The sequence below is a fragment of the Magallana gigas genome, chromosome 9, assembly GCF_963853765.1.
Source record: "Magallana gigas chromosome 9, xbMagGiga1.1, whole genome shotgun sequence".
NCBI classification, from domain to species: domain Eukaryota; kingdom Metazoa; phylum Mollusca; class Bivalvia; order Ostreida; family Ostreidae; genus Magallana; species Magallana gigas.
In genome coordinates this window covers 34,796,368-34,918,763 of record NC_088861.1, presented here as the reverse complement: position 1 = coordinate 34,918,763, position 122,396 = coordinate 34,796,368, and the positions used below count along the sequence as shown (strand labels likewise).

Sequence of the window (122,396 nt, the reverse complement as noted above, 5' to 3'; positions counted from 1 at the left end):
ATTTTGCGCCCTTAAACACATTATTTGCGTTTCTCTCAAGAAACAGCTTTAAAGATTGTTGCTCAGTTCCAGTTACAGAGTACAGCTGTTACATTTTGTTGGGTGTCATACAAGAGATCATACTAAACAGTGGCACTAATTGAGTTAAAATAATTGGTCATTAAGACACGACCAAGCATTTTCACAGCGACCTAATCTTTGAAAAGTTTCGCAGATCGGCTAGGGTAATTTAAGATGAGAAAAAATGCTCACATTGATTGATTCATAATTGTATCCTTCTTTACGCCCTATATGCAACTCAGCATTTGAGTCAGCGTATCGGCCTTATTTTCATCTTCAGCAGATCACATTGACCTATTTTTGGCTCATTAAGAGTTAACAAAACATTTGCCCATCATGCTCTGGATGCAGATCAAGATCAACATACTCTACCAAATCACCATTCAGGGGTTCAAGACAGATTAGACGTGGTTTTTCTGTTGCGGTCATAACTCCACGCCAACCATCTTGTATCAGTCTAATTAAAATCATTAAAAATATTTTTCGAATAGGGTAGAATTTAAAGTAGACTCTTCATTTGTTAACACATTTAAACTATAAGCCGCTTGCAACATATAAGATTAAAAGTGTTATACAAAAATCATTACATTTTTGGGGGCACCTGGTCTTTAAGGTCACTTAGTTTTAAAATTTTGATTGAAACCGAGTTGGCTAAACTATGTCTGTCGGAGTCTGAAATAAAAAAAAAAAAACAAGGAAAGATTGCAATCTGCATCGTATTTGAATTGCATAGGAGCAGAACAATATCCAGTTTACTAATAATTCCAAAGTTTTTTAAGGATATCATATGATATGGATTGCGGGATTCAATCTCCCTTTTTGGCAAATCATCATGTTGCATCCCATAGACCCTGGGGGAGTATGCTATGTATCCTTAACTTTCCTGATAAAATAAACAAACGTTGTTTGGCCGTAAGGGAATGTGTTTGGATAAACTGCACAAAGAAGTCTCATATTTTAGTCCATTATTCATTTTTGTTTTAAATCACCTTCTGAATAACTTCACAATAACCTATTTAACAGACTTACAGCTGATTCATATTATACAGTGATTTTTGTATCGTTATAATGTGTCCCCTTCAGGTATCATATTAATATGTTTATCTATGTTGTCGAGTTTGTATTATCGGTGTCTCGCCCTCAGCAGGATGATAAACACCAAAAGTTCATTGTTTTCTAGATTAGCGGTTGTTACATCAACAATTACCCGACCTTATAAATTGCAATGTTTTCTTTGTTTCAAGGGGTATATTAATACCCCATGTATGAATTAAGACGTAGTTAATCCCTGTTTAACATGCGAATAACACATATCTAACACTTTTCAAAACTAGATAAAAGTTAGAAAGTTTTCATTTCACTTTTTTAACAAAGATACATTTATATGTTTTACAGTGAAGCTGTATGAAATATTTTCGCAATCCATTTGGTATATATACAGTGAGGTGCAATATCTTACTGTTTTTATTCGGCGACCAAATTGTAATGGAGGTCTGAGTGATGGCGTACACAACTCCGCAGATGTGTTCTGTGTTGGTTAAGGATGCTGCTAATCCACCATCGTTCACGGTGAGAGGTACCACGCCTGAAAAAAACTTACATCATCAGTCATCATTTCCAAGAAATCCTTTCAAGTGGTTATTAGAACAAAATGAAAACCATGAAATCATCTAATAGTTTACAGGACAAAAGGCATCAACTTCATTGTGAACGACAGGTGCATGACATCGTGACGCTACTTTGAGTTTCGCCATTTACTGTGGAATTATTAAATTTCGTGGGAGCCAAATTTCGTGGATTGCTTAAATTTTACATATTCGTGTGGACATAATTTTGTGTAATTTTTAATACATGTACCTACAAAAGGAAATATGACTCTATACCCTTAGTTTATTAATTCATGGAGGATGTTAATTCATGGATGAGAGATACCCACGAATTCCACGAAAATTTAGCCACCACGAAATCTAATAATTCCTCATGATTAAGTTGCGTCATTTTCAATGGTACATTCACTGTATTACCAACCCTTAGTAAAAAAAAAAATAGAATTAAGTGTATGTGTTTGATGTTTCTTTAACATTGAATATCATAAAAATAAGGATGTTATTTTTGAAATACTATAACATTGTATATCGACTTAAACACTGTTAGTTGTCAACACTAAGCTCGATCATGGGATGATATTGTACAGTTCAGTCATGATTTGCGACGATGACTCATTCGTAAGAATTTGGAATCTTTACACAAAAGCTCTTCTCAGATTATGTACTGCCAATTAGTTTCAAGCTCTGCGCCTATGTATTGTTCGTTAGCAAAAAAAAAAAGAATTTAAATGACAATTTAGAAGGAATATCAAATTTACTCCGAGAGACTAGTCGATTAACTGGGGACTTTCGTTGAGAATATTCGATCCATCATGATAAATTTGAAACTCTTTGTCTCTAAACAATATTGTTACTGTCACATACATCGTGTATCCATATTAAACAAATATAAAAACTTATACAAATTGAGTAACCCGCGTTATGAAATCTGTATGCACACACTTCTGCAGTTATGAGACTAAATCTTCTTAAAAATAATGATCCAATGCTTAACTATTATATCAGTTGCATGAATAATACATTTACAAATATCCCATTGCGTATACAAACAAAGGGTTGTATGATTCTGATATTCAGGTTTTATGTAATCTTTCAAACTGTTTTCATTCGGAGACGAAAATGTAACGGAAGTTTGCAAGAATAATGCCTACACAGATATAACAGAAACGGGCAAAAACATTTGTTTTGGGACATAATCAAATTCCCTGCCAAAGTGTATTGTGTGAGGCTTTGAAATAAATACGTACTTTTCAAGTTAAGCTTTAACATATGCTTGAAACGGTCTGCGCATCTTTAAAAGATTTAAGCTTATCCATGTTAATATAACGACAACACATTCCCAGTGTCATTTATAGATTTCCTTTAAAAACTGTCATCATTTGAAATACATCATCTAGGTACCTATTTGTGGATTAATTTTTACAATGACATTGACTTTCAAATGGAACGTGTTGGCACAAGGAAATACGGCCATAAAACATTATTTACAACTCATTACAGCGACGTTTTTTAATGAGACGTGGTGTACATTACAATGACTTCTTTTGTATTTTTAAGATTTGTAATTAGTTTTCTCCACACAGTTAAAATGCTTTAGCAGATTCATGCTTCCATGACTTGATTCCCTTGAGACATAGGGAAAACTGACAAAACAAGAAGGATCAATATAATGGAAGAATATGTTTTAAAGCTCACAGCGCGAGTTGTAACTAATGATACTATTAATATATACAACCTATAGAACATATCTTCAAGACAAGCTCGATTTTTACTCATTTTTTCGATGCATTTACATTAGCACCATCCAATCCGCTCACCTAGTGCTAGTATTTATGCACAAGTGGAAAGTATTGAAAGCATCACCGATGACTGTACCTGAAATGTGATGGTAGAATTATGGTTGATTTCATTTGTATCCATATGCTATGTTTGACCAGTTGCTCGTATGGTTATACATCAGAGGTTTTTTTTTAATTTAATCAAATACGTACAAAGTATGTACATACATGTACATACTTATACATAATACATATACATGTATTAATAAATGCCTGAACTCAGAGGAAAAAAACAGTTTGAGGACTGACAAGACAACACGGTATATATGCTGGTCTTCGACCTTTTTGGGTGCGAGAGGGGGCAGAGTAAATGTAACTATTTACACGTTGCAGTCCAGGCGTAATAATATACTAGTAGTATGGACAAAATACATGAACTAACAAGGAGAAAAAAATTGAGGATAGAGAGGATAACAAAATGTGCTGGTCTACGATTTCAAGGTTTTTAGAGGGGGCATAATTATTGTAACTATGTTACCTGTTGCTTCTGTCACGTAACCACCACCCACATTCACCTGTGCGGTGACGAAATCGGGATAAGTATAGGTCCCCAGACAGTGAGGAACAGTTTGGTGTGGTGCACCTTAACATTGGAAGAAAAATGTTCATTTTCAGCCTCATATACACATGTAAAATCTAATTCACTTAGAACTTTTCTTATTCTAATGGTAAATATGTTTCTAAAGACATGAGTAGTATGTTTTAGCAAATGAAAAGCAATTTGAAAATAAAAATTACAGTGATAATTACAATATTAATTTTTCAAAAGAATAGAATAGCTTACATTAAACCTCAACGAGTTGGCACTAATAATAATCAACATGTCAGACGTACTGTTGGATATGGTGATCTTGGTCTCGTGATTTGGAGTCGGCCAGTCTGATGATCGCCAGGCTCTGATCCGGACACTTCCGGTCACGAAGGTGCCTTGGAATGGACCAGAGTAGGATCCGGGACCTACAGAAAACATTTAGATTCTAATACTATTTTCTCTCTTGTGTAAAAACATCAGATCTCATAAAACCATTCGAGAATTTGTTGTTTGTAACTATTTATTTATGTACTTAAAACTGCTTTAAGTTAGTTTAACTTCAATTTGGATAAATTGGTTATTGCTGATTACGAATTAGAATAATTATTTAGATTTTTTTAAATAAACTTTTGAACAGTTTGTATATATTTTTCCGCTAAATTTGATATTCAATGATTGATCACTGCATAAAAGATAAATATGTTTGGACAATACCGCCTCATATTTACCAGTTGTTACGATGCGGCCAATTCCAGCACTGTCGCTCTTTTCGATAGGAATAAAAACTTTAACATGAACATCATTATATAGATAAGCTACGCCTCCGTACTCAGCCAAGATGTCGTCATCACTTTGACCTGACCCGATTCCGGGGAATATGTACTCCTGTCCTGTTTCAACCACCTTGACCTGGACGTCCACCTTCCCCGGTATCTCACCGAGGGGGTGGGGGATATACACCGGGCTTGTTCCATTGACCGTTAATGTATGCCAGGGACTGATGAACGGTGGGTTTATCCCATTGTCTAGAATAGTGAGCATAATTTCATAATTAGGGTTAAAAAGATAAGTGAATAACAATAAAAACCATATTTTAGTTGCGCACGATGATCATTGCGAGAGACTTGTTGGTGTAATTCGCCAAGTATCAGTATTTTTGAAATATATACCAGTATGTCGGTCACAAAATATTTTTTTGAATTTTAAATTGCTAGGTAAAGTTGGGGTTTTCAGCATCATGTAGAGCGAATGCTAATTGCTTGAATACAATTGGATATAATAATTACATTTGCAATGCCAAAAACAGCTTGTTCCTGAACTACGTTTGAGGTCATAAGCATTTACACGTAAGTATATATAGGCCTAACGTTTACAGATACAATCTGATGAAATAAGCCCATTGGCAAACAATTAAGGAACAAACCCAAATTGCTTTTATTTGTATGCAATTATATCATATATAATGTTGCTCTTTTTATCTTTTATATAAAAAGAAACTTAATCTACACATGATACACTTACTGTATACAGTAAAACTCGGTTATAGCGAAGTGCAAGGGACCAATAGAATTACTTCGTTATATCCGTAATTCGTAATATATACGTATAACAAATTCGTAATAATATCTATTGCGAATTCACTATATACATGTTTTCTTTCACCAGACTATAATTTTAGCTAATTGAGGCTTAAAATAAAAATTCATTCCTTTGACACGTTTAATAACTGGATTGTGAAATAAAAAAATTATATGAAAAAAAATTCATTCAACTTTTTGGTTAAATGATGGTGATTTTTTTTAAACTCTAAAGAAATTCGATATGAAGGAGTTATATTTCGTTAAAAATCGCCTCTTACATTCGCCAAGACTCGCTTGTGTACTAAAGAAATAGCTTGGAACATTGGAATTCTCACTGTCTTAAATTTGCCCGCTGACAACGAGGGCGAAAGGAGTGAAATTAAAACAGAGGCGAATATTTCTCTGTATACAGGATATATGAATCTTATGTGGCAATTATAAATTATTACTATTTTTGAATTTTAATCATTGATTATTATGTTCAATCATACAAAGCATGTCTATGTAACATCCTTTTAGGGAAAGTTCCTTCAATTTACGAGGTTTATACATGGATAAAGGTTGTCCCCTCCCCCTTCCATTTCCATGCTTGCATACGCAGCACTGTTAAGGTCTACTTTGTGGTCGCGCCGACAAATTCTAGCTTTAACGTCATTCAAAACGAGTCGTCAAAAATGCTAAGAAATTAAGTAATTTTCGATTGTTTTGGGTACGAACACATTAATACCTATCCATTATGCTTCCCTTGATTCAGCATGTAATAATTGTTTAAAGTGCATTTGTATTTTTTTTCTAGAGTGTTTAATGTACAGGATCGATGTGTTTGAAATTAGGAAGCCTATTTAAATCTGCTTTTTACAAGGGCATACTCCTAACAGCTTATTACGATCATTTGTATATGAATTGGGAGAATTTCAATTGATTGAAAAGTACTGCTGCTTCGATGAAATCTATAAAATGAATTAATAAATACGTAAAATATTAAGTGAAGGTTATATAAATATATTCCAATCGGAGCTCAATTTTTAATATTTTTTCTAATAAAAGATGAGCTCTATAGAAAGCAGAAAAACTTTTCAGAATCTACCAGGAAAGTAGAATTTAATCATTCAAAATTCTAATTCAAATAAGGGTATGCCCTTGCGATAATGAAATTTGTTTATGACTTCCATTCGGAAGAATTATCAAAATTATCAACGTATATCACGTAACTGCCAATTCAGAGGACCACATAAGTTCCACACAAAGTAGCATTTACTTTACTTTTTATTTAATATCACATTATGATAAAATGAATTTACATAAATATTTTGTGATAATAGATGTGTCATGTTGTAAATTTTGAATTTACCACCCAGGTGTCATGTAAATTTTGTATTTACTGCCACCCGGTAAATTCCAAATTTACAATATGACAGATGCATTGTTATATGAACGTTTAAATCCGTTGATATTTTCATAGTAAGCTTTAACAGTGCTGCGAATTATCTGGGTAAAAATGTCACTACACGTATAAGCATTCATTTAACAATCCGGCTGTATTTGCAAACAACATGGTAACGATTGGATTATAGACATCACTAGAATTCACATTATTTACCTTAACTTAATTTGGTATGAGCCATAAAATCACTAATTATCAGTGAATTTTTCTTTATAATGTGCAAGACTCTAAAATAGGGAAGACAATATTCTTTTCAACGATACCTACATGGAACTATATTACCAAAAAAGGGTTGTATTTGTCATGTTGTAAAATTTGAATTAACTGTCTGGGTAAATTCAAAATTTAAAAAATGACAGATTTATAACATTTTTATTTGTTAGAAAATTTTCAAAATTGTCTTTTGTTTTATAGTATCAGTGTATTATTAAGATAATATGCATAATTTATGAGAGAGAAAAAATAATCACGAAATCTAAAATTTAATATAACAACAAATGTACATTTGAAATGACCCCCAACAATTCTTTATTGGATCTTTTCATAAACGAGAGACGACTTTTTAAATCATTAAAACAGTACGTAACGATGAATGATATTCATGATTAATAAAAAGGACAAACATCTTACTATGAGATGGAAGATAAATCCAAAATATGAAAAACACAAAGTATAGCTTTTTCTGATTTCTTCTGACGTTTGTGAGACTGCAGTCCATTATGCGATCTCTTGCTATAACTGAAATTGAGTCTTACATTATTAACATTTAACTCTAGGGTCGATCGATTGATCATAACAATAGACGTTCTATTTTATATTTTACATCGTCGAGTATTAGGAGAAACTAAGTCTGTATATAATTTCGATAGTCAATACAATAAGTGTTTACATAGTCAATGAAATTTAATACTCAATTCTATAAACAATTTTTTTTTTAAATGCTTTATTTGTAAATATTTACTTTATCGTTCCTTTGTTAATCAGTATTATAACTCGTCTGTTTTAAGTCATGATTTTTTTTATGTTTTATATTGCACCCTATGTATTAATGAAGCTCTAAATTGCACGATATCCACTTTTTCAGGTCCTATTATTTAACACACCCTCCTTATCCTTAGAATAAGTTGAAATTCTAAGCTTTTTATACAAGGAAATTTGTTACACCTAATATCTAAATAAGAATATTGAAACAGTATATCAAGGTGAAAGTATTTGTTTAATTGTTAATTGCGCTTTACTTGATTTTAACAGCGGTTTTATCAAGATAAATACCTCCTACTTTCTACAAATATTTGAATAAAATCTAATATTATCAATATTTTCCTTCCTTTCTGAAAATAATGATCTAACACAATGTATAAATACTTTAAACTGATATTACCTTTTGATTAAACCGAAAAAAGTTTGCAGGTTCTATTTTTAGTTGTGGTATATTATCAGATGGCAAAAAGTTGACAATTAAAATACATTGCATGTCAAAGTATATTGATACTAGTTTATCTTATGAAATTTTTCAGTTGCAAAAAAGTTGAAAAAAATGCACTATGAGAATACGAAAATGATTTTGTGTCTGCACACTGCATATTCATTCAGTTTAATCAACACCTAGAATTCTAATAATAGTCATTTATAAAGTATTTGAGTATCTTTTTCAGAGGTTTTTTTTTTAATTTAAAAATAAATACATCTATAGTTATCAAATGATTTTGTTGAACAAATGCACTGCATTATATACGTTGAATAGATAAATTGATGATCAATAACTTTGAAAATTGATTCTCACAACAAAATGAGAATTGAATTGCAATAAATTCGGTTTTATTTTCTGTTAAAATGAAAAATTTGTATATATGTTTAACTCTATCTTATGCTTTTGCATTGACTGAATTTGACTCAGGGCAAACTCATCAAAGTGGTGTGCTATTATAACTGAAAATTTGAAACTGAAAGCCATAGATATCAGTATATTATTCGTGAAGCAAAACAAAAAAATCTACTGTTGTCATAATGGTATGAACACAACGGTAACATTGTACATTGCATTTATTTTTAATCACTTGTATGTTTGCGACCGTGAATGGTATTTTGTTTGTTTCTAGAAAAATATTATTGCTTTTGTATACTTTAATTAGTACACCCTCAATTATACTTTTTTGCATGATTTGATCATTTAATTAATGTAATAATTCTAGTCATATATCGATGAGATGTATTTAAAGATCACATGAAACGAAGGTTAAAGTGAGCTTTTATGATTGCCGTCGTCTGTCCAATTGTCCGTCCGTCTATCTGTTAACTTTTCAAATTTTTTACTTAAGATTTTAAACTGTCAAAATTAAGTCTTGAACCTTTTTCAAAAGGGAGAAAATTGCAAAAGTGAAAAAAGGTAGTGTCTTTAGAAATCTTCCTCTCAAGAACCACTGAACCAGAAATGCAAATATATACACCAAATTTTGCATATAAATATAGTGAAAATTCAAAATTGATAAAACAGTGAACCTTGGAATAAAAATATAACCTCAAGAAAGTTTAGAAATTCATAGGAAATTTTTAATATTTGCTTCTAGAATGCTACAATTTGTGAGATTATTATGCAAGCATCCTCAAATAATGTAGATTATAAATTGTAGTAATTGTGACAAACAGACTATTACAGGGGCCCCAAGAGGGTTTCAAAGTTTACCTTTAAAATGATGAGGAAACTATTTTTGAAAAATGCGATAAAATGATGCAAGGAACTGTTGTTAAGAATCTACTTTTTGGAAGTGATAAATTAACATTTAAGTTAGGTAAAAATGTACACATTGTATAAAAAAATGTATCAAGATGGGTAACACTGACTCTCCTTACACTCCCTTCTTTTCATTTTTTATTGCCTATTTCTCATATTATACCTTGACTACAGGAGAGAACATAAATAAGCATTATGCCTGCTGTTCAATACATTTCAATGTATCTATATGCTTGAATAAAATACTTCTTATATTAAATTAAATGTTGTTTAGGTGATGTGTGATTTAGTTGATTGTGGCCCATGGGTCTTTAGTTTTCTTAGTTTCAATGGACTTATAACATTTGTAAACATTAATTAATGTAATAATTCGGTACACACATTGTAAGAGATCTATTTTACGATGTTGAATTGGAATGTTTGTTGCATGAATATTTGTAAAATGAAGAGAACTAAACCAATTTATTACTATTTGACTTAAGAATACATTACAACAAAAGACTTTATGCTCTTCGTGCAAGAAAGTGGTTAGAAAATCAAAAGGAAAACGTCATACATGTACTGTTGCACAAAGTTAGAAACAAAATCTACTCGTAAATGCACTTTATCAAGGAAGACATCAAAGGTAAGAATTCTCTTAAGCTTTGTATATTTATGTAATTCGCCAATATACTATGTACAGAGTTGATCAAACAAGTGCAATTATAATTACAAATTCTAATAAGATTTTTTGGGCCCCAGCTACAAAGTGAAATACAAAGTGAAATACAAATATTTATCCAATTCACATTATCATGCAATATACACATCTGTATTTATTCTATTTTGCAAGTAATAGTGGCTGTCTATTTTTTTTATCCATCAATACCTAACTGACACCTAACAACGTTGTCATTAATTATTTTTTAAAGAAGCATTAAGTGTTACAGAACGTTATAACTGTAATTACATTCATCAAATCTACTTTTTGTATATATCAGCGCATGCTAAGGGTCAAGTTTAATTGCTTCAACAATATAAAAAAGGAATTAAATTTTAACTTTTAGAATTAAAATTTAACTAATCAAATGATATGCATGTAATATTGATATCTTGAAAAATTAGTCTTGAGATTTGTATTATCTATTTCTCTAGAAAATATAAGTTCCTTTATTGAATATTGTGTTATGTTTTGCTGAATAGATTGCGTTTATTCAACCACAAGTTAACGTAAAAAATTTTAGGTACTAATATCGAAATATCATTAATTTTCCTTAATTCACAAATTTGAATTATATACTTAAACATTATTTCAGTTGAATCATAAATCATGAATCAATTTTTACACTATATATCTCCTAGTACTCATAAGTTTGACACTGTTAGATATCCTTATTTTAAAAAAGTTGGATTTTAAAAATGATTTTTGTATCTAAACTGTCATGCTGAGAATTAAAAGTTAGGAACTATTTTAGGTGAGGGTGGGGCTTAATTTCTCGAGTTTAGAAAGTTATCAATGTTCTTGAAGTGTACTCAAGGCTCGTTCTGATCACAGTTTATTTAGATTTGGTATTCCTAAATGCATAGGAAAACTGATATAAAAGATAATTAAAGTGAACTCATTCTATCAAAACTCTATCGCAATATATAGTGTTAAGCATTTCTTTTTTTCCTTTTTTGTAAATTAAAACAGATATTCAAAAATTAAAACCAGGGAATCTGGCAGAATGTGAAATGTACATGTATAAGCAGCCTTGTTACGACCGATAACGTCTTTCTTCTCCTTTGATTCCAGTTCTTAATGTACTTTTATTAATTTAAATAATTCATTTTTTAATTAATTAATTAATTAATTAATTAATTAATTAATTAATTGATTAATTAATTAATTTTAAGTAATAACTGACAGCAAATAAAGATTCAGTAACTTATCTTTCCTTGTACCGAGCATTTCTTCTTTGATTCATATCTATATAGAAGGTGACAATGTTTATATCTACAGGATCCAGTTCTACTCCGTTTATCGATTGATTTAAAACCCCTACTTCTATAATAAGCCAAGTGACCTTGATGATCTTATTCGTGGTGAAATGAAATGAAAAAGATCCGGGCCTTTTTCTCGGAGACAAATACTTCCTGCAGTCACAGGGTTTTTTTTTTAATTCCAGGAATTTTCAATTTATTTTCCATAGAAGACTTAATTTGTTGATAAAAATTGAAATAAAACTTCTAAATTTTATATCAATAGTTTTCATTTCAATAATAAACAGCTTTTAGTGATTTGATGGGTTCGAAACTGTACTTCGGCGAAACCAACCGCTGTTTTGACTAAAGAGTTTGTGAGGTCTTAAGCCACGTAGTCGTACGGTTGTCATTAAAATAAAGATAAGCCACACATACCTGAGCAAAAGTCATCAATAGGTCATTTATCTATGGAGGAAAAGCCATTGAAAGGTGGATTAAGTCTCTAAAAAGTATTTTAAATGTGCATGATAAACCACTGGAATATGGAAACTAAATCAATGCATGTACAAACTGAAAGGACCCTTAAACAGTGATGAAGAATACAAGAAAATCCTGATATTAGAATGTATTGTCACTGGTGAATAAAAAAAACCAATTAATCTATGCTTTTCTCCAACTTTCTTGTAAAACAGAGATATAAAACTTTGTTAGATATTTATTAAATTTTTTGGGCAATGTCAATAAATCTTACATCTGATCAAAACAATCAATGAGTTTTAACATGACGATAATTTTTATGCGCAAAAAAACATAGAAATAAAAAATATTCTTTGAAATGAGTCAATTTATTTCTATCAATTTCATCCCTGTATAATGTTGATATGTTCCACTAGATATGACCCCATTGTAAAAAAAAAATACAAACTGTTGAGCAATATATAAAAGTTATCGATGTTTTAAAAGTAACTCTTGCACTGATGTTATGGCCAAACTTCCCTTCAGTCTTTATTTTCTTTGGATAAAGATATTTTAAGTTTCCTTAAGATCAATAGCAATGTTAACATCAAAAAAATATTTAAGTATTTAATGAATTTTTAAAATTAAATGTTTATTTCATTGTTTTAATGTAATTGATTCTGATTATTATTGTTATTGATTCTGATTATTATTGTTATTATCATTTTTATTTATGTTATTTTTTTTATTACATGATGTTTCATGTTATTTATGATCAGTGCGTCACTTGCTCAACTAATTGCAGTCGAAGGTTGTGCGGCGTTTAATTTTCCCCAAACTTCTTGTCAAGATGCCCTACTTTCGAAAAAATAAGATATAAATGGCATTTAATGCATATTGTGTTACTTTACAAATATATTATCATTCGGTATGTTTTAGATATGTCTAATTGAATGTCATTTGATAAATATTGGTGATGGAAAAAACATTAAAAATTACATAAATGATAGTTAGCTCTACGTGGAGGCTTTTCATGTTAAAAAACTTCATTAGGATTCAAAAGGAAAATGTATATCATAAACAAATACAGAGAGGTCCTCTATCTATTAATACAATCCATCGATATGCTTATTCAGTTTACAGAGTCGATTAGACAATTGTGACAATTATATATTTAAATAAGGGCAAAGATTCGAGGGCTCAAATTACAAAGTTAAATATTTAATCAAGTAACAGTTTTTAGAGAGTGCATTGCTGAGAAACACCAATCTCATAAATTTCACAGGTGACAATAAGTAGCTACAACTTCGATCTCCACAAGTTATTGATCTGCCGACATTTCAAAACGGTTCCGAGTTTTTTTCTCTAAATAATCAAATTCTTTCTTGGTCTCTTAAACTCTGATCTATTGAAGTAAAACCTGGTCCTATGAGATTCGAGCTACGTGTACTTTATAAACACAGTAGGGTTTGTAATAATTTCCCCATACAACGATAAGATAACTACAATACTGTAAAACAGTTCCTATTCAGTCAAAAATGTTCCATACTAAATGAAATACCATCGATAATTTATAAAAAGAAAACAGTCTTTATAATTTTTCCTTGTTGTCGTTTGTTTATTTGGCAATTATCAGGTTTTTTATTGATCACTCTGTGTATTATAATTGCATTTTTTGCCTTTTCAGCTGGGCTTATTTACTTAAGTTCATTCCTGTTAAGTTAAGCATTCAAATTTACTTAGGTTCGTCCGGCGCGCTGACCAGCCCCTTCGATCTATAATAAGCCTAACGATATTTGATAATGCTAACTGGTCTGACATCATAATGATTGTCTTTGGAATCTTAACGAGGCAATGTATCTAGTAATTAACTTAATGATTTCTTACAGTGCGTGAATTTTAAATCAGATTAGGTTATAATGCTCAAAACCGTGAATTAAGATTTAAATGCAACTTTTATGTTTCTTTTATTAAGTGTTAAATTAACAGGTCCATTAAATGTTAATGAAAAGTCGCTGAAATTAAGTTTTGAATTCACCAATTTGTATTAAATAAACAATTAATGTTTGTTTTCTTGCTTACATAAATTAAGTTTTTTTTATCAGTTGTATACTTTTTGGCAATATTGATTATAGTAAAAATTGATCAATATTTTAATTCATTTCTAATAAAATGATTTACACTGAGATGATACTGAAATAATATGAAATATCAATTGAAAAACTACATCAATGTTAATTAGCTCAAGGAGGAGGCTTATTTTACGTAACAGACTCCATTACGAATCAAAAGGAAAATGAGGACCATTAACAAATGCAAAGAGTTTTCTCTTTGAGTCTGTGTATCTGTATTATTTGCAAATATACTTATTCTGTGTACAGATCAAACAATTGCAACAATAATATATTAATTGAAAGTAAAGATGCGTAAGCTCAAATTACAAAGTTAAATATTTTTTCAAGTTACAATTACATAATCACAAAATATTATGCATGGTAATTAATAAAAAGAGGCCGGAAACATGGCTGTCGCTCGTTTAATTCATCAATATCTAATTGACACCTGTACACCATTTATCTTAATGTTTTAAGAATGTTTTAAGTAACATCTAGATTAACAAAGTCATTGTTGAAAAAAGCTAACATTACAAACTCTGCAGATATTATTCAGTTGTATAGTTTTGATCTTCCGAATTTTAAAACCGGCCCTGATTTTTTTTCTAAACAACCAAAGCAATTTTTAACATCTCGAAATCTTATTTCTTGTCAAATTTACAATTGTTTACTGTAGAATTAAGTGAAAATTTCACCAATAGCATGATAAAAAACACAAAACCAACCTATTTTACTTATAATCGTTTATTTGGCAATTAAAAGGTTCATTATTGATCACTACGTATCATGAGTGCATGTTTTGCCTTTTTAACTGCGCTTATTTACCTAAGTCCATTTCAGGCTAATTAATTATTTAAATCTAATTAGTTTTCGCCTGCCACACTTACTAACCTTTATGTCATAAAATAGGCCTAACGATCTTTGACAATTCTCATAGGTTGGGCCATAAAAAATTATTGTTTTGGGACAGCACTTTCGGTAATCCAGGTTATTTTTACATTTGCGTGAATTTTAAATACTAATTTAATGGTAACCGAACAGTTCTTGAAATTAATAGAAAACCACTGTCATTCATCAATTTTGAATTACTTTTTTGTCACTGAAAACCGTTTTTAAAAATATGTGATAGGTCTTTACTCTTCCTGTATGTGATGCAAGCAGGAATATAAGTGACTTAAGGCTTTAAATGTCACCAATGTATCTATTGGATTGGTTTGCTTACTTTCTTTCTCTGAATTCCTTTAATGTTATGATGGTTTACTCGGAGATGATTTTAATCAATTCTTCAATGCAGTTACTCTGGCAAACCGGAAGTAAAACAGTGTTTTGACCTTAGCACAAATCAACACCGTTGACAATACTTAGTACTAAAATATTATATAAATTCTTTGCAATGTATTCGATGCTATGTATTCCAAGACATTGTTTTTTCAAGAAAACTTTTATATAAATACCTTTAAAAACGTAACATTTTGAATGGTGCGAACAATTTAGATATTTTTATTGTCGTGTGTATTCCTATGCCAGAGTTCAATACTGCTTGGATAAAATTATTTAGACGTATTTTGATTACTAAAACAAATGCCTATTGTAGATTTTGATGGCGTAAACTCTATCTTTGAAAATTTTACAGCTTGATTCATCTGGAGTGTTTTGTTTTCCCGTCCATACATGTATCTCTCCTTGGAATAGCCTCAAAATTCACATTTAAAAAAATAGTGCAATATTATTCTTATACAGATAAGGAACTACTTGCCAAGTATAATAAAATATCGTTGATTTTAGCATAAAAAATTAATCAATTAAATCAACTCCCGTCAATACTTTACTACTTTGAGTTTTATCTTAGCTTGCCATCTGGAACCTATATTCTTTTGGTACATCGTGCGTAATTTCATTACATTGAGAATACTATCCTTAATATGTATTCAATTTGAGTTTGTTGTTTATCTACATTTATTTGTCATTTGTTAATATAACTATGTAAATTGATAGAAAACATTTTACGACTATAAGTACATGTATTTTTTTTTATAATATTTATATCTATTGGTAAGTGAATAGTTGCACATTAACATGTTAATAAGAATGAAAACTCTTTATGGCCAAACTGAACTCGGGGTCTTCATTCTAACAACATTACATTATAATAGCATTAAATCATGATTTTTTAAGTATACAATCTAATAACTGCAGCGGTGTGTGCATACAAATTGAGTAACGCGCGTTAGCGCGTTATGAAAATTTGTATGCATACACCGCTGCAGTTATGAGAGTGTATACTTCAAAAAATCATGATTTAATGCTTATGTTTACATTTTTTAACTTCGTGCCTTGTCTGCAAATGTGATTCATACCTTAAAATTCCTATCTTATCCTAAGGGTAAGTTACTATTAATGGAAGAGCCACAGTAACAGCCACAAGCGTGAACTTTGATTTTTTCTTGTGACGTTGCAGTTTACAGCGTTCAACGTTTGTGACGTCATAATATAACTCGTCAATTTGACCTTTGACTACTTGTTGCATTTAGAGGCATTTGAAGATCAAAGAATTTAATGGAAAAACACAGTAGAATGTAAATATTTGCAATTAGTTGTAATGACAGGTACCGAAGAAAAATGATTACTTGTGCGGTGGTTTGAAATGTTCAGTAGAAAACTGAGCGCAATAGGCTGGGGTCAACGCAAATCGTTCTGGCATGTGTATACAAAGTGACCTTATACTTTACCTGTTATGTAGTCGAACATGTGGGAAACATGTGCTATAGAAAATAATGCCGCCACAGGATCTAATTATTTCAAAACAAAGGTATTTGGATTAAAATTTTAAAAAAACGAGAAAACTGCCGTGTATGCAAAGTTAGTTACAAGTCACAATTACAATATACACGTAAAAAAAGTCTGAATTTTTGTGAGTGTTTAACAAACTTTCTTCATTTTTAAGTCTGAGATTTTCAAAAGGTTCAATAAAGCAGAATATTTGACGCTATAAAACCTTTAAACATCATATCCTCTTGATGAGAGCTATATTTAGGTGCTATTTAAGGCAAGTCAACAAGAAGCACTACGTAATGTTTTCATACTTCAATACATCCCGATTGGTACGTTTCGATTTTATTTGATCCAATGTTTTCTGTAAGGTTTTTAACTTAAGTCTACTGAAAGCATCCCATTTTTAACACTTCCTCATTATACATTTGAATTGGATGTTGAACTGTTTCAACTACTTATCCAAATTTCCTGAATGTAAAAGAAGCTCTTTTTTAGATTTTTGATACAAATCTTTTATATAAAGATACAATCAATATCCCTTTACAAAAGATTTTTTAAAAAGGTCGGTTAATAATTGAACAAAACTATCACGTTGTTGTGCATTAATTTAACAAACAAGATATTACATCATAGTGCGTGTATAGTAAACATTATTTTTAAGAAACTTATGATGTAATTCTAATGTTCACTAAATTGGAAAGATAATTTGAATACATAGCTTTGGCTTTAAATATCACAAATACATCTGTTTGTGTTTAATGTACGATTACATCCCGATACGATGCGTTTCGAAAAGCTCTAAATGCATTTTTTGTACCTATTCTATTAAAACAGGTAAACGTAGTGAAAATTCGTACTTTAGCAAATCAATGAACTTAATGCTATTTGATATATATTTTCGGGGATTACAAGGGAAGTTCAATAGATTATGTCAATAATCATATTACATATAATGCAGGGTTCAATTGACCTTTGATTTTTTTTTCATGCATGATTTGGTTCATATTCTATCTGTTTATCTGACAACGTTTCATCATCGAAAACTCTTTTGGAAAGCTGATATATAACATACTCAAAACTGTATGAAAATATGACTTATCATCATCACAATCCAAAAAGGCTAAAAATAGAGTAGATTCCAATTCAACTTCTCAATCTTTCAAACGTACATTACGGAACAATTATGTTTCCTGCGAAAAAAAGTGTGTGTGGGGGGATGGGGGGGGGGGGGGGCTGAACCCTCTAATCTGTTATGTCCCTAATGGTTAGCAAAAAAAAGTGTGGGGGGGGGGGGCTAAGCCCCTCTAGCCCCCCCCCCCCCCCCCCCCGGTTCCGACGCCCATGTCACGATTACCAAATGCTTGCAATATTGTTGTACTATTTTTGGTTACGTCATCTTAATCGCAGTGGCTTTCTAGTTCATCACAAAAGAGAAAGTATGGAGCATTGTTATTGTCAAAATTTGCAACAAATATAAATATAAGAAATATTAGAAAAACAATATCAGATACAATATCAAACGTACTTGTAAATATGTCAAAAATACAAATGTTTATAATTAATATAATTGTGAAGTTTGCAGATATGCTGTAATTGTTATAATACATGTAATATTACTCTATTACTAGCTATTTTTGCCCGAGATAGTTGGATTTTGTTACAGTGCTGCTATCCTGAAAGTTGACAAGGATAGGATAGGATAGGATGCAGGATGCACGATACATGATAGAAATATAAAAGTTAAGTTCTATCCTATCCTATCCTATCCTATCCTGCATCCTGTAGCCAATCAGATTCGAGTATAAATTTCAGAGTTATTTAGCAAAACGAAAATTGGCTTAACAATGTATTTCAATGTCAATTTAATACGTTTTACAAGTTAAACCATTTTAAAATACTTATCATATCAAGAACGCGGTGAATAACATTGATACGCGCTAAAATGTCGGCGCTACATCTTTGTCAATTCGTACGCAAGTACGGAGTTACTGCGAGAATCGATGCAACAGTTGACAACGTCAGAAATAGATTTCTGTATTTACTTCATTTAAAGTCTGCAAAGTAATAAAAGCTTGAATTTATAAACGACCAATTCGGCATTTTAAAAGATAAACATGTATACAAGAAACAGACATTGCTTCACGTTTCATATAATTTCTTCGATGTCCAATAACAGGGACGCATATTTCTGTCCGATATTAACCTGAACATATCGAATTAATAAATGTTAGCTAAATATAAATGCTTAAGAATTCATACTTTAAAAAATAACTCCGAATGGTTTAACTATAAACGATATAAACTTTCTAAAGGAATTATTTATTTCCAGATCGTGTTTACATTTATCGCCGAACAAATCGCTCGAATGATGATAATAACGCTCAGCTATGTGTGATAAGAAAATAATTTGTTAAAAATACGTGACTAAACAGTTCCTCAATAAGGGCATCGAAGTTATTTATCTGTTTTTTATGCATACATATAAAAAAATCGAATCGCTTACCTGTTTGTTTACGTTATTGTGTCCATCGCGCGTACGATTTAATTTTACCGTAGCATAGGTATGTAAGTTATTCCGCTCGAAGAATATTCGGTTTTAAGATTTAATTATTCATTTTGAGTACTACATTTGTTGATAAAAGCATTTAATTCTTAAATTTCGTTTCATTTAACTTGCATTCCTATATTTTGAAGGTATGGGATAGGATAGGATAGGATAGAACTTATTTGCAGGATAGGATGCAGGATACAGGATATAGGATAGGATAGGATAGTTTTGTCAACTTTCACGATAGCAGCACTGTAATGGGCTGATTTGTAATGTGAAATAAATAATTTTTTTTTAAAAAGCCCTTCGGGTTTTATGGAATTGGATCATGTGACCAAAATATCCCGATATACATAAAGAATGATATCTTATTTCTTAAATGAACTTTAGTATACAAGTTTATCATAATAATTGCTAGTTCAAGGTTGATTTTGGGTATGATCTAGCAATTTTCGACAGAGTTATGCTCCCTTGACTAAGAAAAATTCCAATTATTTTAAGATGCCATTCATTTTCTTTACAGAAGATGCACACATTGAAATGTAATTTAGTATACAGATTTATCATAATAATATCTAGTACAAGTTTGATATTGAGTATGGTCAAGCAATGTTCGACAGAATTATGCCCCTTTGACGTAGAAAATTTTCAATTATTTGCAGTTTCCGTTCATTTACTTTGCAGAGGATAAACATATTGTAATGAAATTTAATATACAGGTTTATCATAATAATATCTAAGTCTAGTTTGATTTTGGGTACGATCGGGCAAATTTCGACAGAGTTTTGTTCCTTGGATGTAGAAAAATTCCAATTATTTGTAGTTTCCGTTCTTTGCAGATGTTACCAAGGAGGGGGGCATAGGTGTTTTACAAACATCTTTTGTTTTGGTTTCAGTTTATCCAATTACATTCTTTGTTGTATCATGTGTACGTTTCCACATGTAAGTCTACAATTATGTGTTGATTTTAAACTACGGCACTAGAATTTTAACAACTCTCAATCAGCATTTGTGGCTTATTAAGTTAATATAACTATTGTAGATTTAGTTGAAAAGCTACCATAGTCGCCTTCCCAATGTTACATAACAATATTAGATTGTCAAAAAATTGTTAAAAAGTATTATAGAATATATGTAAAAAGGTGGCAACGTAAACTTAGAATCCAACTAATATATTTTCATGTATGCCTGTAAAAGATTTTCATCTTTCAAAGCATTGATTACGCTATGAAAATAATGGCAAATAAATCCGAAAAAAATATACTTGTTGGGCATTATCTTCTATCTTGTGCCTTACTAAGTTTACACATGTATCATGTTCTGAAATATTGACAAATGATTGAGACAACACAGGTAAATAAATACGTTGCTATTATTTTTAAATCTGTTGTTATCGAATTGGGTCGCGTCTATTGATACCATTTTTGTAGATAAGACGTCTTTGATAATATTGATCAGGAAGTTAAATAGAACAAATGATATCGTACATGTATGTGAGCTGGAAAAGATCGGACAAATGAATTTTCAAACATTCTTGATAGTAACTGAAGTAATGGTTTTGCAGTTGCAATGTAAGTAACATTTTGATAGACTATTGAAATACTTCGTCAATATAGCCCCGTTTAACACAGCATTGTAATGTTGCAGATTGTAAACCTTCCGCAACAGGGTTAGCTTGGAAGACAGCTAATGAACAATGTAGATTACAGAACGACTCCATCGTTGATATAAAAGATGTTCGGAATAAGCTGTCATATTTAACGGGATTAAAACCAATCTGGTCACCAGTAAAAGGACAATTTACTCCTTGGATTGCATACAGAGGCTGCTTCGGTGAATCTTCTAGTATCTGTGTATCATTGACAGGTGCAAAGTTTACGAATAAAAAATGTCATACAATCTTGAAAAACACAGTTGGAAATTGCTATTTTGAGTGCAGATCCAAAAGTAAATCGGATGGGGGTTGTGAAACCACATCAAACTTTTACTTCGGTCTTCAGGAATCTATATGTTTATGCCTGTGTGATAACAGCAGCGTACAACATATCTCTGAAAGTAAAAAATGCAATCTTCTGTGTATGACATCTATAAATAATGGTGAATGTGGAGGGAAAGGCTTCTTCAGCGTGTACGAATCGAAAAATGTTGTGAACCTGATACATGTTTTGGTGGATTTTGTATGAGTTGTCGGTCACAAAATGGTTCTGGTAAGGCTTTATTGTACAGCATAGACTGTAATGAAAATGCTGCTGGTCTTTGCGTTGAGAGTAATGAGGGGAGTTCTTCATTACCGCCAACCATGTCAACATTCGATTCATACTGGAGATACTGTAGGAATCACAGCAAGTACATTGTTGGAGACACCAGTCAGACTTTTTGTCAAAGAGACACAAGTATCTGGACTGGATTGCGAAAATACAAAATTGATAATTTTAATATTGATACTGACAGCTGCTACATCTTCGAAATACAAAATGGGACAGTTAATTATAAAAAGAGAAGGTGTACGGAACACCATTTCTTTCTTTGTAAAAAGGAATTCAATCAGAAGTACATTTCAAGTACAAAATATGTCAAGAGTACAACATACACATCCCAACCGCCATTTACTAGTGAAACAGCGTTATCTAATAAAAGTTGGCCAACCAGGGGCAATGCAACAAGTAAATTCATTGCCAGTACAAATTCACCATCTTCAAAATCGAAAGCAAGTACCAGTAATAAAGGATTATTCACATGGACAGCCAACACTTCTCCCTCCAAAAAGTCCTTTACATTTTCTGTAACGTCATTAAAAACATCTTTTAGTAATACTACAAGTCGCATCATCACAACATCTCTGGCAGCGTCTTCCAAAGAAGAAAATAAGGCAACAATAGTCGGATCTAGTATTGCAGGAGTAGTCGTTCTGATATCAGTCGTTTTTATCGCTATTTGTTTGTTTAAGAGGCGTAATTTACTTTGTATACAATCAAAACAACAACAAGCAAAAAGTGGCAAAGTGTTTAACAACACTACATACGACGACCTTGTTGTAACATATCAAAAGCCCGACGTCAACTATGCAAACACCACTTTGGAATACGCTAACCAAGGAAGTATTTGTAAGATAGATGATAATGATATATATGTGGAAAAAGAGGACGAATATGATCATCTTCACACAAGTCGACAAAAACATGTCGCAAAACAGGTAGATGACGACAGATATGGAAGTGCTTCTTATTTTGATGAGGACTCTTACTCGACTCTCAGACAAAACAAAAATATCGAGCCTTGTTTTGATAATGAATACAGTGGGAACATTACGCCTTATTCGAGAAACCAATTGCGTACCATGAAAAGTCCAGATTATGATTTCTGTTATCAATCTAATCAAAGGAAAGATTGGTAACAATAAGACCTATGAAGGTCATGATACAAATTATCTATTGTCCTATATCATGTTTACTCTAATCAATATTAATGTAAAAAGAGTTTCAAGATTTTTCTGAGGAGAAACACTTTGACATCATTAAATTAGTCTTTTTATTTGTTAAATATTTATGTTTGTCCAAAGTCTTTACAAAAACATTGAGAATGCGTTAAAATTTTCTTCCCTTTTTGTTTAAATCAAATTATCATTTAGCAAGGTGTTTTCATTTATTCATGATGTTGCATCTGCTAAAAACATTGCTTACTATGCTATTTCATATAGATTTACTCTTGCAGTTTGTCAGTACATATTTTTTTGTCAATATATCAATTTATGTGCTGTGGTGAGTGGAGAAAAAAAAGTTTGATTCATATGTCTGATTTCTTTATCATATTTGTTCTGAGAGATATTTAATTCATGAGAACCTTGTTGATAAATACTAAATTACTTTGACAAGATGCAAAAGTATTGCTAAGATTGCTGAAAACGTGTTCATCGATTTTTTTTAATTTCTGTTTATTATTCTTACTTTGAAAGCAACGTTGTAATTTCTATATCCAAATTCAAGTATATATATATTAGAAAAAAAGGGCTAATAAAATGTACTTTATTATTATTTTCTTTTTTCTATACAGAAAAACTAACATTGTTCATGTTTTGTATATGAAAAATACTGAGTGTTGCTAATGCTATAGTTTTTTATTAAAGTGAATATCTAAATTTTAAAACATTTTAAAATTTAAATCATTTGAAAATTCTTTCATTTGATTAACGGTTAATTAAATAATCACGTTTATATTAAACATAAGGACGGTGCATATGTTTAATCTACACGTACATTAGATTTAATGATATAATCTGATTTTGGCATTGAATTATTAATTTGTAGTATCTCCAGAAAATATCAACAAAATCAAGAACTAAAGACACATTTCATATTACATCAAAAAAGAAAAAAAAATCCTTTTCAACTCTATTATTAAAGACAGCACAAATTGAAAACTACATTTCCTAAATACAACCTTTCATTGCATGATTGTCAAGATAAGATGTTTGCATTCAGTTCAACGAGGAAGTTTCTTAAAGCAATCAAAAAAAGAAATGTGAACGGAAGTAAGAGAAATAGGTAAAAGTGAATCTGTTTATACAGTTATAATTGGTTTAGGCCTAATACTTCTGTTGACTCAATGTAAGTACCGCTTTGTGTTATATTTTGGTTCAAAAGGCACTGAGTAATACACATTTAACCTTTGTAATCTTATAGGTTGTAAGCCTTTTGCGTCAGGAGTAGATTGAAAGACAGTTGATAAACATTGTAGATCACAGAAAGACTCACTCGTTTTTATACAATTGGTACAAAATAATTTATTACATCTCAAATGTGTTCCACCAATCTGGCCCTAAGAAAAGGATAATTCACTCCTTAATTTGCGTACAGAGGATGTTTCCATGAAAATATACAATATGTACTAGTACGCTGATCATTAACTGGGACACACTTATTAAGATATAATTTTCATTATCTTGTTAATAATTCAGCAGGAAATAGATATTTTCAATGCAAATCTAAGAATCTTGAAATATCTTCTTTATATGATTATTTATTTTTTTCAATTTATCTTATACATATTGTAACTGATTCACATGCTAAGTCCATGTATAAAATATGCAGTTGATTTACTTCTCAAAACATATACTTGCCATGCATTCTTCTGTATTTTCCAAACTCTATATCAAATTGGATTACATTGCACAATACAATCGTCAACGAAGGAATGAGCAGTAATGTGAGATGACTATTGTTATTAACGCACTTTGTTATCGAGAAAAGTTCTTTTTCATCTTTTTACATGCTGCAAAAACATACGACTGCCGATCTAAATCACGATAGAATATACAAAAATGGGAAAAATAGGAATAAAACTATTACTGACTATAATTGCTTTTTAGTGGTCACCATACCATTGTAGTATTTCATCATCTTTTTGTATTCGAGGTTATAAAAAATTATAGATTATTTTAATCTTCAAATTAAAAGAAAGTGAGAGAGACTGTGAAAATATAGAATGTATTAAATGTGTTTGTTCCATACGTTGTATTGTTCTTGCAATTATGAATGTTTTTTAATGTACTGGCTGAATCGTAAAAACAAAAAATGTTATGCTTACCCAGGATATTCATAGAGATAACACTACCAAAAATATTGTGTGATACCGGTACTCAGTAACTGGAATTCCTTTGCTTTTTTGCGCCTCATTTGCTCAGCCTTTTGACATGATTTGTCACATAGTTCTGAGGAGAGTTTAGTGATAAAACATGCAAAATAGGCTATACTGTTGTTTTAGAAAATTTGACTCTTCTTTACTGATTCACTCTTTTTTACGTTTCTTTTTCCATTTTTTTAGTTTACTGCAAAAAATTACAATAATTAGGTATCATGTGCATTTGTTCAGTTTTATGTCAGAAAAATTGCTTGATATAATACCAGTCACCAAAAAACAATTTGAGAAACAATAATAATCAATTCACTTCAACTTCAATTCGTTATACAAATAAAGTTTCAAATGCGATTGCTTTTAAATTTTTCTTATCCTAGCATGTTCCTTTCTTTCCTAATAACTACAAGTATATGACTTTCGATTCCGAATTGCACTGTATATAAAATGCGATAATGATGCTGACATAACACTGTTCTTTAAAATTGGTATCACTGATAGCTATTTTATCAAACTTCGCAGTAGTCTTTCTTTGTCTCTCTATTGTAAAACAATATAACAAGCTTTGTCCGATAAAACATTACCCCATCCTAGATAATTCAGCATATAGCTTAGAAAAACAATTTATACTAATATAGATATATATATATATATATATATATATATATATATATATATATATATATATATATATATATATATATATATATATATATAAAGTACCTATTATCTTATATTTTTAATACAGCTATTTTTAGTGATGTTACGAAATTAATAATTTTGTTTAATATTGATTCCGATAGATAAAAAAAAATTGGAGAGAGGTTGACACTCTCTATGTTCGTATAAAATATTAATACAGACTTCATATATTTCCATTAATAATCGCTTAACAATAGGTTAAACATATCATTGTTAATCTACTGGATTCAATTGTTAAGGTGAATGATTGTTAGATAAAGTATGGCCAAAAATCATTATCAGTGGTTTTACCTATCTTATTGACAGCTGATTCATGTATGTTCCGGTATATAAAACGATGTGCAGTTATCCTATGTTGATATCTGTCTTTCTGACAAATGGCATAATGTTCCAGTTTTGAATCAAGATCGACAGCGAAATTGTAAATATATGCTTAAATATAATGAAAATTAAGAGACTGGATGTTCGTTACCATTTTAAGGCTATATTCACCTCCTGAATCGAAGAGTTCTCTTACAGTATTCAAAAATAGATGAATGTCCAAAATGGACCTAGATAGCGTTTGGAAGAAAAAACCATGTTTAAAACTTAAGGCTGATTTAATGGATAATATGTTGACCATTCAATTTCCTTAATCGTCGTGCAGGATGATACGTTTGGCTCAAGTCTCTGTGGCCTACACATAGATTCCAGAGAAGTAAATATATAACTCTGTATTACCAACAGATATTGAATTATTCATATATCCATATGATAAAAAATACATAGACAGTCCAAATAATATTGTCATATACCGGCTATATTTATTCATGAAAATTAATAAGAAATATTACGGTTAGAGATTTATAGGAGATTCAATCAATAACATTTTTGGAAGAAATAATAGTTTTGCGAATGTCTAAACATTAACAAACATGCAGGTTGAAATTGACAGTCAAAGTTATTCATGTTTCATTGCTTGTAACCTCGCCAAGGTGACTGAGCTTTTTTTTTTGTTAGCTTGTTTGTTTAAAGTATAACAGAACACTTGTATAAAAATAAATAATGTCATTTATTTGTTAAATGAAAAAACGATATACGAAAACAGGGGGTAATTCATACACATGATATTATAGAAATAATATGTGTGGTGCTGAATGCAATCATAACCTCTAATATACACACATATGAAAAGAAATATCTACACACATCACAAATAGGGGACCAAATGACTAAAACAATTATGCAATACATGTACAAAAATACATGAAAGACCTCATACTTTGAAAACATATGTAAAAATAAGCATCAAAAACCTGCCTGCCAACAAAAAGGTGTAGCCACCAAAAAACTAGAATTAGGCCAAGTATTCAAGTATAAACTACTCTCTTTCGAGGAAAAGGGAGTGCACAGTGGGTACAAAAGGGTACAGATAAGCATAGGCCACAAGATGATTACATAAACTAAGTAAGAATCGGGTTAAAGCGAGGTAAACAAATAAATAAACACATAACATGTCACATTAAATTTATTATGTACAATACTCACTTATTATTGAGGCAGATATTCATGACATCTAACACTTCTTCAAACTGTGTCGTTGAATTACATAATATTAAGACCAACATATCCTTAGTTACACAAATTTCTCATATAAAATCCTACCATAGTTGTCTAGATACGGCGCTTTCAATCTGTTTGACCAGGAAGTTGAGTAAAACGAATCAAATCAGAAATGTGTATGGAACTATAGAGAGTCCTTTGACAGATCAAAGATACGGCGCTTTCAATCCGTTTGACCAGGAAATTGAGTATAAAAAAATCAAATCATAAATGTGTATGGAAATATAGATAATCCTTTGGTAGACCAAAGATATGAATTGTTCAGCATTTTCGATTGTCATTGGCCTAATACTTTTGTTGCTTCAAAGTAAGTACTATTATATTAGTATATGTTCTTATATGTGTAAATGTATTATCAAAGCACATTTATTATAAAAGCCATTATTTAAACAATAAAATGCTATGTATTTTTTCTGCAATGTCGCTACCTTAATATCCCGAATGAACCACCAAAGAAAGCATTTTATTGTTTTATTAACATCTATCTGTTTGCTAATTGATAAATTGATTATGAAAAGTAAGTAAAATTCACTAAATTACTGTCAATGTTCGTAAGTACGTTAGCTAAAAGAAACAGCCAAATTGTCTCCTGTGAGACTTTGAGTCTGACATCGTCATGATTATTTCGTGCAGTCCGTGATTTTTTCTAGGTCGCTGTAGGTTTGGACCAATCGATAAACAGGGCGTGTATATATCTGTCCTATCAGTTTCTTATCAGTTTCAGCAGCTGTAGATTTCGACCAATCGATAAACAGGGCGTGTAGATTTCAGTCTTGCTGTTTCTATAGAGCTATTAATTAACTATAGGTTTTCGTAAGAAATAGAAGAAATAATACTTTGTAAATGTAAATATAATAATATAATATTGCAGATTGTCAATCTGTCATGGCAGGGGTAGATTGGGAGACAGCTTATAAACGTTGCAGTTTACAGAACGACTCTCTCGTTGATATACAAGATGTTCAGAATCACTTTTCCTTTCTGAAAGGATTGCCATCGATCTGGTCCTCAGTTAAAGGACACTTTACTCCTTGGATAGCGTACAGAGGCTGTTTCAGAAAATCGGTGTGCACTGAATCAACAAGGGCACAATTAAAACAGCAATCGAGTCACTACATCGATAACAATACCGCTGGGAACTGCTATTTTGAATGTATATCAAAGAATTATACGAATGGGGATTGTGCAAACAAAGCAAATTTTTTCTTTGCTCTCTCCAAATCTTTATGCTTATGCTTGTGTGGTAACGCCCCCTTGCAAAATATTTCGAACAGTTCTAAATGCGAATTATCGTGTGGGTCATCTATCGATAATGGAGAATGTGGTGGAATTGGACACTTTAGTTTGTACGAACCCATGCATATTAAATTACCGGAAACATATTTTGGGGGATTCTGTCTGACTTGTCGGTCGCGAAGTGATCTCATTAATACACAGTTGTACAGCGGGGATTGCAATGGAAATATAGCCGGGTATTGCATTACGAATAACGGGAGAATGTCATTACCGCCATTGGTGTCAACATTTGCTTCTTACTGGAATCATTGTAAAAACCAAAGTATGTACATTGTTGGGGACACCAGTCATACACTTTGTCAAAAAGAGGATAATGTTTGGACAGGGTTACGAAAATACAAAATAGACATTTCCAATATTGATAATGAATTGTGCTACATAATTGATATGCACCAAGACACAATAAACTACAAAAATGGAAATTGTACAGAAAATCGTTTATTTCTTTGTAAAAGAGATATCAGTCCTAGCAATAAATATAGCAAAAGTACAGAAAAAATAGCACCATCTCCATTTTCTAGTGAAACATCGTGGAAAACCAAAACAACTTCTTATTATAAAAGCCTGTCTTCCAGAGGCATTACAAGTCATTTCAATATCACTACTTATACACCGCCTCCATCGATTGGAAATTTAGCCACAATAGTTGGTGCTAGTACTGCAGGAATAATAGCTTTGACATTCGTCGTTTTTTTTATTTTATGTTTGTTAAAAAGACGAAAGTTTCAATGTTTGCAAGTAGAACAACAAGCAAACCATCATCATGGGTCCAACGACAGTACATACAGTGACCTTGTTGCTACAAGTACGAGACAGGTCGACAGCCACATATATACCACTCTTCCATACAACAAGCAAGTAATATTGTGATGGGCATATATGCGACGGATTAAAAGAAAACAAGTCTAAAAATGAACTTGATACAAGAAACAAATATATTTAAGAAGTCTTTAAACATGGTGCCCTCAAAAGATCATTTCAAAATCTTGTAAAGTCTTCTAGCTCTAGATGATTGATTATGATATATTAACCACGATTTAATAAACATAACTCTTCGATATCCTTTGCATCATGCACTATCACATTATCATGATAAGACAAAAATCAAAATATGCATATAATCTTGCGATTTTCTGTCTTAAAAGGTTTTATGAAAATTATATGTGGTAATATGCATCAAAGTATTGATAATGATGCAATAAATTCATGAAGACTTGACGTTAAGAGATAAAAATGTGCACTTTAAAACATCTACGCATATAGATTCAGATTTTGAATTTTCAATGCAACAGAGTCATTACTATTGAAATATAAAATAACATGTAAATAGAACCTGAGGTAAAGACAGTCACTGCAAACCTGCACCGTCTTTCAGGGTGTTTTTCATATGTGATGGAGTGATCTTTTTAAAAATTAAGCATTTTGTTTTAAATCCATATTACGGTTCTTTACAATGAATTGGCTAAATGCTTTATTCTAACTTCATTGTAGGTTTTTTGTTTGTTTGTTTTTTTATTGAAAAAAATATTTTTCATATCGTAATCTATTTGAGTTTTTTTTTTTTACTTTCCTTTGTTAAATTGGAGACACTACAAAAAGTTTTAAACGTTGCAATAAAATATTAGTGATGACATAAATCGATAAGTCAAGGTTCCATTAGTTTGATAAACTAATTGTAATACCTGTAAGTGATTTGTTATATTTAAAAAAAATTAAAATGTCCATAGTATCGTATCAAAGCACTTCTAAGATAACCATGTTCAATATTTTGCTCTCATATTGTTTTTTGACATCAGTAAAAAAAAAGTTCATGTTCAATCGATTTGAATTTATCTGACATTTAAATTTTTTTCAAAGTTGTTTACTGTTTATTTTACTCCAAACATGAATGTACAACTAGACGGCGGCATCACACATATAAAAAGTTTCGATAATTTTTAAATTGTTAGCAACTTTAGATAATGTTTTTGAATTATTTTCAATATCACAACAGCCATGAGAAGTGCAACATTGTTTGATATTACTACTGGATCTATCCTTTTTGCCAAGCATCAAAATACTTAAAGCCGTGTCCTAATCATTCTTTAAAAGTTCAGATAAAATATCTTTGTGGTAATATTTACAGCTGCAAACATCTATGAATGTTTGACGTCGGTTGTTCTGTGTTGCGTTGTTTACGGTTTGCTGTTATTATTTGTAGATTGTCTTTATTCTTCCTATTTTAGACCATCTTTTTTAAATAGTGTCCTGTGTATATATTTTTAAACAAGTCTTTGATATATATCCGGATTTTCATAAATGTTTTGTCATAACTATCCTGCTTCAATTTGGATTCCCCGGAAATCCTCACTTTGATTTACATATGCACAACGATTCATTATTCCGTGAAGATGCTATGTGTCTTTTTTTATTTCAAATATTTAGCAATTCGTTAATTTCTCATTGATTAATAACTTAGACTTGCTATGCTTTGTGTTGTTCCGTGAATTTGAACAAAAATGTTTAATGGCTTCTAAGCAATAATAATGCATTGTAGTATTATATCATCCTAACTGTTTATATATTTTTGTTATTTTAAAATTTAGAGAAAGATGGATCAAAAAACGATGAGATGTATGTTAAAAGTGATTGTTCCATATATTCTTTGTGGTGCATTGAGGTACACTTTTCTTCTTTCACATATAGTTTTTTTAAAATGAAATACAATAACTAGTGAGTAGTGGAGGGAGAAAATGTACATTTAAGCTTTCATGTTTTTTAATCGCTTTATAGAGTGATGGGGGGCTAAAATAAAGGGAACTGGAAGTTAACCGTGAACACCAACTGAACATTTAGTTATTTATTTTGCATTTGATCTTATTTTGGGTAAAAATGGTATTCCATGAAGGTAAATATGTCGAAGATTAAGAACAGAAAAACTCGTTTAGTACGAACAGGGTTATATCAAATTCTCGGATATAGCGAAGTTTTTTTGAGTCTCTGTTAAAATTCATAACAAAACTTTGCAAAATTTTACGGTTATAACAAATTCGGATATAACGAATTTACGGATATAACGAACTGATATTGAGTACCGTAGCGGTGAAAAATTAACGAAATTTAACAATTTTATAACGAATTTCTTTACAATTTCAAAAGGTTGCACTACCATTTAACATAATAGTTTGAATGATTTCATTTTCATATAAATTTTTCAATTCATACACGATTATTAAAGGTATCAACGGAATGTATTTTTAGTTTAAGCCTCAATTAGCAATGTATAAAGTGAATTCGGTATTGTTATTACTACGAATTCGTTATACGAATTACGGATATAACAAAGTAAATCCATTGGTCCCTAGGAATTCGCTATAACCGAGTTTTGCTGTATGTGCAAAAATAAGTGTAAAATTCGGATATTCATTTTTGGTTAATATACTGAGGGGCTACATGGCACAATATCCTTTGATATAGAGCCAGGGTTGCTCAGGTGAGCGATGTGGCCCATTGGGCCTCTTGTCTTTGGTTGTTTAAGATCTGAACGCAACAAAGATTGATTAATATATTATTTTAATAGTCTATTATAATACACAAAATGAAACATTATTTGTTGCAAACTTATTGACCAGTACTAGTTACTTTGAGTACTGTTTATCAAACATTGGTACCCCCATTATGTGATTCACATATCAATATCGGGTGTGGCCTCCATTTGCTCGGATAAATGCGATATGTCTCTCTTGTCGCCTAGTATTTACACGGCGCTTTGGAACTCTTGCTCGGTCCCTCACACTTCCGGTTTGTACAAATTTCCAGTACAACCTTGCAATTGACGTGTGATGCCTATTAAACACTGTGGTTACCTAGAAATGGCATTGTTTCTAGTAGATAAGCATGTTGCAACATGTTTTAGCCAATATCAACGGTAATTTAACATGCTTCTAACCTTTCTAAAGGAGTGCCCTGCAGAGACCATAACAACTGCCCTGCCACGCTCTTTTGTGGTCAAACGCGCCATACCCCGTCTGGTTTTTTGTGATGTTTTAGTAATGCATGCATCAATAACAAGAACATAAAAAAGAAAGTAAAGATTTATTTTCCCCAAAAAAAGTATGAGCACGATTTGAGCATTTCTAAAGAACAGTTACGCTTCGGCTAACATTGCATCAATTTATCCGTTTCGGCATTTAAATGTCTAACTTATAATTAGGGTCACCTATTTAAACATTAGATACATCTTAAAAACTTTTTAGGATATTAATATTATTTAATTTTAAATGGTGCGTTAGAAATTTTATCTAGTGTATATACCCTAGTGGCACTAGAGGAGCGATCAAACCAATATGACGACTAAAAGCTTTTATGAATTCATGTCAGCTTTAACATTGTTGTGGTTTGATATTAAATTAAATGATATTTTCGAGGCAGATATTCATGAAATGTTACAATTTATCATGTCAATGAATTTTAAAAATATTTAAATCAACACTCCCTACGAAACACCCTTTTTCTATTATCTAAATAATGTTTGAGACATCACAGATAAATGCATGGGTTACCAATGTTTTTAAATCCATTTATATTTACGTTGATAGGTCTTATCTAATCTTTCCATATTTGTCCAGCTAAGGCTCTTTCGATCCGTCCGACCGGGAAGTGAAGTAAAAACAAATCAAATCAATATTAAATGTGTATGGATATACACCAAAGATATGAATTATTCAACTGCCTCTAATGTTATAGGCCTTATTCTTTTGTTGTCAAAAGGTAGGTATTAGTATATTACTTTGTATTTGTAAAGAAAGTATAGTAATGTCATATTATAAAGCGCTGTGTGATACACCATTACAATCTTGCAGGTTCTAAACCTGTTGCTAAGGGGAAAGATTGGAAGACAGCAAATGAATATTGCAGATCACAAAACGACTCCCTTCCTGATATACGAGATGTACAGAATAACTTATCATATATCAAAGAACAAGGAACAACGATCTGGTCCTCAGTAAAAGGACAATTTACTCCTTGGATTGCATATAGAGGATGTTTTTATGAAAATCTACATTCAGTCTGTTCATTAACGGGAACAAACTTTACTAATTCAACATGTCATCATCTTGAAAACAATTCAGCTGGAAATTGTTATTTCGAATGTAAATCTAATATTTACACAAATGGTGGTTGTGCAAATACAGCAAATTTTTTCTTTGGTCTTCAAAAATTGTTTTGTTTATGTTTGTGTGATGACACCATCATACAAAATATTTCGGAAAGTAGTAAATGCAACTTATCATGCGGAACATCTATTAATGATGGTGAATGTGGCGGAATCGGCTATATCAGTATGTACGAAACCATAAATATTACCATACCGGAAACCCATTTTGGAGGATTCTGTCTGACTTGTCGCCAAAAAAGTGATCCTAGTGATACACAGTTGTACAGCAGGGATTGCAATGAAAATATAGCCGGGTATTGCGTTAAACAAAACGGTAGAATTTCATTACCACTAATGTTGTCTACATTCGCTTCTTACTGGAATCATTGTAAAGAACAGAGAATGTACATTGTCGGGGACACCAGTCATACATTTTGTCAAAAAGACAACAATGTTTGGACTGGATTAAGGAAATACAAAATAAGCAATAATAATATTGATAAAGACAGCTGCTATATCATTGAAATACACCAAGAGACTGTCAATTACAAAAAAAGAAATTGTACAGAAAATATTTTCTTTCTTTGCAAAAAAGATATTGATAATTATTTCGTTACAAGTATAGAAAACGCCATGAGCACAAAAAACACAAAAACGCCGCCATTTACTCGTGAAATATCAAGAACAACAGCAACTATTTCACCTACATCTATGACAACGTCTATCAGTGGTGCCCTGAACCCTACAATTGCCACTTCTATTTCACCATCTCCTGAATCAGAAAAAAATACGGCAGCAGTAGTCGGTGCTAGTATTGCAGGAGTAGTTTCTTTGATATTTGTTGCTTTTCTTGTATTATGTTTGTTGAAAAGACGTCATACTCAATGTAAGCAGTCAAGCCAACAAGTAAAAAGTGCGAAAGTGTTTCACAACACCACGTACGACGACCTTGTTGTAACAAATCAAAAGCAAGATGTCAACTATGCGAATGTTAATCTGGAAAATGATAACCAATTTGAAAGAACTGTTTGTAATATAGACGACGTTTATGTTGAAAAAGAGGAAGAATATGATCATCTTCACACAAGTCGACAAAAGATTGAGGCGACAATGCCGGCAGATGACGAAAGGTATGGAACTGCTTCTTATTTTGAAGACAACTCTTACTCCACACTTGGACAAGACAAGAATGTCAATCATGATCTCGATAACGAATACAGTGTAAATAGTATAACTTATTCAGAAAACCAATCAAGTTCAGTGAATAGTGCAGAGTATGATTACTGCTATCAAGCAAATCAAAGAAAAGATTGGTAACTGATCACATTATGATAATTGTGTAGTGATGCATTTTGCTTACTTGTTTGCAAAATAAATAGCTGTTTGCTTTGAACGCAAAACTACGTAGCAAAAGCAAAAACTGTTCAAACTCTTTACTTGAAGCGTTTTACACTAAATATGATTTTGTGCATTTGTTTAACTTTTACCTTCGTTTGATTGATCTGCACCCTTTTTGTAATTGCTTGAATGTCTATATGACCTATTTCTTTCTTAACCCCTCCAGCAAAACAAACACAAGATGTACAAAAAATAAGTCAACGTTAGGCAAGAGGTCTTTCCCTTCTTTTTCATTGTTATTTACATCAATGACGGATCTTCTTTGTCATTTCGATCTTGTTTCTCATAATTTCAAGTCTCCCATCCTCAATGTATATGCAATCATAATACAGGACACGGAATAAGTGCACTAGACCAGGCTGACAGGCAATATTTTCTTAAGAAAAACACAAAAAAAAACTTTGATAAATCTTCAGTGCGTATTTTTATAGATGTTAGCAATGGTAAGGACCTCAATTCAAAAAAATTCATTAGACCCTCATATACGTAAAACTAACTGATAATGAACGCTTGAAAATTCTTTAGAGGTCTTCTAAATAGGTCTAAACCTTTTTTTAATTTACTTTGATATTATGTAAAATGTACAGAATATTTTTGCTCTAATTTTGAATTTTTTACTTTTGCCAGCGTTAAAAAATGAATGTTCTATTTATGTAATTAAAAACATTATACAGTTGTATCAAATATTCTCATTTCAGAATGATCATCATTATATTTTCAAAAATCGTTCTCGAATAATTTTAGGTATCGTTATGAAAAATCTATACTATGTAGGTCCCTTAGAAAGATTAATAATGGAGCTGAACAATGCTTATTAGCCCCTTAGCCCAATTCTAGTGACGTTGGTTGGTAAACAGATATTACAAATTGGTACAGAGACTCTTGAGCACTAATATGATGCCAAGTGCTCGTATAATTTTCCAGTTCACTATCTAAGTATCGATATCTAATTCGTTAAAAAGCAATTAAAAAGAATATTGATGAACGTAAAGCCTTTTATTTACTAACGCCTCGTCTAACTAACAATTACATGTATTTTTAAAAAATACGATTTACTAAATAGTCAATAAACAACTTAAGAATAGTCTTGGTACTTATACGTGTAACAACTGTGAATAGAGGGTAAAAGAAAAGGGCGTGTGATAATTACAAATTCCAAAACCATTGCATCGTTTGAAGTACACACTAAATGTTAAGAGTATCGTAATCAGCATCTTTCATGAAGTCCATCCATTGTCCATTGATTTTTTTCCCTAGAGCAGTGTTAACATTGTTGTTGCGTCCCCAGTTGTTAATGCATTGATGTTTATGCATCAAACATATGTATTGTTTGTTAAAAGATTTTATTGTCACATTTTTTGAAATATGTATTTATGTAGCTCTTTTTCGCATGTTACATATTATATTAGCTTCTTTTTTTGTACATGTACTTTTGTTACCTTTTACATGTTAATTATATAATTATAATTATTTACAGTGATCGAAGATAAAAACAATTTAGAGAATCAAGTGTTCTATGTTTATAAATTTTAGTTTCAAAAGATACGAATAGTATTTTGTTTTGTTTCTTTTTAAACATTGATTACTGGAGTATAAGTACACTAACAATACAGGGAAAGTGTAATAGTGTACTGTATTAATATTGTAATAGTGGTGTCAACTTTTAATTACTATTAGTCATGCCCCTCTAGTAAGGTAATTAGCTTACTAATGAACTGAGGTTTGTTGTTTTTTTTTAAAATGAGCGTTTTGTGCATTTCTTTTTTAGTTAATAATGCAATGTCCTCAACTTACATTTTTCATGAGTGCCTTAAAAATTCTAGGGCTTCTTTTTTCAAAGACAAGATTGAATAGTCCTGTTCAATTCTATGCTTCTTAAGGAAGGAGTCTTCTCGTTATCAGACATATTTCTCATAATAAGAAATTCATGAAATTTTGACACAGTCAAACGGATCATATTACCAAATGAATCTATCAGTTTTATCAAATTTGACCTTTTCGTTTTTGCATAAAGGTCAGGTCAAGGTCACTACCTTTTTCCTCAACTTAAAGGATGATAAAAATAAGTGTGGATCTTTGTAGTTCTGTAGACATTTGTTTAAGATTTGAATATTCTATTCTTCAATGAAATGATAGAATATCAGAATGTCTATTAGCTTATACTACTAAATCAGAATAAATATTTATACTAAAATTGATATTGCTTAGCCCGCATTTCTTCTAATTTTCTAAAATTTTGAAGAACTTTTTATTATTTTTTTATGCTTCAGATAATAAAATATTTATGATTTTTATGTAAAATGAAGACTTTATAAAAAGATATAAATTGACAGAAAAGCTAATATATTGACCGTTTTATAAGAGAGAAAAACTGATTTTAGTGATTTTTTCACAAACATCAGTGTATAGAATGGGCGCTTTAAAAAGCCTATAAAAATGTAGTTTGATAGGCAAATCATATTTTAAAAACATATTCTGAAACCCAAGTATCATATCATTAGTTTACATTAGTGAAAAAAAATCCAACATTAATGTTATTGTTTTTAAAATGCTAAATCAGACTCATTAATCTGCAGCAATTCTGAATTGCGCAACATGTGATATTTTCCTACGCCAATATTACGCCAAAAATATAGTCCCTGTTAGATTGTAAAATTTGATTACTTTTTCTATGCCAAGTTGTATGATGATAAAAAAGAAAGAAAATTATTCTATTTTAATTTCCTTTCATCTTGATTTAATGAACAATTAATCAATTTTACGTTTGACAAGTCGAAAACCAGAAAAGACTCCTTCCTTAATTATCCACACTTTGATCATCAAAATAGCATCGTCCTAATTAACATACAAATGAATATAAAAATAATCGAAATATTGACATGGAACACCAGACATGGACCATAGCCTTATTCTTCAAGAGGTTCGTGATAAACTGATGAATATATACACTGGATGGTTTAATTGCAACAGCTTCTTAGATTCGAAAACACGTTCTCCGGAGGACTCGTGGCAATACAAAGTATAAACTTCTGCCACTCAGAAAGCTGAATGTTCAGTGAAAGTTGTTGAAATTTGACTGAATAGTACATGTTCAGTTAAACCATTGTTACAACCACTAAATGAAACGGGTCACTTTCGGAATACATAATAAATGAGAATGGCAGTAGCTGGCACTGAATTTTGTGGTCCCAGAAAAATTAATTACATGTATCCTCGGAGGCCAACGAGTGTTTATCCTAAGAATGTAGCCTCATTTGGAGCTTATATATAGTTAAAATTGTTACACTAAATTGATAATGACATACTTATATAGGACTTATTTTTTTCTTCGTACGACTAAATATCGTCGGACTAAATATCGGCAGATGTATATACGTATACGCGAGGAAAACAAAAGGAATTCGTAAGGACCGTAACGAGTTTTAGGGCCCCGGACAATAAATAATCATACATGTACATGTAGCAACGGTTAAATATGTGATGTTTCGTATTGATTAAAGGTGGATAACTCTTATAGTGTGTCTATATATATATATATATATATATAATCCAAAACCATTGTCTCTTATTGACTGGAATTTAAAGTCTTTGATGACTTTTTAAAAGTCTCTTAGAGAAGAGATCAATTTCACAGATCTGAGTTAAATTGAAAATCAAACACACATGTACATGTATTATAGAGGCTAATCTTTGGCAGAAGAGTTCTATATAAAGATGTAGGAAAATACTTATACCTCCTTTAGACGAAGAGCTCTAAATAAAGATATAAATAGTAAATTTTTTCTTTACTACATGTCAGTAGATGGTCAAAAATAAAATGTCAAAGTTTAAGGCAGATCTGATGGTTAGTTTGTTGACCACCAAGCCTTTAGATTAAAAATTATGTAATTTGTAAAAATGTACTTTAAATATTATAACATTATTTAGTGAAGAAAATACTAAATAATTTTATTATTTACCCATTATTTTTTATATAAAGCTCTTCTTTTAAAAAAAGATCAATACAGTCTAAATATGATCATTGTCATCCAGCCGTCTTAAAATATATACACTGTCATTTTTTTAAATAAATATGAATTAAAGTCGTTGAAAATACATTTATTGAAATCTCGATTTCATCACATTTCAAGTGTACAATAGTCCTTCTTCGTTCCAAAAAAAAAATGATAAAAAAAACGCACTCAGATCAACTAATTAAAATAATGATTAAATCGGACGGTCTGACTAAAATGCAATATCTGTTTAATGAGTAGATACAACCAATGTACACTGGGAAATGGAATACACGTGTATATAGAGCAACAATTCATAACAATGTAAATGGAATGAAGTTTAAGAATCTGAACAGCAGTAAATCTGAACAATGTAAAATCAATGGTCAAAAATAAAAATGATTCGTATGAATAATACATGGCATGTACATATTTAAATGCACTGGATTTCTATAATCTTTTTGTAAACAAATCAACAGCTTATAGATTAAATATATATATATATATATTTCAGATCTAAGGATTTAAAATTTTTTAACAAGAAACATTACATATATATATATATATTTCAGATCTAAGGATTTAAAATTCTTTAACAAGAAACATTACAAACATTATACTTGCAAATTAATAACAGAAATAAACCTACCCAACCTCTAAATGTCTCATAACTTGAAGAAATAAATTCGTCTAATACCTTGATTCAGTTTCAAGTACACTGTACTATTTAATAGACTTCAACTTCAACTTTCCCCTATTTTTCATTTTGATATTGTTTCAATTAACAAGTATGAAGTACAGCTCTTATAAAAATGTTTCGCGTACACTGTACGTGTTAATACATGTTCATTTTCCATCGAAGTTAGAATATTTCAAGCTAATTTTTCATTTTGATATTGTTTTCTTTTAACTACTATTAATTAGAGCACTTATATAAAAATTGCTACACAAACGGCCTAAGAAAAGTCTAATATAAACTAAGAATTTTAGCTCACACACAAAATATCAATCCACAGTTAGATGCAAGTTTAATAAGTTTGTAAAACTATACTCTTATTACCAAATACTAAGAAAGATGTGTTTGTACATGTTACATCAGAGTCAAAGTTATAAACTATCTTAAGTCTACATTAGGCAAAAAAATATGTAAAATTCACAATGGTAGCAAGTGGAGTAAGTTTAGATAGGAGCTATCATCAACAACAAAATAAACACAATCATGTAAAAAAAAAAATAATAAACCCTGGTGAAATTTTACATGAGCACCCATCAAAAAAACTTGAGTATTAACATTACTCAGTGTTTTAGATGACAACATTCTCAGAATGCAAAGCATCCACTGAAGAATGAAATATGTTCTCTGCAATTTTTTATCGCTTAAATCACAAACAGAATGTTTTTGTAGCTAGCTGGTACAAGACATATGGATAATAAAATGGCAAACCATGCATTTTTGTTGTACAAATGTTTTGAAAATAATATACAATGTAATACATGTACAAAGACAGAGAATACTTTTCCAGTATAAGATAAGAATGTGTAACTTGTGCAACAATAACAACAGCTGAATAAATACAAATTATACCCAGCAAAAAAAATTCTTCACAACCTTTGCATATACATTTGAACAATCACGAATATATGGGGAAAAATAACAGTAACCCCAGAAAACCGATAAACTCTAAATACAATTCAATTAAATACTGTGAACAAAACAAGTGCCTAATAAACAAGGTGAATGCATTTCTTTGACCCATATTTCTCCAAAAACATGCACAACCTGATTCAAAATGGATGCAGCAACAGTCAATGCTATATATGAACAGGATATTTCTCTCTGTGTGTCAAAAAAATGGGTAACCCATGATACACTTTGTACAGGTACACCAACGAGCTTTCATCTCTCAGTGGGCATGCCCATGATACACTGTTAACATACCTCTCTCAGTGAACAAGCCCATGATACAATGTGTATATACATAACTCTGTGGGCAAGCCCCATGATACACTGTGTATATAGGTGCACCCATCTTTCAGTGGACGTGCCCATTTTGCTCACTGGCCACCTGGGCATGGGACTTGTACTTGGACTTGAAGTAGAGGTACTTGTTGCCCACATCGTGTGGCTCTCCGGGCACCAGGCGCTTGTGCTCGAACACTTCGACAGGTCGGTGGTGGATCAAGTAATTCTCCAGGGTGTCCCATCCCCCACCCACCCGTACCATCAGGTGACGATTCTTCAGGAACTGTAAGAGTCAAACATAATAAGATTCATGAATTTTACATTCTCATTTCTGTTAATCATAAACATGTAACTATTGAAGAAGATGTGAGCACTGAGCACAGTCACAATGAAAGTATAAGAGAAGTGAGCATGAAATGTAAAATCATAAGGTTAATCTAGATGTATACATCAATTCAATACAGAATGTTGTTACAGTAGCCTTTGCGGCATTTTTTTATACATGCTCTAAAAAGTTTTTGTTAATAAAAGGAGCAAAAATGAAAACGTCATCAGAACTTCTATAACAACTGTGGCAAAAGCAAATAGAAGGTTTGCACACTCAGGTATAAAATAATTTTCCTCTGTGTTTTACACATCAGATCAGTGAACACTTACTCTAATTTGAACCACTTTTCCAAAGATGAGGTATTTGCCGTCGCCAAGCTTCTTCACATGATCATGGCATTTACACAGAAAGGCTATCCTCCGCACCTGCATATTACAAACTGATATAAAACTCAAATATTCACCAAATTTTTGCAGCTGAAATATTTAATTGATTAAGATAATTTCTTTATTAAAATTTAATGATTGTTTATTAAGATTTTGTAAAATTTACCTGGATTCTCATTATTAATCAGACATTTTCTTTCAAACTGTATTTAATTTATTAAAGAGTTCAGCATTAGTTCCTGTTTACACATTTGTAAACGCTTAATTTCATCTTTTGATCTAGCTCTTGTTAGCCAAGCAATACAGGCATCATGATGTAAATTGATGAAATATGCTAAATCTTTGGAAATATTATACTTTGAGTGTGTTTAACAATAGTAAAAAACAATTTCTTCGTTCAGAAGATTGGTTCATTATCAATTTTACGATTACAGTGTTAAAATGGCCAGTTTTTACCTTGATATTTATAAATAGTTTTACTGTTAGTTGGTCTAAAAAATTTCAATAATTTAAAGAGGCCTTTAATTTTCTAAAAATTAATATTTATTAGACATAATTATTAGTTGTAAGTGCAGCTCTGTAAACTTTACTCTGTATTAATGAGAAATCTTTTATTGTCGCCATACAAAGGATTATTTGTTATTTTCCTCAAAAACATTTTTACCAAAATAATTTATTAGCTAATTATTCTGAGACATTAATTTGAACTAATCGTTAATATCCAGTTTAACAATTGTTTGCATGCAGTACTGTATGTTTACCATATGGCTTTGTGAGTTGTCCTGCATGGTTTAAATTATAATGTTCTTTTTATTACATAAACATATATTATTATATAGACTGGAATAATTTTTTCATTATATCATCTTTGCATATGTACATATTAATAATTAAAATTCACCTACCGGATCCTGATCCTGCTAATTATCAGATCCATTTTTTTTTTTTAATCAAAGACCAATTCAAGTTAATTTAAGTTGAAAATTGTCTACATGTAAATCAAGTAAAAAAACATTTTCTAGAAATAAACTTACATGAATATTTATCCTTCAATATTGTCTACAGTCAGGTAAATCAAGAAAATAAGCATCTTCTAAAAAATAAACTTACATAAATCCTTATCCTTTAATAATTGATCTATTTAGGCTTTATCCATTAGAAGACAATAACACCAATTGGTCTAAAGCTGCACCTAATTCTATATCATGTATCCCATTACCTTTGCTCGATACTAGTGCAGTAGCTCTATAAAGTCTACTCCTTCCTTCCCCGACCATATATAACATACACTACTAGCACTACATCTGGCAATATTCTGCAGGCAACTTAACCCTCACCAACCCTCACCTCAGCATCAAGGTCAAATATATTTTCGGCGGTTGCTATGGGGATTACCTCAGCATCGAGACCAGAAGGTTTGGCCGGTTTGACCTCTACGACCTCCTCCTCCTTCTCGATTTCTTTCTCCATCCGGATCAGGTTGGGAGGATCCAGACCAAACTTGTAGCCGATTCTGGCCAGCTCTAGTATGGTCATCAAGACTGATTTCTCCCCCGTGTGAGATACTGTGAAGACAAATTAAAAAAGGGCTTCAAAATGAAATCACTTTTTTACATAAAGTTTTGTCTAGTATGCTCATTTTAAAAGGCACAAAATAGACATTTTTACATTATCAAGTCCTAAAGTAAAGAATTTACAAACTTATAGACAGTATGTTCCTACTAGTAGCAACCTCCTAAACAAGCTGCTGTTTGCGTAGTAAAAATTGATATACATGTAAAATATTCATAAGGTTGAGAGTTTCAGGAATGAAAATTTATTTTCCAACATATTTCTGTAAAAGCTTGGACTTGACATCTTTAAAAACTTATGCCTTGATTTCTAACCTAGATACTCTGTTTCAAACATCTGGTCGTCTGCCATTCCAAATGCCTTGCACCACTTCAGAAAGTTGGCGGTGTTGTCTCTGGCAAACCAGGAGCCTGAGGTGGCGTTATTGCGGTACTTCAGGGATACCTTAGGTAGAGGCTATTACAGAAATACATAAATGCAGGTAAAAGCGACAAAAATGCTGGTTCTAGATCATTGTTATAATCTAGTATTCAACTGATTTTTTTCTTTTTTCATATAGACCTGTGGCTTACAAGATTTTTTCTCCAAACAAAAGAATTGGATGTTTTGCTTTGTCAAAAACTGAAAACATGCATGTAAACTGTTTGTAAAATTTGAGATTTATAGACATTTTTATAAAGCTAAGCTTTAAATTATGTATGACATGCGAGTATAAAGCCTAAAGGAGAAAAGACATTATGGCAGGCAAAGACAGAAGAATCAATTGAATCATATAAAAAGATTAAAAATAGTAAAAATAGGAATATTCAAAATTAAAAACAAAAAAAAAGACGAAAAAATAGAATCTTTAGGACGAAAGAAAGAAAGGGCAGCCACCTAGAGATAGCTATATACACCCTACATGCATCTGCTTGTCCTTTCTGAGGACAATTAAGACTTGACCAAGACTGTAATAATTAAAACTTCCGTCTAGGCTTTTTAATGCCATGGCCTTTAAGGATGAATTAATTATAAATAAGTATATATGGGGGATTATGGCCAAATTTGAATTACACAACAAACTGTAAAAATCATCATTGCCAAAAAAAAACAAGAAGCGCCCTTCTATGAATCAGATAAATATCAAAACTATATTTATATTCTTCACATATTCTATAATGTATAATTAAGTAATGTAGAATTGCCTAATAAATAAAAATGCATACAGAAATCCTACAATATGTCACTAGATATACTGTGTATACAGATTGAGTTTGTATTTTTTTTTTCATGCAGTGCTCTTTCACCCCATCTATTGTATCTCTAGTCACGTGTGGCAAATATGTGATATAGTTCATGTGTACCTGGTAAGTCCTGGTTTGAAGTTGTTTTTGCATTGACATGCACATGCATGATTTCAGAGAAAAATAATGCAGAAAACAGTCAAATTTCCCCAAGCTACCAAAAAAGCCCCTCACCTTAAAGGGTGATACCAACTAAAAACGGTTAATATTTTAGGCACATCAACCTCTGCTTATAATACAGCTGCAGCAAAACTCTACCTTGTCAATTCAAATACATGTATAACCAAATTTCGAATGGATTGCCAGACAGAATCAGGCTTGTGAATCATGTGAGAATATTTTTAAAGTCGGAAAGATAAAAATCAAAATATTAATTTCAGCAAATATACAAACTGTCAAATATTTTAATTTTTAACAGTAGTACAAGTTTCTTTACCATTAAATTAATATTTTTCAATAAAGTTTATTTATCTTTAAAGACATATTCTTTTTCAATTTCAGATGTATGATTTAGATAATTAATGCATTTCCAAGAAAAGGAGGGGGAGAAAACTAGACAGTATTATTGACTAATAATACATGTGTAATAGGTTGTCCTGAATCTGCATGTATTAGTTAATAACAATCATTTAATTTATATATTACTTCTACTGACACCAAGCATTCAAAATACCATACTTAAATTAACTATTAATTGGTTAACTATTAATTAGTTAAAATCCACACTTACTGCTGACCTTCAGTGTTACTGCGGCCTTTTAATCTTAATCGCTCTAAGGATAAAATCACTGTTTTAATTCAATTGCATGCACACACTCAGATTCTGGCAGAACCCAAAAGCTGCTCAAAATAATTCATAACAAAAGTCCAAAGCAAAATGATCAAATGATAATTTTGGTACATGTACTATGAAAAATTAAAATGTAATCCAGCTAGGGGTTCATATATACACTTCATATCTTAATAAATAGAGAATAATACATGGCAAAAGCTCTATCACATTCCATATCAACCCAAGACTTCAATAATGGACAAGAGGACCAAACGCATGAGGGAAGATATTGGTCAGGGGTTGATGATGTGTGTGATACAGATTTCGACACATATTATTGTTTTTATCATATATTTGAATATTAAATTGATTACTCATTTTATGTTAAAATTTTATCCTGCATTATACTGGTTTTCCCACATGTGTCTCAAAACCAGAATTTTTTTTTATATCAACTATATTGTGAAGTCATCTTATTGAAATTTTCATGTCATGGCATCATAGTTTCGACTGCAGACATGATTCGGAAAAGATAAAAAGATCTGAGGTACTCAAAATAAAAGGTAGAAAGGTGTTACAGAAAGGTTTGATAAGGGGTAAAATAAAGGGTGATGATGTACAGGGAATGTGACATGGGTGTATGCCTTTGTTATACTAGGGATGTAAAAACCCTGTATTTCATACCAAATATATAATAACAGTAAATTAACAACAAACAGAAATATCTATGTTTGCAGTAAAATTTTTCAAAGACTTAACATTCAGAGTATCAACTTGAACTTTTCTCAGTAAATTGGCATGCACTTAATTTTGCTTGTCAATGTACATATCTTCTTTTTTTTTTTGGGGGGGGGGGGGTTTAAGGATTTGAGATATATGTATATCTATGTTTATATATTATATATACAAAATTCTCTTTGAAGAAAATTTTTTCTCAAAGCCAAAGTCAATTAACTAATTTTTACATGCTTTTTTAATCAGCAACAAAAGCCACATAACACCACTTTATCAGTGATGATGAGTGCATGTGTCTCCTTGGTAAGTCATTTTAATTAGCAATCATTAACTGCTATTAATTACTTGTTCCTACCTCAGTGTAGGATCCATCCATTACACATTCCTCTGCCTTCCCTTGGATTATCTTGGCCAGATTACATAAATGGACGCCATTGTCCAGAATCTCCAGAAAATTATCTGTCGTAATTTCTATGCCTAAAAAGTCAGAAAAGAATAGTTCTAAATATATTGTACTATAATAATTGTAGCAAACCAAGCAAGTTTTGTATTTTGTTGCTGTTAATAAAGTTTTAGATGAAATTTCAATCAGTGAAATGGCTTAATGAAAGACTATCAAAATGCACAACATGAACTCTATCAATTGGCAACTATATTGCACTTAACAGAATCAATAAGTCAAGTTCAATAAATGTGACAATTTTCTGCTTTCATTAATATCCCTATATATTGATAGTTGACAGCGTCCACATATTTTAAACTAAATTCAAAGACCTCTAGATCTGATGCAAACAGTGTTCCTTTTCATATGAAAGTTCTAAATATTAGGTATTACAGTACATCCATGCATTCATCTAAAGAATGGTGCATCTCAGACTGAGAGAGAACTACATTACAAAGCCAATCCTCTTTACCAATGTTTGAAATATTGAGGTTGAACTGTATCTAACAATCCCCGTCCATTGTACATATCTATTGTATTAGTGAAATCAGTGTATGAGATGTTGAGTTTGAACTGAGTCTAACATTAACCCCGCCCAGATTACCCAGTGTCCTGGCGATCCACTCGGCCAGGTCCTCTTTGATTGGCTTCAGACTCTCCTCCTGTAGCACCGCCAGCTTCTGTGACACGTGGCACTCCTCCTCCTCTTTGGGAGCCTTGGGAGCCCCATTAGCTGTCAATCTAGGATCAAGCCCCGCCTCTGGGCGGGACAATCCCGCCTCTCTCATTGTCGTCATATTATTTCTTATTTTTTTGCCATCTACAATTAAAAGATTCAAAGATATAACAGTCTTATTTGTATTTATCACAATATTTTTGTTCACATGATGCAGACAGTATCGTCTTTTACTTTTATAAATCTGACAACTATCAGGAAAAGCGAAGATTTTTAAGCAGCCCTTTCCAATCAAAAACTTTAATGTCTTACATTTGTCAAAAAAACATTCTGACCTGGATTAACAACTTTATGATAATGTATGCACAAAAACTTCCAAAAATGACCAAATAATAATAATCTATAAATCAAAGCAAATGAAACCAATGGAAATATTCAATGGTACATGTCACTACTTTAACACTGTTTACATCAGTACCTAGTTTAACAACCTGATAACTGACTTTCGCATACCTGTAAAAACAATTTGTTCTGATAATTCCTGTAAGTGAACGGAATCTAACAATCAACCATGGTAAAGGTTATCTCAATCAAGCGTTCCACGCCTGTGATAAGTTTATTTTCTATTCAAAAAGGTAAAAAACATTGCCTCATTGAATAAATCTTGAGGGTGTATTCACATGCTTGCAAGAACTTAAAACAGATATTAATTCAAATGATATGTCAAATGTCTGTTTTGTGCACTTGAATTTTCGAACTCTTATCATATTTCTAAATAAATGTCTCTTCAACTTAGTGGCTCAAACTTTTCATGCATTATATGGCTTGTGTACCAGTGAAGAATTTCAAAGTGATGCCAATAAACTCTGCAAACATTGAGTGGATAATGGGTTTTGATTGTCATGTTTGTTTATATAAAAAAAAAAATAACACTTAAACATGCTGCTGGTCCCATTTAATTCACTTTTGTTTGAGCCTTTCAAACATTGTTCTTGAATATTCAAGATAAGCCATTAATTGTGGATAAGAGTCAAATATATGCCATGCCTATCAGCTCTGGCTAGTGGTTAGAACACTTTACTTCAATTGGTGGGGAGAGCTGGATTTGTAAGAGAATCCAGGTTCAAACCCAAGTGGAGGCTGAATTTTCATACATTCAAATACAAGAATCAACATTACAAATGGTATATTCTACAATTTATATAAAAAGGGTGCTCTTCGGAGTGGACAATAAATAAATGAATTAGAAATTGATACCAGTACTGATGCACATATCTTAGTCAAAGCTCTTGTTGCAGAACTTTCCTTTTTTACCTTGCATTCTTGACATATGTTAAGTACATTGGTTATCATTGATACATGTTGATTTTTTTCTTAAGTAAAATTAAATCATTTCGGTATCAAAAACATTTCATGATAAGATAAGCTATTGAAATTACTAGTTGCATAATTACCATTTTATTCTAAAACAGCCTTACTTACAGGTAAGTTGAAGAATATATATATCAGGAGATATTAACATCCACTGCTTATATATTATTATAGTCATGAATGAAACTTCCATGCATATTTACAAGTTTATTGAAATGAATCTTGAGGTTGGAGGTAATTCAATATAAAAATATGATACATTAAGCGAAAATTTTCAGCTTCGTTTTCACGATCTTCATAAACAAAATCCTTGAGGGGTTATAAAATACTAAAGAGTTCCATGGAAGGACAATGTGATGTCCTTGGGGATTATTTTACATAAAATATAGTTTAAAAAGACAGATATGAACTTGACATCCTCTACGACTTTATCTATGGAGGTCCCTTTGTATTTGACCAGTCACCCTAACTAAGCACTCTTTGTACTGGATACATTGCTAACTCAGTCCTGCAGTCTGGGGTTGAGGCATCTTTTTAATCTACAGCTGTATTCATGATATATTGTTCCTGTTGTGTATACATATGTCAAACTGAATGTGTACTGGATGTAATGCATCTTCTAAATCTACACCTTAATATAATATGCATATATAGATATACCAATTAATTCTGTTCAGTGTATTGTTTGGGTTCATTTACTACTGTGCAGTCTATCTGGCTAGACGGGAACACATCCTATTGACCCTAACAAATGTTAAACTTATAATGTAATGTTGGTACCGTATGGGAGAACTTGATGCAAAGTACACAATGTGAACAGTTAAATTTTTTTCATTTTAATTTCATCCCTCTTCTGTAGCCACTGGGGTAGACTTATTGTTAAAACATGTATGCACTATCTGCAAGATAAGAAAGCTTAGGGAGTCAAATAAATTACAGTGTATCAAATTAAGCTTTAAATATTTAAGGAATTAGGACTTTTCCAAATAGCTTTATGATACATTTGATCATGTCTGACCATATTTGATCATCTCATAAATATCCAAACTTAAGAGTGATATTTAATCATTGATCAGCTGCATTGGACTATACATTACAAAATTGATTCATAGTGTTATGAAAGACAAGGACACTGGAAAACGTAAATATATATACATGTACCGTACATATAAAGTATTAATTTGCCTGTAGTTCTTACCCATAATCATCTTGACAATGAAAATCCAGTAAACTTATAACTCCTGAGCAATTTGTGAAAATGTTCTTCCCTGTGAATGACAGAATCTAACTGGTCTCCAATTACCCCACTGCACATAGAGTTTTCCACATTTAAATCTCATTTGACCCGTGTTTCTTGATTGTTGAAACGAATTTATTGGGACAAAAATAAACATTATTCTGTAATCATCTTAACACAATGGCAGCACCTGTAATGTTTACTCACAAAACAAAAATTGGCAACTTATCTGGCCGACCGAAAGCCACAAAGTCTCAATGACGTTACTGCTATAGTTCACCAGATTTCACACTTGGACGTCATTCTTTGTGTGTTCGATAACCCGAGAAAATAGAGTAATTCACAGAAAACTGCCGTCATTTTGTTTCTACCTAAATGTATATCATTATCGAAGATTAAAAGGGCTCGTGTAACACCTGGGGGGATATATATAGGTCTGTACATTACATGTATATCGGACTGGATTAATTTGTTATCAATTCAAAACATTGCAGCAATTTTGTATAAACATGATAAAAGGGGGAGTTCATTTTCTCATTTATACTTGAGTATCAAACTGTTTTAAACAGAGAGGTCTAAGTTTAAAAATTAATGTGGAACCACTCAAGTATTTTTTAAACCAGATAGTACGCAGGGTTGTCTCTAAAACCTGGGAGGCGGGGAATTCCCCCACCTATAATGCCTTAATTACCCGACTAGTTTTGCATTTCAAACACAATGTGGCTATAAGCAAGACCCCCTTTCTACTTTTACATTTACTCCTTCTACTTCAATTTTTAGAGACAACCCTGAGTACGTACATCATAAGTTTTTGGAATTACGAAAATTTCAGATATTCAACTTGCATTTTGTGAGAGTTTACACTAGTGAATTTCGAACCCTGATACCCATATGATATCATTAGAAAATCATATAAAGGTGTTCTGAGACCCTTCCCAATGTCAATAAAGATTTTCCAATTACAAATCTCCGTAAGAAATCTGTTTTTATTCCTGTGAAAATATCCTAGTAAAAAAGATATGACCTGCATGAGAAAATCTTTTTAAATCTATTTAAATCTATTTAAGAAATATTTTTCTTTACATTGATTTTGATTGTCATCTTCTTTGATAGGTATGTGTCTTTTGTTTTAAATAAATGGCCAATTTTTTAAGGTGACAGAAACAGTAAATTAATTGTGACAGACTTTACATTTCATAACTTATTTTCAAACACAAAATAAAGTTTTGAAGTCTTGTCTTGTTTACATATCTTTACAAATGCAATCTCTAAAACTGCCTTTATAATTTAATATATATATAATCTTTATACTGTTCACAGCTATGTGCTTGTATTACTGTAGTAAAATTAGGTATTGTACTGTTTGTATTCATGAGCAAAGACTCTATAGTCTGTCCCAAGATATTTATGCAACACATTTGGATGATTTTTAATAAAGATACACATACTTGTGAAAGAAGTTCAATTGAAATCGATGAAAGGAAAAATATCCAAGATATCCTCATTGACAGATTATCATTTTTCACCTGTTAAAATTCACAGGTTCTTGCAGAGATTTAACATCGGAAGTGTTGACATCCTTCTGAAGTCACTCAGAATACCTCGCACAATTTTTCAGGATATTCTTTTGAGCAGTCTGGGCGGACTCCAAAAAGGAGTAAACTCCAAAAACGGAGTATTTGGCACCGTCATGCATTGCGATTTTCTCAACTTCTGTTTTGTAGCTAATGTAAATAATGGAGAGTTGCCCCCCTTTCCCGTAAAAACGTGATTGAAAAATAGATTAAAATCCTTCAATAGCGTGAAAAAAAAATGGAAACGACTCAGAAATGATTAATCTTAAAATTATACCTCAAAATTAAGAAATGTGGAAATGTTTCGGTAAACAACAGGAAAAATACATACAAATATTAAAACTCACACGTGGTCGACCAGGACTTAAAAGATAAGAAAATCAGACTTCAAATTAAAACTTGGAAGTATGGAGATTGAACTTTAAATGTTGCACTCATGTAAGTATTCAAGCCTTTAATATAGATGATGTTTTTTTTTTAAATACGACTAATTACGATGTATACAAGGTTTAAGAAGTGCCGACTTGGCGAGTCAGCGCATGATCAAAAGAACGGTGTAATGACTACAAACGGGATAAAAAAAACTCACAGTAATAGTGTATTTCACATCCTAGCACATTTATCTTTAATAATAGTGAAATCATGGAAAAAACATTAATTTATTCACTTTATTGGCTTCATCATTGGAAACAGAAAAGACCAACTTTGACAACAAATAAAATTTGATTTGCCCAACGAACGTATATTTTTGCCAAATACATTTTGTTGAAACATGTCTTATAAAGCATTTCAACGTATTTTCAGACCTGCATATGAATAATCCGCTTTGCACGATCAATTTTCCTGAGTGCCCTGTTTTCACGTACGTAAAAATGTGATATTTTGATTAACTGCGCATGCGCCGAACTCCTTTTTCGGAGTATTTTTACTTTTGTGAAATCACTTCCGTTTACTCCGTTTTCGGAGTCCGCCCAGGTTGTTTGAGTATTCCCATTTCTAATGCAATGCAAAATCCCTTAGAATTAGAGCTTTTTACTTTTAACCATGTAAAGAAACCTGACAAGTTGGATGGGGCAATTTTCAAAGAGAAACTCTTGAATTTTTTTATACTATTCAAAGAACATCGTTTGAAACCTGAAGAGATTATAAATATCGAATAATTTAAGAAAATGTGCTGCATAAATATCTTGGGACAGACTAAATCAGCTGTGATATTGTTTGGAATTTGACGACATACCCTCTTACAAAATACATCTAATTGAGTTAATTGACACAAAACAATCTAACGAGATTTAATCTTTTTTCTTCAATTCTTTTTTACCTGCCCCATGATTTTAGTATATCATTCATATCATCAACATAATGTGACTGAGGAAATTCGAGCTAAATAAGCATAGCTCTATTTAGTATACCTTTAATATACTTAGAGTGTAAAAAATGTAAGACTATTGGATTGATTAGGAAATCTGTGGTATCCCGACTCTTCCTTCCTGCTCAAACCAAACAAAATCACAACACAATCACCTGCTGGTTACACACGATGCGACACAGCCAATCTGAATTCTCATCAATGCAAGACAGAAGAATTTACTTGCCAAAGAGCAAAGACTACATGATAAACAGAAAAAAATGGATGAATTCTAAAAGGAAAATATTACAGAAATTAAAATTACCTTTATAGAAACACGACAAATAACACACCTCTACTTTAACTACTTTTGGGTTTCTTCTTCCAGACGACCATGGTAAACAAATCCACCTCACATCCGTAAACGCTATTAATCAATTTGATTGGCTCAAATTTTTTCTCTAAACCAATCACAACATGCGTTTTATGGTAACAACTCTCTCTCTCTCTCTCTCTCTCTCAAATTTGTTTTACAGCTAAATAAAAATTGCATTGGCGGATCCAGAAGGAAAGGGGGGTCCGGGGTCGGAACCCCCCTCTTTTCTCTGGGACATATCAATTTTAACTTTTACTGCCTATTTTTAAAGGCTATTTTTCCCATTTATAATTTTGATACTACCATTTTTTCAAAATGAATTCTTTAAAATCGTTTATTTAACGAATTTCGTACAACAGACCGTCATTAATATTCCATGAAAAAAACTATCGATATTTTATCGAAGTTATAAGTACTAGTTACCTTTAATTTCAGCATCCGGTGTTTATTTAATTTCACTGTGGAAAATAAAACAATTACAAAAACCTAAGCAGTATCGCTACAAACACATATTTATATATTTATATCTACCAAGTATAATATCCTCTATTTCATACGGAAGCTTAATTAAAGTTAATTCATAGCTCTATAGAAACAGCCAGAATGAAATCTACACGCCCCGTTTATCGATTGGTCGAAATCTACAGTGGCTAAAACTGAGGAGAAACTGACAGGACAGAAATTGACCACGGACTACGCGAAATATTATCATGATGATGTCAAGTCTCACAGCTAGGAGACAGCTAACGTACTTATATACATAAACAGTCATTTAGTAAATTTTACTTACTTTTCGTAATCAATTTATAAATTTGTTAAAAGAAAGATGTTAATATAAATAATAAAATGCCTTCTTTGATGATTAATGCGGGTTCTGAATGTAGCGATCATTGCAGAAAAAAATTACTTGACACTTTTGTGAATTTGCACTTTGAAATCGCATACATTTGTTTTGATTGAAAAGCTGGGTAATATTTATACGAACACATTTATTGCTTATGATACGCAAATTCTGTTAATAGAAAAGAAAACAAAATGTAGAATTTTTATACATGTACGCTACAGTCTGTGAGAATAAGGATATAGACTCCCAATCTCTTGATGTAAAACAAGTTCAACGACAATTAAAGCAGTTAACTCAAAGGTGGAATCGTGAAATTCTAACTTGAAATGCTCGGATTTATTGGGTGGGTGTGGCCAACTAGGGGGACCGGAACCCCCCCCCCCCCCCGGAAAATTCATGTATTCAATTCAAAGTTAAATTACCGATACAAGTCTTTCTGACCCCACCCCCCCCCTCCCCCAATTAAAAGATTACTCTGACAAAAATATATCGGCGTTTTCACGGAACTTTTTTATTCCACACATTACACAGACTTGCTTCTGCGATGAAGTTTGCTCCATCCGTAACCTCGTATTATATTGGAGGGGGGGGGGGGGGGTTATTACAAAAACAATTTAGTGCTTATATGAATTTTATATTGATTTTATACACGTAAAATTACACAACTTCTTCACACATTTTAAAACCACGCAGTTTTAATTTCCTGTGAATTGTCAACAGTTTCCGATAAATTAATATGCTGCACACAAAATTAATCAGGGAGGAAAATCATCGGATGTCAACTTTAATTCGAGCAGCTTTTTTTTCCATATGTACATGCACCTTTATAGATCGATATACTGGGAGATATGACAGTGTATACCTGCCGTTTTAAATTTGTTTCTCTTGCTCGACCCGCGTCTGAAAATCGAATTGCTATCGACCTGTGTGTACATAATCTTCCCGATCGTTGATCTCCTCATCATTGTCAATGTGTTCATTTGCTCATACACTTTTTGCTTCTGCATGTATACTAGTTCACAAAAAGTTCTTTGTTCTATCGGAAGTGCAAATATAAAGACCGACGATGGTCATATTTTTGTGCATTGTTACAGCATGGAATTTTTAAAATATAAGATATTGTTGGAGTTTAAAGGATTAACTGTATCAGTGCTATTTAGTGGCAGATCGTCATGGTAAGACGCCTTCTCTCTCTCTCTCTCTCTCTCTCTCTCTCTCTCTCTCTCTCTCTCTCTCTCTCTCTCTCTCTTGTAGTAGTAGTAGTAGTAGTAGTAGTAGTACTAGTACTAGTACTAGTAGCAGAAGTAGTATATGTATATTGAGCATGAACGGTACGTGGTGTAAATGTATAATAACCATATCAAAATCAACCTACAGTTAATTTGCCCTACATGTAGGGTTTTGTTCATACGCCGTTTGTTACAATGTTAAGATGGATAGTATATAAACAGTATACCTTATACATATTTTGATTATAGAAAATTTTACTTAATTCCAATTGCTGCTCACTCATGCATTCCCACATAACAGTTACCCGTGTGCCTTTATTTAGTGTAAAAAAACCCAAAACAAAACTAAAACAAGATAAACCTACATGCATGTATATATTCTCTAGTTCGCATTATAGAACTATTCGATTAGTTACAAAGTTTAAAATGAGAATAATAATTCGTATTATATAGCTTCATTCAAGAAGAAAATCAATACACACACGAAATATATATGTATATGTAGATCGATTCCCCGGTCACTCATGGTCAGCAGCAGTGTGAATCCCGCCCGGTCCGCCATGCCTCTCACTCTCTGATTCATTTGGTGACATGACCACAGGTGCTTGAGGACAGGAGCCCCCCCCCCCCCCCTCCGATTTAAAACCCTGGGGTAGTTGACTTTTTTGATAGAAATTCCTAACGTCATATACACATTTTAATATATATCTAAAAAATAACGAAAATAAACGATTACTGTAACCCCCCCCCCCCCTTCCGCAAATCCTCTTTTTAAATGCGGGCTGGGATTGTTTTAAATAAATCGTTAATTTTTAATTAATTTTCAGATATTGGATATGGAACATGTTATATACTTGACTTTGGAGAAATTTCTATCAAAAAGGTCAACTTCCCCGGAGGTCTAAATCGGGGGTCGGGGGGGGGGGGGGGGGGGGGGGGGGGGCTTGTCCTCGAGCACCTGTGGACATGATTTAATGGTATCCTTGGAATTTTATTTGCATGCCACCCCTGAAAGTTTAATGAAACATTCAAGTTATTAATATGCGCAAATTAACAACACTGTTGACCATAACGTAACACAGAGGGACCAGCTAATTTCTCCATAAATGTGAAGGTTGCTAAAGTACATTGTACAAGTATCTACAACTAGTACTACAATGTATACTCGGAGGTCTGGCTGTGGGGTCAGCAGTCCGTTTAAGGTGCCATGGGTTACCTCCGTATTGTTACGTATTATTTATCAGAAGAAACAATTAATAAAATCAACTATAATTTCATAAATAGTTTCCAAATTTGTCACATAGCGCAGTGGGTTAGAGAAACCGTTCACTAGGTTTATTCCCACTTAGCCAACATCCTGAAATTCTCAATTCCGACCTGGCCAACATTTTGATTTTCACACCTGAGTGATCGGGGGGGGGGGGGGGGGGCTATAGTCTGTTTTCACAATTAAATGTATTTGTTATTAATTACCTCAGAATAGTTTGATGAAAACAAATAAACGATAGCATTTTTTAAAAATAGGATGCATAAAATTATTAAGAGAAATACTGGTAATGCTAAATATAATGTATATAATATGCTTTTAATACCAAATGAAACATAAATCTTTTTCAAATCTGTTATGTTATTTATTTAAAAAAAAGCAATTATTTTGCCTCTATCAGAAAAAGTAAATAAAAATATTGGAAAAAAAATATGATTACATAAAACCTTTTGTACAAATTAACCAATACACGTATATGCATGATTAAAACATTCAAATAAATAATTATAAACTGTTTAAGTTGGATGTATAATTACATGAGTGAGATGGATCAGCAGTATTTAAAGAATATAGACTAGATAGATAAGCTGATTATTGTTATTAGTTTACAAAATCGAAAGCCGGATATCTGTAAACTACGAGTTTAAATTTCGCAGAGGATTTTAAAATTCCAAAAATATCTAAAACGTATTTTTTTTGTTAAATAAATATTGTAAAGATTAAAAATTCTAAACTGGTGAAAGTATTTTAGTTATTATGTACTTTAATCTGCATTAATATCGACAAATTTCCCAGACGACTTGTTAGTCTGTGAAGTTCGTGTTCACAATGTAACTTCACTTCAATTATAAATATGGATAGGGTTTTGTTTATAATAGGAAATAAATCATAGTTAAAGTCCACGTGCTGTACGGAAATATTTAAATGGGCGATTTCTAAAGCATTTTTAAAGATAATTACACATGTAATAAATGTATTTAGATTATTGATGGATAAAAATTCTTTAAATAAGCTCAAGCTCTCTCTCTCTCTCTCTCTCTCTCTCTCTCTCTCTCTCTCTCTCTCTCTCTCTCTCTCTCTCTCTCAGTGTTTTAAAAAATCATGATATGTTCCAGAGCAAGGGGCGGTACGTTCAACCCCCGGACCTACCTACCCCTCCTGGATCCGCCTATGATAAAGCTTTGGATGTACGTATTCAGAATTTAGATAATTATTGGTCATGAATCCACGTACATTGTACAATGTATGCTATATCAATCAACTGGTTTTTCTGAGAAATCAATATTTTAATTTTTCAGACGTTTTACTAACTGGCTGTTGCCATAAAAAAAAAAATCCATTTTGATCTCCCTATTTCTAATATCTCTTTACATAAAAAATGCGCGGAATTAGAACTTTTTAGCATATGGAGAAATCACGTACACTTTATTCATGAGCTAAATGTCACGTGACACTGTTCTCATTAATATTTATGTCTTCAAATTGTCTCCCTTACGAATGAAAATTACATACCTTTTATGTATGAAATTTGTGTTATTACGTCAAAACTTTCATTTTTTGAATGAGAACATGTGTTTAGGCAATGAATAGATTATCTGTGTATGTTTTTGTCACCACAATCAGTGATTCACACTTAAAATTCACTTTGAATACCTCTCTATCCAACCATAGATAATCTAAAAAATATGACTTTACCGGCTAAAATAAGTAAATAAATAGATAAACAGCCAAAAATATCAGCTTGAAACCGAATAAAATTATAAAATGAAAAAAATCATTCAATTTATAACGATAATTCTTAATCAAAAATATGCAATATGCCTAATGATTCAATATAAAGACTGTATAAATGCCTAGTTGCAAGTCCGATGGCTTACTGAGAAAGTCTTGAAAATGCTAAATTGGAAGTAAAAAGGAACCGACAAGACTTTTTTAATTTGAGTCTAAATTTCTGACACAACTATAAAAAAAAAAAAAAAATAGTTTGCAATGTAAACTTTGTAAATATATGAGGAACTACTTTACCTATGAATGGCAAGTATTTTAAAAATAATTCCAAAATCCCTTCATGACGCCTTTCAACACTAAAACACACTTTATTCCTACAACGCCCCGCTTCGATATTTCAGATTCAAAAGGAACCGCCATCTCAATATCTAATGTAAACAAAACAAGCACATTCCAATCCCGGATGATGTAAATGACAAAACCAAATGAGAAGAAAATATTTCCGAAATACTTATTTTTTATAATTTGTGATTTTTCTCATTCATTTCTATATATTCTATTGTAATGAAAATCGCCATTATGATAACAATATGGCCGCTATGCAAATTAGTAAAATGTACACCATTTCTCCACTGGGGGGTCCGACGGTTATTTGAGTTTGCCCGGGGGGGGGGGGGGTCCGAGGCATATTTGTTGTTAATTTTTTATGTAATTTTAAATAATTATGAATTTTGAAAGGGATCAGGACTCCATGACCCCCCTCAAGTTCCGCGCCTGTAAAGGAATTATTTAGCGAAAATTTAACAAGTGCATATTGTGGAAGTGTCCCGTTTTACAGTTCGGGATCGATATTCTTAAAAGTTCGATCTGACAAAGGAGCGCGAAATACGAGGTCGTCTGCGCTAGAAAATATTATAAAATATTATAAAATATTATCGATACAATAGGCCTATTTATGACAATTTTTGACTGTCAAAACATAAGGATTGTTGAACTGTTTTGGATAGAGAAAATGAAGAAAAATTCTTGAGAATGTAGTGCATAAGCAAAACGTCAGTCAGGTTTGTTAAAAAAATTGTGTCCACATGCACGTTCCTTACAGTTATAATCTGAAATGTTCTGCCTGAATTGTGTACTTAGACACATATCGACCTGATAAATGTGTATAAATAGCAATAACTTTATACTTATAAAAGAAATTTTAAAAAATGTATGGGACTCGACTGAAGTTGTTAAAAAAATCCACATAATTAAAACGTCATACCCAACTACAATTTAAACACTGACTAATGTTATAGACCAATCCACACTTTGCAAAAGCTGTTTCTCTTTGCATAGTCAATCCAAAGGTCAAAAGGAAAAAAACCGCTTACAACCCATTCTTTATGCTACCAAATTATTTGGGCTTCCTGTGTTGCATGCAATTAACAAGTCCAATCCACACTTTGCAAAAGTTGTTCCCCTTTGCGGGGTCAACCCAAAGGTCAAAAGGGAAAAAACAACTTTTCCCTTCTTTATGCAACCAAATATTTGGGTGTCCTGTGAAGAAATCTCTTGGAATTTAATTTATTCCTTCGATGTGTGGGTTGCCCCAACTTGGGGCAATTCAAATTCACAGCGGAAACGGATTTCTAGTGTTAAATAACGAAGTTACAACCCTCTAAACTACAAAGGCTACTGTGAGAAATATATGGGTTTTTCCCCAAAGATGGCGGCCAAGGGACATAACTTTTGTAAAGTATGGATTGGTCTAATGACTTTGATGTATGGGCAGCCCCATTTATAGCCTTTGGGCAAACAAAATGCAGACAGAAACCAATTTTTTGAAGTTATGAACCCCTAAACTACAAAGGCTACTGTGAGAAGTATATGGGGTTTTCCACAGGTGGCAACCAAGGGACATAACTTTTGCAAAGTGTGGATTTTTCTATTCTTTATTTTACAAGAGTGTTTGATATTTGCATGTTTGTTAATTATTCTACTTGTCTATTTTTTTAAAAAATGTTTGTTCTTATTTTTGCTACTTTAGAATGGACACCGATGAGGAATTGTTTTCCTCGGATGAGTCGGGCATTTCAGAACAGGATCTGATAGAGCATGTGGACATCTTGTTCCGCACCAGTGATCTGGAAGGCAGTGGCTATGTCCCTGTGTCACGCATCATCCAGTACCTTAGGGTGCAGACCAGTTTTGGTGAAGTAAGTATAATTTGTCCCATGCAGTTTTTTTCACAAATAAACATGTGTACATTAAAACTCGTTTAGTACTCGTTTAGTACGAACACGGATATAGCGAATTCTCGGATATAGCGAAGTTTTTTTGAGTCCCCTGTAATTTTGTTAACAAATCTTTGCAAAATTTTGCGATTACGACGAATTTGGATATAACGAATTTATGGATATAGCGAACTGACTTTAAGTCCTGTAGAGGTGAATAATAGCCAAATTTTACACTTTTATAAAGAATTTCTTTGCAGTTTTTATTTCACAATCCGATTATTTAAGGTATCAAAGTAATGTATTTTTATTTTAAGCCTCAATTAGTAAAAATTGTAGTCTTGTAAAAGAAAACATGTTTACAGTGAATTCGCTATAGTTATTATTATGAATTCGTTATATGGATCAGGATGTAAAGAATTACTAATATAACAAAGAAAATCAACTGGTTCCTAGGACTTCACTATAACCAAGTTTACTGTATTCATATTGTTAAACAATAGGAGGGGAAAATGATAAAATTGTTCTAGCTGCAGGTCTGTAGCTTCTAGTCTGAAAAAAATTCAGGTGGATGACCAGGGAGCTACAGTTTTGTACGTGTTAAAAAGTTGCAATTTATGGCACAAAAAAAATTGCAGTACTTTTGGACTGATTAATCTTATTTCCGCATAAATTCTGTTGAAAAAGTTAGTTCCATGAAATTCTTTAGGCAATTTACTACCGATGCTGATACTTTACTTGCCTCAGACTCTCTCTTAAACATGCTAAATGAAACTATGACTAATCCTTTTAAATGATGTTTCATGAGCAAAATCTGATCGTGTTATAAAATTAACATTCTGTTTTCTAAGAGTGAAGAAGATTTGTCATTCCTGATGCGACTGGCTGACCCTAGTGGCGGTGACCCAAGCTTGACCCTTGAGCAGTACCGGGAGATCATGTGGAAGTGGATCAAGCACCTGCAGCGGGGCGGGGCCAGAAATGTCAGGTATAGAAGAGGGGGCCAGAAATGTCTGGTACATGTATAGGAGAGGGGGCCAGAAATGTCAGTTACATGTATAGGAGAGGGAGCCAGAAATGTCAGGTACATGTATAGGAGAGGGAGCCAGAAATGTCAGGTACATGTATAGGAGAGGGGGCCAGAAATGTCAGGTACAAGTATAGAAGAGGGGGCCAAAAATGTCAGGTACATGTATAGGAGAGGGAGCCAGAAATGTCAGGTACATGTATAGGAGAGGGGGCCAGAAATGTCAGGTACAAGTATAGAAGAGGGGGCCAAAAATGTCAGGTACATGTATAGGAGAGGGAGCCAGAAATGTCAGGTACATGTATAGGAGAGGGGGCCAGAAATGTCAGGTACAAGTATAGAAGAGGGGGCCAAAAATGTCAGGTACATGTATAGAAGAGGGGGCCAAAAATGTCAGGTACATGTATTGGAGACCTCTCAAGGTCATACACTAATTAAAATCAACTTTCATTCGTTGGGGTTAAATTTTGCATGGTTTATGAAAACTGGCCTGAGGATCATGAAGTTTCTTCCATCTATGTCCATCTGTTGTATCTACATTTTGCACTAGCATTATAAAGAATACTATACAGTTAACGTTATGTTGCATTAGGTTGTCATTTGCGTTTGAAGGATTATTTTGATAATTCATTGATCGCCAGTTGAGTTTTCTGATGTAGGTTCTATTTGACTTCTCTGTATCTTATTGTAAGTTGTATTTAAGTGGGGTTCAGTGTCAATGGCAAAGGAATATTCATAATTCAATAGGTGATAGCTGTGTGGATTGAATGATAAATGATATTAATCTTTGATGGCAAATGATGAAAGCTAGGTTACTATCAATGCATTCATTGATTTTCTCTAAACAAATTTAATAATTTAAGCCTTGTTTGAAGAGCCTATGTTTACATTAGCTGGATAATGCTAAATATTAGTTGTTTCTAAATATTGGTCATAAACTCATAAATACTACTACTGGGCTTCATTATTGATCATATTTGTGCAAATTCAACAAATACATAATTATGTATGATTTTACATATGTATAAAATGAGGAACTAAATTACTGTATCATGTGTACATTACAACATATGAGGTTATTTTCACACTGTGGAATTTTTGCCCTTCTAAACCTTCAAGCAGTTTTGCTCCGTCTTGAATTCGCCCAGACACAGTTGTTTTTACAGAGGGATAATGTGAGATACATGTATTAGAATTTGCCCAGTCTTAAATTCAACAAAGGCGAAAGGGGCAAGAATAAAATCGGGTAAAATACCAGTAATTTCCCTTGACAGCAAACAGTATCATCCTCAAAAATCTGGGGTCTTGGAAGGACGAGGAGGAGTCTTTATAAAAATCATTTTTTATTATAATTTTGAAACAATGACGGAATATTTATTGACCTCCATTTTTTATATCATGTATTTATTAAACATTCATTAAAATTATGGTATTACATGTTTATTAAAGTTAATAATTAATCTCATAGGGTTTTGTGACTTCGTTAACCAATACAATGTAATGCAAGATTGAAAAATAGATCATACAGGTAAAGTTATTTGATGCTGCCAATAGATTCAAATTAACACTAGATGTCTACACCAAATGCAGTAATGCAGTATTCAATTATTATATTGCAAAGACACTTCCATGATTATTTCCAGTGGCACATACTAAATGAAAATGACATGGAACTAGTTGATTATCATTGAGCACCTGAACTTCACCGGGTAGAGGCTATACATACATACATACATACATACATGCATGTACATGTGTCACCCATTAGCACCTCATTGTTTTTCATACTACTACAGAGAGAAATTATTTGATGTCCTATTCAGAGAACAAGATGATGTTTTACGTATATTTTGATTACCAAATATGAGATTTCTATTTTGTTCTTGGACTGTAAGAATAAACAATTATAGAACTAGACTGTAAGAGATCCCTTTGAGTAATTGGTTCATTGACGTACGCTGGCTGATGATTGGAAGTTATTTGTGTTAATTGAAGGACTCTGTGATATAAATATGTATAATTAACTTGGAGAACTATATGTATCTTAGGTATTTAATTTGACATCTTGAGTGAAGTTTGAGATGTTGTTGTATTGGTTTATTTGATCATGATGAATTCTTGCCAAAGGTTTGAAATATATGACATTATTTGTGTGGTGAGATACTAGGATATAGCCATAAGGTGTGGACAAAAATCTAAGGAAACTATTATTCTAGTTTTCCGGAGAAAGTCTCTTTTCAATATGGATGCACATCAACGAAGACAAAAGTTCCGTCGGTTCTCGCTTCAGAGTCGGAAGATGAATCATTTTCTTTCGGACTCGTTTAAGATTCAGAACCCGTCTGTGATGAGCAGCACTAGTACTGTTAGTACCGCTAGTACAACTAGTATGACCAACACCTCCAGCAGGTCAAGCAAGTCAGTCAGGTGATAAACTGGTGGTATCTGTGTGGAGTTCAAACCACTGTTTCCTAACAAATGTTTTGATCTTGATTTTTTAGCTCTCTAATTAAGCTAAGTGCTCAAAATAGCATTTCTGTTGTTGTTTGTTTGTTTTGCATTAGCCAGGCCAAGAATCAGATCTTTTTTGCTAGGGTTAAGAGTTCCGCCAGGGTTAAAAGAGTTCCAAGACCTATTTTTGGTAACTTTTATATTAAATATGATAATCATTATGAATTTCTTAAAAGGGGGGGGGGGGTCAAAACTCCCAAAAATTAACTTTCACAAAGATATAAAGATAACGTAGGGTAATTGCATGTAACATGTGAAATACCGGTACTTGTTTATTGTATGTCCATAACATTTCTAGTAAATTACAATGTGTATAGATATCTACAACATAATATATAATGATGTACCGGTAATGACAATAGACAACAGGCATCTTGCTCAAATGAGGGGAGGATTTATAAAACAGGTTTGAAAATGATATGTTTGTTTATCTTTTAGGAACTTTTTTTCCGTGCGTAAAGTTGTTGACATTTTATACATAGTAAATGTGTTGTGTGGCTAACAATTATAATTTTACAGAAAAAGACATGGTAAACATGTGAGTTAATTGGAATTTTTAAGATGATCTTCTTCTTGATTAGATATTACTAAAACGAGGTGAACATAATCTGAACTATTTTGCACTTAATCTTCTGTGACCTAGCATATGTATATGAATTTAATAAATTTGTTATAAAAGAATTCCATGTTTCTGTGAGTCTTGTACTGGTCAGTATTATCTGACTTGATCAAATCAAACTTCATACAAATCAGTATGAATGACCATGAGTCTATTTGATCTGAATACATGAAATTCATTTCTACATTCTCTGTATTTGTAGTGATGGGGGTTCTGAATATGAAGATATTCTTTCTGATCCAGCAAACCGAGTGTCATCTAAAGGTGAGTATCCTCGATATCCATCTCAGGAAAGTGAGTCTCCTCATAGCCCATCTCATATGTTTTCATAGCCAATCACATGTAAGAAAGTGTCTTCTAAGATCATCTCATTTGATAAAGTGTCCTCGTAGCTCATCTCAAGAAACTGAGTGTCCTCATAGCCAATCTCGTTTAGAGGTGAGTATCTCATAGCTCATCTCATTTTAACAGATAAGTGTCCTTTTAGCCCATCTTAGTTTACAAATAAGCTTCCTCATAGCCAGTCTCATGTAAATGAGTGTCCTTGTAGGACGCCTCATGTAAATGAGTGTCCTTGTAGGACGCCTCATGTAAATAAGTGTCCTTGTAGGACGCCCCATGTAAGTGAGTGTCCTTGTAGGACGTCTCATGTAAGTGAGTGTCCTTGTAGGACGTCTCATGTGAGTGTCCTTGTAGGACGTCTCATGTAAGTGAGTGTCCTTGTAGGACAACTCATAAAAATAAGTGTCCTAGATATCCATTTCATTTAAGTGTCCTAGATATCCATATTATGAAAATGAGTGTCCAAGATATCCATCTCATGTTATGTGAGTGCCCTGTCAGTCTGCTGAGTTGCTGTTTATCTCATGGTGAAAAACTCACAGTCCAGCATCTCTGTCCTCCTAAAGTTTCATGTGAAGGCAAGTGTACTCACATTCTGTCTAATTAATGGGAAGGTTAGTGGACTTGCAGTCTGTCTCATGTAAATATAAGTGTTCTCACAGTTTATCTGATATAGATGGAGTGTACTTACATTCTGTCTCATATAAAGAGGAATGTACTCACAGTTTGTCCCAGGTAAATGTAAGACTACTCACAGTTTATTTCATGTAAATTGAGTCTACTAGCTCTGTCTCATGAAAATGTAAATGTGCTCACAGTCTATCTCATGTAAATTGAGTCTACTAGCTCAGTCTGTCTCATGAAAATGTAAATGCACTCACAATCTATCTCATGTAAATTGAGTCTACTAGCTCAGTCTGTCTCATGAAAATGTAAATGCACTCACAGTCTATCATGTAAATTGAGTCTACTAGCTCAGTCTGTCTCATGAAAATGTAAATGCCCTCACAGTCTATCTCATGTAAATTGAGTCTACTAGCTCAGTCTGTCTCATGAAAATGTAAATGCGCTCACAGTCTATCATGTAAATGTTTCTGAGTGAATGATAAGTATACACATAGTGTAGCTTTTTGAATAAAATAACTTTCTCTTTTTGTTTCAAAATTTTGTGTGCATTGAATTGTAATTACTTTTTGCTGGTTTACTTATTTGATAATTTTTTGTGATAGATCGAGGAGGAAGCTCAAATGCAGGATTTGACAAACAAGATGACAAATTGTAAGTCTATATTTCAATATAATTATACACTATTTATAACTTAATGCCAGAAGGTGTCAAACCAAATGAAATATATGTTTTGAAGTTATTCACAAAAACCTTTTGTTGTGTTTAGTATTTTCTTCATCTCTAAACTGTGGTTTCATCAATTTTCACTGAATACTATTTTTTGTGGATTTTGGTGTTGAGTTGATCTACAGAATTAGATACTCATTTAAGTGCAATTTATAATAACATATTAAACAGCAGACTGTCTCTAGTGATCAGCCTGTCATCCATCTGTCCATCTGATATCACTTGTCAGGAGCATATTTTCTCTCCCCTTGGCCCAGTCTGACTCGTACTTCACAGAGTGCCTCTGAGTAAAGGATGTGCAGTGCTTCAAAGTTCAAGGTCATAGCAGAGTTATGTGAAAAATCCTTGTCCAGATCATATATTCTCTCACCTTGGTCAGATCTGGCTCATACTTCACCCACAGAGTGCCTTTGGTCAAAGGGTGTGTAACAACCTTATATAGAGTTTCTTGGGAAAGGGTCAAGGTCATATCAGGCAACTCAAGAACATTTCTAATAGCATACATATGTTCCCCTAAGCCCCATCTGCCTCATGATTTACAGAAACATAGCTTTTGGGTAAAAGGTGTGCAGTGACCTTGAACAACATCTTTAGGTCAAATGTGGAGGTCATGGCAGATTTCTTTGAAATTCAGTTAATATTATCCAAAAAGTTTATCTCATTGGCTTAACATTGCTCAGATTAAGCCAAAAAAAGGTTGAGGTTAAAGGTGAGCAATCAGCTTAAAAACAGTTCTCTACCAGCTGGAAAATTTCCTAATCATAGGTCAAGGTCAAAGCAAAATTCTCTGAAAGCTTTTCATCTAGGCTAATGTTAATCCTTAGTAAGGGCCCTTTGAGATGGTCACCATCTTAACGATTTCTAGTTTGCCGCACATGAGTTAACGTGTCTTTGAAGCTGATTTTTAATAAGTCCACAAAAATTGATGTCCACAAATATTATAGAAACCACAGTATAGGTTTACTTTGAGGAATTTCATTCATTTTCTGTTCACTGTATATATATTGTTGTAGGAGTGTTGGGTTTGGAGTGTCAGCTGATGAGGTACAGCAGTACATGGACAGGATCCAGGAACTTGTGTTCCAGAACAGCAGACTGACGGAGGAGAACTCAACACTACAGCAGCAGATCTACAGCCAGGAGGAGGCCCTGTCCCAGAGCAATGCCAGCAACCAAGGGCTGGGGAAGAAGATCAAAAGGTGAGTATACAGAGCATTGCCAGCAACCAAGGGCTGGGGAAGAAGATCAAAGGGTGAGTACCCAGAGCAATGCCAGCAATCAGGGGCTGGGAAAGAAGATCAAAGGGTGAGTACCCAGAGCAATGCCAGCAATCAGGGGCTGGGAAAGAAGATCAAAGGGTGAGTACCCAGAGCAATGCCAGCAATCAGGGGCTGGGAAAGAAGATCAAAGGGTGAGTACCCAGAGCAATGCCAGCAATCAGGGGCTGGGAAAGAAGATCAAAGGGTGAGTACCCAGAGCAATGCCAGCAATCAGGGGCTGGGAAAGAAGATCAAAGGGTGAGTACCCAGAGCAATGCCAGCAATCAGGGGCTGGGAAAGAAGATCAAAGGGTGAGTACCCAGAGCAATGCCAGCAATCAGGGGCTGGGAAAGAAGATCAAAGGGTGAGTACCCAGAGCAATGCCAGCAATCAGGGGCTGGGAAAGAAGATCAAAGGGTGAGTACCCAGAGCAATGCCAGCAATCAGGGGCTGGGAAAGAAGATCAAAGGGTGAGTACCCAGAGCAATGCCAGCAATCAGGGGCTGGGAAAGAAGATCAAAGGGTGAGTACCCAGAGCAATGCCAGCAATCAGGGGCTGGGAAAGAAGATCAAAGGGTGAGTACCCAGAGCAATGCCAGCAATCAGGGGCTGGGAAAGAAGATCAAAGGGTGAGTACCCAGAGCAATGCCAGCAATCAGGGGCTGGGAAAGAAGATCAAAGGGTGAGTACCCAGAGCAAAGCCAGCAACCAAAGAGTTGGCAAGAAAGGTTGAGTTTTACCATGTTCCTAAGTAGAGAAATTGAAGGAAAAGATTGAGGTGTAGTAGTTTTATCCTTACCCAGACATAAGTTTCAAATGAGGGGCTTCGGGAGACAGTTCAAGGAGTGAATTGTAACACTCTGTCCAAGAGGTTTTTCAATCCAGAAGGGGGTGTGAAAAAAATCAAGTTGTGTGTAAGTCTTGTAAAAAAGTTGTTCAGAATTTGTAAAACTTCATGATAGAATTCCAATTGATCCTAACCTACCTTTTTCTCCCATTTTCAGTCTGCAGGAAGCCATACAGTTGAGACAGCAGCATGAGTGTGAAAATGAAGACCTTATTCTGAAACTACAGGACCAAAAGCAGGAGATGCAACAGAAGGTTGGGACTTGCAAAGTCTTTGTTTTGCAATGATCTACATGTGTGTTAATACCATTCTAATTACTTAAGACAAGTACTGATTGACTGATTAAGTATTTCTTGATTATATACAATTACCCCTGGTAGTTATATCGTTTATTGAAATTGACATCAGGCTAGCCTGCAATGCTAAGGGTTTCAATTTTTTTTGTCCACGGATATGAAAGGTCATTACCGGTATCTCACATCAAATTTTGGCTCAAATTTTCTGTTTAATGTTGAAAGAAATATCAGAAATTCATATTTTGCACACTATTTGCTCATGACATAAGGATGTGCCAGTTCGACCCAAGGTTATTTGACTAAAGTCACAATCACATCATCAACATGGCATTTTGTGTCGGGTTCATACAGTTTTAATAAAGAAATATAAGAAATTCATATATGGAGTTGACAAGGGATGCTCATGACATTAAGATGTGTCATGACCCTGACCCAAGGTCATTTCATCAAGGTCAATCACATCATCAACAACTTGCATTTTATTACATGTAGCACCCGCGAAGAACCTCTGAAATTTTGTCATCTTTAGTTCTTTTCACAAAAATATATTACTGTTCTTTACAAATCAATATTCTTGAACTGAAGGAATATCTAGCCGATTTGTCATCATATAACTGATGTAGAATTTCTCATTGTTACTGTAAATATTGTTTTTAAAACTTCAACATATGACAGGTTGAACGTCGTGCATTGTTTGTATTCGTATTGTATTAGCTGTACCAGGAGACCTCAGACATCCTGATGGTCTATAATTGATATTGCTCTGTAGTGTATAAACCTTGGATCAAAGTCAAATCAAAATCACAGAATCTATCATCTACCTCAATAGAACCCTTACAGAGAATTAATGGATATTAACTATCGGCCCTTGCTTCTAAATGATTAGCTTGCAAGACATCTTCATTATAGCCGTAGATTAACTTTGTTTGTTGAACTGGGATTAATGGTTGGAGATGCAGGTAAATAAAAGGTGATGTACTGTAGTTGATCTGACAATGCTGTCATTAATTTTGCAACAGATAGGCAATCTAACAAGTGATTTGGAACATATGAGAGCAAGCAACAAAGAACTGGAGGCCAGTAATGTTGAATATCAGGTACATATTAATACGGTACATGCTGAATTATAAAATTTCCTTAACATACCAAGATAGTTGAAATTTTTTTTAAATACCCCCGTAGTCAAAATTGAACGTAAATTTCTACATTTATTTTATTTTTCAGGTTAATACATGTAGTAGAAATTTTATTTGATATATGTGAAAGTAGTAAGGATACATAATTATTTTATCATAAATTCATCTGTCAATTTATACAGCACCAACTTGAGCAGTTGTCAGAAATAAGAAGATATCAAGAAACCCAGCTTTCAGAGGTAAAAGAAGTTCAACACACCCATATATTATTTGATGGATCTATAAGATATTTGTTTGAAACATGATTACGCAACTGAAAGACTTAATACTTATTCATTAAATATGAATTGTCTTGGTATTTTTTCCGAGAAACTAGCTGGAACATTTTTGTGATTGCAATCAATACATGTAATGTATGGTTTCGATATGTAATTAATACAGCTGTACTATAATATCATAAAATGATGGATGACGGGATATCACAAACGGCCAGCAATCTTTAAAAAAATTTAAAATATTGGTATATAAAAAAGAAAAGCAATGGTCCAGGATTGATTTTTGTATGATGTGTAGGATCACATTTTTTGGACAATCAATCAAAATACTTATATAGATACATGTATTTACAATAGTATGTGTCCAGACTCAGAAAACAAAATATGTACTGTGATGAAAAAGTCTTTGCATAGTTTCTCTCTCTGGAAATTAAAAAAAATTGCAATTTGAAAATTTGAAAAAAAATGTAATGGAATGATTTAATGTTACGGTTAACCATCCATTCACTTTTTTACTGCATTGAAAAATAATAAAAATTGGGTATTATTTTTGTTTGAAATATTTATACAGAGATTTGAGGACCTGAAGAATCAACAGAATCAAATCCTCAGTTTATCAGGCACTGTGCAGGTAGGTTTTCAGATTTAAAACCATTGAAGATAAATATCACCACAACTCAGAAACACAAACCAATTGTTCTGTTGATATATATGGTGAAAGACAGGATTTGAAATTTTTATTATATAATTGTAGAAATTCTTTTAATGTGTTCCATTGTGTAACTGCAATGTTAGATTGAAAAGATGAAAATACCCAATCTCTAGATAATAAGTTTATTTTATAAGATTTATAGATAATGATAACAAAAATTTGACATTTCAAAGGAGCTGAAAATTGAGAAGGAAAACCTGCAGGCCAAACTCTGCCAGTCTAATGAAGCTATAGAGAGGTATATACATCATTAACTGAGCGATCATTTGGCAAAATATATATGAGTCTTGTTCATTAAGAGAGGAAATTTGAATTTTAAAGATCACATATAGGAATTGACTTCAAGAGTATTTTTTAAATGACCATAATTGTAGGGCAGATCTCTTTTTTTCTCTTCCTGATTCCTGATTGTGAAGTTGTGGGAAAATCTTAATTTTATTTATCAGTTTGAAACAGACAGTTGAATGCAAAGATAAGGGAGATAACTTGATGCGGTTTCCATGCAGTACCCCAATCAAGAGGAACAACTCTATCTGCATGGAACTGCGAGGGATGGTGAGTAAAGTTTTATGCAGAATTTGCTTTTATATAGAAGAATAAAATCATATTGATCAATTTTGAATAATTGTGGTGCTTTGAACAAGATGTGAAATGTTAAAGTATGTATATGATTTAAGGAATAAGGAATCATTCTCTGAGTACCGGTATTATGAGGGGATAATTTTGGTCAGGGCGTGGTCAAATCCAATAAAGCCTGAAGGGCTTTATTATAGATATGACCACGCTTCAACCAAAATTTGATTACTCAAATAATACTCAAAGAATGATTCCTTATTACTTACACATATATTATTTCATATTACACTTTAAAACAACGTTTTAAAACCACCATTTTTTCATGAGGCACATGCTATGTATTACTACGCAGCACAGCCAATACCTTTTGTCAATTACCGGTTTATTAAAAGACGCCTATTTTGTGTTGCTCATCTTTTTTGAAATTATTGAGCTATTGGCTCCAAAATTGATTCATAATGTTATCACAGAAGTTGAAAATGTAAATATAATGTAGTTGAGGTTTGTTGGATAATAATGCTTAATGAAGTATTACATTGCTTACTTAAAATTAGTTGGAGGATGGAGACCACATGCCTTCACCACTGTGTGAGAAAGAGATAGACCAGGTGTTCCCTCTATTTTCCTCAGATGATGAGGACGTGGACGAGAGCGATCCTAATGTCAGCATCTACTCCGTCTCCCTCAAGGACGACCTCACACTGGACATGTCCAAGTTTGTAAGAATTTGGTTTGAAATACTACTGGTTGTAAGAAATAGAAAAGTTATTTGGTGATTCAATGAGAATTTTAAAACTTTAATTTTCTGTTTCTGTTCCATTGAGGAGTGAACTTGTTGGTAAGGCCAATAAAATACTGATTTGTTTCTAGGCATTGTTGTATTAAGTGATGCAGTGATTAATTTCAATACCATATTACAAAAAGGATTAACAATATTGATAGATTGACGTATTCCCTGCCGCCCCCCCCCCCCCCCCCCCCCCAAAAAAAAAAAAAGAAAAGAAAAAGAAAACCTTTAAATTTAGTTTTCTTGTCCTATATTTTTATTTTACAGATGGAGAAATATCAGAACAAGCAAGAGAATTTGTTGGAAGAGATTTGTCATTTCCTAGAGCCTGGAAAATCTAACTATGTCAAAGATGAAAAGTTTTCTGAATTTGTTAAAAAAGTAGAGGAACAGATGTCAAAACTGACGCAGAAAGTGTCTGTGTTGGCTCAAGCAAAAACTGATGTGGATCACAGGTGTGGATAATGTTCAAACATTTATTACAGTTATGATTTATTTGAAGCAGACCTTATGGAAATAGTTTAAGAAGTTTTGAATAAAAAAATTGTCTTTAAGACCAAACAGTTTTCAAAAGTTTTGTAGGCTCAAATGAAAACTGTAATAAATGATATCATTTTTTGAATGGTATAAATACATGCTGAGGAAGTGACTGCTTTTTTGTTAGCAACAACCACAAATGGTTAATAAAATTGAAGTGCATCATAATGCATTTCTTCAAGTTTTTCATTTTAAAGACATTCAATTTTTTGTTTTTAATGGAAAGTTCTCCTTCTATTTGGATTGGGAATATCATTGTTTTTGTAAAATGGTATGACAAAACTTTAATAATAAACTACTTCCTGTATATAATTTACCGGGTAACAGGTTGGGTAAACAGAAGAAAAAATTCAGGAAACTAAGAGGTAAGAAATTTGTTTCATCACAACAAAAATAATTTTGATTGTATTTTGTTTGTAATATTTAGACATATAGTATTTTTGTTGCAAGTAAGCTGAATAGATTAAAATGCATAAAAAAAAACATGAACAGAAGTCATTGATTTTCTTTTTACAGGTACATGTACTTGCATTCATTTTTGGGGATTAAAATCATGATTTTTTTATTCATAGAATCATCATAATATTTAAATATTAAAGAATTAGTCGTGACATACATTCATGTTTTTATTGGTAACTGTACTTTTCTGACCTGAATGGCCGTTATTCATATGCCTCCTTTTATCACACATTTTTAATTGAAAGAATATTTGACAGTTCAATAAAATATTGAAGTGAATCTAATTTCTAATCTATTTTTATGATATTTTGGAAATTAATCCCTAATAAGTGCGGCTTAATGCCACTTCATTGATTTACTCGTAAAAAATTGATGTTCACCTGGAAAGCATACCTAATTAAAAATTGAAAATTGTGACAAAATTGGACCTATGTGGTCATATTTCATGAGTATGGTTTATGTCTGATGTACTTAAAAGGTAAAAAAACCCACAAATTTTTACATGAGGTGGTACGTACTTCATTTTACATATTCAAATATAGATATTTTGAAATGCAGATCTATACATTAGGTCAAATGTGAAAATCTCTGTAGACGAGGTAAATTTACAAATTGAAATGCTATTATCAATGCTGTTTCATTAACACAATGTCTTTAATTAATCTGTTTTTTACAAATCTTAATCATGATATTTTCAATATGATGTACATGTATGGTATAATGAGATATGACTTTGCAGTACAAACCTGGGATACCATTATACAAATACTGTAACAGTACATGTAAATAAGGAATAAGGAATCATTCTTTGAGTATTATGAGGTGATAATTTTGGTCGGGGCGTGATCATATCCAATAAAGCCCGAAGGGATTTATGATAGATTTGATCACGCCCAGACCGAAATTATCACCTCATAATATTCAAAGAATGATTCCTTATTACTTATATTTATAAAATTTTAAACCATTGTACGACTAAATATTTAAATATAGATAAGCAAACCCCGCTGGCGCCTCAATTTGGCATCATTTGTATTATGGTTATATAGTACAAAATCAATATGTAGTGTTATCACAGGCAAAGACACTGGAAAATGTAAATATAGAGAAATAACTGATCTCAGTATTGGAAAATTAGGTCTTTCCACCTTTCAGGTGAAAGACCTTTTGTATTTCTTATGTTTTTTATTTTTTTTCTTCTCTTTTTTTCTAGGGACAGCTTTTTTGTTTCTAGATGTATTGAAACAATTTTTTCTTTATGCTATTAACCATTAAAAGTTATGGTACTAAATGACCCTTTTCGTGATAACTCCTAGAACTTACAAAGTTATTGCCCCTATTGTACAAAATGCTTGTTATCGCTACTCCTCAAAAACCGTAAGAGATAGAGACTGGAAACTTTTACCAATGTCTTCATTACACTTAGAGGGTTCTTCAACCCATTCATACCGAAAGGATCTGAGGCCCCCTTCTAGTAGTTATTGCCCCTGAAAGTATTTACATTTCCATAAAATCACTTCCAACTTTTTTATTACTTATCATAGAGACTTCGGACCACTTGTGATGGAAGCGCTTACCTTGGCCAAACAAAATGACGTAAAGGTCAAAGGTCAAGGTCATTTGGAAATCTCTAAATTAATGCGTTTTCAGATCTCTTTTGTTTGGGGTGCTAGAAAAAAACATTTTCATGGATGTAGTAGGACATCTCAAGACATTTCAAAACATAACCCATTGACCCTTACCATGTAACAATTATAGAGTTATTGCCCCTATTGTACAACATGCTTGTTATCGCTACTCCTCATTAACCGTTAGAGATAGAGACTTGAAATGTTTACTAATTATTCAGTACACTTAGACACTCCTTCAATTTATTCATACCGAAAGGGTCTCAAGTCCCTTTTTAGCAGTTATTGCCCCTGAAAGTTTCTAACATTGAATAAAAACACAAATAATTTTTGAGTCAATAATTAAATATACATCGGACCACTTGGTATTGAAGCGTCTACCTTGTCAGATCAAAATGACATTAAGGTCAAAGGTCAAGGTCAAGCAATAACAAATTGCAAACTTAATCGTTTGACACTTTTTTATCAAAGTAACACAGAAAAAATACTTTATTCTATAAAAGCAATCTTATTTCAAACATAAAAAACAATAATGTGGAAAGACCTCTAATTGTTCGAGAACAATTAGTCTACTAGTTTTATTTGTGTTTGTTATGATAAAAGCTTACAATGATAAACATATTGACTTGTTTTATACAAAGCCAAATTCAATTTTGTCCATTGATAAACTATTAAGGTTTCATTTATTTAAAAAGAATTATAAACTGTCCGTCAGCATCATCATTACCCATGCTTGATTTGACTTTAAATGTGATCATTTTGTCTATGTTTTGTACACCACAGAGGAGAACGCTGTGTTGAAGGAGGCGGCTGACGATGTGATTGAGAACAAGATCTCGTGGGACAGTGTGACCGACAAGCGACTACTGATCCTGAAGGACCAGATCGACCAGGAGCGTGCCAACATCAAGTTCCTGGAGAGGAAGGTCATATATAACTAATACCATTTACACTAGGTGTCTTTCTCTCTCTCTCTCTCTCTCTCTCTCTCTCTCTCTCTCTCTCTGTATCTGTCTCTTAATGAATTGAATCTACTGTTGTAAACTTACTTTAAGTATCCTTCTTCCAGCAATAAAATGCATCTTACTCAAACACCAATGATTTTGACTCTCAACAGAGTTTATCTTTTCCCTATTCCAGTATTCTTTATTACTGACACCTGTCAGACTTATTACTTTATTTTACATAAAAAGCTTTTATGAGCTTATTTCCAGTGAAAATTAAATCTGTTTATTAAAATCAGGAACTTTTGTTGTATATTTTTCCTAGCTTCATGTTCAACTTCTACCTGATTTATTGATATGTATGAAACAGTATATCGACACTATGTACTATATATGATATACTCATCACCTTGCGCAAAACCAGACTTATCTTCTATATAATCCCTAATGCTTCCCAAAATAGCAGGTGTATATAAAGTATGTTATAAAACACTAATATCTCTTGGAGTTACTGTACCAAAGAAAGTTTTCAATATTGAATTATCAGAAATAGAAAATTGTAGAGATATATAGAAGGAAAGTTAATTCAATATTCCACTTTCGTAATAAGTCTCTATTTTGGAATTAAAGTAGGTGACTGTAGATTTGAAATCTTTATTAAATTGAGGTACATCTGGTACTATATATAACATTTAAAAGTCAGACATAATGATCATATAGACGTTTCTATATTTCTCTGTTGACAGCTGAAAGACAAAGAGTCCACCTTTGTACACGTGGACAAAAATAAGAGGTTTGGAGCAGAGAGAGTGTTGAAGATGGAGATTCAAAAGCTGCAGAGGTAAGGAAGCGAGACTAACACAGCATTGATACAGTAAAACATGCCTGTAACGAAGTGCCAGGGATGGGCAATTTTGCTACGTTATAAGCTTAATTCATTATATCCGTAAATTTTACAACGTCAAAGTCAGGGGGAATGAAAATCACTTCGCTGTTAGCATGAATTTATTATGAGCAAGTTTGCTATAACCATGTTTTACTGTATTTCTGTAGTCTATGTAAAAGTCTTGCATCCTTTAGAGTTTATCAGGAGAACTGCTGTTGACAAGAATTAATGAGCAATAATCTTGGTTTAGAATAGAATTAATTTCAGATTTTAAATTGCAGTAGTCTTTGTACCATCAATTATAGAAGGACTTTTGATGAAAAGTGATGATTGATATCCCTGGAATCCCAAAATCAGACCCACAGTTCTTCATGTATTGTAGTGTAAATTGTTTTAAGTCTGACCTTCAAACTCTTATATTTATCTATCAAGTTGCTCTAGACATTACTTGTGGGACTCCCACGCCCTCTTAACCAAATATCTCCCCCCCCCCCCAAAAAAAAATGAATTACCGGTCTCAGACTTTAAATAGAAATGTAAAACCTTGTTTGACCTTCCAAAGTTAAAAAAAAAAAAAAATTATTTTGTTGACTCAAAGACCTGCTTTAAAAACAACAATATGCAATAGATTTATATTAAAAGATGGAGATATTTATCTTTTTTTGTAACAAACAAGGAAGCTTTTTCTCTTTCAACATTTATGGGATTTCCTACAAAAGTTTTGTCTGACAAGTGATTTGTTCTGTCGGCTTTATCCAGAAATTGATGTCATTGGATTTCTTAGTTATCCCATATCCAGACTATTGATGGATGTAAAGACACAATTTGTTTAACATCCCTGCAACTGTGAGATGCTAACCGCATCCCGTCTGAGTGGACAAAAGACAAAATGGATTAACTTTTGTCAGATATTGACTTAATTTTGTCTCGTTTGGCAGCCAGGACCCTCTCATTTCAGTTATAATATCGTTGAATGGCATCAAATTTTTGGCGTCATTCGATTTGGTGTCTTTTTTTTTCCTTGCACATCATGGCTCTTGATTAAGCTGTTGCGAGCTGTTCCTCGTTTGGCAGTAGATAAACAGAGGGGGGACTAAGATCATCGCGATACACGACAGTCGGTCCATCTTTAACAAGTTCATTCCAATCAATATCAACTATTCCAAATGCTCTCCATGCTGCCTGTTCTGTGGGGAGAAGAAAAGCGGGAATGGAAATTTATGACTTTGGAATTTCCTTAATTCTGGTGTGAGAGAGACTTGTTGAGCATTTAAAAGGGATTATAACAATAAAAACAGATCCAGTGTCTTGTGTTTGGGGAAGAAAACAATCTATATCTTGCTGAAGACGATCAAGATTAATAGAACTGAAGGTCCAACATTTCTGATGTCAGGAAAAGTGATTAAAGTTTGGTGAATTTTTACTGAGTGGTTTTAGATTAGTGATACAAGTTAATTATAATAAATCATGATGAGTTTCTGAACTAAAACTTTTGTCAGTTTTGGCATTCATTCTCTACTTATAAAAGGAGTACTTAACATGTTTGTGAGGGAATTTCTTTGGTTGGAGTATTTCTGACTTCTTTAGTAACTTCGCTCAGTGACTATGAACAATGTCTGGGCCACAGGAAGAGGACCGATTGGTTAAGCCACTCATTGTGCTAGAGTCGGACACACTCTATATTGTGTTCTATGACATGTAAGCTTCAGGAGTGGTCTAAAAATTTAGATATTTTTCTATTGATGAATAATATCATGATCATGATTTATTTATGCAGCTTTGAATATTGAACACATACTCATAAAGGATGAAATTCTTTAATTGAATCATTTATTATATTTAATGCTTTTTTTCTCAAAGCTCATATCTTTTGTTAATTAAGATGCATTTAAGTACAATCATGTGAATGTTAAAACCTAAGATAGATATTTTTCAAGTATGATATTCAATAAATATGTGAAAGTTCATTACATTACAACCTTTTATTTCCAAATTCTGCTTTTGTAATGAAATAATTGTAACGACAATCAAGTAAGCTAGGATCTGTTTATGTTTTAGAATGTTTTTAAAAATTTTACCTTGAATAAAATTAATTGGACTTGATTGGAGGGATGGAAAACTTATCATTATCATTATAGATGTATACATATATGTGTATATCTTTTTCTTTTGAATTCCTGTACAATTCATCAATTAAGGACTGGAGCTGACACTTATAGTATAATTTGCAAGACTGTTTGTCATAAATAGAACTAATGATGCTTGCTATAATGGTCGATGAAATCAGATAAAGCTAAGATTGTAGAAAATTAACTTCGGTCCTATTTACCAACAGGTTGCTCATAATTGTCATCTTATAAGTGTACACCATGACTCAGGAGATGGGCTCTTAAATTAGGTTAAACAGAGGAAAAGCATTTTGACTTCATACTAATTTCAGTACTTAAGGATTGTATTTTTTTCGATCTCCGTTGTAATAAAATAAAGATAGGAGAGATACTGTGTGTAACAGATTAATTGTGGATATTACGCAAAAGTTTGCATGCATTCCCGATGGAGGACAAAACGTTAACGAGAATTTGACTTTGTATTTGTTCCAATCCACTTAAAATAATGTTGTTGATTGCCATAATGGGTCACTGGTGTTTTCTTTGATCAATAATATTTCTATTGGGCGAGTAGAGTATTTTTTGTACACTTTAATGCATTTCAAGTGTATCTGTTATTTTCCATTCGATTTTTTTTTTCAGCTTGAATAAAGATTTAACTGAAAGAAATAAGAAATTGGAAGGTGAGATGATTGTTTAAAATTGCATTGAATTTGTCAAATGTATAGTTTTTATTAGCTCACCTGAGCCAAAGGCTCAAGTGAGCTTTTCTGATCACAATTTGTCTGTTGTCTGTCGTTGTCGTCGTCGTCGTTGTTGTCGTCGTCGTTGTTGTAAACTTTTCACATTTTCATCTTCTTCTCAAGAACCACTGGGCAGATTTTAACCAAATTTGGCACAAAGCACCACTAGGTAAAGGGGATTCAAGTTTGTTCAAATGAAGTGCCACGCCCTCTTAAAAGGGGAGATAATTGAGAATTATTGAAAATTTGTTGGTATTTTTCAAAAATCTTCTTATCAAAAACTATTCGGCCTGAAAAGCTTAAACTTGTGTGGAGGCACCATCAGGTAGTGTAGATTCAAGTTTGTTCAAATCATGGTCCCCAGGGGTAGGGTGGGGCCACAATTGGGGGATCAAGTTTTACATTGGAATATATAGGGAAAATCTTTAAAAATCTTCTTCTCAAAAACTATCAGGCCAGAAAAGCTCAAATTAAAATGGAAGCATCCTCATGTAGTGTAGATTCAAGTTTGTTCAAATCATGGTCCCCGGGGGTAGGGTGGGGCAACAATTGGGGGATCAATTTTTACATAAGAATATATAAAGAAAATCTTTAAAAAATCTTCTTCTCAAAAACAATTAGGCCAGGAAAGCTCAAATTTGAGTGGAAGCATCCTCAGATAGTGTAGATTCAAGTTTGTTCAAATCATGGTCCCCGGTGGTAGGGTGGGGCCACAATTGGGGGATCGAGTTTTACATAGGAATATAAAGAGAAAATCTTTAAAAATCTTCTTCTCAAAAACAATTTGGCCAGAAAAGTTCAAATTAAAATGGAAGCATCCTCAGAAAGTGTAGATTCAAGTTTGTTCAAATCATGGTCCCCGGGGGTAGGGTGGGGCAACAATTGGGGGATCAATTTTTACAGAAGAATACATAAAGAAAATCTTTAAAAATCTTCTAAAAAACTTTAAGGCCAGGAAAGCTCAACTCTGAGTGGAAGCATCCTCAGGTAGTGTAGATTCAAGTTTGTTCAAATCATGGTCCCCAGGGGTAGGGTGGGGCCACAATTGTGGGATAAATTTTTATATAGGAATATATAGAGAAAATCTTTTAAAAAATTTCTTTTAAAAACAATTTGGCCAAGAAAGCTCAAATTGGCGTGTAACCATCCTCAGATAATGTAGATTCAAGTTTGTTCAAATCATGGTCCCTGGGGGTAGGGCGAGGCCACAATTTGGGGATAAATTTTCATATATAGAGAAAATCTTCTTCTCAAAACTATTAGGCCAGGAAGGCCCAAATTTGAGTGGAAGCATCCCCGGAACATATAGATTCAAGTTTGTTTAAATAATAGTCCAGTGGTAGGGTGAGGCCACAATGGGGGATGAATTTTTACTTAGGAATATATAGAGAAAATCTTTAAAAATCTTTTTAAAGACTATTTGGCCAGAAAAGCTTAAACTTGTGTAGAGGCATCCTCGGGTAGTGTAAATTCAAGTTTGCAAAATCACAGTCCCTAGTGGTAGGGCGGGACCGTGATGGCAGTTTGAATTTTTACATAGGAATATATAGAGAAAATCTTTAAAAATATTCTGGGAAAGTTTTCGGTCCAAAACTCAGTACTTAGTGTGAAAGCACAGGTTATGCAGATTTAAGATTGATGAAACCATGATTCCCTAGAGAAAAGTGGGGCCACGAAATGGGGGGGGGGGGGGGGGGTTATATAGGAATAGAGAAAAATCTTCTTACAGGTACAACAACAAAAGGGGCTTGGTATTTACCAAAAAATAAGAGGTGGATAAAAATTGGCAGATTTTCATTTTTTTTTTTTAGCAAGATCTACTGTATTCAGTTGTCAAGATATTTTGATACTGTAATCATTATGCTAATTTGATCAGAATTAAGGCAATTGTTGCTCAGGTGAGCGATGTGGCCCCTGGGCCTCTTGTTAACCAGCTTTCTTGTCAGAAAAAATATTTATTGAATACTAATTCAGGGTTGTATTACTGTGGAATCATTTAATTTCATGGGGGCCAATTTTCGTGGGTTGTTGGTTTTTTGCTTGTTCGTAGGGATCTAATTTTGTGGATGAGTCAGTTTTCAGTTTCAGTAGGTAAAGCAAACTTTTAATAATTAGTTTTCGTTGAGGATGCAAATTTGTGGGCGAGGGTACCCACGAATACCACGAAAATTGAGCCACTGTGAATTCTAATGATTCCACAGTATTTTACCTGAAAAATATTTTTGCATTATAATAGCTATGACATATGTCTATAAACGACTTGATTTTCATTGTAATAGCAAAGTTCACTTAATCTTTGATGATTAACAGTTGTTTTTACTTTGATTTGTAGGAAAAGTTAGTGGCTTGGTAGAAGAGGTAACAAAAGCCCACAGAGATGTAGAGACCCAGCAAGCTAAAGTCGTAGAGCTACAAGCCGAGAGGGATGTCCTTGTTCTACAGAAAGAGCGGGCCGAGCACCAGCTTACGGACAGAACCAGGCAAGGGATACTGGACCAGGGGGATGTACTGGAGCTTAGGATACAGAAAGATGACAAACAGCTGATCGAGAGAATGGGACAGGATTCAGATCAACACGTTAGGACTCCAGAGAGACATGTAAAGATTATTGTGCAATAAGTATAAGCACACAGCATGCAGCATATTGGATTAATGTTTTGCATGTGCGTCATATTGTTACATAGGGAAGTTATATGATATTCAGTCTTCAAAATGAGTCTTGTATTTCAATATATCTTACCGCCTGCTAAATTGTAAGAAAATCATTGGCCTACAGCAGTCACGTGGAGACCATGTATATTTCATACATAGTCAGTAGAAAATATCACCCCTTTGAGCATTATGACGTCATTTTAGAGCACTATGTCGTCATGTTTCGTACTCAAACTGAAACTTGTAATATTATTATATTATCTTGATTTTCATTGTTTCATTAAAACAAAGGCAGTCGGTAAGATATAATTGTTACATGGTTTGTAGTTGACCTAATATGGTTTATACATGGTCAGTAAATTCCATATGGGGCGAGAGCGGAGCTTTACTGACCATGTATAAACCATATTAGGTCAACTATAAACAATGTAACTAATAATGTCTAGCTCCAATTTTAATTCATGGAATTAAGTATTGCAAAGAAATCTGTAATCATGTTTTTCGAAAAGTTATACTTTATTACAGAAAATGTTTTAACATATACTACACTGTATATATTAGATATGTAGAATATTATTTCACATTTCTTGCTTTTAAAAATTAACTAGTACCTTTGCCTTTTTTCGAATACAGAAAATTATATTCGTCAGTTAAAATAAAAACCATATGCATTTCCTAACCATAATGTCTTGAGCTGATGCTGATAATTAATCGTGCTAGAGCTTGTAAAATCCCGATGGAATACATGACAGTTTCGGTAGGTTTAATTAAATAAGCTAAGATTGCAAAACAAAAAGACTATTGATTTCAGATGAGAGGGAATCAGTCACTGCCGCTTCCTTACTCCAGAAAGACAGGCGACAGAGGCAGGGGCACACAGATGAGTGGTAAGTGCCAAGCAAACTTCAGATTAGAAGGATTTTGACATTTACCCAACCCCCACAAACATAGTTTTAGGGGGTGTATTGGGATCATGGATGTCTGCAAGGTTAACTTGATTTTGTCTGTAATGTTTAAATAATGTTGTACAAGGGTTTGAAAAAAATATGTGTTCATATGCAATTTTCATTAAAGATAAAGATGCATGTGCATTTCATAATTTTGTAGTGATTGGTTTGCCCTGCTGGACAGATGTAGTTTTGTTATATGTATAGAATATAAAAAATGGTCACTTCAATACTTCTCACTTCACATAACCTTTATTTATATGAACTGTAAGAAAGACAATTTTTGTACGTGTGCATGATATATCCTTGTTATTTTTTTTTCTTAACTATTGTTATTTTCTATCAAGTAGATGTTTATTATTTGTATTAATTGATTTTGTATGTCTCGCAAACTCTTAAACCTGATGTATGTGTCCGTTGTCACTATTTTAGGGGTACTGCCTTTCGACCTATTGGCCACTGATAGTCTGGAAATCCAGAAGAAGGAATCTTCATCCAAAAAGTCCCCCTCACAAAACGCCATCATATCACACACTGATGGAGACCCCAGGGACGGGACACAAGGATCTCATGAACACTTGTGGCTGGACCGTCGTAAACTCTCTGCAGAGGGGTCAGTCACTGACCAGGGGGAGGGAGAGGGGGATTGTGGGTACAATGGAGGGGGGCGAAGGAGGTACAGCTACCATGCTGCAATAGACAACCACACCTGTCCCCCGGGGGAGCAGCACTACCCCAGGTATCGCAGTGGTAGCTTCCAGGCAGCCATAGAGGGGAGTCTGGAGGAGGGGGAGGTCACTGAGAACACTGACCACGTAACATTCCCCACAGACGTAACATCAGAAGCTGGTGACTCCTGTAAATCTTTCTCATCCTGTTATAATAACTGTTTTCAAATTGCTGACCATCTATCATCTACAAACTTGTCTAGTTGTCTGGGTTCCTCCACAGCATATTGTGTGAATTCTTCTAAAGTTTGTTACTCCGTCTGTGATAGTGCTACTGTGTTGACCTCTGGGTGGGTGGGATGTGGGGGAGACTTCACAGTGAACTCCAGCTATAGGACATGTACTGACTCCTCCCACAACCATAGTGATGTCATAATAAAACACCTGACCAGCAGCCATTGTGATGTCACCACAGGTGGTGGCAGGGGTGATGGTGGTGATTCTGGACAATGTGGAACTAAGTGGAACCACTGTGGCACCGCTGATGGACAGAGAGGCAGCTGTGGGGGACAGTTTGGGACTGAGTGGCGGGGAGTAGCGGACGACAGTGGAAGTACTGTGGACGACTCCAACCTATCTCATAGGTACTTTTGTCTACATTTTATCATGAAAGATTACTTAATACTGTTAATTTTTAAATGAAGGCGTTGATATAAGAATTGTGTTAATATGTAATCATCTGTTGCAGATTTTAGAACCTTGCTTTTATTTTCCAACAGAACTTCATTATCTACTTGAAAGTACATTCAGCGCTTGTGATTTTATACTTTAATTTGTAATTTGATATGAGCAGCAGAATCATTGAAATGAGTACTCGTTTAATATTATAAGGAATTTACAGTTAGTGTTTTTTGATGTGGCCTGGAAAAAGGTTTATCATATATAAATGAACATTTCAAGGGTGAAATGGGGAACCAGAGGCAATATTTTACTATATCTAGCACAGTTCATTTGGAAAGTAAGTTTTCTAGAATGGTATTTCATACACAGCCAGGTGTTTTTGACATTTTAATGAGGTGTAAGTGTAAAAATAAGTGAATTTACTTGGATTTAATGATCTTAGATTTGTGTTATTATCTGATACCTGCAAAAAAATATTTGAAATTGTAGTCATGTGGTTCATTTTATTGGAGTCAAGGATAGATTTCTCAGTACATATGTATAATAAACCCATTATCTTAGCTATTCTCGTTTACATTTTTGCTACATCAGTTTGCCATTAAGAATATATTACTACTACAAGGCACTTGGAAATTGAGAAACTCTGCTATTTCTTTAGCACTTTTGCTTCAGATCATCAGTTTGCCATTTAGATTTTTAGGTCACCTGAGTCATTCAGGTGACCAATGCAATTGGTCTTCGTCCATCGTCATGCATCGTCCATCATGTGATATGCATTGTGCGTCGTTCGTTATAAAAAAAATCCTTAATGCATGGTTATGATGCTCATGAGGCTCTCTACCAAAATTTTGAAATTCATAACCCCTTGGGTCAGATTTTAGACCCTAGGGGGAGGCAAAATGGCTACATACTATAAATGTGTTCAATCTTAAAAAAATCATCTTCTCTACTCCCATATATATTTTAGGAAAATTAAATGCTGGTTAGACCATATAAAATTAATGTCTAAATTCTCGTCCTGATTTGCAAAAAAAAAAAGAAGACATTTGTATCCTTATGATAAGAAACATGACTTGAATCCACATGTTTAGGCAGATATTAAAAGGTTTCGGAATTCTTTGTATACTAAGCGCGATTTTTTTTCCCGAAAATTTTTCCACACAATTTTTTTTTTCAAAATAAAATAAAATGAATGGTGGCGGCCCATTTTCAGAGGGGCTGGCGGGGATAAGAATCTAAAGATTAATTTATGGGGCCTTATGATGTACATGAAAGCCTCTACTTAAGCCCTAAGGTGGGGCTAATATAGCCATAAAGTGAAAATGTATTAGTTTTTAAAAAATCCTCTTCTCTACTCCCATACATGTTTGTAATACATAGTATAATTTGGCCCATAAAGTCAAATAATATTTGGTCTGTATTTATTTGTCCTTCAGTATGCAAACTCAGTCTTGGCCATCTATTCTGAAATTAGCATTCATCAACTACGAGGTCAAGGTCATCATAATAGTCAAGGTCAAACGTGTTCTTATAAGTTTTATTGTCAGGAGAAATGGATAGATTTATAGGCATAGATTCTCTGATACTCCAAGATGTGCTGGCAATGTAAATAAGATATCTGCAAGTGTCATTCATTATGCCTAAAGTGTTTATAATGCAGCAAGTTGTATAATGCAGCAAGTTGTATGTTTCTGAGAAAATACTTGAAATTGACTCCATTACTTGGTCTAGACAGCAGCTTGAAAGAAAAATGTGAAAACCCGTGCAATATTTCACACAAGTTCTTGTCCTTTAACATTTTGTTTTGTAGGTCTGAAGACTATACTGATTCTCCAGTAAGTAGACACAAATTTGGAAGTGCCTTGCTTGTCTAAAATTTGCTGTAGAACATTTGTTTCCTTATGATTAAAGAAATGTGTTTGTTTATGAATATTAAAAATATATTGATCTTGTACACATAGCTTGATATCTCTTGATAATAGTATTGATTTATCAATATTTACTAATGTGTATTTCTTTAAAAAGAGACCAGAAGAGAAGAATTACTGCAATCTTGGTTCAATTTTCATATATTTTTTTTTATATAAAAAGACAAGGAAGCATAAACAGTTTTGATGTGGTATTTACTTAATTTTATTTATTAGGAAAAAATTGTTATCGCCATAACATTCACCAAAGACATTTGATCCATTTAAACAGAGAGCTCAAATGGGTTCAAGGTTCAACTTGACAATAATCTCAAAATCTGTGAAGTTGGAATAATGTATAATCTCAAAATCTGTTAAGGTGGAATAACACACCTGGAAAAAGTCACTCAAATTAACAGTAAATTGTTTGAATATGAAAGCTAATTAAGCTATAACGATAAAGTAAAATGTCCATATGTCAAATAAAAAAAAAATTGGCAGTTTGGGGATAAAAAAATGAATATCTATAAAATTCAGCTGAGTAAGTAACAACAAAAGACCATACAGGATTCGAACTCAGGATGAACGGATCACAAGCCTGACACCTTATCCACTCGGCTATGGAGTAAGTTATGTGTCGATAAAACACAATGTACGTCCCTTTGATCAGAGGTCAGCCATTTTTTGATGGTGTGTTATTCCACCTTAATCATTCTGTCCATGTGTTAAAACTGTTTTATCCTTGACCTTTGCAGCTGACAAGGACAAATTTAGTATACAGTAGCAGTTTGCAATGATTCGATTGTATTATACATTGTAGTAGTGAGATTTTTTGACTTTATTTTTACAGGAAGCACCAGATGTGATTCAGATTACGAAATCAGGGAAGACAAACACAGGTAAAGGATACATTGTGTGTTATAAAGTTTCTCTTTGCCCTTTCTTTTTGTGTAAAGATTTTGTAATCATGCACATTATATCGATTTGTAAATGATCTTTAACTGTTGATACTGAATAATTCCATGTCTTCAAGCTGCCGCTTGTATGATATGTTTGTTTGAACTCACAGCTGATGAAAAAGTAGAGCTGTCAGACTCAAGATTTTTTTTAATAACGATCTGAGCATCTTTCATTTCAGCAATTTGAAGATCTTACTATAAATTAATTATGCCCCTGCCATGAAATGGATGGGGTATAAAGTCCTGTTCTGTCATTCCTTCCTTTTGTCTTTCCATCAGTATTCACTTTCCAATCATTATCTTAACAACCGTTGCACACAACGAGTTGGAATTTTGTTCTGTTTTGATGATTTTGCCTGTTATGCCTGTTGAACTTTGAAAAAAAAATGAGAAATTCTCAGCTTTTGAAGGAATTAATGCATATATAAAGCTGATATTTCATATTTAGATTATTTACTAGGAAATACAGGTTTTGCTCTAGTCCAATGACTTTTTTTTTGCCCCAGCCATAAAATGGTCATTCACTTTTCAATCATTATCTCAACAACAGTTGCTCACATTCAACTCATATTTGATACAGTAAAATACAGTTATATCGAACACACTTATAATGAATCGACACTTACAGTGAAGTGATTTTCATTCCCCGATACTTTATTAAATTTATTGTAAACTTGACAGATATATAAACAAATTGTGCTAATAACAAAGTAAAATCACCCGTCCCTGGCAATTTGTTGTAAGTGCGTTTTACTGTATATGGATGTGTCATAGGAAAATGCAGGTCGAATTTGAATTTGGTTTCACTTTTTGACAGAGTTAAAACCCTTAAACTTACTGGTAATTTTCAAGGATATATAACTTCTGAAATCAAGCAAACGTTTGCATTTTAAATTTCGGCTGCCTGCGGTAGCATTTGTGGCATTACAACACATTTAGTTTTAAATTAAAGTAATTTTGATTAATTTTTTAAGATAATTTTTTAAGTTAATTTTTTTTTTTCTTGGGCAGCTTTAAAAAAAGATATTAATGCATACCTTAACAACCTAATGTATAAATACCAAGTTGGCAGAGGGCAAACAAAATATTTTGAAAGATAGTAATGTATGTTTTAGTCTTTCATTGAGGAAAACTTGAAGAGAAACATGTGAGCGGGAGGGAGTCATTACTTTGTTTTTCATAATTTTTAGAACCTGGCAAACCCTCATCTATGTTTTATAAAGAAAGCCATCCATCTTCATTATCCCCATCAGCTGAGTTAGAATCCTCAGATCACAACACACGCAAAACTCTCACACCAGCCTCTGTAGTGTCAGGAAACGGCAATCCAAAGGAAGGGAGTGAGGAAGGGTCAAATGTCACAAGGTCAGGAAATGAGATCAAGAATACAAAGGTCAATGACAAGGAGGAAAGTGAGGTCATGGATATAAGGGAGGAGATGGATGATGTTATAGAGGATGATGAAGCAAAGAATGATGGTGATGATGATGATGGTGATGATGACAATGTCCTGGTGACAAACAACTTGATTCAGCAACTAGAGAGGCTGGTAAGGGTTGACTCTGTCGTGAATTAATCTCTGATTGAAAAATGTACATTTATGTTAATTTTAACAAATAATGTTAAAGCTGTATCTGACCTTAACCTTAAACTTCTATTTAGCGAGACTGTTGTAAATTATGTAATTTCATTGATAGACTATGTTCACTGATTGAGCACTGGTATGTGTGTTAATAAATTCTTAGGGTGAATGAATGGTATTGTTATTTTCAACATAACCTACATGTATTATTCAGTTAAGAAATATCATAATTTTTTAACTTTAAAATATTTTTCTATATCTTTATAAAAAGCTCTTCTTCTAAAGGAGATAAATATAATGTCCAAAAAATGGACATGACCATCCAACCTTCTTAATATTAATTAGGCTGTCTAATCAGAAATCTTAACAGTTGTTGTTTGCTTTAGAATCTGAGTGATGGGGGAGTATCTGCTGCCAAAAATTCACCACACCTGAAGAAGATCAGACAGGTGAGATATGAGAGAGAGAGAGAGAGAGAGAGAGGAGAGAGAGAGAGAGAGAGAGAGAGAGAGAGAGAGAGAGAAAACATGCAGTGGGAGACAACTCCTGCAGCACTCACAGGTTTAATAGAGATGCCTATGTAATGGAAAGTGACAAATAACATCATTTGTGAATGGCATCTTTCCAAAACTGCCAGCAACTTATCTTTTGACGACTGCAAGATATTTTCCTCTCTGTTTATTTTTACCTTACATAATGTACAAAACCCAATTGCCACATATCTTCATGATTTTATGTTCCATACCGACAAAATTTGGTCGAATATTTTACCCCCCAAAAAACACATTTGCTGGAATGCATGATAAAATCTTGTGAACACGATAGTCATTTATGAACATTATTTCTTTTTGACTGGAGATGCTTTTCAGGGCTAACCCTGGTACATTAGTTTTGGAATATTGATAGTTTGAACAGATGATTTATTGGTGGTGTTAGTCTGTGTAAGAACATGGCTAGTTCACGTATTGAGGATTGGAGGATCAACCTAGCATAAATCTTTTTGTGCATGCACATACGCCTGGCAAGAGTTTGCAGGTTTCACACACTTAATGGTTGCACCGGCAGGTAAGACATGCATCTCTTATTTCGTAAGGCAAAAAACAAATTTAGGTTCTTAGATCCTGAGCAATCAGTTGTTTCTTTTGTTTTTTGGTTTTTTTTATCGGAGATTATTTTCAGTTAATATTACATTTCAAATTTCACGGTAGGTTCATAATTGATAACACTTATTTTAATTTTGAGATGAATTTCTTGCTTTGGGCCTTTTTTTTTTTGGGGGGGGGGTTTGGAGGATTTGTATATTGTATATGATCTGGTCAGTTCAAAGAAGAGTTTTGCATACCAATGTAAATATTATGATTTGGACAAACCACAAGATGAAAGATGAAATGCCAACGCTTTTTCCTTTCTTCTGTGAATCCCCCCAAAGAGCATGTGTTCATCTTTAGGAACTGTTTGCTATATATCTGCCCCTGTGGTATACAGCTCTCATAACATATGTCAATGTCATCCTCAATCTAAACCTGTATAGGGGGGAATTTAATGCTGCCAGATGTCTGCAGGTACAGGTAAAGGGAGGGGGATCTCCTATAGAAAGAGTTTGTCTACTGCAGGGCAGGGCGGACGTCCAACACAAGGCATCACCCCCCTCAGGGAAGGTCCCGGTACGCTTCCTTTGTGTAGATCAGGTGGAGTTTATTTCTTGTGAACTGTCAAAAAAAAAATAGGGGGAGATGTTGTGTTTGCAGGAAGGAAGTGTGTGGTTTGTTAGGTTTTTTTTTTTACCCTTAAGACTGTTTTATTAAGGAAATATGTCTGTGCTTCTGATAAGATCTTCTTTGATCAGATTTTGACATTTCACAGTGTGCGTTGCAGGTTGGACCTATCTTATACACTCACTCTGTCAAAACTTACTGATTTTATTTCCAGTCTCATTAAGTAAGTATTTATGGAAAGTAGAATTAAGCTATTGGTGTAAGTATTCTTTTAAATTTAGAGTCGTAGTTTTTGGACATTATAATTAGTGTAATGTAAGCAATGAGAGTGCAAATGAATTGTACTTACGGTATATCAGGGGAGAGACAAATGGATGCTGCATTCTTCATAAATTCACTTTAGGAGGAATCTAAATTTGGTTTTTAAAAAGTTAACCTTTTGTATTATGGAAAAATTAAATATAAAAAAGTTCAATCAAACCATTCTAAACTCAAAATTTACCTGATCAAAAAAACATCTGTATCTTTGTGTAAAAGCCAAAAATCCTATTTTCATACAATTGTCTTTTACATGAAACGTGCATTTCTCAGCATTGTTAAGTGATTTATGGCAGCTTGTTCGACAAATAAACTGACTTTCTCCTTGATTTAGTGCTAATGATCGGCAGAGAGCAGAGAGGGAGTTCTTAAGCAAGCCCTCAAGTAGTTTCTGGAGCTGTAATGTTTTAGCTTTATTTAGGGTGTTGCTTTTTAATTTCAATTCATTAATTACCTCTCCTGGCTGTTTTTCTTTGATTAATCACAATTCTTTTGTGCTCATTTATTTATTTTGATGCAGAGGGTGTTCCTCCCTCGAACTCAATCTATGCCTTCTATTTGTGTAGTGCATTTAAAGGGAGTTAACTCTGGCTGCACACTCTTTCATGTGATATAGGTATAAACATTTTTGACAGGGAAATACTATTTTGTGAAAGGTAAGGTTTTAAGTAAAGAAAATTATTGAAGTTGTTGTGACCTATTTCTTTTTATTTTGTGAACGCTGGATTTTTAACACCTGAAAAGAATTTGAAAAAAGCGTCATTGTCTTATTATTACTTGCATTAATGTAATGTGGCTGGACAGGTTTTTAGAGAGAGAGAGAGAGAGAGAGAGAGAGAGAGAGAGAGAGAGAGAGAGAGAGAGAGAGAGAGAGAGGAGAGAGAGAGAGAGAGGTGTTGGGCATTGTATTACTGTTAAGTTGGGGAGGTCGGCTGTATATTTTTAAATTAAAAGAAAATGAGGCAAGTTGATTGATTTTAATATATTGGTCATGCAGTTCAACTGGTGACTTTTGTGTTGATTGTTGACTTCCTGACAGTATCCTGCTGAGCTGGCTGTCAAAGACAGGCCTGTTGTTTCATAAAGAGCCCAGACAGGGGCCTTGGTCATCCAATACAATGACTGAGATGGCTTATCTCTGCACAGAAAATGGATTCAGATGATCCGTATCAAGGGCTGGCCGTTTTAAATTGCCAATCACAATGGGGAGGAAGGGAGATTTGGTAATAGCAGTTGAGTTGTTTACTTCAGAGGATCAGGGGATTTCATTGTGATTAGTCGGTATAGACGTAACGGATTAAAAACACAAGACCGAAAAAACAATTCTGTACTTAGTAGCTATTTTTACCTATATATACTGGAAAGATATAGTACCATTACCCTGGATCAAGATTTGAGATAAAGAGGACCAAAGATTAAGGTACATGGACAAAGAATTTGATGTAAAAATGATTGTTGCTTAATTTTATACTGTACAGCACATTGCCTTTATAAAGTTAAAAAATATATATGTAAATTGGCAGTATACCCTGTTGATTTTTAAATCTTAGCTAACAGCTGGGTATTTTAAGTTTATTCCAATTGTATTCAAATGAAGTGTCAAATTGGATCTGCATGTGTCTATACAGTGAAATACAAGCATTTGAAAATGTATTTTGTGCAAAAATAAACATTTCTACACAGGCCATCAAAAAGATTTTCATATATAATTACAGGTACGGTAAGTAAAGATCTGAGGAAATGTGCGCAAGTTATTGTTCTTGATTATAGTCTTGACTTAACTGTTTCAAAATTCTGTTATTCCTGATGACTTCATGTGTATCGGTACTTGCTGTCATATGTCTTCTATCAAGAGGTTCACTTCATCACTTGCTGAAGGATTGGGTGGGTGTTATTAGAGGACGTCTAGCACTTGCGTGTGTATACTTTGAGGTGCATGGCTCTTCAGAGCACACAATATCTATAAGATGAATCTGTTAGAAGCTGATGAATGTATTCTAACTCATCAGCTGTTACGTCTATTTGGATAATTATATAAGTGATAAATAGTGTGAAACAATTCTCTTTCGCAGTTATCAAATATTGAAAAGGGGTGTCTATGGAGCTGGTTCCCAATATGATTTAATTATATATTTGGGTGGGGGAGGGGAGTAATTTACTAGAATATACCAGAACAATTTTAGGTCACCTGAGTCACCCACAAATTTTCAAAAATCTTCTCTACTCCCAAAAATGGGGGGGGGGGGGGATTATATGCATGATTATGATGTCCATGAACCCCTTTACCAAAGTTGTGAAATTCATGACTCCAGGGTCAGGGGTTCAAGCTCTAAAGCAGGGCCATTATGACCATAAAGTAAAAATGTATTAAATCTTGAAAAATCTACTTCCCTACTTCCATACATGTTTATGAAAAACTTATTGCATCGTTATGATGTCCATGATGTCCTCAACCTAAATTGCGAAATTCATTGCCATGATGTCCATGAATTCCGCTAAATTTGAAACATTCAAATTAATGGAAGAGCCACTAACAGCCACAAGCGTGAACCATCTTAGCATGGGATGTTGCATTTTACAGCGTCAACATTTGTGACATCATGATAAAACTTAGAATTTTAATCTTTGAGTACGGTACCCTGTCTGTGTTATGGTGCTATATCTGCAGTAGCTTTCCAAACACTTTACAGGAATGTAAATATTATACATATACCGGGTATACATATATCCTTGTTAAAGTTACTATCAGTGGCCACGGAAGATTGTTTGCAATTGTTTCATTAACAATTTTCATGGAGTATGTTATTAAATTAAATGTATTTAAACAGATCAGCCACTGCCATTATTTTTGATAAAGTATCAAATTAAAAAATAAGTCCTCCCCCGCTAAGTGTATCTTTTAATGCTGTGTGTTTGGAGGGGGCTCTTCTCTGTTGACTTTTCGGGACATTTTATATTTGTTACTGGGGTGGAGGCTTTCCTCTGTCTGTTGACAAAGAAGGAAATGCCCTTGGTAATGTACAGCTTACCGTATTTTACCTGTGTCACTGCATTGAAATCAATACGTGTTTAATGATGTATTGGACTGCATTCTAATTTTCTGATCTTGCACTGCTGACAGAAGACATTAAGGAAATGACAAAATTTGTGTATTGCCTTTTTCACAACTTGAAAAATCTGCCTTGGCAATTATTTTAATGCATACAGGTCAAAAGGTCAAGGTTAAGTCTATTAAGGTCAAATTTGGTACTCACAAGCAGTTATAATAAAATATAGATCTTGCTGTCTTCTTATCAAACATACATTCTTGTGTGTTTAGACATTTGAAATGAATAAATATTATTTGTTATTGTGTGAAAACTTAAGGTTTTTTTTTTTTATGTCAGTTTCATTCACAAAATTGACAAATCAATCTTCATAGTGTACAACTCTATTAGAATATGTGAATATTTAGTGGTACTTGCAGATATTGGTTTATCATGGAGTCATTATAGCTGTAATCATCTGAGGAGGTGATTTTGTCTTAGATATGAAATAGGGGTATAGATAACAGGGCAGCCAATCCATGGTTTCGTAGGTTTAAACTTTGATGTGATTGGACCTTGCTTTAAGTTCTTTAGTAAAATTTTGAGGGCTCTTTTCCTGTAAATCAGGACGGCTGCCTAGCAATTCAAAATCACTGGTTTGTCTTATTGAAATCTATCTGGTAGTTTATGATAGAAAGTGGTAACTAAGATTTGTTTCTAAAAGTCTTGTAAAAGACCACTTTACAAGGACTTATTTAGTTTTAAACTTATGAAACAAATCAGTCAAAAAATTTTGCAAGTCACATGTTTCAATTAAAAAATATATACTGTAGATTCCTTATTTTATGCAAGTACTTAATTTCGCAATTCAATGGTTTGGCGAGAACATAAAATCATGAATGTCAAAATTATATCATGGTCTCATGTAGTTTACATATGTCAGAAAATCAAAAGCGTGATTTTAAAATTCTCAAGACGGGTTTCTTGTGATTTTACGCGGATATTAATTCCTCACCTTTAATTAGGAATTTACAGTATATACCTTATGAGATTGACCAATGACATAAAACTTGTGTATTGATTTTCTTAATTTTTTTGAGTTTTTGAATGAAAGGGGGGGGGGGGGTCTGTTTGGGGGAGGGGGAGGTCTTATTGAGCCTTTGTCACAGGTATTAATGGAGTCATTGACTCAGACAGTCAGTGTAAATCAGAGGAAGAGGGGGAGACCTTGAGTACTGTGAGTGGATGCATTTAAATGTTGCTGACTAGGATTTACAAGAACATGAACAAATCTGTCATCACTGTCAATTCAGTGACTGATCCGAACAATGTGATGTAATAGTGTAAATGTGTATGACAATTAAGATACAGACAATATCATTGCATGTTGCCGAGCTATAATGCCACCTAAGATTTTGAATTACAGTATTGTTTAATGAATAATATGATTCAGCTGGACTGAATGTGGATCAATTGAGTTAAAACTGAGTATATTATATATATTGACGCCCAGCATGTAATATTATTATATAATCAAATCAGCAGCCTTGTCATTGGCAATTATATTGAAAATACAATTAACACATAGACAAAAGGTGCTCATAACTCTGGTGTGTTGAAAAACAGTTTAGTATTTAAATTCAGCCTTAAAAGCATGAAATATTGAGATAGTGGGGAATTAGGTGGTTTTGGTTAGAGGTTAGAAAAACATGGCTACGAGGAAGCGATACCTATTTCGTTGCTCTGGAAAGTTGAAGTACCTGGAAAATCAGCTGACGCAGGTAAATGCTGTTCTAACATTTGATGGTCATAAGATTCATGTGGATTTTTGCAGACTTTGTTTGGTATTCAAACTTCAGGGGCCAATTTTTTTTGTAATTTTTTTTTTCGGTGTGTGCATATGCATGAGGATCTTAAGTTATTTGTTCTATATACAGATATGCATTGGATTTTTTGTGTGCATTATCCAATCCATATAGCTTTGTCTTATATATGCAGATATGTATTGGATTTAAGAGTTTTTTTGGTTGCAGAAGCAGTGTTTGCTCTAAAGATGCCATATTTTAAAACAGCCGACAATCTGAATTCATCATCATATAATGCTTATCTTAGAAATATTGTAAATTTACTTTCATCATTTATTTGCAAGGATGAACAAGTAGATCGAAATATAATGTACAGCATTAAAACCATTGGACAAAGAAATAACATTGTTTTTATAATTTTGAAAAACATGTTTTTGTCTACATAGGTTGTATACTTATAGTAAATCTATATATATATTTGAGTAAATGGTTTCTAGTGTTTGTTTTGCATCTCATTTTGTTTCAAATTTAGTATTTTCTATTTCAACAAAAACATAGTGCTTCAAACAAGCCTTGTATACACAAAGAGTTGTGAGCTCTGTATCCTGCCAATGAAACTTAACAATTGGCATTCAAAATTGTGGTTGCTATTTCAGTACATTTTTTAAGCATTTTAACCATTGAAAATGTAAAAATTAATCTTAAAACATTGATACATTGTTGAATTTTAATCAATAAAAAATATTTTGAAAAAATAAATCCTGGAAATTTCTGGAACAATTCAGGTCCCAGGACTCCTGGGAATTCCAGGGAATTCTTAGCTTATCATTCCTTGGATAAATCTTGGAAAATGAAGACCCATTTTACTAATACAGTCTTAGGAAATCCCAGGAATTCCTGTCCAAAAAAGAAATCCCAGGATATCTGTGGAAAAATCCTGGGATATCCTAGGATCAAATCTTAGGAATTTCTCAGGATTTCCTAGGATATCTCATAATAATTCTGCACAGGTACGCCTCTTGATTTTGTGTTTCCAAAAAACAAAAACAAATCCTATTAATATAGCTGTAAGTCAATATAATAAGCATAGACTTGGACTTAAAACGTCTGGCGGAATGGTTAAAGTTGTAGTGTACTATAGTAACAGCCAATGTGGAAGTGTTTGCATTGAGGAAAACATTTGCAAATTTTATGACACATGCCTCACAAAATTTATCACAATAAAAGCAGTGTTGAATAGCAGCCTTGAAATGCACCTTTTGTTGCAAGATTTTAATTTTTACTTTTCTTCCTCAAATCTAAACCCAAAAGCCAACACTTCTTTAATTGAAAACTTTTTAGTTACACTCTTAAAAATATCCAGGTCTACTCTTACTGAAAAAGAATAATAAACATTTCAGGTAACCCAATTTAATAGCATTTTATTTCGAATAATTTTGAAAAAAAATTTCCTTTAATAGGGGAACCTTGCCAAGCGTCGAGAACAAATGAAGTTTCTTCGAATGCCTGATCTAAACGAGATGCAGGAGTCAGGACAACCAGTGATGAACGGAGAGGGGGAACCAGACAACCCAGTGATGCCCAGCATCTCACAGTCCATGCTGCATGACCTTGGGGTTGATCAAGACAGGGAGCATGAGGACAGGTGTGTGGGGGCGAAAAATGCAAGGGGGGGGGCAGTTTTAAAGGATTATGGCGGCTCTTGTGAAAAAAAGTGTGGGGGGGGGGGGGGGAGGGCACCACAAAATTTAAATGTTGAAATTAGATGACATGCTTTATTAGTGCTTAACTTGAGTGCTACTGTTTGTTAATTAAGCCAGCATGCTATCCTGGAAATCCCCCAAATATGGAAATGTGAAATAATCTAAAATTCTGGAAATTGAATTGAGAGTTGTATTTTTGATGAAGAAAAAACTACAAGACACACATGACTGTGGTGAGTCATTGTTGCATGAGATTGATTGGCTACTTGTAAAATTTAGCTTGCATCATATCCATTTGATTTGGATGAAGATTTGGGGGTAGTAGACTTTTTCAGAATTGTCTTCTTTTTGTTTAATGTCTTGCCTTTCAAACATCCATTGGTATTGAATTACCCCATGTAAAAACACTGAAAACTTCTACATTCTTAAAAAGTGAAAGGTGTCAGATCTCTGCATAGAATATAATCCTAAAGGAAAAATAATGTTCTTTACAATGCATGTATTTCCTTAAAGCTTGGTTGTGTTAAGTAACTCAAGTTCATATCTGAGCCATAGATAGTTAACAGCGTCAAGATCTTCTTTCCTGGAGATAAAGTGTCTTTAGATACCAGGGCCTCCACCCACAAAGAACTGAAGATTACACAACATGCACTAACTGAATCTACATTGATTGGTTTAGCTCTCTTCTTACCCTACATTCTTCTCTCTCTCTCTCTCTCTCTCTCTCTCTCTCTCTCTCTCTCTCTCTCTCTCTCTCAATGAAATTTTTTTCCATATGTAATTTTCAAATATTCCTGATTTTTGGGTGTCTTAGAAGGCGATTGATATCGATTTCTGATATCTGATTATGTACACAATTTAACATAATAAGAAAGAGTACAGGTGTTATCAGGTATTTTTTTTACCTTGAAATATGTTGGTGGGGTCTACACTATCGGAATGATTGAATATTGAACCTTCTGTGCATACGTAGACATACAAGTGGTAGATAACAGAACATGCTTACAGTATTACTTCCTTCTCTGGAGCTATAGTTCACTTACACGCATATGTGTAAAATCATAGAAACGGTCGCTCGGGTAAACTTATTGAAGGTTGAAACACAACAGAGTTCTGGAGGTGCTGAGACAATCCGTGAAATGGAAGAATGATCGGTCTACCGGAAATGGAGGAATTTCGTAAAATTGTGGACGAGATTTATCAAGAGCTGAGGGTCTTTGATGGAGAGAATACAAGGTTTAGTGTTATTATCAGGGGGAGGAGGAAAAGGGGCTCGAGGGGGTGGGTGTTCCTATTGTAAAAACTCTGTTTTTTTAGCAATTTTGTTTATAGAGTCTAAAGTATGATGCAAAATAGGGGAGGGGGTATATAGTACATGCACTGTAGGTCATCATGATAAGACTTCAAAAAAGGATCAAGAGTTGAAAAATTGTAATAAATCATATTTTGTAAAAAATGTTTATATTGGCGAAAGAGGGGTATCGTGTTTTGTGTCCATTATTTTCAAGGCGCAAGGGTATGCTAAAAAAATTGATTAAAATAACTAAAGGCATTTTGTACTTATATATAACATGTATAAGAATGTTAATGTCACCATACCTAGAAAAGTACTTTTCTCATAGCATAGGTTAAAAGAGAGTTAATGATGAATTTTATAGAAAAGGTTCCTGTCCCCAGACCCCTCCCCCGTGCCTGGATCATATCCAGTTTTGTCCTACGATGTATATGTGTTTGTATTGACCTTCAACACGCTCCTACTGATAACTTCACTACAGCTGACTGGTTGACATTGTTTAAATGTTGGAGAATTCTGCTCTTGTTGTCACCTTTATGCACAGAGAATGTCTCTGCATATTATCAGTTCACATTTTTAACTCCAAAGGACGGCAACCTGCGATACTATCTACTAGTTACCTGTACATTCTGACTAGAAAATGTATTTTCTCAAAGCACCCTTAATGCGTAACGTTCAAACAGTTTTAGATTTTTATTTTAAATTGTATAAAGTGATTTTTAAAATCATAAGATATATGATAATAAACTTTAAATGACACTTCTTTTAATTCACTTATAAATCATTATCATGATTATATAGAAGTGTGAGCAGAAAACTTTCACAAAATATTCAAATGAAATATTGATAAATCTCCCTTCTTCATTCACTGTATGTTATTAAATGCATTACTTATATTGAGTAATTTTAATGCAATTGTTAGCATGCTCATAATGAGTTTTCACCTCTCTAACGACCCCGGGTGCTGTGTGACAAATGACAATGTAATGGTAAATCTCTGCAACAGTCCAGGGAAGAGGATTAGGTCCTTTAAAAGAAAAGATGGGGCTTTGTGTTTGATAACCTTGTCCCTGCTAAGTGAAAAAATTACTTTCTTTTGATAATGTCTGCAGGTGCTCAGTGCATTTATACATGTATACATGTTCTTCAGGTGAACTTACTTGAGCATAGACATATAGAATCATGGCAGATTCTTTGTATCGTGTTGTTCAAATGTTGTTTGGGAAATATATCAGGTACAGTTTTATCCTTTTAATGTTATAGATCTATTATCATTTTTTGTATTATTGCTGGAATTTATGTTTTTGAATAGATTTAATAAGTCTATGATTGTACAAAATAGGTATGTGTTGATAGAGTCATGTTAGTTTTGTTCTCTTACTGCGCTCACTGTTCACTCAACGATCAAGTGGGAAAGTAGAACGTTTCAGGGACTGTACTGACCATTAACAGAGAAATAGACCCTTTAGCCTAAAAACTGTATTTGTTTTATCTTCTTTACTGATCTACTGTAATTTCTATGGAAGAAATACATACAAAGAAATGCTACAAGTACCATAAAGATACAATTTACAGGTTATACAATTTGGCAATTATGTCCAAGTAATGGCTGTTGCAATTTACAGGTAACAGGAAGAGAAAGTTGATCAATTTAAGTTAACACAATGTTATATTTCATTTAATATGTATACTGTGCTATGTGCCATTTTTGTGCATTTACCCAAATTAAGATGGCATCATGCATGTAGTTGTAATTTACAACTGAATTATTGGTTCTTTTATGTTCATGTCTCCTTAAGCTGAGTAAGGGATTTTTGCAAGGGTCTTTAAAGTGCAGGGGCCCGTTTCACTAAAAGGCGTAAGATACGACGAAACTTAAGTTAGGCCTTAGGGCGTACGCCAAAATTTAGTCCGGCGTAAACTGCGTTTCACTAAGAGGCGTACGCCTGGCCGTAAACACTAGTATCGGACTAAGTTAAGGCCAGACTTACGTCCTTGACAACAGGCTTATGCACATGCGCAGACAGATGAAAAACAGTAGAAAGGAAGATAGATAGATAAATATTTAGATATGTAGATAGATAGATATTCTTTAGATAGATAAAAAGATAGAAACTTGTCAATTGTGTTCGCACGCGCGCGCGCGAGAGAGAGAGAGAGAGTGAGAGAGAGAGAGAGAGAGAGAGAGAGAGAGAGAGAGAGAGAGAGAGAGAGAGTATTCAGGCATATCAATCCTGTTTAGTGACAAAATCACACAGCAAAACTTGCTAAAATATTTTATTTGAAAGATATATTTGATGAAGCATATAGGATATGTTCATTCAAAATTATTTACTCAACAAAACTATTTTGTTACCGATATCTCCGAAAATTTAACCATGTTTCGAACACCCTTGGAATTTTTATTTTGATCATGCGTCAATTATGACCTGAGTATAAATATTTTTATTATTTTATTAAATTTTCTGGTTTCCTCTTGCTATATCATTGAAAGAAAATCAGTGAATTTTTTTAAAAATAGGAAATATAGCGAATTAATGCAGTAATGAGCTTTTTAACCATGGATTGGACAATATTTAGCAAGCATCGAACAACCATACAACAGATACTAAAAATAGCGAAATTGTAATATTTCATGCAAAAAAAAAACCCCCGAAGAGGCTCGGATAGAAATATTTATTACTTTCATATCAAGATTTGTATCAATGTAAAATGTGGAGCAAAAATGACCTTGGAAATATTATAATTGATGAATTCCATGTCTAATTTTTTTTAAACAATTTGTTTCCGAAGTTAGCTTTTTTTTTCGAATTATTTAAGTGAAATGGTACATACAAACCATAAGTGCATGCACGTTTATTTGTAAATGTGTGTGTCAGACGTATGGTGGACTCAACATTAACTACCCAAGTACACTTACATGTGTATTTAGTATATTGAACGAGTCTTCATATCAATTTGAAGCTAATAAAGAGGGTGTGTATGTAAACTACGAAATAAAATCTATTTAATCTGGAGTCAATGTTTTGCATCGGTTGTATGATAAATAAATTATCTAATATTTAAAAAAAATTAGGAACTTTTGACGACTCTAAAACATAGTTGGAGCTTTCATCATATTTTGGTATTTACATTTTAACAATACTGAAAAGACTTTTGTGATTAACCTTAGTTAGACTACCTAAGCTAACACCTTTTACTCGCCAAAAATTAAATAAAAAAAGAGGAAAACAAAATAGTCATTCATTCACTTAGTGAGTTTTAAATTGAAAAAAAACCCCACTCACACATATTTTGCGTGGAAGTTGGGGGGGGGGGGGGCTGAAATGCTTAAAATGCTAGACAAATATACCAATGTACTACATATGCATCATGTATGTATATTTTCTGCATTATTCATTGCCCAATTTACTAAAATATATGAAACGTAATTCAAATTAATGAATAAAAATAATCGAATGACAACTATATATCGATTGTCTAAATATGTCATTTTAACATGTAAACGGCAAGTGCAAATATAAAGAATGTGCATAAAACATGGTAAGAAAGTTTCTAATCAAGAATTGGTACCACCTATCAAAACTCTCTATTTTCTTAATTTCATATGAAATTAAAAAAAATTTACATGACAAATTGTACAATTTAACATTACGGTCAGCACCGATATTCTCAGCAACAGAATTAGCAATCATTTCATGTTTACGCCATAAGTTACGACTACCCTTGGCTAGGCGTAGATTTTTGTCTTAACTTAAGGCGGGCGCAAAGTTACGCCTTTTAGTGAAACGGACCTTAGTCCAAATATTTGACTTAGTCCGGACTTACGACAGGCGTAAGGTTACGCCGGGCGTACGCCTTTTAGTGAAACGGGCCCCAGAGCTGTATAGAAAATTGAAAAATACAATATTATGCTTTGAATGGTTACCTTTGGTATCTTAAGAGTTGAAGCTCAGACTTGGACTTTTGATAACAGAGACAAGCATGCTTGGGAAAAAAATCACTTAAAATATTATGTGTCTATCTATATTTCCTTTGTGGTATATAATACTTGTCTAGATCAGCTGTTTTCAAGCAAGTTTGATGCTTGTGATATTAATAACAGTTTCTGTTTTATTGAGGACATTCACATCATAAGAAAATTTGATCTGCCTTATTTTCATTTTCAACATTTAATTAAAAGACATGAATGCTATCTAGGTAATAATTTAGTCCCATCGGTCTTTTACTGATAAATACTTATCAATATTCTTTGTCTTTTGTAGTCCTGACCAGCTATCAGAACAGGAAATTGAAGTGAGTCTACAGAATTGATAAGTTTGAATATATACATGTAAACAGAACTTATAGACTACCTATATCAAGTCTAATCTTTAATTACAACTGTCCTTTGATCCATAGTAAACAAAGACAGATTTAAGATCTTAAAACCTAGACTCAGCAATAGTGTTATCTCAACAGTAAACACATTTTTCTGGTGAAAAGATATCATTTAATAATACGTTATCTTTGTTTGAAGAACAAGTTCACCAGCCTCTCTCTGGCATTTAAGACGGACAAGATAACCTTGGAGAAGCGGCTCGAGATCCAGGAGAGGTCGCGGGACATCGCGGAGGAGAATGTGGCCAAGGAAATCAAAGGACTGAGAGAGGCTCTGGAGGTCTGTCTGATCAGTGTGAGAACAACCGAGAACTAACGTCTGAAATGTAGTCATGACTAGCACGTTAACTTATCTCTCCTCTTTCTCTGCGCACATGTAGGGATATATTCTATTAGCAAAGACATGTACCCTCCGCTGCCTCTCTCATTGTGGACAATATGGAAATAATACTCGGGCTCTTTCATGGTTATCAACTTTTGATCTCAGTCCAACTTTTATGTAATTAAGAAAGCAGTACTGAGATCAAAATTGAGCATACATGTATATTAGTTTTTTTCTCCAGAGTCCATTGTGTATAGATATGCAGCTTGTTAATTACCATCTTCCTCCAATTTCATTGTGAACCATAGAGAACTAACATTTGTTAATGGTTTATATTCTTAAGTTAATGCTGCAAGTCAGAGAAAAAGCATCTGGCTAAGTTTTCTAAACAACTTTGTTCAGATCCAGACTTAATTTACATTATTGAGGTTTAGAGTATAGTCACTTGTCAATTATGTAACAATCTAAATTCAGTGGCACCCAATTGTGCAAAGCAGACACCTTGACACAGTGAAATATGACTGGATAAGATAAACATACTAGAAATTTCCAATCCAATCTCATTTCTTTGATCTTCTTCATTGATATCACCTTATCACAAAAGCCATGTGATATGTAAATATGGTAGTAACAGTTACAAATTTCTGATCACAAAGTTACTATTTAGTCAGTACCCAGTATGCATTTAAATGCTATAGCTATCTGTATCTCTCTATATATAGAGTAGAAAATCACACTGTCTCTTGGTTTTTCAGATGTTAGGCATAAGTGACTTTCTTTGAGCTGGAATTTGTGATTTGCTGATTTTTGTCTGTTTCCTAGAAAGTCATACCAGTAATCAATAGTCCAGGTTTATTGTAATAAAAGTCACATAAAACTAGAGTCATAATTATTTTAAGAGTTGAACTAATCATATATCAGTGATGTAGTTTTGTGCTTGTTTCAGCAACTGAACCAGATCTGCGTGGACACACAGGTGCGAGAGCTGCTGCTGAAGATCCAGAGACACATTACAGTACTGGAGCAAGCCAGTGCCCGGGTGTCGTCACGGGCCGAGGTGTTTGGGGCCGTACAGCAGGTGGGTGGGGTTGTGATATTGGGAGTGTACTGTAGGAGCAGAAATCTCACGGAGATAGCATTTAGTTGATTTGTGATCTCAAATAGTTTTCTCAGCATGATATAAGTAAAGAAAAAAAATTTCTATGGATTGATATCAATTTTATGAGAAATGAAGGCACAAAGTGATGATGAAATCTCAATAGAAATATAGGATCTCAATAATAGCAATAATTTATAACAGTAACAGACATAAACACTGGCCCCTTGAAATTTTTTATGAAATAAATGAACTGGAAATTGTAAAAATCAGCCTCTCCTGTAGGAATTACCCGCATGACAGTTGAAAGCATTTTGTAGCAACAGTTGCTGTGTGTTTTATAAAGATGCTACTAGAAACTGTATAATGGAAATAGATTTATAGGGGAATCAAGTTGTGACTATGACAGTGTGTCTGTATATCCAGGAGAAGAGGATGAGTAAAGCCATAGAGATAATGCTGACCCATGTAGACAACCTGAGGATGTCCCACGACAGACAGACCGCAGAGCTGGAGGAAGCCAGGTAAATCAACTCCAAGTATTTACATCTAGCAAGTATTATTCCCTCTATTTCTTACAGAAACTTATAGTTAATTCATAGCTCTATAGAAATAGCCAGACTGAAATCTACACGCCCTGTTTATCAATTGGTCAAAATCTACAGCAACTGAAACTGACAGGACTGAAATTGATAGCCCTGTTTATCAATTGCTTGAAACCTACAGCAACCTAAGAAAAATCAAAGACTTTTAGCTAACGTACTTATGTACATTAACAGTAATTTAGTGAATTTTTTTTTCATTATCAATTAATTAGTTAAAAGAAAGATGTAAATATAAACAATAAAATGCTTTCTTTGGTGATTCATGCGGGTAATGAAGGTAGTGATCATTGCAGAAAAAAATTACATAACCTGCTTTCGCGGGTTATGTATTTTTTCTGCAATGTCGCTACCTTCATATCCCGAATGAATCACCAAAGACAGCTGCATTTTATTGTTTAAGTATCCCAATGTATACCTGGTCCAGTGGAAACCGATGATAAACATTCTAGATTTATATATTTAATGCAAAATTATCTTCCTTGTCCAAGAGACATAATTCTACAATATTTATATTAATTATATTAAAATATGATTTGCATTTATTTACTATTGATGGAGGTTGAAATACCCTTAGATGTTAGACATTTACTGTTTCATGTAATTGTTCACACTATGCTTATATTTTCTACCAAAATTTAATATTGGTATTATGTAAAAGAGCTTCAGTTTGAATGTCTGTGCAAATTTTGTTCAGATTGATTCATTTGATTTTTTTTTTATAGAAAATTAATTCAAGATAACAGACCTTTTGGAGGGAGCTCAGAAATGGGTACGTTTAAGAGAAATTGATTTACCGGTATTGTTAACATTCCTTGTAAAAATTACCATTTTGTCACTGTTTCTCGAAGAATCTTGCAATAATGTCAAAAATTTATTGATTATAAAATTCACAAAATTAAAATTACCCATGGGAGTGGAAATAATGTCAAAGGCAATCAGCAATTGAGTAAAAATTTCTAATTCTTAAAAAAGTAATATCAGTTTTAATAATGTTATTCTGTACATTAATTATTGTTAACATTTTTCTTCTACAGGAGAATTTGTGGGACTTTCGAGACGATCAGCGTCTGTGTGCCAAAGCAATGCCTTTCTACCAAAAGTAAACACAAAACAATCAAATCAGATCTTATATTCTCATAACAATATAAAGCTCTGAAAAAATATGATAATTTTAATTTTGTAATCCATATAAACTTGATAACTTTTGTATGATAGATATAGTTTTTAGCAGAAATTTTATACTGGTAAAACAGAAACAGTTTAAATTCATGTAAAGTCTTGTTAAAACTGTCCACTGTGGTCTTTGTTATGCTTTGCATTTTCTCCTTTTGTTTTTAGTTTTTACTATTGTGCAAAGTTGCTTATTGCTATACACTCAGTGTTTAGTTTGCATGCAGATTTTGTAATTTACTTTCATGTGATTTGTAGTTGAGCAATACACATTGACAGATAGAATTTAGTTGATTATTTCTTAGATTTTAATGGGGACTTGATATCCAATGGATGGTGTTTTGATTATTTTTTTTGGAAGGGGGGGGGGAGGGGGGGCAGGGTATGGGGACTCTGCTACAATGATTTGTGGTGGATTTTAAATGCCGGTAGATCCCCAAATAATTTGCAGAAACAACTTTCCACCAATTTTCACTGAAGTTTTTCCAGCTTTGATTGTTTCTGATGACATAAGCCTTAAGTGGTCATCTTTTTGCTAATTTTAAATTAAGGGGGGTGATTAATTTTCTTTCTCTTACTTACAAAGCCAGAAGCTTTTGCTTTTAAAACCATTTATCAGCACCTGATTATTTACATAGCACTGGGCTTAATTTAAGTTTACTTGATGATCCAGATATAAAAAGTACTAAGCACTAAGAATTGTGTGGGTTCTTGTCACAGGGTGCCCGGCGACGGGTCAGTGATGTGTCCTTGACCCGCAGTGGGCTTCCCCACTCTATGTCAATGGTAAGTGACCTTTGAACTTTTCTGAGTGATACCTCTTGAGATTTTGACCTTTGCACCCCAATGTATGCATTGGAAAATGCCTTCAGATATATATCTAACCTACATCTAATTTAATGCATTTATGCTGTATATATTTTTTTAATCCATCCTTCATAATAAAGTCTGATATTTAAAAAATTATATATCTTTATAGCTGCTATCATTCCTGAAATAACTTGAAAAGAAAAAAATGTATATTTTTAAAAATTTCAATTCATTTAACATTGCACACAGTCTTTGATAAAGCCTGGAATGTGCTGTATGAATGCATGCGTTTATTCTCGCCTCAGGACAACATATCTGAATCCATGCATGTCACACCACCATTACGACGAGAACTGTCGGTAACAGAGGAGGTGAGAATAGAGAGAGGGGAGATGATGATAAACAAATCAAACTAGCAAACAAAGGGGGGGGGGGGGGGACAAATAATAACAAATACTGTATACAGGGTCATTTTCGTCCAGTGATAAATTCACCCTTCTACACTTGCAAACGGGTTCGCCCCTTCTTGACGCATGGTTTGGGCAGTTTACGCTTTATAAACCGCAAAGCGGTTTTTAAAAAAGCGTAAACTGTTTCAAACCATTTTATATCGTATAAAACTAATAAATATTGAATTCATTGCTGATAATTTAATTTTTTTACTCTTCATTGTAGATAAAAACGGTCATTTGACCTTTAAAATGATGTAAAATTGTACAAAATTCAAACTTATCGTCAGGCGTATTGATACGTTTTTGATGTTAGTCTTACTATGACGTAGGCAACATTCTTTATATGATATAAAATAATTTTTTAGCCAATCAGAAAGCCTGTTACAACCAGAATTAAATTATACAGAAAAAGAATAAATAAAATAATTTTTTAGCCAATCAGAAAGCCTGTTACAACCAGAATTAAATTATACAGAAAAGGAATAAATCAGACTAGCATACAAATGGGGGAGTTAATGATAACAAAACACTAGCAAGTTACAGTGTATACTTGCAAATTTTTTTGTGATCTAGTTTCACAGTTTATTTCGTTTTCAATATTTGCATGTGTATTAGCATGAATCTCAATGAATTTTTTCATTAGTAATGCCTTTTTAACGCATGCCATAAATATATTGCTCAAAACCAGTGCATATATATCTAATGACTGCATGTTGAAAAAATATTTTGTGTCTTTCTTCTTCATGTTAAGTGTTTCTAAATCTGTGTATACATGTACATATGATGGGTAATATTTCATTGTGGTGCTCTCTGTTGTTTAGGACCCCCGCTCCAAGTTTCAGCAACTAGCCACCGCCGCGGCTCTCAAGAACACCACGACGGCAGCGTTTCAACGGGCCTCCCTCAACAAACAGACCAGCACCTCGTCCCTGCTGGGTGGCAGCCTCCGAATGTCCCAGGAAAGCAACCAGTCTGACACGTAAGGCAACACTCCTCCCACAGCAATGAGGCTTAATGAACAAGCTTTTGTCTATAGTTTTGCAGAAGTTTTTCTTTTTATATGAAATTGCTATTCTTTTTACTTTATACCTACAGCACAGTATTAAACAAGCCTAGAAGTTACTCTGATCTTTCTGAAAGGGATTTGTTGCTAGTTTTTTCCTAGAACATAATAAAAGATAACCTTTGAACACTTTCAGAATAACTGGGGTACTGCTCTTTTGAAAGGCAATTAGATATAGATATAGATTAGATATAAATGGCATATAGGTTTTGGTTGGTAAATGATTGAATGATTTTTATAAAACAAGTTATTATGTCATATTTAACCAGATTATGTTTTTGTGCCCTGCTAAAGAGCAATATAACTGATCATGGTAGGGTATATTTTGTCTTGTGACAAAGCGGTCCATACTCTCTATATCTAGTATTGATGCCAGGCATTGCTATGGACATAGAATTAAGTTATCATTTGGACAACTTATAGTACCAGTACTTGTATTTTTATGTATTACATATAATAGTATATGAAACATACCATTAGTTTGGTGCATATTATGTTGTTTACATTGTTTTCTAGTAAGTCCACTGGAACTAACTCCAAACAACATTCAGTGGAAGAAGAGGCTTTCCAGAAAGGGTAGGTAGTAGATGCCATCAGATTTGATGCCAAAACATCAAGGTGTAGAAAATTACATGTTAAATAATTACATTTGAAGCTTTCAACTTTTGATGCATAAAGAAATCATTTGTAATTGGTATGATGAAGTAAAATTGCATACATTTCGTATAATATAAAGGGGAATAACTTCTATATATACCATATAAATTTTTGCACTGACATTTGTGTAACTGACCTCAAAATTATTTAAACTGAAACACTTTATAATGACCTGTTCTCTGTAACTGTAGGTTTGAGCAGGGTTACAAGGCCCAGATCACGGGACAGCTGAAGCAGCTCAGAGACCAGCAGAACTCCATCACGGACACGCTGGAGGAGCTACGTGACAAGTGTGACGAGGAGGAAGAGGACAACGCACAGGAAGTGTCAGTATCAAAGCATGATGGGAAAAACTGTGCTGTCTTTATGTCAGGAAGTTCACACAATGACTATAGGATCTTCATCCTACTTGTACATCTTGTCGTTATTGATATTAATTTATGATTATTTCCCATCATTTCATCATTATGTTCAGTGAAATGCTGGCAAGATCAACCTTTGTTACTTTGTTTGTAAGATTTTGTAGTAATAGTACATGTATGACATCTTTCATATTTGGTTCTTCTCTCTAAAAAATGATAAGAAATAAACCCCCAATGAACTTTACTTTGTTTAGTGTGTAAAGAAGTGATAACCTTCTCTGTATGAATGCATTATTAAGCATTGTTTCCTAAATGGATGTATTTAATATGTGCATTAATCATTGTATTCCATTGACAGGTCTCTGCGTGAGGCGGTGCTGTCCAAGCTGTGGGAGCATGTCCCTGAGTGGGAGACGGCCAGTAACAAACTGCGTCTGGCCACCGTCCTCTTCTTCCTGTTCATGGCCGCCCTCAGTATCATCCTGTCCTTCTTCCCCGTGACCTACGCGGCCGTCCAGGTCTACCCCGAGTATCAACACGTCACCACCCCACCCGTCTGACAGGGGCTATTTATAGTAACCCATTTATCCAGAATATGACTGTGCTACCACTAAACCCATCTGACCTGGGGCTATTTACAGTAAAAGCAATAATGGCCACCATTTATTTTTAAATGAGCAATAATGTATTTTTACTCCTTTACTTTGTCAAATTATCTTCACTTTTTTCGGATTGTTCTAAGAAAGATAGTTGGATAATATCAAATGAAATGAAAAGATATTTATTTTTTCCAAAGCTAGGTTGAATTTTTTGCACTTAATTTTGAAAATGGTTTAAAGTACTATGTACAATTGTAGAACCATTTTAACTGGCCCTTGGACTTTCCGTTGGACATAACTATTTCTTGCATCAAAGCAATTTAAATATGACATGAGTTTCAAGTGAAATATACATAGATTGGGTAATCTTAGCTCAAATGCCAGACAAATCTACCGGTAGTTGATTTCCAACAGCTATGGCTGAGCAGCCAGCAATAAAATAAATGGGCCTACATCACATTGCTGTTTGAACAAACTATGCCTACATTGTACCAAAGTCCAAGCTCTTGTTAAAATGGTTCTATGTCATCAGTTGTTTGGCCCCAAATAGATGTATATTCAGTGCCACCTTCCATTTTTCCTTTTTTTCCAGTGCTGTTCTAGTGTTCTTATTTGGAATTTTAATTTTCGTTTTTACTGAATCAAGTGTTTTGCCTGAAGTCAGTGTGAATATATGCATAATATATCAGTGCATTTACCAGCCATTTGTAAAACATTAAACTGTCATTCTGGTGCTTCATAGTTTTACAAGCAGGAATCATAGTTATAAAACAGCATGGGTACATTTTTTTTCATTCCAATTTTAATCATTTTATTCAACAGATTGAAGTTTTCTCCACCAAACCTGCTTTGAGCATGCACATACTCCTGTTGATTTGATGAGTGTAATGTATTATCATTATCTAAAATACATAAAAAACATTTCATACAGTGTGTTAACCTAAGTTGATAAATTTGTTCAGTTTAAGAAAATATACTAGATTTTGCAAACTATATGCATCATAGATGAATTCCAGGTGTTGTACAATTATGTCATTTTATCAATAAATGATGCAATACATGTATATTATATTTGAAGAGAGCATTGTTATTTTAACTTGCATATTCTATATTTTAACATTATTCATATAGGTTTATTTTTGGAATTGAACCATCTCATGACATGAGAGGAAATATCCTGTATATATTTATCTATTGTTCTTTTACCTGTATTCCAGCATTTATGGCAGGTTGCTATGATTTTTATGTATACCCTGTGTGTCCCTATGACTAGGTCCCCATGTCCTCGGGGCTGGCATTATTTTATGTGTATGTTACTATGTAATGGTCACCTGTTGGTTGTATATATCGAGTATATTACCTGTGTTATTTGTTGTTTAAGGAAATCTGAGTTTCTGGCTGTGATTTTTTGTTCATCCATCAAATTGTTAAATAAAATCGACCTTCAAAATGAAAATTGATCCGTGTGTAATGTTGTTTTGAATATCAAGCTGTTACTTGTTAATTTGAATAGGAAATTGTTTTCTTTTTATATCCCTTCCTTTATTGATATTCAATTTTAGAATTACTTATATGATATGCATCTGTTACATTTATCTTTATCCAAGTACTTTAGTTAAAATCAGTATTTAGAAAGGAAATAAACCCCAAAAAGCCTACCTAGCAGTCACAGGCACTTAATCATTCGGAACATTTATTTGATAGTTTGATGTTTTATTCTCTATCTACTGAGTAAATTCTCTTTCATAGGCAAACAGATTGTAATTTATTGTTCACTAGAAACTGACAGGACTGAATTGTACACTATCCAGTTCTAACCAGTTTATCAACCAGTCAAAACATTCAGCTTTCTAAGAAAAAACACAGGCTGCATGAAATAATCATGACGATGTCAGACTTACAATTCCCATATAAGACAATCTGGCTGTTTCCTTTATCTAACTGCAGGTCTGTAGCTCCCGGTCTGAAAGAATTCAGATGGACGACCTGGGTCGACCGATAGGAATTTTTCAGACCAGGAGCTACAGACCTGCAGCTATCTTTTATCTAAAGTACTGATGTACTTTAACAATAATTCGTTTAGTTTTACTTATTCTAAACATGATTAATTCAATGGATTTTTCAAGGAAGATGTAAATATTTAAACCATAAAATGCTTTTTTTGTGATTCATGTGGGCTATGTAGGTAGCGATAAAAAATAACTGTTACAAAAAAGTTATGTAGGTCCTATATATTTTTTCTGTAATGCTTACCTTCATACTCGCATGAATCACAAAAAAGCATTTTATTATTAAAATATAACAATTCTAAAAATAGGTCACACTGAACATAATGAGACTATAATCAAAGCACAGGCACCTGATGTTTTCTCTTAATAAAAAATACACACCCTTTACCTAAAAATACATGTATTATTAGGTAGATAGTATATATTTCTTATGATGAGAAAAATATTTTGCGTCAGGTGGTTGTGAATCAAAGTGAACATTCAGACACTATAATATCTAGAGGCCCATGCGCTATTTTGCTTACCTGTCAAGCAATAGCTGCACGGGTTAGTGAGTTGAACACAAACCGGCTGTAAACCCTTTATAAATGGTTGATGTGTATGTTACATGTATTGATAGAGCTACAGTGTCTCTCTGGTGCAAATAACAATTCAAATAAATTGACAGTGCATTGAATCATTGTTTCACTGAGGGACACACTAACAAAGAACAAGATGGCATCATGTGTTTTATTGTGGTCACTAATTTCTCATCATTAAAACCATCGATAAGGAGTATCGTTAAAAAGAAACTCAATGTTCAACAAACATTATTCAGTCTAATACATCTATAATTCATTCTCATTACAAATCCTACGTATAATGTATTAACCGAAGGCAAATCATTCAAACTCTAAAACAAATGAAAACAAAACATGTATGATATGTTACGCATAAAATAAATCGTCTAATGAAACATAAAAGAAATCATAATTTAATGTTAACGAGACTTTCGGAGTCCCTCGGACCTAATCCTTCAATCGTTGATCATTCTCTGTTTTCCCATGTTCAGTCCCGCCTGACTTGCGCCCTTGTTACTTCCGTATTGTAAGGAAATGACGTTTCTCCCTTCCCTGAGCTGATCTTCCGTAAACTCCCGACTCTGTTTCTCGGCCATCTTCGGTCCCAGCACAGGTCCGGTGTAGTCTGGCCGAGTCTGCGCCTGGAATAGAAATATTTTGATTGTTGTAAATTAACATGTATGATGTTTGCGTGGATCTAGAGTATTTGCCAAATAAAACACAAAGTACAGTACCGTAAATAGGCAATAAAACATAATTCTCCCCGAGACAACCCCCAATCCCAGATAAAAATATCTGAATCCGCGCATATGCCGACTTATCAAATGATAGTTGATAAAATTTGTCCTGGAAAAAATTGAACCTTACTCTCCTTATAATGTTTTGGAATTTATTCAACTTCCAACCAGATTCCATCACAGTGAATAAGGATATTGCCAATAAGACCACAATATTGGCATTATTAGATCTATGAAGTCTATTTGACGTATTTGATCATATAATCAGAATACTTCATAAGAGACAAATCTTATTTGGGGGATGCAATCAAATTTTACGCCTACGATAAACTAGAACTTAGTCTAGGCCGGGCTACATCTTTTCTTCAGGAATTATATTGATGTTTTTCTCGAACTTATTATGCGATAAGTAATTTGGTATGAACGTAGACGAATTACATGGACTATTTGGTGAAGGACAAAATAATGAGTAATTAGGACAGCTTGTGTAATGCTGGAGCTATACGCCGACTTACAATCGAATCATTATAGAGAAAAGTTTTGATCTCTTCTGCTGCTGATTCACGTAGCTATAAGGACTTTCTAGTACTGTGCAGATGTCTCTGGTGTTTAATATGAACAAGTTAAAAATATTTAGTTGTAAAGATTTTTTTCAACATTTTCCTGATCCCTTTCCGTCATAAAATCTTCATATACTAATAAATGTCGTGACAAAGGGATACAAGTCTGAACTTCATGTTCAACTACTACGATCATCTTAAGGACACTTACGACGACCAAGGGCATGGTCACAGAGCGTGATTAGGATAATCTGAAGGACGTCGGGTGTACTTACGACTCGTCCCCGGGCGCGGATACAAAGCGTGATTAAGGTGATCTTAAAGACTTCAGCTATGCTTACGACTCGTCCTGTGGATACAGACCGTGATCATTAGTACATCTTTTCAACGTCGGCGATACTTACGACTCGTCCCAGGGCGTGAATACAGAGCGTGACCTGGGGGATGTTCTTCCTCTCCCACAGGTCCACCGTCTGGAACACCTCGTTGACAGGGACGCCATACTTTTTAGCGGCTTCCTGGAATCGCTCAATGTTCTGCATGAGCGCAAATCCGCCTCCTTTCTTGTCGATCTTCTTGATGCATCCGGGCATCAGTTTGTTCATCAAGCTGAAAATGTCAGGAAAGAATACTGTGAAACCAACTTTAAACAGGCATTTCAGAGAAAAAAAGGAAAAGAGAGAGAGAGAGAGAGAGAGAGAGAGAGAGAGAGAGAGAGAGAGTCGACATAAGGTGGATCAATGCTTATTTTAACCTTCCAGAAAAAACGTACATATGTATGTAAGGGGAGACCTGATAAATAAAAAGCTTTCGAAAGCAATTACACTGGCTAATGCGTGAAAAGAAAGAGATGGTGAAAAGAGAGAGAGAGAGAGAGAGAGAGAGAGAGAGAGAGAGAGAGAGAGAGAGAGAGAGAGGATAATGGACTGGTAAAAGAGGATTGGACATTAACATTGACTTGTACGTGTACATGTATAATTATGATGCATGTATAAAATGTTCAACAATATAGACAGCTAATGGAGAATATAAACTAAGCGGGGTAACTCCTGCTGGCTTGTTCTGTGGTCACTTACTTGCACAGGATGATGCCATTTTGAAATAAGAGGCGCCCATCTTTAAAAAAAAGGGCCAAACCTTGAATGGCCAACGATTTTTTTTAATCAAGTAATGTTCAAGGAACCTTTATGCAAAATTTGGTGCTTGTCTCCACAAGTGAAATATCTTGCTGAAATTTTGACCTAAGCCGCTACACGAGAGAGAGAGAGAGAGAGAGCGAGAGAGAGAGAGAGAGAGAGAGAGAGAGGACTGGTGAAAGAGGAGAGGACATTAACATTAACTTGTACGTGTATAATTATGAAACATGTATAAAATGTTCAACAAAACATAAATAAGCGGGGTAACTCCTGCTGACTTGTTCTGTGGTAACTTACTTGCACAGGATTATGCCGTCTCTCAGGACGTCCTCGTACGGGGTTTTCCTGTCGACGGGTTCCCCCAGGTTGGCCTCGATCCAGTCAAGGGCCTGCGCCTCTAACTCCTTGTCTCTCTTAAAACAAACATGTGAAATGTGTTTCAATTTTAGAAGAAAAGTGAAGAGGGGTGTTCTCAAGTTTTTAAGAACGGAAACTATAAAAGCTTTTCATCACTTAAACACGCGGTCTAAAGCTGATCATGATTTATATATCTAGTAAAATAATGCAATTTCCATTCGACCCTCTGTAGCTATCACATGCATGTCAGCGCTGTAATGATCGAAATAATTTGGTGAAGTATATAATACAATGAATTGTACACTCCATGCAGCAGTTACAGTACAGCCCAGCTGTGAATTTATATCTTTAATTTTAGCACATTCCAAAAAATTATTGTATTTTGATTAATCAATTATCATGTTCAATTAATTTTCAGAAAAAAACTAAATGTAATAATTAGCCATCTTAATCCCTCAATTGGTCAATTTAATGCCAGTTCTTCCTCAATTTGATAAAAAAAACAAATTGCGATGATTCATGAACTGGTATTTGATAGCATAAACGGGTAATTAAATGCATTCTAATGTGATACACTGGCGGGTTATATGTTTAAGCCCGTTGTTGAAAAAATGTGCAAAGATGTTTTTAATGGCCTCTCGGTTACTCGCTGTCACACACGCCCCACTGAATAAACAGTCAAAGGGTTTAACACTTCAGGTTTAGAGTTTCGTTAACCTGCAACGTGAGCACTTAATTAAATGTTGTATGTGTCTTCTACATAACACGACTCTATCGAATAAAGTACCTTAACTTTAATCTCCCAATGCATACTCTCTCTCCGATGTTATATCATGTTTGTTTATATCTGTGAGTGTCTGTCCATCTGTCTCTCTCTCTCTGTCTCTCTCTCTCTCTCTCTCTCTCTCTCTCTCTCTCTCTCTCTCTCTCTCTCTCTCTCTCTCTCTCACTCCCTCTCTGTACTCTACTAGAGGTAAAAGAATGCAGTCACGCCACAACGATAAGGATCTGTTATGCATGGTGCTTTATTTTTTCGTATGGGTTTGGCGGAGTTGTTTTCTTGCAATGATGATGATGTTAAGGCATTCATTTACATCAAACATTCTCATTTTTAAAATCTCTCCTTTCTTTTCTCTCTTTTTATCAATATATTTATCTCAAATTAATTTAATTTTGCAAAATCTCTCTCTCTCTCTCTCTCTCTCTCACTCTCTCTCTCTCTCTCTCTCTCTCTCTCTCTCTCTCTCTCTCTCTCTCTCTCTCTCTCTCTCTCTCTCTCTCTCTCTCTCGTACAGCTTTCAGTTTCCTCCACCAGAGAAAAAAACACTTTATAATCCACTGGCCACCGACCCCTATGTGCCCTATACCGTATGTAATGCCTTCACATTGATCAATGAACGGTTGGTGCCCCCTGATAATGTGCCTTCACAAAATATTTATCCAGCTGAGATCAGGCTTCTGTATTGTTTTGACGAGATCAGATTAAAAAGATGGCAAATAGAATACACAACATGGCACCAATTTCACCATCCATACCACCGACATGGCTACTCGAATGTCTACATCGTTTAATTGAATCTGCAATGCAATCCATGAATGATATGCATCTGATATAAAGGGTGAAAATGAGTAAAGGAGATGGCACCAAGATGGCTACTTCAATACTCATTTATACTGGATATATTTTGCGTATTTTACATGCAATTTATGTCTTTTAATGTGTATTTACCAGCTCATGATATACAATCCTAATCCTAATGGTAGATCGACCAAGAGATGATTGCCCCCTCCCTTCCCATTACACGTCACTTACACGATATTTTTAGAAATTCTCATGTATTAAGGGTCAGTCACTTTATTAGTAGACTTATTTATATACAGAAGAATTCTATTGTGTTTTTCTCGTCACACTAATTTGAATGCCGACTGCGTGACCCTATTCATATTTCTAGACCTTTGCAAAACACACATTAAACACAATCCGCACATATTTGTGTCCTATGTAAGAGGATTATTCGGATAGTTCGCCTGTCGAAATGAGAGATTATTAAGTTAATCAGACATCCTAAGGGGGACTTTACGATACAATGCAAGCTGATGTCACATGTATTGTTATGTATTGTAAATATCCTTCACTGACCGCGGTCATCGCACGAGATGTAGTTCTACCGAGGGCCAGAGACGAGGCCTTCTGTTTTGTTTGCGATAATCGGTTATCAGTTGGATGTATCTGTTTACATACTGCCATAGGGGTGGGGAATGCAACAAGTGTCTGGGAAAATAAGCTCTAAAATCCATACTAGACCTAATGACGCTTTCGAGAAAAAATCTTGGGGTGTAAAAAAAACAAAAACCAAGCACCATGTTAAATCCCCCGAAACCACCATGCACACCCCTCACAAAAAATCTATTACATGTTTTAGAAAAAATGAATAACTAAAAGACCAAAAAAAACGATATTATATTTGGACCTAAACATAATTCTATCATTGAAATAAAATTGGTTATGTTCAAGTATTTATAGGCTGAACGATTTGTCCGACATTTTAATGACATAACGGTCTTAAGAATTTGTGTTAGATCGCATAGTCTGTATTCTTTGTTTGAGCGGGCCATTGATGCTATCAGATAAAGTGCAATATGATTGTTTGCCTTCACTCATCAAAAGATGAAGCTTTGGTGCGATCCTGCAAATCGTTATCCAAAATCCAGGCGAAGTGCATTGCTGAAAAAATCTGAAAATATGGCTTGATAGTTACTGAGAGCGTCGTGTCAAAAACTATTTTCCATTCAAACACCCCCTTCTCTCTTTTCATCTCCCAGAAGCAGAGCAAACTGAGCGGATTCTGTTTTCATCATGGATCAATCACAAGGGTATTATTTACCTACACACAGTAATTAACCCCGAGCCATTACACGGGGAAACGTAGAAACAACTGTAGCTAGTTCTGGTGAGTATCATTCAACAAACACTGGCCCGTTAGCCTGGCGCTGTATACCTCGTGGTGGAGGCCGCGCGGTGTGTTTATTTTGCCCTGGACGCCTTGGCGGGGATCATGCCACCATGTTCTCGCATCAATCAAACCAGTCTTTATACTGCCATACACTTCAAGGTCATTCTTAACATTTTACAGGTTAAGACTAGTCTTTCAAACGAGAATCCATTTCAATATGCAGATGAAAAAATAGAAATATGCCTCAGACGTAAGTGAATTAACAGATCGAAATCATTTTGGGCGTTGCAAAAATTGTATAATTAAAAATAATTCAATGATTGCTCACTTCTTTGAACGGAACCGTTCTCTTTCTTCTAAATTAGTTATTGGTGCAATCCGACCGAGATGAATTGGAAAAAGACAGCATCCTATGGATAAAGCGATCACTCTCTCTCTCTCTCTCTCTCTCTCTCTCTCTCTCTCTCTCTCTCTCTCTCTCATTAACACTTTTTTATAATATTGAATTTTTAACAACAAACATCACACATCCTGTACTGTAAAGGATACAAACCACACACCTCCGGAAGCTTCTTCAGAATCAACAAGATGTGGTCAAAACGACAGTCAGAGACCACGTCAACAAGAGAGAGGAAGAAAGGAAGATGAAGAGAGAGAGAGAGGGAGTATTTAGGCTACGACCTGAATGAGAACACGAGCGTCATATATGACATATATGATATTTCAATTAATATTACCTCTTCTAACATCTTCTCTGTCATCGACGAGGGATTGCATACATGTATATAAATTCTTACTGATTTTCATTTAAGGAATACCTTCTTTGTACTATCCGGCTATGTCTATAGTCGAGCAAAAAAAACCCCCAAAACAAATCAAAACATAAAGAAAACAAAAAACAAACTCGGACATAAATCGAACACGTTTAAAGATAACTTTGTTGGGTTTTACTTCATTGTGCAAACAGGATCGTGACAACAAATATTTCCAAAGCTCACATTTTCCCTTTCTACATGCAACATTTAATCCTCCCACTATTGAAAAGGGTGTTGCCAATTTCTCCCAGTTCTAACGATAAAAACATACTTCAGTTCTCTCTCGCCATTTGTTTCAAGAAAGATCATCTTTTGTAATCATGCACTCGATGTATGGCTGCCAGATTCTTCTTTTATTTTTAACTCGTTTTAAATAAAAATAACTTCCATCTCTTGAAAATCGCATTACACAAACTGTTAAGGAACATGTAAAACTTGGCGCGAGCGTGCATGCTGTTTACCTTCTATATATTCACCATTATGACTCAGTTGTAAAAGACAAAAAAAGAAATTATTTTACAATGAAAGTTGAAAGTTACAGCCCAGATGCCTTCAATTCACGCATTCTTTAGACGTTTTGTTCTTGGTTTTATAGTCATTGAGCAAATTGCGAGTAATGAAAATGTCCAGACAATTCTTGTTCTACATGAGAGAGAGAGAGAGAGAGAGAGAGAGAGAGAGAGAGAGAGAGAGAGAGAGAGAGAGAGAGAGAGAGAGAGAGAGAGAGATTATGATTAATGCATTTACATCATCATTACAAGAAAAGCTTTACGTCAAACCCTTGAAAAAATAAGGCACCATAACAGATCCATATCGTAGACTGACTGCATTTTGTTACCTCTAGTAAAGTACAAAAGTACAGAGAGAGAGAGAGAGAGAGAGAGAGAGAGAGAGAGAGAGAGAGAGAGAGAGAGAGAGAGACAGACAGACAGACAGACAGACAGACATTCCGACGCAACAGTCGGCCAGATGAGATCTATCATTTCGGAATAGTTAATCTTCATAAAATTTTGCAAATGCCCTTGACGTTAAAAAATGCTGGTATACTTACCCTGGGAACATATCTATGTATTTATAATCTAAGATAGCTTTTTGAGAGAAGAAGATTCTTTGAATATTCCTTTCATGAGAGCAAATTGCCTTAAAAAAATTTGGCAGATTTTTTTTTTCAATTTTGGTTCATTTTGGCATCAAGTTTATCAGAACAAGATTTGTTGCAAGCGCTGTTCTAATAAAACTCTTCTACACAAATTTCATTATTTGCTCATATACCTGTAATATAGCATGTCATTCACCTTTATACAATCCATTCACCGTCAAATGCATCGCAGACTTCCTTTTTCTAACGTTTGGTCTGGGTTTTCTTATAGATTTAATCTATTGATTGATATATTGACAGAAACCTCTCTTCATGCACAGAGTTTTGCCGAATTTCACATTACTTTATTTAAATCATAAATGAATTTATAAACTCCAGATTCAACAGTTTATAGCAGCTTTACATTAAAAAGGTACTCACTTTTGCTGGCATTTTGATGGTATCCTTACAAGTTGCTGATTGCGTCTACAAAACTAATATTGCTTCTTGAGAGTTATTGAAGGGGGTGAAACCAACTTTTCTATTAGGGGTGTCAAAGATTCACATGTACCAATTAATCTTTGTTGCACGGAAAGGCATTCTTTCTCTTTGCTTCAGCCTCTCGTCTCTTATCAATTTATATCATTGAGAACTTTATTTTTAGCAAAGGAATCCCAAAAGTTGTATATATATTAGCGGTATTATGACGTCAGAGAACCTACCCCACCTCCAGGAATGCAATGAAACATTCGAGCGCGTGCGATCGGCTTTTAGTTGTATCGCCTCGTATCTGAGTAAAACATCGTTACCGTGCACGCTGAGGCTGATAATGTTCAAATATTTTCTCTGCGTTGCTGACGATGTTTCCTCGAACTTTGGGCAATGCTCACGTATGTGTTTTGACATTTGTTGCTTTGCGGGGGAGGCCTGTGTGATTACACAAATTAATTAATCAACTTCGTGTTTTCCTCTTCCTTAATGATGTTCCCCCACACTGCAAAACACATTCAAAGCATGCTTAACCAAATAAAAAACTGTAAACTGTTCTTAAGAATACGTCGTTTATTGACGTTAAACAATTATATATACCTATATCGGGCTGTACATCGAGTCATTTTACACATGGTCCAAGTAAAAAACATAACCAGATTTAATTTGTAGAACATTTTTAACGTAGACGGCGCACAATTTTCACTTGAACCGGTTGTAGGCATTTATCTATCGTAATCATTGTGTATCAATTGGTGTAGTTTTTAGAACCATATTAAAAAGACCTTGGACTTTCAGTAGAATGTAACTATCTATTTCTTGCCTAAGCAAAATATACACCGATTGTAGTCTTCGCTTAAAAGCCAGACAAATCGTGTTGATTTCAAAGAGCCATGACTAAGTGGCCTTCAGTGAGATAGACACGCCTACGTCAAATTGCCGCTTGATTCAACTACCCAAAGTCCAAGCTATTGTTAAAATGGTTCTAAGAGGGCTGGGTGGTCATGGCAATTTTTTTTAGACTTTATTATTCTCCTTAAGAGATGATATAGCACATGTTGTAATAAAAAATCATTTTCAAATCTAAAATATATGGAATTTTCCTTTTTTTAATACTCTAACTCAACTTTTATTCGCGGCGACTTTATTTCG

General features: G+C 33.4%; 4 protein-coding genes across 14 annotated transcripts; 1 reads left to right on the top strand and 3 right to left on the bottom strand.

Moving 5' to 3' along the window:
- Positions 1 to 1,519: 1,519 nt before the first annotated feature.
- LOC105318696 (uncharacterized) lies at positions 1,520 to 7,832 on the bottom strand (the record flags this gene model as incomplete). Its single annotated transcript, XM_066072231.1, is given in 5 exon segments — positions 1,520 to 1,645; positions 3,984 to 4,088; positions 4,340 to 4,462; positions 4,766 to 5,062; positions 7,692 to 7,832. Coding segments are annotated over 5 exon segments (739 nt in total), but the record flags the coding sequence as incomplete, so codon positions are not given.
- Positions 7,833 to 39,474: 31,642 nt separating this feature from the next.
- Positions 39,475 to 53,502, bottom strand: LOC105334843 (growth arrest-specific protein 2). 5 transcript variants are annotated; one of them, XM_034478105.2, is made up of 8 exons: positions 53,425 to 53,502; positions 47,470 to 47,685; positions 46,779 to 46,900; positions 43,948 to 44,089; positions 43,409 to 43,626; positions 42,823 to 42,843; positions 42,005 to 42,100; positions 39,475 to 41,630 (listed from the first exon to the last, which is right to left on the bottom strand). In XM_034478105.2, the coding sequence occupies exons 2-8, from the start codon at positions 47,660 to 47,662 to the stop codon at positions 41,418 to 41,420; spliced, it is 1,005 nt and encodes a 334-aa protein (XP_034333996.2). In that variant the 5' UTR covers positions 47,663 to 47,685; positions 53,425 to 53,502; the 3' UTR covers positions 39,475 to 41,417. The 5 variants fall into 5 exon arrangements, with proteins under 5 accessions (XP_034333996.2, XP_034333994.2, XP_065927203.1 ...); XM_034478103.2 differs by lacking the exon at positions 53,425 to 53,502 and adding an exon at positions 50,111 to 50,403; XM_066071131.1 differs by lacking the exon at positions 53,425 to 53,502 and adding an exon at positions 50,111 to 50,397 and having other exon boundaries at positions 43,457 to 43,626.
- A 1,802-nt stretch (positions 53,503 to 55,304) lies between these two features.
- Positions 55,305 to 112,009, top strand: LOC105334848 (inositol 1,4,5-triphosphate receptor associated 2). 7 transcript variants are annotated; one of them, XM_066070566.1, is made up of 38 exons: positions 55,305 to 55,466; positions 60,545 to 60,713; positions 61,583 to 61,719; positions 65,091 to 65,152; positions 66,460 to 66,508; positions 67,597 to 67,782; positions 68,847 to 68,943; positions 70,005 to 70,082; positions 70,304 to 70,360; positions 70,968 to 71,027; positions 71,282 to 71,346; positions 71,555 to 71,663; positions 72,239 to 72,403; positions 72,739 to 72,926; positions 73,336 to 73,373; positions 75,879 to 76,021; positions 76,786 to 76,880; positions 79,676 to 79,716; positions 82,109 to 82,374; positions 83,240 to 83,315; positions 83,808 to 84,687; positions 86,535 to 86,559; positions 87,482 to 87,530; positions 88,781 to 89,139; positions 89,559 to 89,621; positions 97,497 to 97,681; positions 103,299 to 103,329; positions 103,553 to 103,708; positions 104,682 to 104,813; positions 105,258 to 105,355; positions 106,159 to 106,205; positions 106,471 to 106,535; positions 107,327 to 107,392; positions 107,722 to 107,787; positions 108,690 to 108,847; positions 109,448 to 109,507; positions 109,780 to 109,914; positions 110,309 to 112,009. In XM_066070566.1, exons 2-38 carry the CDS (start codon positions 60,546 to 60,548, stop codon positions 110,508 to 110,510), a joined length of 4,857 nt encoding a protein of 1,618 aa, XP_065926638.1. In that variant the 5' UTR covers positions 55,305 to 55,466; position 60,545; the 3' UTR covers positions 110,511 to 112,009. The 7 variants fall into 7 exon arrangements, with proteins under 7 accessions (XP_065926638.1, XP_065926637.1, XP_065926640.1 ...); XM_066070565.1 differs by lacking the exon at positions 55,305 to 55,466 and adding an exon at positions 59,421 to 59,576; XM_066070567.1 differs by lacking the exon at positions 55,305 to 55,466 and adding an exon at positions 59,422 to 59,576 and having other exon boundaries at positions 103,553 to 103,693.
- Positions 112,010 to 113,273: 1,264 nt separating this feature from the next.
- LOC105334846 (myophilin) lies at positions 113,274 to 121,634 on the bottom strand. Its single transcript, XM_066070558.1, has 5 exons — positions 121,478 to 121,634; positions 121,197 to 121,249; positions 115,849 to 115,964; positions 114,820 to 115,024; positions 113,274 to 113,759 (listed from the first exon to the last, which is right to left on the bottom strand). Exons 2-5 carry the CDS (start codon positions 121,206 to 121,208, stop codon positions 113,574 to 113,576), a joined length of 519 nt encoding a protein of 172 aa, XP_065926630.1. The 5' UTR covers positions 121,209 to 121,249; positions 121,478 to 121,634; the 3' UTR covers positions 113,274 to 113,573.
- Positions 121,635 to 122,396: the final 762 nt, after the last annotated feature.

Bases quoted from the DNA above. Each gene is read 5' to 3' on its own strand.
- LOC105334843 (XM_034478103.2), bottom strand. The intron at 44,090-46,778 runs GTAGGAACAAGT...TTTCTGTAATAG, and splicing joins TGGATGGATCCTACACTGAG to CCTCTACCTAAGGTATCCCT. The intron at 43,627-43,947 runs GTTAGAAATCAA...TTGTCTTCACAG, and splicing joins GTTTGAAACAGAGTATCTAG to TATCTCACACGGGGGAGAAA.
- LOC105334848 (XM_066070566.1), top strand. From the start codon at position 60,546: ATGGACACCGATGAGGAATTGTTTTCCTCGGATGAGTCGGGCATTTCA. The intron at 79,717-82,108 runs GTGAGATGATTG...TTTGATTTGTAG, and splicing joins AAGAAATAAGAAATTGGAAG to GAAAAGTTAGTGGCTTGGTA. The intron at 106,206-106,470 runs GTACGTTTAAGA...TTTCTTCTACAG, and splicing joins TGGAGGGAGCTCAGAAATGG to GAGAATTTGTGGGACTTTCG.
- LOC105334846 (XM_066070558.1), bottom strand. The intron at 115,025-115,848 runs GTAAGTTACCAC...TGACATTTTCAG, and splicing joins GACGGCATAATCCTGTGCAA to CTTGATGAACAAACTGATGC. The intron at 113,760-114,819 runs GTAAGTATCGCC...TTTCTATTCCAG, and splicing joins TTCACGCCCTGGGACGAGTC to GCGCAGACTCGGCCAGACTA.